This window comes from Erythrolamprus reginae, chromosome 4 (genome assembly GCF_031021105.1).
Source record: "Erythrolamprus reginae isolate rEryReg1 chromosome 4, rEryReg1.hap1, whole genome shotgun sequence".
In the NCBI taxonomy this organism is placed as follows: domain Eukaryota; kingdom Metazoa; phylum Chordata; class Lepidosauria; order Squamata; family Dipsadidae; genus Erythrolamprus; species Erythrolamprus reginae.
Genome location: NC_091953.1, coordinates 9,786,481 through 9,930,659, shown reverse-complemented (window position 1 = coordinate 9,930,659; position 144,179 = coordinate 9,786,481). Strand labels below are relative to the sequence as shown.

At 41.2% G+C, this 144,179-nt stretch overlaps 3 protein-coding genes across 5 annotated transcripts in view; 1 reads left to right on the top strand and 2 right to left on the bottom strand.

The window, feature by feature from the left end:
* Positions 1–73,229: 73,229 nt before the first annotated feature.
* Positions 73,230–92,136, top strand: CHORDC1 (cysteine and histidine rich domain containing 1). Its single transcript, XM_070749604.1, has 11 exons — positions 73,230–73,391; positions 75,930–75,979; positions 77,175–77,231; positions 77,640–77,800; positions 80,929–81,029; positions 81,508–81,566; positions 82,084–82,151; positions 82,280–82,385; positions 84,762–84,881; positions 86,626–86,688; positions 89,036–92,136. The coding sequence occupies exons 1-11, from the start codon at positions 73,328–73,330 to the stop codon at positions 89,186–89,188; spliced, it is 1,002 nt and encodes a 333-aa protein (XP_070605705.1). The 5' UTR covers positions 73,230–73,327; the 3' UTR covers positions 89,189–92,136.
* Positions 92,137–93,430: 1,294 nt separating this feature from the next.
* NAALAD2 (N-acetylated alpha-linked acidic dipeptidase 2) lies at positions 93,431–138,220 on the bottom strand. 2 transcript variants are annotated; one of them, XM_070751645.1, is made up of 19 exons: positions 138,106–138,220; positions 126,934–127,045; positions 125,218–125,404; positions 123,327–123,428; positions 119,991–120,116; positions 118,561–118,747; positions 117,738–117,831; positions 115,629–115,727; positions 109,528–109,613; positions 107,252–107,371; positions 106,748–106,830; positions 106,219–106,282; positions 103,103–103,170; positions 101,380–101,471; positions 100,065–100,155; positions 97,000–97,264; positions 95,554–95,635; positions 94,640–94,732; positions 93,431–93,698 (listed from the first exon to the last, which is right to left on the bottom strand). In XM_070751645.1, the coding sequence occupies exons 1-19, from the start codon at positions 138,185–138,187 to the stop codon at positions 93,476–93,478; spliced, it is 2,256 nt and encodes a 751-aa protein (XP_070607746.1). In that variant the 5' UTR covers positions 138,188–138,220; the 3' UTR covers positions 93,431–93,475. The 2 variants fall into 2 exon arrangements, with proteins under 2 accessions (XP_070607746.1, XP_070607747.1); XM_070751646.1 differs by lacking the exon at positions 109,528–109,613 and having other exon boundaries at positions 107,252–107,367.
* A 3,876-nt stretch (positions 138,221–142,096) lies between these two features.
* LOC139166265 (putative N-acetylated-alpha-linked acidic dipeptidase) overlaps positions 142,097–144,179 on the bottom strand; it is a 38,839-nt gene continuing 36,756 nt past the window's right edge. Inside the window, exon 19 of one of the 2 annotated variants that reach the window (XM_070749602.1) lies at positions 142,097–143,755. In XM_070749602.1, coding sequence (XP_070605703.1) covers positions 143,566–143,755 — 190 coding nt within the window. In that variant the 3' untranslated portion in view covers positions 142,097–143,565. The remainder of the gene's footprint in view (positions 143,756–144,179) is intronic. The other variant, XM_070749603.1, reaches the window with a different exon arrangement.

Sequence of the window (144,179 nt, the reverse complement as noted above, 5' to 3'; positions counted from 1 at the left end):
CTACGGAGAGGGACGGCGTACAAATCTAATAAAATAATAATTATATTATTATTATTATTATTATTATTATTATTATTATTATTATTTATTAGATTTGTATGTCGCCCCTCTCTGAAGACTAAGCCACGCCCACAGTTGGGTAGTAAAAATGTGGGTAGCACTTTACTGTTTAGAGCTGTCTGTTATCCAACAGTGAGCACTTGTTCATTTCAAGAGGAATGAAGTGAAAAGGGGGATAAAGGCAGGAAACACCCTTTTTTTTAAAAAAAAAAAAAAAACCCACCTCATTTATAATCACAGCAATCACTCCTAACATTATTTTCCAATTAAGCCCCTTTAAGATAACTGTTCTAATTACGGTGCGATAGATATAAATGCAGTCAAGAAAGTCTGCAGGGGAAATCAACAATTTGTGGCAGTTAATTAAGCCCCACCCCTTTGTATGTAAATTATACTGCGTGTACAAAGAAGAAGAGCTCTGATTGGCTGTTGAAACTGCCTTATTGTGCCCCCGATCCCTTTCCCCTTCTCAACAGATACTCCTGAACGCAACATTCTGTCTTCAGGCTTGAATTCTATTCAAGTCAGTCATTTCTAATTGCTCAGGAATTGAAATTAATTGCCACTAATTTCCTATATTGCTTTAAATGCGGTGTAGTCGAATGAAATATGTATAAGTTATAGAGATGCTTTGATTTTTAAGTTGGGAAATGATTCTCTTAGAGGGATTGAGTGTGTTATTCTATTTTTTACCTACTCAATGTTCTGTCGAGCTCTCTGGTAGAATCCTCCCAAAAATTCACAGATACAATTTCAGACACACACACATTTGAAAATTCAAAACAATGTTCTTTATACCGATAATTCAACTAAGCTCTCTTTTTGTATAGCAAAGAGCACTCGTCTCCAAACAAACTGGTAATTTGTACAAGTCCCTTATCAGTTCTGTGATACTTAGCTTGCAGCTGTGAGGCAATTCACAGTCCTTCTTCTTTCACAAAGTGAAACACACTTTGCTCTGGTTTGGTTTCAAAGTGGGGAAAAATCAGCACACAAAGGTCAAAGTCAGCAAAGCAGGCACAAAACACCAGGATCAGATAATCCTCCACAATGGCCAAACCCACAGGCTGCTCTTTATAGCAGCCTCACTAATTACCACAGCCCCACCCAACCACAGGTGGCCTCAATTTCTTTGATAATAATCTCTCAGTTGTTGTTGCCTATGCATCGCTCTCCGCATGCGTGGCTGTATCATTAACTCTTGTTCCGAATCCAAGGAGGAGCTAGATAATTGATCTCCTTCTGAGCTGTCTGCCACACTCTCCTCCTCCCTGTCACTCATGTCTTCTTGGTCAGAGGAGCCTTCATCATCAGATTCCACCGGGAGCAAAACAGGCCTGCAGCATGTGGATGTCTCCCCCACATCCACAGTCCTTGGGGGCAGGAGCTGGGCCAGAGCTAACCACAACACTCAATCAGAAGTTTCTCAGCAGTTTTCAAGACCATCCAGTGCATTCTATCATTTATGCTAAAATATGTTTTTAAAAAAACATCATGAAAATGACTTGAAACAAAAGGGGGTCGACCTTACCCCATTCCTAAAAGGTCTGTAAGTGCATAAGCCCACCACCGTGACTTCCCTCCCTGTCCTACTGCCCTATTGTCCAAATTTACCAATATCTACTTTGCTTTTGTTTATGTGTATATCACACCTATTATCTTGTACATATTTTGACACATAAAGAAATAAATAAAAATAAAAATGGGTAAAAAAAAAAGTACTACAAACTAATTAAAAAAGAGAACTAGAGAATAATCACAACTCAGATATTTTTCTCAATAACTCATGAGCCCTTTATGAAACACTAATGGAAAATACTGCAAAAATTAATGGAATATTTAATAATATTTTATAGGGTGTGCCAATTTTTTTTAACTTTCAATTTCCAAACATTTGGGAGTGCTCAAAAGTTGTGACATGCCTTGGGGGTTGTAAAGATATTTTAGTTACTTCAATGTAATTTAGATGAGCTTGGTAAATAACTACATTAATATCATAACTTTTTATCATTTTCTTTGTTTCATTACCCAATTATTTCAGTATTGCTTCGTTCTTCTCCCTTGCCTCCATTTTTATTTTTATTATTTTTATTTTGAAAAGCAGTTCTGTTAACCCAGAGGCATATCATCTGCATGCTTTCAAAAAAGTGTTACTTAATCCCCAAAGAGTAGTGAGATTTTGTTTGAAATCCTTGTTCTTCTAATTATATCTGAGTTAACAGGAACTTAGAATTTTTTTATTTTATTTTTTTTAATTTATTTTATTTTGTCCAATACACAATAAATATTGAAGAGAATAGACAGGTAGTATTATATATAAAGAAAAGGATAGAAGAAAAGATAAAAAAGAGGAGAAGATAAATGAAAGGAAGAAAAGATATATGATATATGAGATAAGGAGGGACAATTGGACAAGGGATGAAAGGCACACTAGTGCACTTATGTATGCCCCTTACTTAGGAACCTGGAGAGGTCAATCGTGGATAGTCTAAGGGAGAAATGTTGGGGGTTAGGGGTTGACCCTACTGAGTCCGGTAATGAGTTCCATGCTTCGACAACTCGATTGCTAAAGTCATATTTTTTACAGTCAAGTTTGGAGCGATTAATATTAAGTTTGAATCTGTTGCGTGCTCTTGTGTTGTTGCAGGTGAAGCTGAAGTAGTCATTGACAGGCAGGACGTTGCAGCATATGATCTTGTGGGCAATACTTAAATCGTGTTTTAGGCGTCGTAGATCTAAGCTTTCTAGATCCAGGATTGTTAATCTATTTTCGTATGGTATTCTGTTTCGAGTGGAGGAGTGAAGGGCTCTTCTGGTGAAGTATCTTTGGACGTTTTCGAGGGTGTTGATGTCCAAGATGTGGTATGGGTTCCATTTGGAAATTTTTGTCCCCTTTGGAAATCCAAATGAAAAGGCATTCTACCTTAAAAATGCCATAGGTGTATTTCTGCACTTAGCTTCTGACATCTTCAACAGCCGTTCTCTTATATAAGATATGTCATGGTTTATCGCCTCTGAAATGATTAGGAATTAAGCAGGAGAGGAAGGATGGGTATTGGCAATAAGGATTGCCAATTTCATGCCAGCATAGTTTTCTGTTGACTCAGACATTGGATGACAGCATTTCAATTCAATAATGAGGAGAGTTCCTTTAATTCGTCCAACTCATCGTTGTGCTAATATAAGAATAATGGGGACAATCCTCACATTTCCTTGATAGTGGCTGGATGACATTAGACAATACTCTGAGTATCTGGGCACGGTAGAAATGTGTCTAAAATAATAGGATATGCTTCATAACAGGAACGATAGGAGATTTCAAATAATGGAGCAGTTAAGCAATATTGGTATGTCAATGGCTATAAATATCTGAACCAGATGTCAAAATCCTGCTATGTCCTCTTGCAATTCATAATGAACTTTTATCCTGCCTCTGGTCTCTTTTCCCCTTTTTATATAATTTACTAGCTGGAGATCTTTCCATCTGGTTTCTGGGATCAAATGGGGGTAGAGAAAGTCAGACAGCAGCTTCAATCTCATTGTCATCACCATCCTGTTGACTTACTTACTTACTTACTTACTTACTTACTTACTTACTTACTTACTTACTTACTTACTTACTTACTTACTTACTTACTTACTTACTTAATTATTCATTCATTTGTCCAATACACAAATACATAGGAAGAAAATAAACATGAAGTAATATATATAAGGATAAAAGTGAAAATAGAAGAGAAGATATATGAAAGGAAGAAAATATATATGATATATGAGATAAGGAAAGACAATTGGACAGGGGACGAAAGGCACACCAGTGCACTTATGTACGCCCCTTACTGGCCTCTTAGGAACCTGGAGAGGTCAATCGTGGAGAGTCTAAGGGAGAAGTGTTGGGGGTTAGGGGTTAACACAATTGAGTCCGGTAATGAGTTCCACGCTTCGACAACTCGATTGTTAAAGTCATATTTTTTACAGTCAAGTTTGGAGCGGTTCGTATTAAGTTTGAATCTGTTGCATGCTCTTGTGTTGTTGCGGTTGAAGCTGAAGTAGTCATTGACCGGTAGGACGTTGCAGCATATGATCTTGTGGGCAATACTCAAATCGTGTTTTAGGCGCCATAGTTCTAGGCTTTCTAGACCCAGGATTGTTAGTCTGTTTTCGTAGGATATTCTGTTTCGAGTGGAGGAATGAAGGGCTCTTCTGGTGAAATATCTTTGGACGTTTTCAAGGGTATTAATGTCTGAGATGTGGTATGGGTTCCAGACAGATGAGCAGTAGTCAAGGGTGGGTCTGGCAAAAGTTTTGTAGGCTCTTGTGACTTGTGTGTTTCAACTATCCCATTGTCTTTTCTCCTTGGTACATTCGAAACATGTAGAATATTTTCATAGCCTGAACAAAGATTATCTGAAATCCTATATATGTTAGCTGATAGAGATTTTAGGTTCTAACTTTTCATTGATGTTGGTAAATTTTTAACTGATTCAAAAAAAAAAAAAAAAAGACCAGAAAAACCTTTTTTTAAAAAATGACATTTATGTTTTTAGGATATGCCCATACAGGGAGATTATTGAAAGCTGAAGTGTTTATCATTATAGTTAATGTGTATTTTTCTAATTTCTATTTAATAATTATATGGGTACAGTGGTACCTTAGTACTTGACTGCTTCAACACTCAGCAAATTTGGTACTCAAAGCATTTGGCTGTGAAAATCTGCAACCCAATAAGACCGACACAGACTTGAGAGGATAATCAGAACTGCAGAAAAAACAATTGCTTAGTGTAATAGAGATACAGTGGTACCTCTACCTAGGAATGCCTCTACTTACAAGCTTTTCTAGATAAGAACTGGGTGTTCAAGATTTTTTTGCCTCTTCTCAAGAACCATTTTCCACTTACAAACCCGGGCCTCCAAAACTGTAATCGGAAAAGGCAGGGAGAAGCCTCCGTGGGGCCTCTCTAGGAATCTCCTGGGAGGAAACAGGGCCGGAAAAGGCAGGGAGAAGGCTCCGTGGGGCCTCTCTAGGAATCTCCTGGGAGGAAACAGGGCCTCCACCCTCCCTGTGGTTTCCCCAATCGCACGCATTATTTACCTTTACATTGATTCCTATGGGAAAAATTGCTTCTTCTTGCAAATATTTCCACTTAAGAACCTGTTCACGGAACGATTTAAGTTCGTAGGTAGAGGTACCACTGTATTCAAATATTGTTCTATTGTTCTCCTAACAAACCATGGCCTGCTGCTATGAGTGAAAGTCATTTCAGTTTTCAAACCACATCCCCTGGTGTGGCTGTCTCAGGAAACTATCGCTTGTCACAATTTCTAAATCCAGGCAGAGAGAAATGACAGCCCCACACTGAATTATTAGCATGGCTAGGTTGCATTTTATAGGGCAGCTCCAGAGACAGTTTGGCTCAATTTATTTTATTTTATTTTTTAAGGCACGGATGGATAATATAAGGAGCGCATGTCAGAAAGAGAGCTGGGAACTAACTCATCACAAGGATTTTCATATCCAAAAATCCCATAATATGTATCTCAGGCAAATAAGCTAGAATGCATTGGATGGGACAGCGTGGAGCCAATAAGAATGAAAGAAGTCTATGTAATTTTCCCCTTAAATGGAAATTCCATCCTATTAATTCCCTGACTACAAAAAGATCTCTGACACTTTCTATTTGCTGAACTTAATTCGCACCTGAAATATTTCCAGTGGACTGATCCAGAAAGCACTTTCCAAATTTTAAGTTCATCATAAACATAGCTAAAATATCCTAGAGTTTGGCTAGATGCAAATATTGGGTTTATGTAATTGTCTTTCTCTTGCCTAGAATCAAACATGTTGGGAGGAACAACTGTTTGATCTAACTAATCTTCTATAAATATTCGCCGTTCACCTATCCATGCAATGTGGCTCGCAGGATCGGAACAGATGGGCTGATGAAAGATATCGACCAGGTAAACTGCTCCAGATGGTGTTTCTAATTGTTCTCTGCTTTCTTTCATTTCTTCTTATGGATGTGTCTATTAACTAACAATTTCTTGATGTCTGTTTTTAAAACCATTTTTGCACAGCCTTTAGGTACCAGGGGTTCCAAAGCATCAACTTTTGAAAAAAAACATTCCTATGCTTTCCCATTCAACTGTGGACACATGGGATCACCTTCTGCCGCACCAATCCCAGTGGCCGATTAGGTCCCACAGAGTTGGCTTTCTCCAGGTCCCGTCGACTAAACAATGTCATCTGGCGGGACCTAGGGGAAGAGCCTTCTCTGCCGCAGCCCTGGCTCTCTGGAATCAACTCCCCCCTGAGATTCGAATTGCCCCCACCCTCCTTGCCTTCCATAAGATGTTGAAGACCCATCTATACCAACAGGCATGGAGGACTAATTTCTCCCCTCATCTTTCCTGATTCAATATATGAGATTGGTGTGATTGTTTTAGAATTGCTAGTTTTTACTAATACAGTGATACCTTGTCTTACAAACTTAATTCGTTCCGGGACAAGGTTCTTAAGGTGAAAAGTTTGTAAGATGAAACAATGTTTCCCATAGGAATCAATGGAAAAGCGATTAATGCGTGCAAGCCCAAAATTCACCCCTTTTGCCAGCTGAAGTGCCCGTTTTTGCAGTGGTGGGATTCCCCTGAGGCTCCCCTCCATGGGAAACCCCAACTCTGGACTTCTGTGTTTTTGCGATGCTGCAGGGGAATCCCAGCATCGCAAAAATGAGCGCTTCTCTGGCAACGGAAGTCCGGAGGTGGGGTTTCCCAGCGAAGGGAGCATCAGTGAAATCGCAGCATCGCAAAAACACCGAAGTCCTCGAAACCCCATCTCCAGACCTCTGTGTTTTTGCAATGCTGCGATTTCACTGAGGCTCCCCTCACTGGGAAACCCCACCTCCGGACTTCCGTTGCCAGTGAAGTGCCCGTTTTTGCACTGCTGGGATTCCCCTGCAGCATCACAAAAACACGGAAGTCCGGAGGTGGGGTTTCCATGGAGGGGAGCCTCAGAGAAGGACAACTACTACTACTACTACTACTACTACTACTACTACTACTAATAATAATAATAATAATAATAATAATAATAATAATAATAATAATAATAGTTGTTGTTCTCCTTCTCTGAGCTCTTAGTATCATCAAGGTGGTCTCAAAAGTTCTAAAGGTATTCTTTGTGCTCTTCATGAATGAATGAGCATTCATTTCCTCTCTGCTACTGAGACCCCATTGTTTCATTATCTTACTCTGTAGCTATTAATATATCTTCACTAGTAGAGATGGAGGCCATGTGAAGGTTGTGTGCAGCAAACTACCTACCATTAATGGGCCTCTCATGCCTACATGATCTCACCCAGTTCCCATAGGCAGGATGATTTAGGACATTATCCCTGACTGATACATGATCCCATCTAGGTTGTATCAACAGGATGTTCTTAAGGATTGGTGGGGAGAATTCGCTAATGAAAATGCTGTTTCTTTCTTCTACCTTTAGCTCTTTGGAAAACTGCATAAAAAGCAATAAACACTGTGAGGCAGACATCTTACCATCCTGCGATGCCAGTCTCTAACTCCATCAGTAGTCCTCAATTTACAACCACAATTGAGCCGTGGAGATCCAATTTGCTCCATTCTCCACTTAAGGCTTAACTTATGTACTAGCCCAGGAGAGAGAGAGATGCTTTCATTTTCTTGCTTGCTTACCTACTTTTTATCAGTCTTGTGATTCTGGGCAGCTCATAATACAAGACAACAATCTTTAAACATCTTTCAGTCATAATAAGAGAGTTGGAAGAGACTCTGGAGGTCATCTAGTCTAACCCTCTGCCCAATCATTAAGTGTTGTATCTTATAATTCTTGGCAAATAAAGAATTCTATTCTATTCCATTCTATGTATTAATGTCTGATATGTAGTGCAGGTTCCAGACAGATGGGCGGTATTTGAGAATTGGTCTAGCAAATGTTTTGTATGCCCTAGTTAAAAGTACAATACTACCAGAGAAGAAGCTATGTAGAATAAGGCATCCTATCCATTGCCAAAAAAGCATTAAGAGTTGTTGATGCTTTTTTGGCAATGTTGTTACAGTGGGCTCTGGCACTTAGATCATTAGAGATGAGTATTCCAAGGTCCTCAACAGAGTGAGGGTTGTCTAAAAGGTCATGTCCATCCAGCTTGTATTTTGTGTTCTGATTTTTTTTTTTGCCAATGTGCAAGATAGAGCATTTGTTGGTTGAGATTTGAAGTTGCCCCTTGTTTGACCATCCTGACACATAATCAAGCTCTTTTTGAAGGGTAGCAACATTGTCAATAGTGATAAATAGTTTTACATCACCAGCGAAGAGAACACAGTTGTTTTTAATATGATCGCAAAGGCCATTTATGTAAAGGAATAAAAAGTGGTGGCCCTAAAACACTTCCTTGGGGGAACACTGCTGTTAACAGGTACAGGATTTGATATAGAATTTGATATTTTGATCACTTGTTGCCTGTTTGACAGCAACACAGTCATCCATTTATGCAGGGGGGCAGAAATGCTATAAGATTGCAGTTTTAAAAGTTATTGATTGATTGATTGATTGATTGACTGATTGATTGATTTGATTTGATTTGTATGCCGCCCCTCTCCGAAGACTCGGGGTGGCTAACAACAATAAAGAAAACAATGTAAGAAATCTAATATTAAAAAATAATCTAAAAAACTCCAATTTAAGAGACCAATCATACAAACAAGCATACCATGTATAAATTCTATAAGCCTAGAGGGAAGGGGAAAAATTTCAATTCCCCCATGCCTGACGACAGAGGTGGGTTTTAAGGAGCTTGCGAAAGGCAAGGAGGGTGGGGGCCACTCTGATATCTGGGGGGAGCTGGTTCCAGAGGGTCGGGGCCGCCACAGAGAAGGCTCTTCTCCTGGGTCCCGCTAAATGATATTGTTTAGTCGATGGGACCCGGAGAAGGCCAACTCTGTGGGACCTAACCGGTCGCTGGGATTAGTGCAGCAGAAGGCGGTCCCGGAGATATTCTGGTCCGATGCCATGAAGGGCTTTATAGGTCCTAACCAACACTTTGAATTGTGACCGGAAATTGATCGGCAACCAGTGCAGACTGCGGAGTGTTGGTGTAACATGGGCATGCCTTGGGAAGCCCATGATTGCTCTCGCAGCTGCAGTTTGTCATATACCACTGAATCAAAGGCTTTACTGAAGTCCATGAAAATTGAGTCTATTGCTTTGCCTTGATCGAGTTGTGTAGTCCACTTGTTTTTGCATCTCATTGGGGGAGGGGGGAGAAAGTAGCCCTGTTCTGACTATTACATTATCTCACATGCCACAGCATCTAAATTGTGCTTATCTATGATATCTAACACCTTTCAAGTGGACAACTTTATCCTGAAATTCCATTTTTGTTGTAAGTCAGTGCCTCCACAGCTACAGGGAGTAGTAGCTTAAGCACCCGCAGTTTTCCTTCCCCTGTGCTATTATGCTGTCTTTCTTTGACACAAATGGAAGAAGAGCGGTTAGAGTAAATTGACAGATTAAATGGGAAAATAAATCTCCAGGTCCAGATGGTGTGCATGCCGGCGTTAGCTCAAATATGAAACCGCTGAGCTATTGATTTTGGTTATTTACCCTCTTACTGTACATCCGTATTTATGCCATCAGACTGGAGAGAATTATCTGGAGTTCAGAACTGATGCTGAAAATGGCGAGAGTCTGAAATCTTCATCAGACAAATTGATGGATAAGAAAGAGCTGAGGGAGTGTTTGGCGGAGTTCCCACACTCAAATAAGGGCCTCTCAATTCTCCTATTAGACATTTCCATCAGGATAAGCCACCACTTAGAATTTCCCATCATGCTTGGGAAAGCCCAGTCAAACTTTACTTAGGAGACAAAGAAAATTGTGGTCACCCATTATTGAGCTATCAGGTTCTGGATGGTGCATAGGAAGCTATCCTTCCAAATTATTATTATTATTATTATTATTATTATTATTATTATTATTATTATTATTATTATTTTTATTTATTAGATTTGTATGCCACCCCTCTCCGAAGACTCGGGGTGGCTCACAACAGTAATAAGAAACAGTGTAACAATGGAACAAATCTAATAATGAAAAATATATAAAAACCCCAACAATTAAAAACCATACATACCAAACATGAAAGATAAAAAGCCTGGGGGAGATATCTTAGTTTCCCCATGACTGGCGATACAGGTGGGTCTTGAGTAACTTGCGAAAGACAAGGAGGGTGGGGGCCGTTCTAATCTCCAGGGGGAGTTGGTTCCAGAGGTCTGGGGCTGCCACAGAGAAGGCTCTTCCCATGGGCCCCGCCAAATGACATTGTTTGGTCGATGGGACCCACAGAAGGCCAACTCTGTGGACCTTATCGGTTGCTGGGATTCGTGCAGTAGAAGGCGGTTCCGGAGGTATTCTGGTCCAATGCCATGTAGGGCTTTAAAGGTCATTACCAACACTTTGAATTGTGACCGGAAACTGATCTACAATGGGGTCTCAGAAATAACACTGCGGGGGGCTGAAAAAGGTTTTCAAAATGATCTGAGCAGAAGATCATGAATGTGTTCTACCGATACCCATGATTTTATTTTTATTTATTTTATTTATCTTTCTTTGAGGACCTGTATACTGCGCAAGTCAAAAAGGGGGCTAAGAAAATATCCACGGACCCCTCATATCCAGGACAGTTCATGTCCAGGATGCGAGGAGTCAGTAAATATTTTCCCCGCCCTCTTTTTGACTCGTGCAGTATACAGGTCCTCAATGGAAGGCAAGCTGGCAGCAATTGTTTTTTCTGCAGTTCTTATTATGAATCTAATTTAAACTGGCAACCGTTCTCAAATCCAAATCCGTGGTTTCACTAAGAGTTAAATTTATTCATCCATGTTTATCGGCCACAAATCTCTCTGCACGATGCAAGGTGCAAATTCTCACCTTGTGAGAAACAATGCTATTCTCTAGCTCAGTGTTTTCCCAACCTGGCTGGGGAATTCTGGGAGTTGAAGTCCAGATATCTTCAAGTTGCCAAGGTTGGGAAACACTGCTCTAGCTTCATTTCCTACATACATGTATATTTGTATAGTCCTTTTACCAAACTTTATGAGTTTCCTTTCTTTTTTATTTTTAACTTCACCCTGTAGACTGTAGCCATGCATGTATGTTTTTGAGCGATTGATAGATTGATATGCAGCTGCGAGAGCAATCATGGGTTTTTCCAAATATGCCCATGTTACACCAACACTCTGCAGTCTGCATTGGTTGCCGATCAATTTCCGGTCACAATTCAAAGTGTTGGTTATGATCTATAAAGTCCTTCATGGCACCGGACCAGATTACCTCCGGGACCGCCTTCTGCCACACGAATTCCAGCGACCAGTTAGATTCCACAGAGTGGGCCTTCTCTGAGTCCCATCAACTAAACAATGTTGTTTGGCAGGACCCAGGGGAAGAGCCTTCTCTGTGGCGGCCCCATCCCTCTGGAACCAGCTCCCCCCAGAGATTAGAATTGACCCCACCCTCCTCGCCTTTCGTAAGCTTCTTAAAACCCATCTCTGCCATCAGGCATGGGGGAACTGAGATATTCCTTCCCCCTAGGCCTTTACAATTTATGCATTTATTTATTATTTATTTATTATTTAGATTTGTATGCCGCCCCTCTCCGCAGACTCGGGGCAGCTCACAACAGAATAAAAAACAATTCATAACAAATCTAAATTGTAGTTTAAAATATTTAAAAACCCCATTTACTAAACAAACATACATACAAACATACAATTCATAAATTGTATATGCCCGGGGGAAATGTCTCAGTTCCCCCATGCCTGACGACAAAGGTGGGTTTTAAGGAGCTTACGAAAGGCAAGGAGAGTAGGGGCAATTCTAATCTCCGGGTGGAGTTGGTTCCAGAGGGCCGGGGCCGCCACAGAGAAGGCTCTTCCCCTGGGGCCCGCCAACCGACATTGTTTAGTTGACAGGACCCGGAGAAGGCCCACTCTGTGGGACCTAATCGGTCGCTGGGATTCGTGCGGCAGAAGGCGGTCTCGGAGATATTCTGGTCCAATGCCATGAAGGGCTTTAAAGGTTATGGTATGTTTGTGTGTATGTTTGGTTTTATAATAAGGGTTTTTAGTTATTTTCGTATTGGATTGTTACATGCTGTTTTTATCATTGTTGTTAGCCGCCCCGAGTCTACAGAGAGGGGCGGCATACAAATCCAATAATAATAATAATAGTAATAATAATAATAATAATAATAATAATAATAATAATAATAATAATATAATAATCCATCTTCAGTACCCTAGGTGTACCCTGACCCCGGGTGGCTGTATAAATGGAATAAATCAATATTATGAGTAGATATTTCCTCTTGGGATGGTTGTTCCAATCCTCTAACCACTTTGATGATCTTTTATTTTGTAATGGGGAAAATAAAAGGCAAACATTTTCACACCAGACAGATGTAAGCAGAGAAATCGCCTGAAGGTTCTACACTGAAATCTGTGCTTTTCCATTGTTCCTCACCCAACCTCCCTGCCAAAGAAAAAGATGTTAGCACACTGAAGTGTGAAAACGTTGGAGTAATGGAAAATTATGCATGAGGCCTGCCTTAAAATGAAAGAGGAAAGATTCGCACCGCTTCTAATTTACTTCTCTTTCACACACTCTCAACCACCAACTCAACATCTCCCGTTTCCTTGACTTAATCTTCATCTTTTTTAATGAAAGAAAATCCAGGTGAAAAATATCCACTTGAACACAGTTGTTGTAAGGTGGATTTCTTAACATATTCTCAGTTTTGAAGCTTTTCTTCTTAAAGCCTGAGTTTTTAACTCGGTTTCATTGCAAATATGTCCCGTTAATTAATTTTAATATAGAAACATAGAAACAGAAGAAAGATTTGGGGAAATTCGGGGTGGGGCTTCAACATCTTTACGTGGAAGCTGTGTTAGAGTTGGGGTGTTTGAAAATGCCCCCCAAAACATGATTCCTGCCTTGCTTAAAACTCTTTGCCAGACGCTGCTTGACTGATAGAAACCTGGTGAGCCGATTTCTCTCTTCTATGATGAATTCCCCTTTTCTAATTGCAATGGAATGCCAGTAAGCCGACGGTTGCGCCTTTTCCTGGAACGTTATCTGCTTTTCACCTCAGAGAAAAAAATACTCCCTGACATTTTACTCAGACTGTATTCTGCTCTGTTGTGGTTGGCTCTGGCCCAGCTCCTGCCCCAGGGAATGTGGAGGTGGATGCAGGGAAAACTTCAACATGTCGCAGGCCTGTGTTATTGCCGACAGAGTCAGTTCAGAGTTTAGTTTCCTCGGACGAAGAAGAAGGTGGGAGTGACTTGGAAGAGGAGGGCTTGGCACACAGCCCAGGAAGTCAATCTCCCTTATCTTCCATTGATTCAGATGAAGACATCTTGAACCCACGCAAGCACAGAATTATGTGTAGAAGAGACCAAGTAAGGACATATTACAGGAGATAAGGGAGGTCACCTGTGTTTGGGTGGGGCTCCAGTAATTAGGGCTGCTGCTATAAATAGCACTGTGTGGGTTTGGCCATAGTGGAAGAGTATCTGATCGCAGTTCTTCAGGAATCCTGTGTTGCTGTTTTCTGGACTTTGTTGATTTTTCACGGACAATTAAAAAAACTATTAAGTATTCAATAAATAGTACATAAACCTACTACCTACTAATATTAGATTTGTTTCACTATAATATTGTTTTTATTATTGGTGTGAGCCGCCCCGAGTCTTCGGAGAGGGGCGGCATACATATCTAATAAATTATTATTATTATTATTATTATTATTATTATTATTATTATTATTATTATTACCCCCACTGTTTGTCCCCCCATGGGGGCGGAAGCCCATCACTGCCTGTATGCAGTTTCTTATCTGACCATTCTCTAGAGCAGGTGGTCTCCAACCTTGGCAACTTTAAGACTTGTGGACTTCAACTCCCAGAGTTCCTCAGCTGGGAGTTCTGAGGAACTCTGGGAATTGAAGTCCTCAAGTCTTAAAGTTGCCCAAGGCTGGAGCCCTTTGTTCCAGATAAGCTCTTTTGCCCCATCTCCCACCTGCCTTTACACGGCCTGTATTTGTGCCATGAGTTATAAATTATCCCTTTTATTTCTCATCTGTCTGGATGAGGCCTAGATGCTTCCTTGCTAAGTGCCTTGTATATTTTAATACCAATAATAAGTGACGATGATTATAGTGATGTATTATTATTATCATAGTGATGGTTATAAGGGGATTTCAACAAGCTTAATCTACACCTGCAAAAATCCATGGACGTTGAAAAACGCGCCTTTGCATGCTGTGAATGTTAACTTGTTCATCCAAAACCCTCCATAGATTTTCTTTTGTTTATTTTTAGGAAAAGGGGGGAAAAAATACACATTCCAAGTTATTCACTGTCAATTATTCCAGTTAAATCTTGAATAAGTTTTTACTGACCTTTTGACATTCCGTGGGGTTGTTGAATGAAAGACCGCAATGGGAGAGGGAACCACACCAATGGAGAAGTAGAGCTTTAATTAAGGCAATTTTTTCCTATCATTATAGCTTGAAAATAGGCTCCTATTTCGCCTCAAACTGAGACTTTTCAAGGATGAACTTTGAACTTTGAAGTATGCTTGTCGCAATAGGACTGGGACCAGTGAAGGGCTGCAAAAATGTTTACTACTACACTGTGGGCATGGCTTAAAAGTCATGTGACTGGCTTAAAGGTGTTCTGTCGGGCTCTCTGGTAGACTCCTCCTGAAAATTCAAAGGTACAAATTTCAGACACACACACACGTTTGAAAATTCAAAACAATGTTCTTTATACCGAAAATTCATTTAACCTAAGCCCTCTTTTGGTATAGCAAAGAGCACTCGTCTCCAAACAAACTGGTAATTTGTACAAGTCCCTTATCAGTTCTGTGATACTTAGCTTGCAGCTGTGAGGCAATTCACAGTCCTTCTTCTTTCACAAAGTGAAACACACTTGGCTCTGGTTTAGTTTCAAAGCGCGGAAAAATCAGCACACAAAAGTCAGTAAAGCAGTCACAAAACACAACAATCAGATAATCCTCCACAATGGCCAAACCCACACGTTGCTATTTATAGCAGCCTCACTAATTACCACAGCCCCACCCAACCACAGGTGGCCTCATTTTCTTTGATAATAATCTCTCAGTTGTTGTTGCCTATGCATCGTTCTCCGCATGCGTGGCTGTATCATTAACTCTTGTTCTGAATCCAAGGAGGAGCTAGATAATTGATCTCCTTCTGAGCTGTCTGCCACACTCTCCTCCTCCCTGTCACTCATGTCTTCTTGTTCAGAGGAGCCTTCATCAGCAGATTCCACCGGGGGCAAAACAGGCCTGCAGCATGTGGATGTCTCCCCAACATCCACAGTCCTTGGGGCAGGAGCTGGGCAGAGCTAACCATAACACAAGGTAGCTAACTTGACGTCACTCATGTCAAGGGTAAGGGTTAGGGTTCCTGGTCTCTCCTCGCCTCAAAGAGATACAATTACCCTATCTATTTACTATTGCTGAACATCCAAAATATACTATTTAATTCTATGTATATATGCCATACGAAGGTCTTGGCATATTTGGGTTTCTTCCCATGTAGGATTCAGAGATTTCTGGTGAAGTTTCGACGATATACATCCTCCAAATATGTATATTTTTGTGTGCCTGTGTGTAATATGTATGGTGATTAAAATTGGTTGCAGTCCTCCAGGTGTGGCTTTACTATGGTTTTATTATATATTAATTAATATATATTAATTAGATTTCCATGCCACCTTCTCGAAGCAACTCAGGGTGGCGTAAAACATTGTAAATGCAAACAATATATGTGAGGAAATCTAATTATTTTAAACAGACATAGACAAAATTAATAAAAAATCTAAAAACTCCTTATGCAGTCATCCACATTTATCCAGTTCAATCATTCATATCGACTGGGGATAATCTCGTGGCTCATGGTCCCCATGCCTGCTGGCAGAGGTAGGTCTTCGGAGCTTAAATGAAGACCAGGAGGGAGGGGGTGGTACATATCTCCGGAGGGAGTTCATTCCAGAGGGCCGGGGCCGCCACAGATAAGGCTCTTCCCCTACGTCCCGCCAGATTGGCCGACAGCACCCGGAAAAGGCCAACTCTGTGGGACCTAACCGGCCACTCAGATTATAAAGCGGTACTAATCTAAAACCCTAGTAAGACTACACCTGGAGTATTTCGATCACTCAATTACAATGCAGTTCACATAATGGCTGCAGTAATTCGCCCCAAACCAAGCTTTAAAGGTGTTAAAAACTGAGTACATTCATTTAACAATCAGTTGTGGTTATATTGCCAGTATGCAGTTGTTTTTCTGAGGGACTATTTTCATCAGAGGACTAGCTGAAGTATTAGTGGTTTTAAGATGGGAGACCAAATCCAGAAAAATTAATACGGTTAGCTATGGCTGCCAAAGTGGGGGGAACCACTTTGTATCTTGTACACATCAAGTTCATGTGTTGAAATTCCATCTCCGAAAGAAGCGGGGGCCATCCAGATGTAATGATGTCATAAAATATTTCTTCTATCATGTTAAAATATTTTACTGTCTACTTCTCATCGTAATGAACCGACCACCAAGAAATTTAATCCAATATTTAAGTGCAGAATTGGAGCTCCTGATGGGCCATTATTCAGGGCTAAGTGCTCCACAGCTCTAATGAAGTCGACAAAAATCCATGAACACTTATTTCATAAAATAATATGGTGCAGTTTCGAAGATGCACTTCCAGATTTCTGGTTTTTATCCTTTTATCCATTCTTTTTTGCTGTTGTTGTTGTTGTTGTTGTAGAACATTGGTAGAGTTATCTTTTTGGAAACCTTAGAGGTGTGGTGGAGAGAACCTGATTGTTAAGGTCTATTTTTTACTCCTGATCTATTTTCTTACTAAAACCAAGAGCCAAAAGTTATTTTTTGAAATGATTTTTATTATTAATATTTTCTCTTACATAAGTGAAATGCCAAATGCTGAGATTAGGATAATACCTCCTTACAAGGAGAAATTTCCTAATGGTGACAGCAATCAACTCATTGCTCGACTCAAGAGGTTGTAGGTCAGTGATGACAAACCTATGGCATGGGTGCCACAGGTGGCACGCAGAGCCTTATCTGCCGGCACACAAGCTGTTGCCCTAGTACAGCTCCAATGTGCATGTGTGTGTCTGCCAGCTGATTTTTGGCTCACACAGAAGCTCTGGAATGGCATTTTTGGCTTCCAGGGAGCCTCCGGGGGGTGGGGGAGTCTGCGGAGAGGAGCGGCATACAAATCTAAATAATAATAAATAAATAAATAAATAAATATAAGGGGATCACAATCTCCCTCTTCCTGCTTGTTATACCTCTAGCTATGCAGCCAAGCATCCTACTTGCTTTTCCTACTACCTGACCACACTGCTCACCCATTTTGAGATTGTCAGAAATCACTACCCCTAAATCCTTCTCTTCCGAAGTTTTTGCTAACACAGAACTGCCAATGCAATACTCAGTACTCTTCACTAATTTATCCATCAGCTCTTTATGTGGAACCGTATCAAAGGCTTTGCTGAAGTCCAGGTAGGCAATATCCACGGCACCACCTTGATCCAACCTTGATCCAACACCTTTGTGACATAGTCAAAGAAATCAATGAGATTAGTCTGACATGATTTGCCTTCAGTAAAGCCATGCTGATTTGGGTCCAATAAGTTATTGTTTTTTAGATGCTGATTTATCCTCCTTGTGGGTCCAATAAATTCTATTCTATTCTATTAAACAGATGGAGAATGTGAAACAAAGATCAATGTGCTGGATGATAACTTTTGCCCCCCTACAAAAATACATGCTGAGATAATGTGTTTGAGCTGGAAATTGGATCAGAAATTTTCAGCGGTGTGCAAACTGAAAAAAAACCCCATATTTTTTTTATTCTTTTACTTATCATTTTGGGGCTGGTTAGCCAACTTGAACACATGGACTAAACTTAAATCCTCAATCTTCCTTAAAATACAGGTAAGCCTGCAATTTCATTTTTTTCCCCAGGCCCAAGTTTCCTGATGCATTTCGCTGATCTTTGCCTACCTAGGTAATTTCTCGTGATGATGGTAAAGAATTTGAACAGTCAGCTAGGATTTCTCTTAATGGCCTCTGAAGACAGCTGAACTTTATGACATCCAGGTTCAAGCCTGATTCTTTTTCTTTTTTTAAAAAGTCATTTCAGTTCCATTAATGCAACCAAGAATTGGCTACTTAGAAAGGCACTGATCTTACCATTTCAAGAGGCGGTAATAGGTCATTATCGCAAAACTCAGAGCAGACTGTAATTTACAAGCCAGCCATTATCTTGGAAATGAGGAAAAAAAGAAGTCAGACAAGTAGTCCTCACCACAATAAAAGGTTGCTTGGAGTGTTGAGATGAAATTCTAGGCGCTGTTTAAAAAGCGCTGGACAGCAGGTCTTAAATCTGTCCTGGCTGCCCTTTGGCCAATGGAAAACTTTTAACTATGCAGTTTGAGATGAACACCCTTCGAATGTTGTGTACGAATGGATTTCTAGAAAAATGAAAAACTGTAGGAACCATTAGCGTAGTGATGGGCTCCTACGGGAACGGTCAGGAACGCAGTTCCGGTAGCAAAATTTGGAGCTCCACCCCAGAGCACCCAATTTGCACTGGAAGATGTTGAAACAAAATGCATAAGCCATGCTCACAGTGTAGTAGCCCATCACTGCATTAGCGTTAGATATTTATCTGAGGACACAGAAAAATCTCCAGCTGGCCTCAACGACTCTCTTTTAAAAAATGCAAATGACCAGCTGTCTTCTCCACAATCCAGTCAGAGCTGAAGAAGTATCTGGCGGGACCCAGGGGAAGAGCCTTCTCTGTGGCGGCCCCGACCCTCTGGAACCAACTCCCCCCAGATATCAGAGTTGCCCCCACTCTCCTTGCCTTTCGCAAGCTCCTCAAAACCCGCCTCTGTTGTCAGGCATGGGGGAATTGAAAATTTTCCCTTCCCCCCTAGGCTTATAGAATTTATACATGGTATGTTTGTATGTATGATTGGTTCTTTAAATTGGGGGGGGGGGTTTAGATTATTTTTAATATTAGATTTGTTTACATTGTCTGTTTATTGTTGTTAGCCGCCCCGAGTCTGCGGAGAGGGGCGGCATACAAATCTAATAGATAGATAGATAGATAGATAGATAGATAGATAGATAGATAGATAGATAGATAGATAGATAGATAGATAGATAGATAGATAGATAGATAGATAGATCGATTGATCAATCAATCAATCAATCAATCTTGGAGTAGAAGTGAAATGTCTTCAAAGAAAAACCAGAAATTCCAGTTGCGTCTTGAAAAAGCACCTTTGGGACAGACTAGAAATGAAGAAAGAGAATGGTCCCAAACAGCCAATTGTAACCTTAACCAGTGGACTTTGGGTAACTGTGCACTAGCCATTTTATTTAAGTTTAGCTTCTTCACAAAGCTTTTGTTTTGAAGAAAAGTAGGAGGAAGTCCCAAACAGTTTTATTACTATCTTGACTTGGCTGCATTCTTATTCCAGGGTCACCTTGATGCACACTGTAGCAAATTCTAGCAGTTGGTGGCTCTCAATAACCAGTTTTATAAGAATCACTGAGAGCCAGTTTGGTGTGGTATTGATTAAGAGATTAAAAAGACCTGCAGAGAAAACAATTATTATCAATTTGCCTTCCATTGAGGACCAAGTCAAAAAGACAGCTGTGAAAATATTTACAGATACCTTGCATCCTGGACACAAACTGTTGTAAGCCACCCCAAATCCATGGAGAGGGGCAGCATATAAGTCAAATGAATGAGTGAGTGAGTGAGTGAGTGAGTGAGTGAGTGAGTGAGTGAGTGAATGAATGAATGAATGAATGAATAAATAAATATAAATAGCTTCAACTCCTACCTTCAAAACAACGCTATAGAGCACTGCACACCAGAACAACTACACACAAGAACATTTTTTCCCAAATGCCGTCACTCTGCTAAACAAATAATTCCCACATCGCTGTCAAACTATTTGCTAAGTCTGCACTACTATTAATTTCTCATCATCTTCCACTAATGACTGTATGACTGTAACTTTGTTGTTTGTATCCTTACAATTTATATTGATTGGTTCCTAATATGATTTGATTGATTATTTGTATTGGGAGTATCACTAAGTGTTGTATGTTATGATTCTTGCTGAACTTATCTTTTATTTTATGTACACTGAGAGCATATGCACCAAGACAAATTCCTTGTGTGTCCAATCACACTTGGCCAATAAAGAATTCTATTCTATTCTATTCTATTCTATTCTTGAAATTGTTCTGTCAAGCTCTCTGGTAGAATCCTCCCAAAAAATGCCCAGATACAATTTCAAACACACACACATTTGAAAATTCAAAACAATGTTCTTTATAATGAAAATTCACTTAAACCAAGCCCTCTTTTGGTATAGCAAAGAGCACTCGTCTCCAAACAAACTGGTAATTGGTACAAGTCCCTTATCAGTTCTGAGATACTTAGCTTGCAGCTGTGAGGCAATTCACAGTCCTTCTTCTTTCACAAAGTGAAACACACTTTGCTCTGGTTTAGTTTCAAAGTGGGGAAAAATCAGCACACAAAAGGTCAAAGTCAGTAAAGCAGTCACGAAACACAACGATCAGATAATCCTCCACAATGGCCAAACCCACAGGCTGCTCTTTATAGCAGCCTCACTAATTACCACAGCCCCACCCAACCACAGGTGGCCTCATTTTCTTTGATAATAATCTCTCAGTTGTTGTTGCCTATGCATCGCTCTCCGCATGCGTGGCTGTATCATTAACTCTTGTTCTGAATCCAAGGAGGAGCTAGACAATTGATCTCCTTCTGAGCTGTCTGCCACACTCTCCTCCTCCCTGTCACTCATGTCTTCTTGGTCAGAGGAGCCTTCATAAGCAGATTCCACCGGGGGCAAAACAGGCCTGCAGCATGTGGATGTCTCCTCCACATCCACAGTCCTTGGGGCAGGAGCTGGGCCAGAGCTAACCACAACAGAAATCATGTAGCTCCTCATCCAAAAAGCTTGCTCCACTTCTGGAGAACTGAAGAAGCCTTTTGGATGAGAAATGAAACATTTTCAAGTAAGTGCAGTTTCCTTCTGAACATCTTCATCAGCAAGATGGTTCATTGGTGAAATCTAGGTTTGCACGACAACAAGATGCGTCTTTAAGCTTTTCCTTAGGCAGGAAACATTTCTTCTGTGTCGTTCTAATCACAGCAAATCCTCACGGTGTGTTTTTATCTCACCACCACCAAATCCAAATAAACGGATTGGCTTGCATTTCCAGCTGAAGTACTCCATATTACTCACCACTGGTGTAATCACACCCTACTCTTTTCCGCAAGCATTTTTTTTTTTTTTTGGCAATGGTTAGATCCAAAAAAAGAAGGGCTCTTTACAGAATAATTATAGGCATTTGTACGAATGGCTGATGCATGTGAACTGATATGGTGACTTACCTTGCCAAGCACTTAGGAAGAGGATCGTTCCTGCCCCCTTCACAATTTTGCGTGGAAACACAGTTTGCTTAAACTATCAAGTAGCCTCATTAAACCTTCTCCATGCGGAGGCTCAATCACCATCCCATTAATGCAGATGGCAAGAACCGGACTGCAGATGGTCAGGGAGAATGGTTCTTTTTTAATCTCTCAATTGGATTTGTTCATCTTTCTCTCTCTGGATCCTCCTCTCTCTCCCCCCACACTTCCCCCCCCCCCCCTTCCTCACTATATATTGCAAAAGGGAAAGGAAAGAAAACACCACATGAGCCAGAATTCTTGGCCATTTGAGCAGGATAACTTTTCTGGGACTTGATAGTCTTCCTAACAACGGAACCCACCTCTGTGGTCAGGCATGGGGGAATTGAGATATTCCCTTCCCCCTAGGCCTATATAATTTATGCATGGTATGTTTGTGTGTATGTTCGGTTTTTTAAATAAGGGTCTTTTAATTATTTTAAATATTAAATTTGTTATATGTTGTTTCATTATTGTTATTAGCCGCCCCGAGTCTATTGAGAGGGGCGGCATACAAATCTAATAGATAGATAGATGATAGATAGATAGATAGATAGATAGATAGATAGATAGATAGATAGATAGATAGATAGATAAATGTCCTTCATTGGGCACCATACAAATCTAAATAACAACAACAACAACAGTCATAACAACCATAACAAGCATAGAAACATAGAAGATTGAGAAAAAGACCTCATGGTCCATCTAGTCTGCCCTTATACTATTTACTGGACATGAAATTGACTTCAAAAAAACTAAATTACTTTCTAAAACAGAACACGTATATAAAAGAATAATCATGGAAACCATAGAGATAGAAAAACACCCACTCAGCATGAATAAACGTGATGACACGTCCCGTCTACCAGAAATTTGGAAACCAGCCCTAAACAAAAAAACATATCATAATCATCACGTCAATCCTTCAACTAAATGTGATTCCACCAACCAATCAAATCATTAAAACATAGCCACCCAGTCTATTTGCTACATTCAAACCAAATCTCCACCCTACCACTATTTATAAGGAACAAATGGCAGTTGCAAACAAACTATATTTACAGCAGCTTACAACTTCAGCCTGATGATGGTGAATGTGATTTCACCGAAACGTCGCATAGACACTCAAAATATTACATGGGGCAAAACCCGAACTCAGAACAATCTACATACATATACCCGTGAAGATCTACGAAAACAAATATATCTATATACAGAGCTGAAGGGATTGGATACTGTAGCCTAGAGGATAATTCTCTGCCTTACAAGGCAAAGGTTGCAGGTTCAAGTCCCAGTGGGTATGGCTAGCTGATGAGGCCAAAATAAGGCCGAAATAGATCTATCCTAGTCTCCTTTAATTTTCAAATTCAGCTTAAACATGTGACATATATATATATATATATATATATATATATATGTTTTCGTAGATTTTCACGGGTACAGGTATGACGGTCTTGGTATATTCGGGTTTCTTCCCGTGTAGGATTTGGAAATTTCTGGCGACGTTTCGATGAGGTCCCACTCATCATCTTCAGGCTGGTGTTTCTGTCCTTGTTCTCAGGCGAAGAAGTATGTGTTCGCCTGAGAACAAGGACAGAAACACCAGCCTGAAGATGATGAGTGGGACCTCATCGAAACGTCGCCAGAAATTTCCAAATCCTACACGGGAAGAAACCCGAATATACCAAGACCGTCATATATATATATATATATGTTAAATGTTTTTAGCTGGAATTTTAAAATTAAGGGAGACTAGGATAGATCCATTTCGGCCTTATTAGGCCTCATCAGCTAGCCACACCCTTTCTTTACTGGGATTCGATCTGGGAAGCTTCTGCATTGTAAAGCAGAGAGCTAGCAATTAGACCCATCAGATCTGAATCCTCCCAGCTCTGTACCAGGGAGGGGGTATATGTTTTTCTTATGTCGGATCACCCTGGTATATTTTTAAGGAACGTCACAGCTCCTTTTTTTGCCTCTAGGCCCAACCCAGGGCCACTGCAAGGCAGTAATATATTTATAGCCGACAAACTATATTTTGTATGTGTTAAATGTTTTTAGCTGGAATTTTAAAATTAAGGGAGACTAGGATAGATCCATTTCGGCCTTATTAGGCCTCATCAGCTAGCCACACCCTTTCTTTACTGGGATTCGATCTGGGAAGCTTCTGCATTGTAAAGCAGAGAGCTAGCAATTAGACCCATCAGATCTGAATCCTCCCAGCTCTGTACCAGGGAGGGGGTATATGTTTTTCTTATGTCGGATCACCCTGGTATATTTTTAAGGAACGTCACAGCTCCTTTTTTTGCCTCTAGGCCCAACCCAGGGCCACTGCAAGGCAGTAATATATTTATAGCCGACAAACTATATTTTGTATGTGTTAAATGTTTTTAGCTGGAATTTTAAAATTAAGGGAGACTAGGATAGATCCATTTCGGCCTTATTAGGCCTCATCAGCTAGCCACACCCTTTCTTTACTGGGATTCGATCTGGGAAGCTTCTGCATTGTAAAGCAGAGAGCTAGCAATTAGACCCATCAGATCTGAATCCTCCCAGCTCTGTACCAGGGAGGGGGTATATGTTTTTCTTATGTCGGATCACCCTGGTATATTTTTAAGGAACGTCACAGCTCCTTTTTTTGCCTCTAGGCCCAACCCAGGGCCACTGCAAGGCAGTAATATATTTATAGCCGACAAACTATATTTTGTATGTGTTAAATGTTTTTAGCTGGAATTTTAAAATTAAGGGAGACTAGGATAGATCCATTTCGGCCTTATTAGGCCTCATCAGCTAGCCACACCCTTTCTTTACTGGGATTCGATCTGGGAAGCTTCTGCATTGTAAAGCAGAGAGCTAGCAATTAGACCCATCAGATCTGAATCCTCCCAGCTCTGTACCAGGGAGGGGGTATATGTTTTTCTTATGTCGGATCACCCTGGTATATTTTTAAGGAACGTCACAGCTCCTTTTTTTGCCTCTAGGCCCAACCTCTAGGCCCAACCAAATATATATATATTTGTCACATGTTTTTTTCTTTTTTGCTGAATTTGAAAATTAAGGGAGACTAAGATAGATCTATTTCGGACTTATTTTGGCCTCATCAGCTAGCCATACCCACTGGGACTTGAACCTGCAACCTTTGCCTTGTAAGACAGAGAATTATCCTCTAGGCTACAGTATCCAATCCCTTCAGCTCTGCACCAGGGAAGGGTTACATATTTTTGTGTCGAATCACCCTGGTTTATTGAAGGAACATCACAGCTCCTTATTTGCCTCTTGGCCCAACCCAGGGCCATTTCCAAGGCAGTTAATTTTATTGATAGCCGACAATTCTATCTGTATGTGTCACGTTTTTTTTTGCTGAATTTGAAAATTAAGGGAGACTAGGATAGATCTATTTCGGCCTTATTTTGGCCTCATCAGGTTGTATATACCCATATATATACACCCACTAAAACTCACATTGTGTATTGGACAAAATAAATAAATAAATAAAAATAAATAAATATCTATATCTATATCTATATCATCTATATCTATATCTATATCTATATCTATCTATCTATACACACTTTACATCCCCTCTGTTGAGTGATGGGCTACCAAAATTTTTACTACCACACTGTGGGCGTGGCTTATGCATTTTGTTTCAACATTTTTCAGTGCAAATTGGGTGCTCTGGGGTGGAGCTCCAAATTTTACTAATGGTACTGCATTCCTGACCATTCCCGTAGCAGCCCATCACGGCCTCTGTTCCCGCATTCTGTTAATTCATTAGTGTGACAAATGTTTTGGACTGAATTGTGTGAGTCACAATGCAAAAATTACCTTTGGACTAGATGCAATACCCATTTTTCTTGTAATCTAGGAAGGAATTCAAACTACTTGTTTACCCAGGCCTTTAAATTGTTTGATCTGTTTGAATATATTTATTTCTTATAAAGTAGGCAGGGAGTTTTATTTTAATGATGTGTTGAGGTTTGTTTTAACAATATGACTCTTTTAATTACAGTTTAGAAGCCACCCTGAGTGGTTAAGAGTTAGTTAAGAGAGCGGGCAGCATAGAATTAACTTTAATATAACAATATGTAGATTTTTCTAAAAAGTGCTTCCCTTTAAATTCTTCCCCTAACATTAGGCAAGGGGCCATAACAAATTTTCTGGTATTCAGGGAACTGTGGCAATATGTTAACCCTTAGAGAGAGCAAACTTTCTCTAAAATATGACATTCTTTCATTGCTTTCCAGCTGATCAAGCAGTGAACAGCTTTTATTCATGCAAGCTTTCCCAGTTAAGTGCAGACTTTGGAAAACCAAAATCTTCAATCACATACGCCAAAGGTGCTTTCTCAAGAGTCACTTGAAATATTATTATTATTATTATTATTATTATTATTATTATTATTGTTGTTGTTGTTGTTGTTATTATTATTATTATTATTATTATTATTATTATTATTATTATTTATTAGACTTGTATGCAACCCCTCTTCGAAGACTCGTAACTTTAAACAATTACTAAATGAACTGTTGTAAGTCAAGGAGTACCTATCTGAACTTTTTTTTAAAAAGAAACTACAGTGATACCTCTATTTATGAACTTAATTCGTTCCGTGACCAGGTTCTTAAGTAGAAAGGTTTGTAAGAAGAAGCAATTTTTCCCATAGGAATCAATGTAAAAGCAAATAATGTGTGCGATTGGGGAAACCACAGGGAGGGTGGAGTACCTGTTTCCTTCCAGGAGATTTCTAGAGAGACCCTATGGAAGCTTCTACCCACCTTTTCTGGCCCTGTTTCCTCCCAGGAGATTTCTAGAGAGGCCCCACAGAGGCTTCTCCCCGCCTTTTCTGGCCCTGTTTCCTCCCAAGAGATTCCTAGAGAGGCCCCATGTTGGCTTCTCCCTGCCTTTTCCAGTTACAGTTTCGGAGCCTCAGGTTTGTAAGTAGAAAATGGTTCTTAAGAAGAGGCAAAAAAAAATCTTGAACACCCGGTTCTTATCTAGAAAAGATCGTAAGTAGAGGTGTTCTTAGGTAGAGGTACCACAATTGTCCTCTATACGTGGAGATAATTTAAGACAAAGTAGCTTAATACATTTGTCCTCGTTCTGAAATGCGAGCATATTGTCACCAGGTTTCCTTCACGCCTGAAACAGGCTGATGTTCCAGCTTCAATCTATACCACTAACCACTTTTGCAACTATGTTGTATTGATTATTCTCAACAGTGCGCTGAACGCTTAGAGCACTTTCAAGCTCTCAGTGAAAGTAATTATGGACTTTTATGTTCGTTCCTTTCTCATTATTCCTTCTATTTGTTTTTATCACCTGCACTTCTCATTTCATTTCAGGATTACGATTATTTTATTTCTTAATCATTGCATTATTGGACTAAATATTAGATGCAACATCCTAGTACTTAGCATTTATGTAGAGCTTTCCTAGCCTACATGGTTTATTTGCTGGATTTACATCCCATCTTTATTTTGTGCAAATCAAGGTGACCTTCATAATGTTCCTGCCTCACAATATTTTCCTAACTTCCAGTCTGCCAACTCACCAAAATGCCTCTCTCTTTGGAAAGCTTACAACAGATCAACAGTACTTAACTCTTAAATAACACAGAGATGAGAATGTAGTACAAACACAGTCATCAGAGCAATTAAAAAAAATCTTAAAGTTTATAGCTTTCAGGAGTGAAGGAACAAAAAAAAAGTAGATTTATTACAGCACCATGGACAGCAGCTCTGAGTTTAGATTTTGATGAATAGAATAGAATGGAGTGGAATGGAATGGAATGGAATAGAATAGAACAGAATAGAGTAGTTCATCAAGAATCATAGGGCACAACACTGAATGATAGTCTGGGTACCAATAAGCAATCAAATCTTACAAGAAACCAGTCAATTTAATAAATCATAAGGATACAAGCAACAAAGTTATAGTCATACAGTCATTAGTGGGAGAAGATGGGTGATAGGAAGGATGCAATTAATAGTAATGCAGACTTGGTAAATAGTTTAACAGTGTTGAAGCAATTTGTGTAGTGATGGCATTCGGAAAAACCTGTTCTTGTGTCTCTTTGTTCTGGTGTGCAGTGCTCTATAGCATCATTTTGAGGGTAGGAGTTGAAACAGTTTGTGTCCAGGATGCGAAGGCTCAGTAAATATGTTTACCGCTTTCATTTTGACTCGTACAGTAACAAATCCCAAATCCCCCAATCCCAAAATCTTGAACCTTACATTATCTACAATAGACCTCTCCCCTTTTCTAAGAGGTCTGTAAGGGGCCTGCATAAGTGCACCTTTGTGCCTACCGCTCCTGTTATAATGTCTTTTTATCTTTTCTATTTCTACTTTGTGCTTATATTATGTTAAATAGATTACAATACAATACTATATTTGTATGACAAATAAAATAAATAAAAACAGGTATAGATCAATATTAAAAAACACCCATTTCAATTTAAAATAGTTACAGTCACGGACTCCTCAGCTAATATTGTTTAGCTGACAGAACTCTGTGGGCTCTTACCAGTCACTTGGAGGTATGTGGTAGAAGGCAGTCTCAAAGATGCTCTGGCCCTGAACCATGTAAGGCTTTATGACCAGGAAAAGTCAGTGCAACCAGTCTGGCTAATTGTTGGCAAATTATGCTTGTATGCTTAGGTTGGTAATAGACATAAATAGCTGCAGTCTCCTGAAGTCATGGTGAACATACATTTAATATTTTAATATGAGCCAGCAGTGTGCAGCAAAAAAGCCAACACAGTTCTAGGGTGCATTAACAGAAAGATAGAATCAAGATCACGTGAAGTGTTAATACCACTTTATAAGGCCTTGGTAAGGCCACGGTTGGAATACTGCATTCAATTTTGGTTGCCACGATGCAAAAGGATGTTGAGACTCCAGAAAGAGTGCAGAGAAGAGTAACAAAGATGATTAGGGGACTGGAAGCTAAAACATATGAAGAACGATTGCAGGAACTGGGTATGTCTAGTTTAATGAAAAGAAGGACCAAGGGAGACATGATAGCAGTGTTCCCATATCTCCTGGATGGCCACAAAGAAGAGGGAGTCAACTTATTCTACAAAGCACCTGAGGGTAGGACAAGAAAGAATGGGTGGAAACTAACCTAGAACTAAGGAGAAATTTCCTGACAGTTAGAACAATTAATCAGTGGAACAGCTTGCCTCCAGAAGTTGTGAATGCTCCAACACTGGAAGTTTTTAAGAAGTTGGATAACCATTTGTCTGAAGTAGTGTAGAGTTCCCTGCCTAAGCAGGGGGTTGGATTAGAAGACCTCCAAGGTCCCTTCCAACTCTGTTTTTTTTAATTATTATTATTATTATTATTATTATTATTATTATTATTATTATTATTATTATTATTATCATAATCATCATCATCATCATTATTATGTCAGTACAACACAGCAAAGGAGATCACTATGCTGGATCTCGTATTTCATCACCAGTCGGGCGCTTCCCAAGCACCTAGGACTGCGTTATTATTATTATTATTATTATTATTATTATTATTATTATTATTATTATTATTTTATTGTTGTTTTGTTGTTGTTATTGTTATAGTTATTACTATTGTTACTGTTGTTGTTGTTGTTGTTGTTGTTGTTGTTGTTGTTGTTGTTATTATTATTATTATTATTATTATTATTATTATTATTATTATTAACCTTCCCAGGCAGCTTTTGGGACAAAGTCAAAGGCAGAAGCCAGATTTGCTTAACAACTGCAGTGATTCACCTAATGACCGTGGCCAAAAAAGTGTAAAAATTGGACATGACTCAGTTAAGAATTGCCTTATGTATGGAATGGAAATTCGGATTCCATTTTGGTCATACATTGAGGGCTACCTTGTATAGAAATATGGAAAACTCTAAAAGGCATCACATGTGAACACTGGACTGTTGTAAGGCCTATTTTTCTCCTGAGCGGTGAGTGATTATCTCTCAAAATGAGACAAGGTGACTTCCCCCGGGGAATGATAAGACATTATCTCTCTTTTTCCAGACAAGTAATTAAACAGTCCTGTGCAGTACCAACAGGTGTATTGTCATGTCTTCATTAGTGTCTACAAAAATTAGTGTCAGGTACCAAAACCGAGTTGTAATAGAAAAAGGCATTGTGGAAACATAATTAGGCAATTATGGCCTAAATATCTCAGAGAGAGAGAGAGAGAGAGAAATGGATTCTGTTGGCACCGAAAGCCTTTCAACTCCGGATTATCTATTTCTCCTTTAGACGATTATCTGATTTCTCACACTTTCCCTTTCTTATATATCTGTCTCTCTTGCTATTGTACAGTCATTCCTGTCAATGCCACACAGAGTTATGGGTTTGAGATGGGCAGCCATAGAAATTGAATAAAGAAGCGAGTAAGTAAGTTGTCAGGGGATTGCTCAGCAGGTATCTCAGCAGGCATCGGAGATGTTACCGGCACAGACTTGTAGTTTTATATAAATAAATGTATTTATTTATATATAAAAATAAATATATTTATTTATATATATATATTGTTGTGGTTAGCTCTGGCCCAGCTCCTGCCCCAAGGACTGTGGATGTGGGGGAGACATCCACATGCTGCAGGCCTGTTTTGCCCCCCCCCGGTGGAATCTGCTGATGAAGGCTCCTCTGACCAAGAAAACATGAGTGACAGGGAGGAGGAGAGTGTGGCAGGCAGCTCAGAAGGAGATCAATTATCTAGCTCCTCCTTGGATTCAGAATAAGAGTTAATGATACAGCCACGCATGTGAAGAGCTATGCATACGTAACAACAACTGAGAGATTATTATCAAAGAAAATGAGGCCACCTATGGTTGGGTGGGGCTGTGGTAATTAGTGAGGCTGCTATAAATAGCAGCCTGTGGGTTTGGCCATTGTGGAGGATTATCTGATCATTATGTTTCGTGACTGCTTTACTGACTTTGACCTTTTGTGTGCTGATTTTCCCCCGCTTTGAAACTAAACCAGAGCAAAGTGTGTTTCACTTGGTGAAAGAAGAAGGACTGTGAATTGCCTCAGAGCTGCAAGCTAAGTATCACAGAACTGATAAGGGACTTGTACAAATTACCAGTTTGTTTGGAGACGAGTGCTCTTTGCTATACCAAAAGAGGGCATGGTTTAAGTGAATTTTCATTATAAAGAACATTGTTTTGAATTTTCAAACGTGTGTGTGTCTGAAATTTGTACTTGTGAATTTTTGGGAGAAGTCTACCAGAGAGCCCGACAGAACATATATAAATAAATATATTTATTTATATCAATAAATATATTTATTTATTTATATTAATATATACATCAATGTATACAGGAGACTAGATAGTCAGGCAAGCAGAGGAGCATCATGAGGTAAATCACAAAGCACGCAAGGCAGACAGAAGAAAAAGGCGGGAAAAAAGAGAAACCCTCCTTCACAACCACCACAACCAATCACAGCGCAGATTGCCTCAAACGAGACCCAATGCTCTTCAATCAATCAGTTATAACTGCGTGTCCTGGCTCACTGCACAATCCCGCTACTCCCGTTACTAAATTCAAATTGAAACATTTAAATACGTTAAAGGGTTAAGTAAGGTTCAGGAGGGAAGTGTTTTTAATAGGAAAGTGAACACAAGAACAAGGGGGCACAATCTGAAGTTAGTTGGGGGAAAGATCAGAAGCAACATAAGAAAATATTATTTTGCTGAAAGAGTAGTAGATGCTTGGAACAAACTTCCATTGGACTGGGGGGAGCTGGTTCCAGAGGTACGGGCCCCCCACAGAGAAGGCTCTTCCCCTGGGGCCCGTCAGGCGACATTGTCTAGCTGACAGGACCTGGAGAAGGTTGACTATGTGGGACCTAACCGGTCTCTGGGATTCTTACAGAAGAAGGCAGTCCCATAAGTAATCTGGTCCCATGCCATGTAGGGCTTTATAGGTCATAACTGTTGTGGTTCAGCCTGAGCCAGATCAAAGTCCAGCTGCATCTCTGCTGGCTCCATGCCCGGGGGAGGCTGAGAGCGGAGAGGAGAGTTCTTGGCAGTCAGACAGTGCAGACAGCAGTCACGAAAGTGAAGGTGATGCAAGGCCTGGGAGCCCTGGGGAAGGGCTATCTCAAGCAAGTAGCTGTGATTCCCTGGAGTCCCTGGATGATGACGCACAAGCTATCATTAGTATGCGGCAGAGACACATAGCTCAAAGGAGAAATCAACTGCGTAGATATTATCAGCGTTGAATGAGGAACACCAGGGAGTTGGGTATGGTCCTCATTAGCAGGGAAGGGTTTATAAGGCATGAGAACCATTCCAGCAGCGTGGAGTGTTATCAAAGGGGAGTTGGTGTTATCTGCATTTTCTCTCAGCGTTTTTGTTCCTGGCTCGTGGCCCAGCAGCCTTGAAGACTGGTGGGAGGTTTGTGTCTGTTATTTCAACAGCCTCATCTGTCATTAAGGATCCTGTGTTTCTGTATGAACAATTACCTTCATGTATCCATTTGGAGTTCCAGTGTTTTCCTGATCTGTAATGACATTTTCTGTTGGCTTCTTTTCTCTTTACCATTATAAAACTGTGTTTGGATTCAACCGGTGTGTCTGGCTTATCTTTTTGGGTTGGTCATAGCTTCCAGAGTGACCCAGACAGAACAATAACCAACATTTATTGCAAGTAGAAAGACTAAAAACATTAGCCCTTGTCCTAATGTAGCTCACAAATCCATAGCAGAAATGAAAACAGCTTTTCTGCCACACCGAAATATAGCAGAAACCAGTTGAGAGTATAAAGGGTTTTGTAAAAACAAATCTCTGTGTTGGGTTGTTCCTAATAGGCATTTCATGGTGATTTTGACAATGACATTTATTTTTAGAAAAGCCAACTAGCTTTTCAGAAGAATTTGCTACTGGCGGAAAAGTAAAATAATACATTGAGCGGTGACTGACATTTCCCACAAAGGAATATTATTTCACATCCTGGATTGGGTCTCCCCCTCCCCTTTAATTTATAGTTTAAATAGGTGGGAGTGAGTAGTTAGATTAAAATGGTTATGTGAGATATAAAGTTCTGGTGTAAATTTGCATTCATGGCACTAAAGAAAAAAAAGAGGAGAAATGCTTTTTTTCCTTTTTTTTCTTTTATACTCCTTTCTCGCTATAGTGGGATGAAAAATATTTAATATATTATATTATTGAATTGCTGCTATGCGCATATTCCTTCCCAAAAGAAAATTTCATTAAGGTTAAGATCCTAGCTCAATCATTTCTCTTGCAGAACGTTGCAACCAATCATGGAACTGAATGGAAATCGGCATGAAAGCTGCGGCTTTTATATAGAGATTTTTTGTAAAAAAAGCATTTATGGAGACCGTGCTTCAAAGTTAGAAACTGCACAAAAGTTTAAAAATTGTTGCACTGGAATATTGCATGTATTCAAATAATAATAATAATTTATTAGATTTGTATGCCGCCCCTCTCCAAAGACTCGGGGCGGCTCACAACAACGATAAAAACAATATTATACAGGCACAAATCTAATATTAAAAAAAAATTAAAAACCCCATCATAATTAAAAACCAAACAGCACATACATACCAAACATAAATTATAATAAGCCTGGGGGAAAGGTGTCTCAGATCCCCCATGCCTGGCGGTATAGGTGGGTCTTAAGTAGTTTACGGAAGACAAGGAGGGTGGGAGCAGTTCTAATCTTTGGGGGGAGTTGATTCCAGAGGGCCGGGGCCACCACAGAGAAGGCTCTTCCCCTGGGGCCCGCCAGACGACATTGTTTAGTCGACGGGACCCGGAGAAGGCCAACTCTGTGGGACCTTATCGGCCGCTGGGATTCGTGCTGTAGCAGGCGGTTCCGGAGGTATTCTGGTCCAGTGCCATGTAGGGCTTTAAAGGTCATGACCAACATTTTGAATTGTGACCGGAAACTGATCGGCAGCCAATGCAGGCCACAGTGTTGTAGATATGTGGGCAAATCTGGGAAGCCCCACGATGGCTCTCGCGGCTGCGTTCTGCACGATCTGGAGTTTCCGAACACTTTTCAAAGGTAGCCCCATGTAGAGAGCATTGCAGTAATCGAACCTCGAGGTGATGAGGGCATGAATGACTGTGAGCAATGACTCCCTGTCCAAATAGGGCCGCAACTGGTGCACCAGGCGAACCTGGGCAAACGCCCTCCTCGCCACAGTCGAAAGATGATGTTCCAATGTCAGCTGTGGATCGAGGAGGACGCCCAAGTTGCGCACCCTCTCTGAGGGGGTCAGTAGTTTCCCCCCCCCCCAGGGTAATGGACGGACAGATGGAATTGTCCTTGGGAGGCAAGACCCACAGCCACTCCGTCTTGTCTGGGTTGAGTTTGAGTTTGTTGACACCCATCCAGTCCCCAACAGCCTCCAGGCACCGGCACATCACTTCCACTGCACAGGCAATGAACAAGAAAATGGAATTGTAGAATCACAACGTTTGCTTGGTTGGGACCTGTTGAATAAGCTACAATTAGCATGGGTTCATTCCCCATCAATATATATATATATATACTTTATTTGTAAATATAGAAAAGAAAAACGGAAATAGGGAAAGGGTAGCGGGGGGTAGGAAGGAATGTACACAAAAGAAAAAAAAGGAGGGGGGGAGGGGGGATGGGGAATCAAAGTACGAAATCAAGCAGTTCAAGTAAGCAGTACGATTATACATTGCAAGCTATAGATTATAATACATATAATTCTTGCTAGGGATGTTGTATCTCTTAAACGTTGTAAATAAACAGTAAATAGAGAGTATCAAGGATTTTCTTAAGTTACAGTAATAAATGTTACATCTCCTGTTAATATATATTAGGTAACAACAAATTAATGAAAATATTTTCTAAATTTGAAGAATAAGAAGAGAGGATGAAAAGAAAGGAGGGGAAAGAAGAAAATAAATAAAAGAGAAGAAAGTGGAGAAAAGAAAGATCTGCGTGTGACGCAGACATTTTCAGGGACGACTTTTGTAGAAGAGTAGTAGTAGGAGTATGTACATAATATAGTAAGTGTATTCTATATATATAAAAGAAAAGAATAGAGAGAAAGGGAAAAAAAGAAAAAGAAAAAAGAAAGTATATGTTAATAAATGTTAGTGATGATGTGTTATGTAATATGTATTGAATTAGTTTAAAGACGGATAAAAAGAGATATGATATAAATTTTGTTGCGAATTGATTGGTTTTTGGCGCTAATATCAAACTTTTACATTATAAATCCACTATTTTATCAAACCATTAACTATATCCTACTTTTGAACGTTTCAGCTAAATTCAAATTAACTAAAAGACCCATCAATATAAAATTATATAACATCCCAAATAATTTATCTTCTCCTAAATTACTTAAATATTACTATTAGTAAAGTGGCATGATGGCTCAGTGGTTAAAATAGTGGACTTATCAGTTGGAAAGCGGTCCAGGTTCAAGACCTGAGCTTAATGCAACCCATCCTTGCTTCAATTCCTGCTAGTTCAGCAGTTCAAAAGCATGGATAGCTGCAAGTAGGTCTCACCTCTGGAGGCGAGCTGTTCCAAAAACCAGGTGCCACTGCTGAAAAGGCTCTCCTCCTAGAGCCAGCCAGCTAAAACTCTTTGACCGATGGGGTCCACAGCTTGGCCTTTCTGTTGGAATAGGTCAGTGCTTCTCAAGTATTTTCTGTTACATCCCCCCCTAGGAAAAATTAAACATTTTGCACCCCCCAACGCTCCGATCTGGGCCCCAGTGGAATTTTAGTGTTAATATTGTTAATGATGCTGCCAACCTGCCTTCCATTGAGGAGCTGTATGCTCCATGAGTCAAAAAAGAGGGCTGTGAAAATGTTTATTGACCCCTCGCATCCTCGACATAAACTGTTTCAACTCCTACCTCCAAATTGTCATTACAGAGCACTGCACAGCAAGACAACTAGACACAAGAACAGTTTTTTCCACTCAGAAGAATCTTCAAGTGAGTCAGCTCCACTGCTCTCTGGTCTTCAAATTTATGGGACCGTTTCTTGCCATATACCTCCCAATAAGAGCACACAGAGTTGGCCTCCTCCAGGTCCCGTCAATGAAGCAATGCAGGTGGGCGGGACCGTAGGGGAGGGCCTTCTCTGTGGCTGCCCCGGCTCTATGGAACCAACTACTCCCCAATGTTCGTACTGCTCCCACCCTACTGGCCTTCTGTAAGGCCACAAAGACCAGGTTTTGCTGGCAGGCCTGGGGGGCCATGAACTAACAGCTGACAACGCCACACTATATGAACGGTATGAATGTATGGGGTTATGACTGCTTTATAATTAATGGGTTTCTCTTTTTTAATACGGAGTTTTATAGTTTTAGATTATATTCAACTTCTTTTTATTGTTCTGTATCTATTTATATTTATATTATTATTGTAAGCTGCCCTGAGTCCTTCAGTATTGGGCGGCATAGAAATTGGATAGATAGATAGATAGATAGATAGATAGATAGATAGATAGATAGATAGATAGATAGATAGATAGATAGATAGATAGATAGATAGATAGATAGAGAGGCAGGCAGGCAGATTGATTGATTGATTTAAGATTTAGATTCAAGATTTAATTGGATTTGTATGCCGCTCGTCTCCAAGGACTTGGGGCGGCTCACAGCATGTACAGAAAAACAAGAAACAGTAATAACAATCCAATTAATAATACATTAAAAAAACAATCTTTAAAATTCTATTTTTTAAAAAAAGATAGATAGATAGACAGACAGACAGACAGGAAGATAGATCCCATTTCTTCATTGTAGTTTGTTGATACCTCTTAACAGTCAGCAAAGATAGCTGTCAATTTGCCCCACCCCCACCCCCCATGATGAGAAAGTGTTGAACATAACTTGGCAAACAGACCTTGGTTTCTGTCACTTTGAAGGGTTTCAGTTGTTTTGCTAACTGATGATTGCTACTGATACCAAAAATAATGATGAAAACATTTTCATTTACATATCACATTTTCCCTCCTTTATACTTATAAGAAAGTTCAGGGAAAGGGACAGAATTTTCTTGTAATATCTTCTTTCCACCAGAAACATTGAGCCGCCCCGAGTCTTCGGAGAGGGGCGGCATACAAATCCAAGTAATAAATAAATAAATTTCCAGGAAGCTTTCTCAGCAGATTTTGAAGGAGAGTGTTTATGTCAAAACATCATGAATAGTGATAGGCAAACCCAACGGTGTTCGGGTTCGGCAAGTTCGGACGAACTTTACGCAAAATTCGGCCGAACCTGAACGGGGAATCCCACCAAGAGATTCCGAGGGCAGAGCTTTGACATCATGTATACTGGCAGGTTGCTAAGGACACCAAGGTGATCACTTCCTGGATTCCATGGAATCCAGGAAGTCATCACCTTGGCGTCCTTAGCAACCTGCCGGTGACGTCAAAGCTCCGCCCCCAGAATCTCTTCGTGGGAGGGATTCCCCAGCTCCTTCAAAGGGAGGTCTTCACGTAAAAATAAACATTGTTATTTTTACATGAAAGGACGCCGCAGCGGCGCTGCAAGCAAAGGGCGGTCCTTTCACGTAAAAATAAACATGTTGCGGAAAGTGGAAAGTCAACTGCTGAATTTAATCAGATGGATCCCTTTTAATTAAGAATTTGGTTGTGTTCCATGTAAGGTGTTGAATCCAAATCTAGCGACTGACTCATTTAGAAGCACACATCATCTCCTTTGCTCTTTAAAAATAAAAATTGCAAGCTACAAAGGCCCAATCTTGTTGATTGAAGGCAAGCAAGCTTTGGAAAACTCAAAGCAGAAAAAGTTACAGTTGTAAGGTTTATTTTCAAAGCCTGAGTGTGTTTAAACACAATCAGTTGGGCATTATTTTGATGTGTGTTCTCCTATTAGCAAGCCATAGATAAGGGAAACTAATTATAGTATTAAATTAAGGGTTTCGTTTTGCCTTTTGTACGCTTCAAGAATGCTGTCAGAGAAGTAAGAATTATATTCGCTTTCTTCCTTTTCCTCTGCCAAAGACAAGAGAACTAGAAAAAAGAGTAATAGGCACTAATGGATGCTTGAAGAAGCACAGAATTACAGGATTTTTTGCAAAAAGCAAGTCAGAGTTGAGGAGGCAATGTTGCAGAAGGAACAACATCATAACACACCAAAGTGATCCAGAATAAAGAGTTGAAAGGGACATTGAAGGTCTTCTAACTCAACCCCCTGCTCAAGCAGGAGACCCTATATCATTTCAGACAAATGGTTGCCCAATCTCTTCTGAAAAACCTCCAGTGTTAATACAGCTACAACTTCTAGTGGCAAGCTGTTCCACTGATTTATTATTATTATTATTATTATTATTATTATTATTATTATTATTATTTATTGGATTTGTATGCTGCCCCTCTCCGCAGACTCGGGGCGGCTAACAACAATGATAAAAAAACAACATGTAACAATCCAATTTAATAAAACAACTAAAAACCCTTATTATAAAAAACCAAACATACCATACATAACTTGTAATGGCCTAGGGGAAGGAATATCCTAACTCCCCCATGCCTGGCGACAAAGGTGGGTCTTGAGTAATTTGCGAAAGACAAGGAGGGTGAGGGCCGTTCTAATCTCTGGGGGAGTTGATTCCAGAGGGCCGGGGCCACCACAGAGAAGGCTCTTCCCCTGGGGCCCACCAAATGACATTGTTTGGTGGATGGGACCCGGAGAAGGCCAATTCTGTGGGACCTTATCGGCCGTTGGGATTCGTGCGGTAGAAGGTGGTTCCAGATGTATTCTGGCCCAATGCCATGTAGGGCTTTAAAGGTCATGACCAACACTTTGAATTGTGACCGGAAACCGATCGGCAGCCAGTGCAGGCCGCGGAGTGTTGCAGAAACGTGGGCGAATCTAGGAAGCCCCACGATGGCTCTCGCGGCCGCCTTCTGCACGATCTGAAGTTTCCAAACACTTTTCAAAGGTAGATTTATTGTTCTCACTGTCAGGAAATTTCTCCTTAGTTCTAGATCGGTTCTCTCCTTGATTAGTTTTCATCCATTGCTTTTTGTCCTCCTGGTGCTTTTCTCTTCTTAGTGGCAGCCCCTGAGATATTGGAACACTGCTATCATGTCATCCTTAGTCCTTCTTTTCACTAGACTAGACATAACCAATTCCTGCAATTGCTCTTTCTAGGTTTTAGCTTTCAGTCCCCTAATAATCATTGTTACTCTTTTCTGCACTCTTTCTAGAGTCTCCATATCTTTTTTATATTGTGGCGACCAAAATTGGATGCAGTATTCCAAATGTAGCCTTACCATCATAAAGAGGTATTAAAAATTCACATTTTGGAATTTTACTTTCTATCCTATTTTATTTATTTGTTCGTTTGTTTTGTCAAGTACGTATTGGTGCTTTACAAAGATATAACTATATTTATATACATGATACTGTTCTGCCGGGCTCTCTGGTAGAAGCCTCCCGAAAATTCACGGGTACAAATTTCAGACACACACACGTTTGAAAATTCAAAACAATGTCCTTTATCACAAAATTCAAATGAAACAAAGCACCCTTTCTGTATTGCAAAGAGCACTCTTCCCCCAAACCACCTTGTCGGCTGTACAAGTCCCTTAATCAGTCCTTAAGTACTTAGCTAGTAGCTGTGAAGAAACGTCACAGCCCTCCTTCTTCCCACAAAGTGAAACACATACACACTTTACTCTGCTTTGGTGTCAAAGGCGTGAAAAATCCACAAACAAAGTTCAGACACAGCGAGGCACGATCCTGAAGAACTGCGATCAGATAACCTCCCACAACAGCCAAACTAGCACACTGCTATTTATAGCAGCAGCTCTAATTACTGGAACCCCACCCAAACACAGGTGGCCTCTCTAATCTCCTGTAATATTTCCATAATTGGTCTCTTCGATGCATAAGTCTGCGCCTGCGTGGGTCTAACACTTCCTCATCTGAATCGACCGAAGATAATGGTGATTGGCTTCCTGGGCTGTGTGCCAAGTCCCCCTCTTCCAAGTCACACCCACCTTCTTCGTTGTCCGAGTAAACTGCACTCCCTGACTCTGCCAGCATCAAAACAGGCCTAGGACATGTTGACATTTCCCCTGCCTCCACCTCCACATTCCCTGGGGCAGGAGCTGGGTCAGAGCCAACCACAACAGATACTAGTAAAAGAAAAAGATTAGGACGGGATGGAAGACACTCTGGTGCCCAAACACTAACTGCGACATCAAGTTCGGCCGAACCTGCCGAACCCGAACTTCAACAGGTTCGCCCATCATGACCTAACTAGATAATGTCATCAGTTTTAGAAGGTAGTGGGGTTTGCTCTCTGTTTATATCCTAGTGGCTTGTTCTACCAGTGTTAGTGGGAGTGTTCTTGGGGATTTCTTAAGCTATTGCTTACCATATGAGTGAGTTGGTAGTTCCTTGATTGGTGTATTGTTTACTGATTGATCGTTGGTCTAGTGTTAAGCTTAGTGTTAATCATTACTTATCTGGATGATGATTGCTGGTGAGGAGATGTTTTGGTCTTTTCTTATTTGATTGGTGACATGCAAAGATTTGCAACTTATCTCAACTTAGCTACATAATGATATACAACTGAAGGAAACACATTTGGAAGCAATTGTAAATCAGAGTGGGAAACATCAAAGAGAAAAATAGATTTAACTGAAGGGTGCGACATACTTTTAAAAAATGATATTAAGCAAACTATGCATGATGTTTTATGTGCAATATATTTAAAAGCTGGAGCCTGTGGGTACCAAATTTCTGACGAACAGTTTGCTTGCTACCAGGCAGTCTTGGAGCCCTAGCCTAGTTCATTTGTTTACTTATATAACATACATTCCATTGTAGCTCATCTGTTATTTTATTCATCATAAATTTAATAGGAAAGGGGAATGCTGCAAAATTCATGCATTCAGCCTCAATGCTCGAAGAAGAAGAAACATTCATCAAATTTCAAATGTATTGAAGACTAACAGAGCTGGAAGGGATCTTGCAGGTGATGGCAAACTCTTTTTTTAAAAAAAATATATTTATTAATTTTTTCCTTTTTTTTCAAAGTCTCTTTTTGATCCAGATGTGCACAGGCCTTTCTGAAGCTTGGTAGGCAGTGAAGGGCTACTAAAAAAATTTACTACCAGACTGTGGGCGTGGCTTATTTACTTACTTACTTACTTACTTACTTACTTACTTACTTACTTACTTACTTATTTACTTACTTACTTACTTATTTACGGTATTTATTTTTATTCGATTTTTATGCCGCCCTTCTCCTTAGACTCAGGGTGGCTTACAACACACTACTTTTCCCAGAGTTTACAAAACTTTCGCCAGACCCATTCTAGAATACAGCTCATTTGTTTGGAACACATACTACATCTCGGACATTAACACCCTCAAAAATGTCCAGAGACACTTCACCAGAAGAGCCCTTCACTCCTCCCCACCCCTAACAGAATACCGTACGAAACTAGACTTATAATCCTAGGTCTAGAAAGCTTAGAACTCTGCCGCATTAAGCATGATCTAAGTATTGCCCACAAGATTGTATGCTGCAACGTCCTGCCTGTCAAAGACTACTTCAGCTTCAACCACAACAACACAAGAGCACATAACAGATTCAAGCTCAATATTAACCTCTCCAAACTTGACTGTAAAAAATATAACTTTAATAATAGAGTTGCTGAAGTGTGGAACTCATTACCGGACTCTGTAGTATCATCCCCTAATCGCCAACACTTTACCCTTAGACTGCCCATAGCTGATTCCTAAGAGGTCAGTAAGCCACTTCGCTGGGAGCGCTTTCGCCGATCGCTTTGGGAACGCCTGCACCGCCCCTCTCGCAGCCGCTTTGCTGACAGCCCTGGACAAAAGTGCTCCCAGTGAAGGGGCTGCGAGAGGGGCAGGGCAGGCATTCCCAAAGCACTAGGAGAAAACCCTCTCACAGCCCCTTCGCTGGGAGCGCTTTCGCCGAGCCAGCCCCTTCGCTGACAGCCCTGGCACAAAACCCCCAAATGATGGAGGGCCTCCCACAGCCGCCCTCCCAAAAGGTGGGGCTGCCACATCCCGATGGATTCCATCCCTCAGGCCAGGACAAGAGGATAGTGGTGGCTGTGGTGGTTTCCCTTTGAGAAGCAGCAGCAGCGCCGGGAATGTCACGTCCCTCCCCCGTCGCCCCCCACCCCTGAACAAGGATGGGCAAAAGGGGTAAGTTTGGTGCTTGCACGCATTATTCCCTTTTCCATTGATTCCTATGGGGAAACATTGTTTCATCTTACGAACTTTTCAGCTTACGAGCCTCATCCCGGAACCAATTAAATTTGTAAGACAAGGTATTACGGAGGCTTCTCCCTGCCTTTTCCAGCCATGTTTCCTCCCAGGAGGTTCCTAGAGAGGCCCCATGAAGGCTTCTCCCCTCCTTTTCCGGCCCTGTTTCCTCCCAGGAGATTGCTAGAGAGGCCCCATGAAGGCTTCTCCCCTCCTTTTCCGGCCCTGTTTCCTCCCAGGAGATTGCTAGAGAGGCCCCACGGAGGCTTCTCCCCTCCTTTTTCCGGCCCTGTTTCCTCCCAGGAGATTGCTAGAGAGGCCCCATGGAGGCTTCTCCCCTCCTTTTCCGGCCCTGTTTCCTCCCAGGAGGTTCCTAGAGAGGCCCCACGGAGGCTTCTCCCCTCTTTTCCTGGCCCTTTTTCCTCCCAGATTGCTAGAGAGGTCCCATGGAGGCTTCTCCCCTCCTTTTCCGGCCCTGTTTCCTCCCAGGAGGTTCCTAGAGAGGCACCACGGAGGCTTCTCCCTGCCTTTTCCGGTTACAGTTTCAGAGGCTCGGGTTTGTAAGTGGAAAATGGTTCTCGAGAAGAGGCAAACAAATCTTGAACACCCGGTTCTTATCTAGAAAAGTTCATAAGTAGAGGCATTTGTAGGTAGAGGTACCACTGTAATTGGGGATTTTACACTAGTTTACTTAGTTTTAATACTACTGTATTCTATTGTTCTCCCTGAGTCCTCAGAGAGGGATGGCATATAAATCTAATAAACAAACAAACAAACAAATAAATAAATAAAATATTTATGCTTGTAACTATCATAAGCAAGATTGCTTTTTCCTTGTTTATTAGCTCTTTGCTGATTTCCTTACTGGCCATGATGAAAGATTAGTCTTTGCTCTGATAAGGAGCATTCAGAAGGCACCCAAAGATAATAACAGAGCTGTGGGTTTCCTATTTTCCAAGTGTCCTTTGGATAATTGCCAAGTCCATTTCCTTATATCTGTCCGCTCTCGGAGGAATTGGGGAGGGAAAAAAATATGTAGGTCATCCCCATTAGTCAGTTCCTAGGCTGTTGTCTTTGATCAGGAGGAAAAAGCAGGAAGAAACCGGCTGTCAAACCTTGTTTTATCATTTGAACAAAGTCAGCAGATCTGCGCTGGCAGTTTCCTAGCCGTATTAAGCCAGGAGTAATGGCATTTCTCTTCCTGCGAGAGAAAGAGGCAAAAGGTTTGTGAGAGTGGGCGTGTGGTGTGGGTGTCTTTTGTGGGTGTGCAGCACAGCAAGGGGGGCATCTTCTGTGAGCAATGAGGTCACCTGTCTTGTGATTTTCCTTGTGCAAATGCATTGTAGGCCGGACACGAGAAGAATATCGTCATTAAAAGGCACGAGAAAGAGAAATATCATGATGAATTAAGCTACCTATGGGATCGTCTTCTGCCTCGTGCACCCTAGGGACCAGTTAGATCCAAGAGACTCGGCCTTTTCCAGGTCCAGTAGGCCAGACAATGTCAGGGGAAGAGGGGAAGAGCCTTCTCTGTGGTGGCCCCGGCCCTCTGGAACAAACTCCCCTCGGAGATATGTACCGCCCCCTGCCTCCTGGAGTAGAGACTGCAACTGGTGCACCAGGCAAACCTGGGCAAATGACCCCTCGCCACAGCCAAAACATGATGGTCCAAAGTCAGCAGACGTGGTTGGTAAATCCTCAGTCACTGAATTTAAACAGGCCTGGGATAAACATATATCCATCCTAAGATAAAATACAGGAAATAGTATAAGGGCAGATTAGATGGACTATGAGGTCTTTTTCTGCTGTCAATCTTCTATGTTTCTATGTTGTTTCTATGTTTCTGTTTCTATGTTTCTATATTTCTATGTTTGTTTGTTCCTTCCTTCCTTCCTTCCTTCCTTCCTTCCTTCCTTCCTTCATTCATTCATTCATTCATTCATTCGACTTCTATGCCGCCTAATCCCAAATGACTCAGGGTGGCTTACAACAGTATAAAAATTACAAAAACAACAAGAAATCGAGTATAAAAACTGAACTACAAAATCTTAATTAAAAACCATAGTAATTTACCCATCAACATGCATACAAAACATTCATACAATATGGCCGTGATAGTTGTTAAATTCATGGGTCTCAGGCCTGCCGGCAAAGCCAGGTCTTAGTGGCCTTATGAAAAGCCAATAGGGGGGGAGCAGTACAGACCTCGGGAGGAGGGGGGAGCTGGTTCCATAGACCTGGGGCAACAACAGAGAAGGCCCTACCCCGTGGCCCCGCCAACCTTCATTGCTCTGTGTGTTCTTATAGGTCTCTGTGGCAGGAGACGGTTCTGTAAATAGTCCTGCCTTGGGTTGGACTAGAAGACCTCCAAGGTCCCTTCCAATGCTACTATTCTATGTCTGACCTTGTTGTACTCATGTGCATTGTTATCTATACATACATTTATTTTGTATTTGCACACGCTTGCAAAAGGAGCTGGCTGTTTATCATGAAGCTGGACATTTTTGCAAATGTTTCCTCTTTCTCTCTCTATTTCTCTCTCTCTCTCTTTCTCATTCTCTCTCTCTCTCTCTCTCTGTGTGTGTGTGTGTGTCACATGCACAACCTTAGATGATCCCTGCCCACATCCCACCCTTCCTCCTCTCTAGCCTATATGACAACTATGTATGGGTGTGATGGATTTGTTTACGCAACAAAGACCCAAATGAGGTGGACTTATCAAGGAATTCCCCCCTCCCGCTTCCCCCAGCCTTGCTTATAATATTGAAAACACCCACAGAAAATAGTTCCGAATTTATCTCGTCCACCTATTCGTGAGCGACGATGAGATATACGGTGGAACTGCATTTTCCTCTGAAGACAAGCTTCCTTTCCTGCAGTAAATACAATGTTTGCAGGATGGAAAAGAGCCATTTCGGAGCTGTTACAAGTCTATTGAATAATTGAATTATTACTCATTGGTGACCAATGGAATGTGTTACCTGCATGGTTCCAGGCCTGAATCAAAGTAATTACACTCACGGTGTCAGCAAGGTGAAATAATAGCAGCAGGCTGTTTGGAATGCATAGGCAATTCTGAACAGAGGGCTTGGGGAAAAGTGTGGGGGGGTGTAAGATCACCAGTGGCGTCGCCTTATTGCTTTCTTCCTGGTTCCCACGACTAAATACATTCATTCGGGTTTGCTTCACCGGGGATGACAAAAAGGGAGCTGTAGCATCCATCATCTGAGAAATTAGCCCACCATCTTTAACTAAAGTGACCAGATTATTTGTTATTGTTATTGTTGTTGTTATTATTAAGGGGCGTGCATAAGTGCACCTTTGTGCCTACCATTCCTGTCCTAATGTCTTTTTTATCTTTTCCTATTTATTTATTTATTTATTTATTTATTGGATTTGTATTCCGCCCCTCTCCGTAGACTTGGGGCGGCTAACAACAATGATAAAGAACAGCATGTAACAATCCAATTAATAAAACATCTAAAAACCCTTATTATAAAACCAAATATACACACAAACATACCATGCATAACTTGTAATGGCCTAGGGGGAAGGAATATCTTAACTCCCCCATGCCTGGCGGCATAATTGAGTCTTGAGTAGTTTACAAAAGACAGGGAGGGTGGGGGCAATTCTAATCTCCGGGGAGAGTTGGTTCCAGAGGGCCGGGGCTGCCACAGAGAAGGCTCTTCCCCTGGGGCCCGCCAAACAACATTGTTTGGTCGACGGGACCCAGAGAAGGCCAACTCTGTGGGACCTTATCGGTTGCTGGGATTCGTGCGGTAGCAGGCAGTTCCGGAGGTAATCTGGTCCATTGCCATGTAGGGCTTTAAAGGTCATGACCAACACTTTGAATTGTGACCGGAAACTGATCGGCAGCCAATGCAGGCCACGGAGTGTTGAAGAAACATGGGCGAATCTTGGAAGCCCCACGACGGCTCTCGTTGCTGCACGATCTGAAGTTTCCGAACACTTTTCAAAGGTAGCCCCATGTAGAGAGTGTTGCAATAATCGAACCTCGAGGTGATGAGGGCATGAGCGACTGTGAGCAATGACTCCCTGTCCAAATAGGGCTGCAACTGGTGCACCAGGCGAACCTGGGCAAACGCCCTCCTTGCCACAGACGAAAGATGATGTTCTCTACTTTATATTTATATTATGTTAAACATACAATACAATACTATATTTGTATGACAAACAAATAAACAAACAAATAAATAAAATATTATAACCCTGGTAAAGCGGGACCCCATTGTTGGGGGGGCGGACGACACCTCCTTCCCTGATGCCCTCACTTTCCCTCTCCTTTGCTCCTTGACTTTAAGCCCACTCTCCTTCCAACTGCTTTCTTTCACCTGCAATTGAAACAACATTGTTTGGTCGACGGGACCCAGAGAAGGCCAACTCTGTGGGACCTTATCGGTTGCTGGGATTCGTGCGGTAGCAGGCAGTTCCGGAGGTAATCTGGTCCATTGCCATGTAGGGCTTTACACTTTGAATTGTGACTCTCCTTTGCTCCCTGGCTTTAAGCCCACTCTCCTTCCAACTGCTTTCTTTCACCTGCAATTGAAAGACCGGGCACTTTTCAGCGCCAGGGTGACATTTGCGTCGGCGCTGATAGCACGGCACCGACTTCCTGTTTTACTGGGAGGTCTCGCGCTGCAGCACGAGACCTCCCAGCATTCCTATGCAGCCCTGAGATTGGGAAGCGGTCTCTCTAAAAAAGGTTTGCTGCTGCCCAACTCTTCCCTTTTCCTGCTTGCTACAAGGGAGAGCAAACACCCACCCACCCCTCTGCTCAATCCAGGGTGTTAAAAGGGTCGCCCGATCGGGGGCCGAGTAGGAATTTTTTGCAATCACAGCACACTTTGAGTCGTGATTGTTTTTTCGCCTCCCCCTCCCTAATGGCTATATTATTCTCTAGAACAGAGGTCTTCATAACTGGCTAGAGAATACTGGGAGCTGAAGTTAAAGTTGCCAAGTTTGGGGACCTCTGTTCTGGACCCCTGTTCTAGAAAATAAAATGAATAATGCTTGAAACCTAATGTTTCGCCAGAAACCTTGATTTTGTTTGGTAGTCTGCAGGAAGGAGGGTTAAGGCTGTTATGTGGAATGGAGCTTGCTTATCTTCTGTTTATTGTACAGTGGTCCCTCGATTTTCGCGGGTTCAAACTTCGCGAAAAGTCTATACCACGGTTTTTCAAAAATATTAATTAAAAAATACTTTGCGGGGTTTTTCCCTATACCATGGTTTTTCCCACCCGATGACGTCATAGGTCATCGCCAAACTTTCGTCCGCCTTTAATATAGATATTTTTTAATAAACTTTAATAAATAAACATGGTGAGTAATAATCTAAATGGTTGCTAAGGGAATGGGAAATTGTAATTTAGGGGTTTAAAGTGTTAAGGGAAGGCTTGGGATATTGTCCATAGCCAAAAATAGTGTATTTACTTCCGCATCTCTACTTTGCGGAAATTCGACTTTTGCGGGAGGTCTCGGAACGCATCCCCCGTGAAAATCGAGGGAACACTGTATCTATTATAGCTTTTGGACTACAGCAGGGGAAGGTAGATTTATTTTCGTTTTCACTTAATGCTTCTCTGCTTTGTACTAGGGGCCACACATTACAAGAAGAAGATGGGAGTAATACAATAATTTGAGAGCTCTTGATGGACACATACACACACCAATTTTGCGCTTGTGCTTTGGAGGACAAATGCATCTAGCAGATGTGTTGGAAGAAGACAAGGGATGTTTCTGTCATTAAAGTCAGATTTTATTCCTGTCACAACATGGTCTCCAGGAATCAATGTGAATTGTCCTGGCGCCCCGATTTGTGACTCTACCTCACTATTTATCCTGATTAAGCTGATCATCATCAACAGATGTAGAAAGTTCGGGCAACTGTTTGATAAAAGCAGAAGAAATCCAAGCTATCTGATAAGAATGTTGCTGGCTGTTGTAAGACAAAAGTTCATGATTTCAATTATTGGAGCACTGCCGTCAAAATCCTTTTGCAAATTAGATGCACTCAGAAGTGAACAGAGTCCCTGGAGTGAATTCATAATTTAGAAGACAGAAAGACTTGGCTCATTCAAGACGAGGTCGTGAATTCCTTGGCTAATGAAATGTTACATGAAGTGTTTCTTTCACTGTAACAAACGCACCATTTCATGCTTCTGGAAATGACTAGCCGGAGAATTTATAGGTGTAGGTAGCAATTTGGCTTCTTGACAGGAAGAAAACGGACTCCGTATCCATGCAGTAGGGAGCTAAAAAGTTCCCTAAGATGCTACTTGTTGTAGGATGAGTTCCTTTAGGTCTGGAATAGGTACCAAGATTTTCTCCTTTCATTCCACGTAGCTGAATTGACCTTAGGAAAAAAGCAATTTTGCTTTATGGTTCATTGCTGAATACACAGCGACATTGATAAAATAAGGAGAATAAAAGAAAAATTATGAGAATAAAAGAAAAAGAAGATACGGACTACTATCAAATTTGGGACAAATGGTATAAATTTTTAGATGGTTTCTATGACATTCTATGGAAGTGAAAGTTGGATTTTGAAGAAGCAGGTTGGAAAGACCATTCATTCATTCATTCATTCATTCATTCATTCATTCATTCATTTATTGTTAGAGTTTAAAGGGACCATGAAGTCCATCAAGTTCAAACCCCTCGCCAAGCAGGAACCCTATAGTACACCAGTCAGGTGGCAGTTCAATCTTCTCTTAAAAATGTCCAGAGTGTTGGAGTTCACAACGTCCGCTGGTAGGTTGTTCCATTGGTTGATCACTCTGACCATCAGGAAGTTCCTCCTTATCCAGGTTGAATCTCTCCTTGGTCAGCTTCCAGCCGTTGTTCCTCATCCGACCCTCTGGTGCCCTGAAGAATAAAGTGATCCCCTCCTCTCTGTTACATCCCCTCGTATACTTGTAGACTGCTATCATATCCGCTCTGGCCCTCCTTTTCTCTAGACTATCCATGCCCAGTTCCCTCAGTCTCTCTTCATAAGTCTTGGTTTCCAATCCCTTAATCATCTTGGTTGCTCTTTTTTGCACCTTCTCCAGAGTTTCAATGTCTCTTTTGAAGTGTGGTGACCAGAACTGAATACAGTACTCCAGGTGTGGTCAGACCAGAGCGTAGTAGAGTGGTATTAAGACTTCCCTGGTCTTGGAGTGTATTCCCCTGTTGATGCAGCTTAGGATTGTGTTGGCTTTTTTAGCTGCTGCTGCACATTGTTGGCTCATGTTTAGTTGATTGTCCACCAAGACTCTGAGGTCTCTTTCGCAGTCGCTACTGCTAAAAGGGGTTTCTCCCATTGACACTTCATAATTGGAAGATATATTTTATATATATAAAAAATAAATGATACTACACTCCAATGGCTAGATGGCCTAGAACCATTCATATTTGAACATAGACCATTTTAACATTTATATTTTGTTGTGTTTTACTAATGGACATGAAAAATATACACTGCTCAAAAAAATAAAGAAAACACTCAAATAACACATCCTAGATCTGAATGAATGAAATATTCTCATTGAATACTTTGTTCTGTACGAAGTTTAATCTGCTGGCAACAAAATGAAATTGATTGTCAATCAGTGTTGCTACCGAAGTGTAGTTTGATTTCACAGAAGTTCGATTTACTTGAAGTTATGTTCTGTTGTTTAAGTGTTCCCTTTATTTTTTTGAGCAGCTATATATTGCTAGTCCATATATCATAGGCTAAATAAATAATAATAACTAAGGCTATCAAAGTATCCATGATTGAATTCTAACCTTTCAAGGTAATACCCAGTTTTCAAAGTCTCTGCATGCTAAAACTGAAACTTTTCACAATTTTGTAATGAAGTATTTAGACTCCTAAGTACAGTACACAGCCATTCATTTAAGCGATCGCAAAACACTTAGTACCAGGGGCAATGTCGTGGAAACCAGTGTGCATTGGGGAAAGAGGGCATACATCATGACCACTACATAGGCAACTGAAGAAAATCTAATGTGATCTTTCATATTTGTAAAAAAATAATAATTAACTATTAATGTGATTCCTGGTGGCAGCCCAGAAGGATAAATATAGCAAATCATTTTTTAAAAAAACCTTTGCTAGAAAGTAAGACACATGGCCACATACATAAAATATATTTTCCCTTTCTCCTTTTCTTTGTAATAAAATTCTGCTTTCTAACTCCTTTCCTACACAGCTGGTCCTGTAATTATCATCGCAGCATAGACATTGTCTTCTTCAGAGGCGCATAATTTTTGCCACTGGTTCTAGCATTTGTTAAATTGTCAGCTTGTCCTTAATTTTCGTTTGCATTGTAAGAGTCTTTCTAGACCTGTGCCAAAGTGCCCCACGTGTGACATAGCCATTGTCATCACCTGAAGCAACATATTTTAGCTGGCTCTTCTGCCTAGGCAAAGCTTCCTATCAACCACTCCAGGTGTTCTCATATAATTGGATTCTGCATTGAAAAGAAACTGTCCGCGGTCTAAATCACTCTGCTAGTATATTGTAGGTATTTCACTGCTGTCAAGACTATTATAGGAAAGCAGGAAAGAAAGGCAATGCAGATGTTCATGCCATAAATTGCTTTTTTGCCTCAATCCTTAGGCGACGTTCCTCTTCAGATTCTTATGCAGGAGCATTTGTCCAGAGCATTCATCCCTTCATTTGGAAAGCTTGTTTTGAAGTATCTATTCCTTATTCAGGCTTAAATGATCCTACTTCATTCACAATTTGTAAAGACCTAATTTTCTGGAGAAGATTTTAATGCTGGGAAAGGTGGAAGGAAAGAGAAGACCAGCTGTAATGGGGATAAACCAATCGGGACAAATAATCATGGGGAAATTGTCCTATTCTTTTTAATATGTTTGTGAGTGACATAGGGGAAGGTTTGGTAGGGAAGGTTTGCCTATTTGCCGATGACTCTAAAGTGTGCAATAGGGTTGATATTCCTGGAGGCGTCTGTAATATGGTAAATGATTTAGCTTTACTAGATAAATGGTCAAAGCAATGGAAACTGCAGTTTAATGTTTCCAAATGTAAAATAATGCACTTGGGGAAAAGGAATCCTCAATCTGAGTATTGTATTGGCAGTTCTGTGTTAGCAAAAACTTCAGAAGAAAAGGATTTAGGGGTAGTGGTTTCTGACAGTCTCAAAATGGGTGAACAGTGCAGTCAGGCGGTAGGGAAAGCAAGTAGGATGCTTGGCTGCATAGCTAGAGGTATAACAAGCAGGAAGAGGGAGATTATGATCCCACTATATAGAGTGCTGGTGAGACCACATTTGGAATACTGTGTTCAGTTCTGGAGACCTCACCTACAAAAATATATTGACAAAATTGAACGGGTCCAAAGACGGGCTACAAGAATGGTGGAAGGTCTTTAAGCATAAAACGTATCAGGAAAGACTTAATGAACTCAATCTGTATAGTCTGGAGGACAGAAGGAAAAGGGGGGACATGATCAAAACATTTAAATATGTTAAAGGGTTAAATAAGGTCCAGGAGGGAAGTGTTTTTAATAGGAAAGTGGACACAAGAACAAGGGGACACAATCTGAAGTTGGTTGGGGGAAAGATCAAAAGCAACATGAGAAAATATTATTGTACTGAAAGAGTAGTAGATCCTTGGAACAAACTTCCAGCAGACATGTAGATAAATCCACAGTAACTGAATTTAAACATGCCTGGGATAAACATATATCTATCCTAAGATAAAATACAGAAAATAGTGTAAGGGACTAGATGGATCATGAGGTCTTTTTCTGCCATCAGTCTTCTATGTTTCTATGTTTCTATGTGGTCATCAAGAGCCAACACTGATATAATAGCACCATGATCCACCCATCTCTCAGTCTGTAGTCAATCATGTTTATGAACTTTTGAGTTCTGGTTGTGAATTTGGATGCACAATCCTTTGAAGCTTTCAGTAGAGACATCAAATAAATGCTAGATGAAAATGTTGGACCAGTCTAGAGTATTTTTTTTCAGCCCTAACTAGCTGCTAATGACTTTCCCGGCTCTTACCTTTCAGGTTCTTTTATTATTTCTCCCTGTGAATGTTTTCCAAGCCCTAAATCTTTGAAGGTTTTTTTTCATTACTCTAACTTGCTCTGAGTAAGTTTCTTTTCAGCCCTAACCAGGTGCTAATGATGTTCCCAGCTCTTACCAGCTTGCAAGCTCTTTCACTGTTACTCTCTGCGAAGAATGTTTTCCAAGCCCTAAGTCTTTGAAAGTTTTCTTTTCATTACTCTAACTTGCTCTGAGTAAATTTCTTTTCAGCCCTAACCAGGTGCTAACGATGTTCCCAGCTCTTACCGGCTTGCAAGCTCTTTCACTGTTACTCTCTGTGAAGAATGTTTTCCAAGCCCTAAGTCTTTGCAGGGTTTTTTTCCATTGCTCTACTTGCTCCGACTGTTTCTTTCCAAATACTAATGGTGTTCCCAGTTCTTACTGGCTTGCAGGCTCTTTCATTGTTACTCTCACAGAATATTTTTTTTTTTAAAGCCCTTAACCAGGGGAGAAAATAATGTGCTGAAGCTGACCAGACTAAGTATGCTAGGCAGATGAATACCTGGTAAGCAAATATTTTTCCCTATTTTGCTCCCCCAAAACTAAGATGTGTCTTATATTCCGGTGCATGTTATACTCCGAAAAATACAGTATCTGAGTTCATGCCTTACAGAGACTCCTCGCCGACTATTTCATTGTCCAGCGTTGGGCCTGGAGGCTATGGGCCTGGCAACTATTCAAGGACTGATAAGGCCCATTGTTGCAATTCACCCTTGAAAGGCTTATTACCAGGACTTTTCTGTATGTGAATGTTAGGATTTCACATCAGCCAAATACAGTAGAGTATGCGCAGAAGCAAAAGAAAAAAAAAGCTGAAAATTGGCAAAATCTCTCATGCGTGAGCATCCTCATGTGCAAAAGCCAAATCTCACATAGGGATGCACAGCTGTGTGTGCATTGGGATTTTTGCTACCACACTATAGTATGTTTCGTACCAGGTGCAGCCTACTAAACACATAGAAACATGGAAGATTCACGGCAGAAAAAGACCTCATGGTCCATCTAGTCTGCCCTTATACTATTTCCTGTATTTTATCGTAGGATGGATATATGTTTATCCCAGGCATGTTTAAATTCAGTGACTGTGGATTAACCAAGCACACCTGCTGGAAGTTTGTTCCAAGCATCTACTATTCTTTCAGTAAAATAATATTTTCTCACGTTGCTTCTGATCTACTACTGATTCCATCCTCTGTATTTGGACCGGAACTCACTGCTCACAGTCACTCATGCCCTCATCACCTTGAGGTTCGACTACTGTAACGCTCTCTACATGGGGCTACTGTTGAAAAGTGTTCGGAAACTTCAGATCGTGCAGAATGCAGCTGCGAGAGCAGTCATGGGCTTCCCCAGGTATGCCCATGTTACACTAACACTCCGCAGTCTGCATTGGTTGCCGATCAATTTCTGGTCACAATTCAAAGTGTTGGTTATGACCTATAAAGCCCTTCATGGCATCGGACCAGAATATCTCCGAGACCGCCTTCTGCTGCACGAATCCCAGCGATCGATTAGGTCCCACAGAGTGGGCCTTCTCTGGGTCCCATCAACTAAACAATGTCGGTTGGCGGGCCCCAGGGGAAGAGCCTTCTCTGTGGCGGCCCTGACTCTCTGGAACCAGCTCCCCCCAGAGATTAGAACTGCCCCTACCCTCCTTGCCTTTCGTAAACTCCTCAAAACCCACCTTTGTCGTCAGGCATGGGGGAACTGAGATATCTCCCCCAGGCCTATATAATTTATGTATGGTATGTTTGTATGTATTTCTGCTTAATATTGGGGTTTTTTAAATATTTTAAACTGTAAATTATTAGATTTGTCATGAACTGTTTTATTGTGTTGTGAGCCGCCCCAAGTCTACGGAGAGGGGCGGCATACAAATCTAATAAATAAATAAATAAAATAAATTTCCTCTTTCATTCTTCAGAAGACTTACAACAATCTGAGGGTAGCAGCCAGGAGAGGAGGCAGCAGAGAGAGAATAAAAATATTTTTTTTAAAAAAAAATACAGAACTGATTCTGCCTAAATACAGATAACTGAGCCACAAATATTATTCATTATTTTTAGAAAGCAGTGGAAGATCACACAAGATCATTTGAAGGAAGTCAGAAGCAATTTATTTTTTGCGGTACTTACATTCTTTGGTTAGCAACGGCTGTAGATTAAAGCCTATTTACAGGCTCAGTATGTATTGTGAGTTTGGGAGAAAGGAGGACAGAATAAATTATAGCCCTTGGCAAATAACAGGGAAGCTGACTCTCTCGTGTTTAAGATCATCATTTCTTTCTCAATCGCTCTGGGGAATGAAGCCGCCAAGGACGATCTCAGAAGAATTCTGAGAGATTTACAAGGGCAGCCGAAAGGAGGGCCATTTTTCCCCCCTGTTCCCATGGCAGGACTCCCGTGCCTTTAAACAAATATGTCTAGAAAAGTATTGCAGGCCAGGAAAAAAATAATACAGTGGTACCTCTACTTACAAACTTAATTCGTTCCATGACCAGGTTCTTAAGTAGAAAAGTTTGTAAGAAGAAGCATTTTTTCCCATAGGAATCAATGGAAAAGCAAATAATGCATGCAATTGGGAAAACCACAGGGAGGGTGGAGGCCCTGTTTCCTCCCAGGAGATTCCTAGAGAGGCCCCACGGAGGCTTCTCCCCCACCATTTCCGGCCCTGTTTCCTCCCAGGAGATTCCTAAGGAGGCCCCATGGAGGCTTCTCCCTGCCTTTTCCGGCCCTGTTTCCTCGCAGGAGATTCCTAGAGAGGCCCCACGGAGGCTTCTCCCCCACCATTTCCGGCCCTGTTTCCTCCCAGGAGATTCCTAAGGAGGCCCCATGGAGGCTTCTCCCTGCCTTTTCCGGCCCTGTTTCCTCGCAGGAGATTCCTAGAGGAGGCCCTTATCAGTTCTGTGATATTTAGCTTGCAGCTGTGAGGCAATTCACAGTCCTTCTGCTTTCACAAAGTGAAACACACTTTGCTCTGGTTTAGTTTCAAAAAAATCAGCACACAAAAGGTCAAAGTCAGTAAAGCAGTCACGAAACACAACGATCAGATAATCCTCCACAATGGCCAAACCCACAGGCTGCTATTTATAGTAGCCTTACTAATGACCACAGCCCCACCCAACCACAGGTGGCCTCATTTTCTTTGATAATAATCTCTCAGTTGTTGTTGCCTATGCATCGCTCTCCGCATGCGTGGCTGTATCATTAACTCTTGTTCTGAATCCAAGGAGGAGCTAGATAATTGATCTCCTTCTGAGCTGTCTGCCCCACTCTCCTCCTCCCTGTCACTCATGTCTTCTTGGTCAGAGGAGCCTTCATCATCAGATTCCACCGGGGGCAAAACAGGCCTGCAGCATGTGGATGTCTCCCCCACATCCACAGTCCTTGGGGCAGGAGCTGGGCCAGAGCTAACCACAACACCCATTGTGCTGTTTTCAGAATCCAGAGGCTTCAGGGAAGCCCTAGAGTGGGAAAAACAGCCCGATGGGCAAATCAGAAACCTGTTTTTCCGAACTTCCAGTTTGTCAATTTGGCCATTTTTTCACAGTCCCAGGCTTCAGTGAGGATGGGGGGGGGGGGAATTAGTTGTGTGGGCATATGTTTGTGTGTGTGCTAGCACAAGCACACACCTCCTTTAGACAGGCGAACCACAAAAGGTTCGCCATCCCTGTCCTAAACAAACTGAAGAGAGTTTGGGTTTACAGACAGACTAAGTTACCAAGTGGTTAAAATTAACCAGGGTTAACATGTTGTGTTTATGAAGCTGCTGAGTTATTTGTCGATCTGAAAATAATCCCACTGTGGATTTACCAGGAGGTTTTTTCTGAATATGTTTACCCCAGATTGCCGCTCCTGAGAGCTACATCTAGGTTAGGATTAAATCGAACATAGGAACTTCTCATTCCACAATGTGTTTTCGTTGATGTGTTTGTTCTGTTTGTATTCCTGTGAGAGCTGCTGACCCATTTTATCTTCCAGCCTATAGCATCTGCTTCCCTCTATCCATGCTACGTTCTGCACGGGAAGCTAGCTAGCAAAAATAGCTAAAATCAGGAATATTTGATACTGGGCTAGGAAGTCAAAGAATCACAGGGTCCTGATTGCAAAATCATGGTTGCAATCTTGACTTTTTTGACCCTGTGGGCCTATCTGTTAAATTTTATTTTATTTTATTCATTTATTTCAACTTCTATGCCGCCCAATCCCTTGGGACTCAGGGCGGCTGACAACAAAATAAATTGCAATACAATAATACCGTAGTAAGAAGTCAAATATAAATACCAAACTATAAAAAAACCATTATAAAACCCAACCATACAATTCTATCAAACAACACACATACTAACCAACATATTTTGGCCGTGACAGATGTTAACATTACAGAGTTGGCCTTCTCCGGGTCCCGTCAACTAAACAATGTCGTCTGGCGGGACCCAGGGGAAGAGCCTTCTCTGCGGCGGTCCCGGCCCTCTGGAATCAACTCCCCCAGAGATTAGAACTGCCCCCACTCTCCTCGCCTTTCATAAGTCTCTGAAAACCCATCTATGTTACCAGGCATGGGGGAACTGATGTATCTCCTTGCTAATAAGATTTATGTATGGTATGATTGGGTTGTATTTTTAATGATAAGGGTTTTCAAACAGAGTTTTTAACTATTGGATTTGTCATATACAGTGATCCCTCGATTAGCACGGTCTCGATTAGTGCGAAACGCTACAACACGGTTTTTCAAAAAATATTAATTAAAAAATACTCCACGGTTTTTTTGCTATACCACGGTTTTTCCCACCCGATGACGTCATACGTCATCACCAAGAGTCACTTCTCTGTCTCTTTCTCTTTCTTTCCTGTCATTCTCTGCTTCAATCATTTTCTCATTTCTCTTTTTTTCTCCCCTTTTTTCTATCATTTCTCTCTCTCTTTCTTCCTCTCTCACACTCTCTTCCTCCCTCTCTCATCTCTTTCTTTCCTTCTCTCTCTTTCCTTCTCTCTCCCCCCCTCCACTTGCCCACGAGAAGAAAAAAAGCAACCTCTGCCGGGCAGCTCCCCTTGTGCCCCCGCTTTGTGCCTGCCTCTTGTCCCTCTCTTTTGGGGATTTTTTTTTCTTTTCTGTCTGAGTGCGTCTGTGTGAGCGCGAGAGAGGGAGTGCGTGTATGTGTGTGTGTGTCTGTTGCGGCTTGGGCTGGTCGGCCTCGGAGGCGGGAGAAGGCGAAGAGGTAGCAAGCGGGGAACCCAGCGGGGTGGATGGCGGCGGCGGTGTGTGTGTGTGTGTGGTGGCCGCCTTCAGCTTGGGGTCGCCGCCGGCGTGCTCGAAGGACGCGCCGCCGCCCGCCTTGGAGCCCTCGAAAGCCTCGTCGTCTTCTGTGCTCTGCTCGCCGCTGCTCTCCAAGCGGGGCGCAGTGGCTGGGAGCGCGCGCCTTTTCTCCCCTGCGTGGATCCTGCCTCTCTTGAAGATGGTGAGCCTGGCGACGCGCTCTTTTCCCCCACCGAGGACAATCGGGGTAAACTCTTTTGGTTGGGAACCAACCGACCTGGTGCTTTTTTGGCTCTCTTGGGGTTTCCCCTTTGCCTGGGCAGCAGGAAGACCCAGGGAAGGTTCCTTTGGCCGCCCAACAGCTGATCTGCTCCGCAGCGCGGCAGCAGCGAGGAGCCGAAGATGGGGTTTCCCCTTTGCCTGGGCAACGGGGAAACTCCATCTTCGGCTCCTCGCTGCTTCCGCGCTGCGGAGCAGATCAGCTGTTGGGCGGCCAAAGGAACCTTCCCTGGGTCTTCCCCGCTGCCCACACGCAAACTCCACCATCTGCGCATGTGCGGCCATGGAAAAAAAGGGCGCGCATGCGCAGATGGTGTTTTTACTTCCGCACCATTATAACACGGAAAATCGATTAGCGCGGGAGGTCTTGGAACGTAACCCCCGCGCTAATCGAGGGATCACTGTATTGTTCACTATTGTTGTGAGCTGCCCCGAGTCTTCAGAGAGGGGTGGTAGACAAATCTAATAAATTATTATTAATTATTATTAATATTCATGGCCCCCAGGCCTGACGGCAAAGCAAGGTCTTTGCAGTTTTTCGGAAGGCCGGTAGGGAGCGGTACAGACACGGGGGGGAGTTGCTTCCATAGAGCCGGGGCAGCCACATAGAAGGCCCTCCCCTGCAGTCCCGGCAACCTGCATTGCTTATTCAACGGGACCCGGAGAAGGCCAACCCTGTGGGATCTTATTGGTCTCTGGGAGGTATGCGGCAGGAGACGGTCCCATAAAAAGTCTGATCCTAAGTCGTGTAGGGCTCTATAGGTGATAACCAACGCCTTGAATCCCTTGTCGTTTGTGATAAAGGTCTTCTAGTGTAGAGAAATGCAATACAGTAGGTTAACAAGGAAAGATTTACGCAGGTTTTATATTAGGGATTCTTTGTTTGTTCTCGCTTGCTTGATACAATTTTATGCCCTGGGCCTTCCTACCCTTTAGCATCCAATGGCAACATTTGGTGTTGAAATGCAGACACCTAGAAAGGAGTATGTCTGGGGTCTGTTACTGATTTTCTCTCCCCCACCCACCCCCCTTGCAGAATTATCTCCCTAATGAGCAAAAGCAAAAGAAATATTATACTGCCACCTCTTGGAAAACCTGTGTCTTTCAGGAAGTCAAATTTTGCATAGCTTTTGTAGGCCTTTGAATATCTGTATTTTAATAAGAGCACAGTGCAGTGATTTAAAAATGGAGAGGGAAGCAGGGAGAGGAGGGGAGGGGAGGGGAGCGGAGGAGAAGAGAAGAGAAGAAGACTCGACTCTTCACTGACCAAATGTCATTGGACACACAAGGAGAAGAGAAGAGAAGAAGACTCGACTCTTCATTGACCAAATGTCATTGGATACACAAGGAGAGGAGAAGAGAGGAGAGGAGAAGAGAGGAGAAGAGAGGAGAGGAGAAGAGAGGAGAAGAGAGGAGAGGAGAAGAGAGGAGAAGAGAGGAGAGGAGAAGAGAAGAGAAGAGAAAAGAGAAGAGAAGACTCTTCATTGACCAAATGTCATTGGACACACAAGGAGAAGAGAAGAAGACTCGACTCTTCATTGACCAAATGTCCTTGGATACACGAGGAGAGGAGAAGAGAGGAGAGGAGAAGAGAGGAGAGGAGAAGAGAGGAGAGGAGAAGAGAGGAGAGGAGAAGAGAGGAGAGGAGAAGAGAGGAGAAGAGAGGAGAAGAGAAGAGAAAAGAGAAGACTCTTCATTGACCAAATGTCATTGGATACACGAGGAGAGGAGAGGAGAAGAGAGGAGAGGAGAAGAGAGGAGAAGAGAGGAGAGGAGAAGAGAGGAGAAGAGAGGAGAGGAGAAGAGAGGAGAAGAGAGGAGAGGAGAAGAGAGGAGAAGAGAGGAGAGGAGAAGAGAAGAGAAGAGAAAAGAGAAGACTCTTCATTGACCAAATGTCATTGGACACACAAGGAGAAGAGAAGAGAAGAAGACTCGACTCTTCATTGACCAAATGTCATTGGATACACGAGGAGAGGAGAAGAGAAGAGAGGAGAAGAGAGGAGAGGAGAAGAGAGGAGAGGAGAAGAGAGGAGAGGAGAAGAGAGGAGAGGAGAAGAGAGGAGAAGAGAGGAGAGGAGAAGAGAAGAGAAGAGAAAAGAGAAGACTCTTCATTGACCAAATGTCATTGGATACACGAGGAGAGGAGAGGAGAAGAGAGGAGAGGAGAAGAGAGGAGAAGAGAGGAGAGAAGAGAAAAGAGAAGAGAAGACTCTTCATTGACCAAATGTCATTGGACACACAAGGAATTTGTTTAGGTACATAACAAAGGGGAAGGCAGATAAAAGGGGGGTGAGGGCAGGGGAGGAGAAGAAAAGGGAAAGGAAAGGGAAAGGGGAAAGGAGAGGAGAGGGGAGTGGAAGGGAAGGGAAGGGAAGGCATACACACATAACTGACTTGAAAGAATGTATAAGCAACCGTATTATACATTCTCCCAAGCCAGGTATACAGTATGTCTGTGTGGGTGGGTGTCTTTCTTTCCTTTCCTTGGATATCTATAGATAGCACATAAGGAGAATGAAAAAGCACCTCAGACTAGGAAAGACTAGGTTGTCCTACCCAACCACATCCCCAAAAAGGCTTCGTATATACAGGATGCTGTATTAAAGCTGATGGCCAGAAGGCCGTCTCGTTCCAGTGAATATGAACCCCTGAATGTCCTCCAAGGCAGGAATGCATGTTGCTGGTCTCTAGCCAATTGCAGTCCCCAAGAAAGAGGAACCCCCTTCTCGCTTAGCAGCATAGCTTAGTTGAAAACTACCTGCACATGCTGCATGTATAAATACAGTGGTACCTCTACTTGCGAACTTAATTCATTCCGTGACCAGGTTCTTAAGTAGAAAAGTTTGTAAGAAGAAGCAATTTTTCCCATAGGAATCAATGTAAAAGCAAATAATGTGCGCGATTGGGGAAACCACAGGGAGGGTGGAGGCCATTTCCTCCTAGGAGATTCCTAGGGAGGCTCCATGGAGACTTCTCCCCAACTTTTCCAGTCCTGTTTCCTACCAGGAGGTTCCTAGAGAGGCCCCACAGAGGTTTCTTCCCGCCTTTTCCGGCCCTGTTTCCTCCCAGGAGATTCCTAGAGAGGCCCCAGAGGCTTCTTCCCGCCTTTTACGGCCCTGTTTCCTCCCAGGAGGTTCCTAGAGAGGCCCCATGGAGTCTTCTCCCTGCCTTTTCCAGCCTTGTTTCCTCCCAGGAGATTCCTGGAGAGGCCCCATGGAGACTTCTCCCCAACTTTTCCAGCCGTTTCCTCCCAGGAGGTTCCTAGAGAGGCCCCACGGAGGCTTCTCCCCAACTTTTCCAGCCCTGTTTCCTCCCAGGAGATTCCTAGAGAGGGTCCACGGAGGCTTCTCCTCATGTTTTCCGGCCCTGTTTCGTCCCAGGAGATTCCTAGAAAGGCCCTATGGTGGCTTCTCCCCGCCTTTTCCGGGCCTATTTCCTCCCAGGAGATTCCTAGACAGGCCCCACAGAAGCTTCGGATAAATCTAATATATTATTATTATTATTATTATTATTATTATTATTATTATTATTATTATTATCCCCCCCTTTTCCGGCCTTGTTTTCTCCCAGGAGATTCCTAGAGAGGTCCCATGAAGGCTTCTCCGTGCCTTTTCCGGTTACAGTTTTGGAGGCTTGGGTTTATAAGTGGAAAATGGTTCTTGGGAAAAGGCAAAAAAATCCTGAACACCCGGTTCTTATCTAGAAAAGTTCGTTTTGTCTTTCTGCATTATCCTCCATTACTACAAAATCTGCATTATCTGCATTATCCTCCATTACTACAAAATTTAAAGCTGTTTCAGAAAGATTCGGAAGGAAACTATACAACCCTTCGCTTCCCACTTCCCCCCACTCAAAAAAAAGTATTACAGCTACGTTTGCAGAGATCTTTCGCTGCACGGCGTAGACTGTTCAACGCGGCAATTTTATGGAACTTATAGATAATGCCATTCTACTCTGGTAAACAACTTATGTTCCGTCTCCTTCCTGACTTCCATCCAGATAAGGATAATTGCCTGGAAATTCTCCTTTACTAAATTGTCATTTTTCTCCCTTGGACAGACTTTATTGCATTTCATGTTATGGGATCCACACAAATAGCCTCGCAGCAAATCTTGGCGGTGTGAAATTCTCCTGTTTCGGCACTCAAACAATGGCACTCCACAAATGAGTTTGTTATTAGTATGTAAGGCAAAGGCCCTCCCCCACCACCACCTCAAGACAAGGGAGGGAAGGAATATCGTATTGATTAATTTATGAAGCTGGCCTTGTTGCAATATCAGAATTGCTCTGAGCAAACCCGATTGCCTGGGAGAGAGGCATTAATTTAAGAAAAGGAAAAGAATTTGAAAAAGGAAAATATTTTTTTTTTTAAAAAGGAAAAGAAAAGGGACAGAGTTGCAACGGTTGTGCTGCATTTATTCATTGACTTACAACCAGTATTGAGTATTACAATCTGAATATTGTATTGGCAGTTCTATTGTGTTGGCAAAAACTTCAAAAGAGAAGGATTTAGGGGTAGTGATTTCTGACAGTCTCAAAATGGGTGAACAGTAAGGAAAGCAAGTAGAATGCTTGGTTGCATAGCTAGAGGTACAACAAGCAGGAAGAGGGAGATTGTGATCCCGCTGTATAGAGCGCTGGTGAGACCCCATTTGGAATACTGAGTTCAGTTCTGGAGACCTCACCTACAAAAAGATATGGATAAAATTGAACGGGTCCAAAGACAGGCTACAAAAATGGTGGAAGGCATAAAACCTATCAGGAAAGACTTAATGAACTCAATCTGTATAGTCTGGAAGACAGAAGGGACATGATCGAAACATTTAAACATGTTAAAGGGTTAATTAAGGTACAGGAGGGAAATGTTTTAATAGGAAAGTGAACACAAGAACAAGGGGGCATAGTCTGAGGTTATTTGGGGGAAAGATTAGAAGCAACCTGAGAAAATATTATTTTACTGAAAGAGTAGTAGATCCTTGGAACAAACTTCCAGCAGACGTGGTTGGTAAATCCACAGTAACTGAATTTAAACATGCCTGGGATAAACATGTATCCCTCCTAAGATAAAATACAGAAAACAATATAAGGACAGACTAGATGGAACATGAGGTCTTTTTCTGCTGTCAATCTTCTATGTTTCTAAGCATTCATTTCTAGTTGTTCAAAGTCACAATGGCACTGAAAGAAAGTGACTTGTGACCAGGCGGGAGCATAGTGATCTCGTTTGCTGTGTTGTTTTGACATAATAATAATAATAATAATAATAATAATAATAATAATAATAATAATAATAATAATGTGTATGTACACACAACACACACACACACACACACAGCTCTTCTACAATTATACACATTCAACCTCATTTACTGCAATAGGAAAAACATACCCAGAGCCCAGAAGGGGAAAAAAGAAAAAAAATGTGTACTGCCTACCTGACCAAAGTTTTTCTAACGTTTCTGCAAACCTGACCATACCTGTAGGAGCCCATCACTGCCCACATGGTTTCAATTTGGTAAATGGCAAAAGAAACAGGGGGAAAAGCAGAGCGTTTTGTTGCTGCTGCTGCTGCTGTTGTTGCATTGTTATGCTCTTGAAATGTCGCATCTGAGAGGGGAACCGATGGGCAGTAATTGGGAACACAGCACGGGAATGTCCTTGATGCCTCATTAACTTAGGAAACTTATGAATGTCAGTGAAAGGAAACATTCATATAGTTTCACAGGACATCATTCCCCATAGCTTGCACCTGCCTTCAACAGAGAAGTGACACAGGTGAGAAAGCATCCTGCATTCAAAAAGGCTCCACACCCATTTGCACCACTAAGATGGTTTAGGTTAGGTTTAGGTTTATTGGATTTATATGCCGCCCCTCTCCGCAAACTCGGGGCGGCTCACAACAATAATAAAAAACAGTACAGTACACAATACCAAATCCAATGCCCACCCATCCAGTTCCAATTGAAATTAATAATCTCATAAAAAACAGTATATATAAAAAACAGGCACACAGTCAATCAATCAACAAAACAACATGGGCAAGGGGGAGGTGTTTTAGTTCCCCCATGCCTGACGGCAAAGGTGGGTCTTAAGGAGTTTACGAAAGGCAGGGAGGGTGGGGGCAATCCTAATCTCAGGGGGGAGCTGGTTCCAGAGGGTCGGGGCCCCCACAGAGAAGGCTCTTCCCCTGGGTCCCGCCAGACGACATTGTTTAGTCGACGGGACCCGGAGAAGGCCAACTCTGTGGGACCTAACCGGTCGCTGGGATTCGTGCGGCAGGAGGCGGTCTCGGACACAGATACACCTCCAAGTGGCCTCAACGATGCTCTATAAAGAATGCAAATGACCGCTGTCTGCAAAGAATATAAATCCTTCCATTCCTCACTATTCTGTTGGAGCTGAAGAAGCTTCTTGGATGAGAAGTGAAACGTCTTCAAAGAAAAACGTGAAAATCCAGTTGCCACCTGAAAAAAGCACCTTGGGGACAAAAATAATGTCCCATATCAAGAGAAAAACATTTTCGCATCGTATAAGAAAAAAAGGATGGGCAAATCTGCATTTCCTGAAAGAGAAACTACGGACCAAAAGGAGTTCATGGTGTGAATAATAATAATAATAATAAAATGTGTAAATATTCAGACATTAGGAAGTGGCATGCATGAAAATAAATCAAACTATTCATGTACACATTTGACAGCCAAATGTATCAAGATATACAAAAAATGAAAACAAATACTATGAGTGACAAGTTAGAGCATGTAATCTAGCAAATTAAAAAACAGCAACACATGTTGAAACATTCTCCTAAGCCTAACTGTGATCATTTATTTATTGTTTATCCTCTCTTAATCTTTTTACGAAGAATTCAAGATGGCAACCGCGTCCGACACCCCTTCCTCCTATTTTTCCCCACCACAACAACCCTGTGAAGCTGCTGATTCAGTTCTACAGAGGAATCATTGAGTCTGTCATCTGCACCTCTATAACTGTCTAGTTCAGTTCTGCAACCCAACAGGATGGACACAGACTTCAGAGGATAATCAGAACTGTAAAAAAAAAGAAAAAGTTATTATCATTATCATTATCATTATTATTATTATTATGTCAGTACAACACAGCAAACGAGATCACTATGCTGGATTTCGTATTTCATCACCAGTCGGGCGCTTCCCAAGCACCTAGGACTGTGTGATGTAGTGGCGAATTATGTTTGCCGATCCTAGTAAAGTGGCCTTTTGCAATTGACAGATAGATATTTTGTCAATTCCAATGGTTTTCAAATGTCCACTGAGATCTTTTGGCACTGCGCCCTGGGACCACTTTCACGGGCTTATGCTAGAGTCGTTGCAGCTCGATTTTTAGATCTTCGTATTTCACTAATTTCTCTAGCTGCTTCTCCTCAGTTCTGCTGTCTCCTGGGATTGCGATGTCAATGATCCATGCTTTCTTTTTCTCCACGATCACAATGTCTGGTGTGTTATGCTTCAGAATTCGGTCAGTCCCACAGTAGTTTTGCTTGCTCATTTTCGATCACTTTTTTCAGGCTTATGATCACATCAGTTCTTTAGTTCCGGCACAGTGGCAAAGAACTGTTTATTATTATTATTATTATTATTATTATTATTATTATTATTATTATTATTATTATTATTATTATTTAGAATTGTATGCCGCCCCTCTCCGAAGACTCAGAGCGGCCTGGATAGCCTGGATGACATAGCTCTTATCTCTGACACATGTAACAAGTCTAATTTCACTGCTCCAATAAAATGTCAGCATCTTAATTCTAGCAAAAAGATTTACATTCTCTGTTCAGAGTTAGAGACAAATACTTTATCTACCATTTGGAGTATTCGCCATCCCACCTTCTCTGCTTTTATTTACATATCCTAATTCCCTCTTCTTTTGAAATAAAAGTTTGTTTTGACTCTGAAAGTTATTCTTTGGAGAAATAATTGCTAGGTTCCCCTCCCCTCCATCCTTAATCTCTCTTTAGTTCTTGGCTTATTTTTTCTTTTTCTGTAAGAAGAGAACAAAGAATATATTGGGCTGAAATTAATCTCTATGTAGTGTCTCAGATTTTCATGAAGTGTAAAAAGAACAAAATGCATGCCAATTTCAGGGTTCTTCTATTACCATATCAAACACAAACACACTCATGATCTGATCCAATCCAATGATGGGAAAACCCGAGACCAAATTGTCATGCATTTCAGTGGAAATGGAAATGGGAGTTTTAAGTTATCAAAACAAATTTCGACACAATCTGGAAAACAGCACAGCTGGAGGCCACTAACGTTTCTCCTTCCCTTCTCAAAAATTCCTCAAAAGACTTTTAGTTCATGAAACATTCAGAGGACTACAGTGTGCAGCACAGATAAAAAATGGGGCACACCACCAGCTTTGCAAACCTAGAAAGGCTGCAAAGAAAAACACAATTGACAGACCCACCAACCAATTGCACCTACAGTATTTGCATTTTGCAGCGTTTTTCTAATTTGTAAAGTTTTTGCAAAATTTTTCTTAATAGCATCAGCAATAGTCCTTATATACCACACTTCACTGTGCTTTACAGCCCTCCCTAAGCGGTTTTACAGAGTCAGCATATGGCCCCTCAGCAATCTTGGAACTAGAGGCAGTCCTCGACTTATGACAAAAATGTATGTTGTAAAGTAAGAAATTTGTTAAATGAGTTTTGCCTCCTATTAGGATTTTTCTTGCCATATTTGTTAAGAGAATCCCTGCAGTTTTAAATTAGTAACACAATTGTTAAGTGACTTTGGTTACAGCATTGACATTGCTTGTCAGGAGGTGACAAAAGGGGGTCATGTGACCCTGGGATACACCAACTGTCACAAATGTGAGTCAGTTGCCAAGTGTAAATCACATCACCATGGGGATGCTATAATGGACATATGTGTGAAAAATGGTCATAGGTTACATTTTTCAGTGCTGTTGTAACTTCAGACGGTCATTAAGCAAGTTATTGTAAATTGAGGACTACCTGTATGTATTTTGTGTGTGTGTGTGTATATCCCTGAACATCCATCTTATCTGAGCAATATCAGCTTATTATATAAATATTTATTATACAGTATTACTTATTATATAAATATAAGCATAAACTCCAAACTTGATTGATGTATACTGTATACTGCACGAGTCAAAAAGAGGGTGGGGAAAATATTTACTGACCCCTCACATTCTGGATACAAACTGTTTCAACTTCAAACCTGTAGCGACCCTCAAAGCGTCGCTACAGAGCACTGCACACCAAGACAACTAGACACAAGAACAGTTTTTTTCCGAATGCCATCACTCTACTAAACAAATAATTCCCTCAACACTGTCAGACTTTCTACTAAATCTGCACTTCTATTCTACTAGTTTTTCTCATCATTCCTATCACCCATTTCCTCCCATGTTGACTGTATGACTGTAACTTGTTGCTTATATCCTAAGATTTTTTATTAATATTGCTTCTTCATTGCTTATTCGACCCCCATGACAATCATTAAGTGTTGTATCACATGATTCTTGACAAATGTATATTTTATTTTATGCACACTGAGAGCATATGCACCAAGACAAATTCCTTGTGTGTCCAATCACATTTGGCCAATTCTATTCTATTCTATTCTATTCTATTCTATTCTATGAGCCGGGATGGCACAGTGCGTAGAGTGCAGTACTGTAGGCCACTGAAGCTGACTGTATATCTGTAGGTCAGCGGTTCAAATCTCACCACCGGCTCAAGGTTGACTCTACCTTCCATCCTTCTGAGGTGGGTCAAATGAGGACCCGGATTGTGGGGGCTATATGCTGGCTCTGTTAAAAAGTGCTATTGCTAACATGTTGTAAGCTGCCCTGAGTCTAAGGAGAAGGGCGGCATTAAAAAAATTGAATGAATGAATGAATAGCAGAAAACATGACTTCAGCAACTGTGTGAGTAATGCCTAGAATACACTATCTGACGCTGTTGTTACAGCCTCAAACCTTCACAGCTTCAACCTTAAACTGTCTACTGTGGAACCTACCCCATTCCTAAGAGTTCTGTAAAGGATGTGTGCATAAGCACACCAGTGAGCCTACCATCCCTGTCCTGCGGTTCCTCATTATTCGTACTCCTTTCTTATGCATATTCTTTACCCATTTATGCTTGTATGTTTATATGCTATGTTCATACTTATAATTGTTCTCTCATACATGCTTGATAGAGGGAGGAAAGGAAGGAAGGAAGGAAGGAAGGAAGGAAGGAAGGAAGGAAGGAGAGGGAAATAAAGAGACGGAGAGAGAGAGAAAGACAAAACCAAAGTGATTTGCCTACAGTCCGAGCCTGAAACTCTGAATATAAAACTCTCTAACCGTATTGCCAACGGATGTTTCTGGCATCATCAAAAAACTCTAAAATCTCAGCTTTGTCCTGAGTAGCTGCTTAAATAAAGATTAAGATCCAAGCAAGGCACGGGAGGTAAATGAGCAATCCTACATTGTCAAGGGAAGGGTCTCTTGAGTATGCAAAGAATGAGAATTACAGAACTTGCAAACATCCTCCTGTCTGGGTTCACACACAGCATTAAATCTTGGCTTGTTATCCCATGAATTATTGAATAAATCACAGGTGGCTGAGTTCAGCTCTGGCAAACCATAAACCAGTGGTTTACAAACCCACAGGGAAAATGTTTGCCCCGAAGAAACCTGAGGAAACAATTGTGACTTAATTCATGGCGAAACCAACCGCTGTCATAACAAAGTTAATTCAATTTTAAAGGCTTTAAAATGGCTCCTAGCATGACCCTTGTAATAGGCACCACTATAAACGTCGGGAAATTCCCATTAGATCAGAATACACACTGAACTACCGTATGGATGAATCCCTTTTAAGGTGAATAAATTATTTCCCATATGGCCTGCTAGGAGCATTGTTGGGAAAAGAATTGGGGGGGGGGAATCCCAGTAGCCATCCTCTCGGGACTATAGCTTTCTTACTTTTCATTTTGTCCAATTAAACAGAATTTTTGTTATTTATTTGTTCATTATTATTTTTACAAATAACAGTATTCTCAAGGTCGCAGCCTTTTCTTCAAAGAAAAAAACAAGGAAGTCCAGTTACCTTCGGAACAAAGCATGAGAGATTGTGTGAATATAAAAAATATGCTTTGTTAAATTGGATTGCAGTGAATTTATTGTATTTGGTAGGTATGAGGTCTGCCACTGATTTTTCATTAGGTATTTATTTATTTATTGATTGATTGATTGATTGATTGATTGATTGGATTTGTATGCCGCCCCTCTCCGCAGACTCGGTCTTGTAGTTGCTTCTCACTAGATCAGCGTTTATTGACTTTGGCAAGTTTAAGATGTATGGACTTCAACTCCCAGAATTCCCTAGTCAACCTGGCTTGGGGAATTCTGGGAAATGAAGTCCACACATCTTCAAGTTGCCAAGATTGAGAAAGTCAGCCCTAGATACACACCTCCACACATTTAACATTAATTGTAACTAGAGCTCAGATAAAATTGGACTTCTTTGGAATTGAATCAAATGTTTGTTACTGATTGCCATCTGTGGGTTGGGAACAAAAAATAATAATCAAGACATATATAAAGGAATAGCACAATCATCTTGGATTTTATCACACAAACACACACACACACCAAAGATACTACTGTTGAAACTCATCATTCAGATGCTTAGCTATTGCATTGCATCTTAAGATATAGATTGCTTGGTTTGTTTCTGAGCAACCAAATAAAAATCCAGGATTAATAAGTTCCACCACAGTAATCTTCTTAGGTAGATTCAAACGAGAGATGCCAAGAACTCAATCTGGGTAAGAAGGAAGAAAAAAATGGGCAAGGACACTCAATTATATTTCTGAGTACTGGAAGTAAGTAATAACATCATCCAGGAGTATATAATTTAGTTTAGACTTTATATAGGCTGGTGTTTTTTGAATTCGGTCCTTCAGTGCCATCTACTGCTACCTTTATGAACTTCCTATATATTCCAACCAAAATCAACTAAAAATTCAGTTACAGTGAAAGGAGCTTGTTAGTGCTTAACATTTACTTTTTATATATACAGTATTTTAAACAGAAGAGAAAGCATGTTTAGAAATAACACTGCTCAAAAAAATAAAGGGAACACTTAAACAACACAATATAACTCTAAGTAAATCAAACTTCTGTGAAATCAAACTGTCCACTTAGGAAGCAACACTGATTGACAATCAATTTCAAATGCTGTTGTGCACATTCAGCTTTGTACAAAGCAATGTATTCAATGAGAATATTTCATTCATTCAGATCTAGGATCAGTGATGGGCTACCAAAATTTTTACTACCACACTGTGGCTGTGGCTTGTGCATTTTCTTTCAACATCTTTCATTGCAAATTGGGTGCTCTGGGGTGGAGTTCCATTTTTGCTACCCCACTGCGTTCCCCCCCATCCGGGCAGTAGCCCACCCATCTAGGATGTGTTATTTGAGTGTTCCCTTTATTTTTTTTGAGCAGTATATAATAAATACAACAGTATTCTTAGTTTATCTACAAGGAAACTGAAACGAGGAAAATAGGAAAACATACATTTGGATGAAAAAGAGACCAGCCTAAAATTCTGCCATTGTGTACTTGCCTAACAAGATGGCAGCACAAAGCCAACTTTGGTTGATCTTGAAAGATGCTAAATGAGGATTGCCAGTGAAGAAAGGTAGCGTCCAACCCTCTCTTAGAAGAATAAAATATTTTAGGAAATATTAAAAAGAGAGAATATTATATTTATCTAAGAGAAATGGAGAAACACAATCTTGGAGACTGAACGCAGCCCCCAAGTCTTTCTTACTAGCCCCAGGAGATATTTTGTGCCCATTGAAAGAAACAAAAGACCTACAGCTTCAGAAGGATGGGATTGAGACATGACCCTCCAGGACATAATAGGATCAACCCATCTAACAGCAGAGCTCACCACAATCTTCTGTGGACATTGCATTACCCTCCAGGGTTCAACCAAACTTTGCTCACACAAACTCCTAGGATTTGTACATGGCCCCATGGGAGTCTGATAAAAGCCAATAGAATACATGTTCTTGCGCAGGAATAGGAAGTTCAAGTGCAAAACCCAAGAGAAGATATAAGTACCCCCACCACCATTCTCAATTCCATGTGGTCAGCTGCCCAAGACCTCAAACCCACATGGTTCTGCTTCATCATTAAACTATCTTTCCAATCAGCCTTCATGTTTCCAGAGTCTTTTTAACAGCTTGGAACTGAACCAGATGGATATTTCTTCCAATACCAGCCTACCATTGAATGGACGATTGTCAGAAAAACCCAGGACATAATTCTTTATTGGCCAAGTGTGATTGGACACACAAGGAATTTGTCTTTGGTGCATATGCACTCGGTATACATAAAAAGAAAACATAAATTCATCAAGAATCATAAGGTATAAAACTTAATGATAACCATAGGGTACAAATAAGCAATGAAATCATGCTAGGAAACAATAAAAATAAATTACAATTATACAAGCAACAAAGTTACAGTCATAGTCATGAGGGAAGGAGATGGGTGATAGGAACGATGAGAAGACCAATAGTACAGTAATAGCAATGCAGCCTTAGTAAATAGTTTGACAGTGGTGAGGGAATTACAGTAATACCTCGTCTTACAAACTTAATTGGTTCCCGGAGGAGGTTCGTAAGGCGAAAGGTTTGTAAGACAAAACAATGTTTCCCATAGGAAACAATGTAAAGTCAATTAATGTGTGCAAGAAACACCACCACCCCCGGCAAAAATGGCACTCCACTGGGTGCCGCTGCCCGGCTATCGCCTTTTGAAACAGCCGGGGGGCTTCTTGGCGTCCTCCCGAACCCGAACGCCAAACCCAAACTTTTGCCGAACTTCTAGGTTCGGCGTTCGGGAGGCCACCGAGAAGCCCCGTCGCCCGGCTGTCACCTTTTGAAACAGCCAGGGGGCTTCTCGGCGTTCTCCCGAACATCGAACCTGGAAGTTCTGCAAAAGTTCGGGTTCGGCGTTCGGGTTCAGGAAAACGCTGAGAAGCCCCGCCGCCCGGCTGTCAGCTTTGCAAAAGAGCTGCGGAGCTGTCGGGCCGGTCGGGAGGCTCAAACGGAGGTGGGGAATCCCAATAGGGAATTCCATGGGCGGAGCTTTGACGTCATGAAGACGTCTTTCCTGGCTGGCCGAAAGATAATGATAATTAATATGGGGTTTCCTGCCTGAGCAGGGGGGTGGACTAAAGACCTCCAAGATCCCTTCCAATTCTGTTATTCTGTTCTGTTAAAGTCACTAAGCAATCGTAAACTGAAGATGCCGTGCTTTTACAATCAATAGGACACATCCAACCCAAAAGGAGCTGTAAATAACCAAGGTTGTAATCTTTGCAATCAAGTGTGCCCCCCTTTTCAAAGTCACACTGACATACTTGGAAATCATGCCATTATTATACTTGTCACAGTTAATAAGAATGTCAACAGCAGCATATAAGAGAGCAGTAAAAGTGGGACTTAATGAGCAATCATTACTTCTAAATAGCTGCCTTTAACATAGCTTGGGAGGACAGAAACTTTTAATGATCTCTGAATGATGGGTTACATTTCTTGATGTAGACCAATCATTCATAATGTAAAACATGCTTAAGTAGAAAACTGTCCAATTTCTAGAAGAACAAGAAACAACTGTTTATTTTCAATCTGGGACATATCTCCATCAAGACTGTGGTTAAATAAACTAACATTTGCTGACTGTTAACTGCTCTTGATATCCAATTGTATTTGATCTCTCAATTGTGGGTAGCAAGTCGATCATTTCTGTAATTTTGGCGTCCTTCCCATTGGAACTTCTATTTGGCATCTGAAAATCAAAATGTTTTATTTATTAGGACCTCCCCTAGGTTGACTCCCTGCGGGACTGCCTTCTGCAGCACGAATCCCAGCGCCTGGTCAAGTCCCACAGAGTTGGCCTTCTCCAGGTCCCTACAACTAAACAATGTCCTTTGGCGGGTCCTAGGCCTAGGGGAAGAGCCTTCTCTGTGGGGGGGCCGGCCCTCTGGAATCAACTCCCCCCGAGATTCGCACTCCTTGCCTTTCGTAAGAATTCTTTCTTTTCTTCCTTTCTTCCTTTCCTCCCTTCCTTTTCTTCTTCTAGAAGCTTCTTGGAGGAGGAGCAGCAGCAGAACTTTACCTAACCCAGTTTTTTGACAGACCCAGTTCCCAGGTTTGTGCACTGACCCAAAACGGGCCGCCCTAGCTTCGCTACAAACAAGCATTTCTTGACCCAGTGAAGAAATAACCAAGATTAGTTTCTTTAAATGGCGGGCACAAGTGCACCAGCGTGCCTATCGTCCCTGTCCTAAGTTTCTCTTTCATTAGAACCAATATCATGTATATAAACAGTGTTATCTCTTTGTATACTACCAATGGGTACTTCACAAAAAAATAAATAAATAGAATAAAAATTAAAAATACCCTCACAGCTGCTCCCTAATGCGCATGCGCCCCGCTTGTCCACCCCCACCCTCCAGTTCCTCGCGCCGCTGGGTTATACTTTTGCGCCTGCGGCCTCAAGCTCGACGAAGTTTCGCGAAGGTTCCCGAAAGCACCGATCCGTAAACCGTCCGGGGGGAGGGACCGGAAGAGGCGGCGACTTCCTTCCTGTCAGTCATTCTCTCCCCTCTCCTCCCCTCTCAATACGAAGCGACCGGCGTTTCTCCTTCACCGGCCATGGCACTTCTCTGCTACAACCGGGGATGTGGTCAGCGCTTCGACGCCGCCACCAACACGGAAGGTGAGCGCGGCCTTTTATCCAAAGCCTTTCCTTGCACGGGCTTTGCCGTCTTCCTGAGGGTGGGGACTACAGTTTCCATGGTGCGCAGCCAGGCACGGCCCCGGAGGAAGCCGGCTGCTTGGTGGGCGATGGGATTTGGAGCCCGAGCCCTCTCAGGAAGAAAGACCGTCTTGCCGGGTGCTTTATGAGGGAAAGCGGTTGCCCTGCTAGCCTGTGAGGCTCGTTGGGTGAAGGTGTGAGGGTCGAGAAAAAAAAGGAAGGGAAAAAAACCCCCTAATAAATATTAAATTTATTGGCAGCCCATCTTATCTCCATGGTAACTGGGCGAATTCAGGGATCAAGCCGGATTCAATCTGGGCCGCTTTAAAGGATGACTGGACTTCAACTCCCAGAATTCCCCAGCCAGCTTTTCTAGCGAGAGGATTCTGGGAGTTGAAGGCCAGCCATCTTTAAAGCGGCCCAGAATTGAGGGACATGGATTTTAAAGCAGGGGTTCCCAACCAGGCAACTGTAAGACTTCTGGACTTAAACTCCTAGAATTCCCCAGCCAGCCTGTCTAGTGAGAGGATTCTGGGAGTTGAAGTCCACAAGCCTTACAGTTGCCTGGTTGGGAACCACTGCTTTAAAACCCATGCCCCTCAATTCTGGGCCACTTTAAAGATGGCTGGACTTTCTCATTGAAGATGTTTCACTTCTCATCCAAGATCTGATTGAATGGTGGGGAATGGAAGGATTATCTTCATCTATCTCCACTCTGCAACAAAGTAGTTTCAACAGTTTCCAGAAGGATCCACATTGTACCACTCAGCTGGCCCTGATGACACAAATAAACTCTTCCATTCTCCACCATTCAGTCAGAACTGAAGAAGCTTCTTGGATGAAAAGCAACACATCTTCAAAGTCCAGTTGCCTCCTGAAAAAGCACCTTTGGGATTTTAATATTATGGTTACTTTACATTCTTTGGCATTTTTATTTATTTATTTTTATTGCCATAAGCTGCCTTGAATATTGTAATTAGCTGAAATAATAAGAACACGTGTACTTCTCACCTATGGTCAACTCCTTAAAACTACTGTATGTTTCTCGCTGTAGCCCAATCACTTTTGATGTATGACAAGTTGCAGCATGTGAAAACGTGGGTTCCTTCATTGGTTCATTAACAGCTTTTCCCTCCTCAGATGTAGATCACTGCACATCCTTCATTACATAATGTAGCATTTTGGATATAAGCATTTTTTATGTGTGAGCATTCTTAGCCTCCTTTTGCATATGTGCAAATGTTTAATTATAACTTCTAATACACAAACCGAAACCATTATCTTATTAAATAGTTTCTTGATGTCCATATATAAATAATATATAGAAGAAAGAAATCAGGAGTTCCCAGTGTGTACATGGCTATCTCTTTCATGTCTCTTCAGCAGCAATTTTTCTCACATCTTTTTATAATGTTAAAGAAGAATATTTTGTCAGAAAGAAACTGCATGGATTGAATGGTTGAAACACCAGCAGACTCTGATTGCTGTGTCCCCATCTCCTTCCATGTCTTCTATCTCTGGGAAGGCACTCAGTTGAGAACTCTGGCTTTAACTATTATTTTTTAGAATATTTTCCCAAACTGGAAAGGTTCTTTCCTCCATCAGTAAAGAGTTGGCTATTACATAGCAGAGGGCTAGTAAATGTAATGTACAATCAATTCTCAATATTTGTAGTAGTTAGTTTCTATAAAGTTACAAACATTAAATTGGTCAATACTGAAACCTCAGATGTGAACTTGTCAGTCGAGTCAATTTTTTTTTGTTCTTCAGCATGTCTAATGACCATGAAATTACTGCAGATATTGATTGCAATTATGAATTTTAGCAAGTAGGCAAATTCACAGAAACAGAATCTGCGAAGGATGAGAATCTGCTGTATTTATCCCCATCCCCTTATCTAATGTTTAGATATTACATTCATCTTGAATATGAAGTTCAGTGATTGTTTTACTAAGTTTTTCCTTTTTTTAAAAAATGATGTAAATATTTATAAGGTAATAATATTTCTGCAGATTTACATAGTGGTCATTAAGAACTTTATTTCTCTTGCACGGTTAATAGTTCAACACTATTTTAAAAGATACCTTTAAGCAATATGCATGATGTCCATATGGAATGTATACTTACAATGCCATGAGGGATATATGATATACAAATGAAACTGATATAAAAGAATTATGATTTGCCAAGAAACATTTCAGATTTATTTTGTTATATAACAAAATATTATTATATAATGCATTGTGACAATAATAACTAAAGGACATTCTTTCTCTGAATAGCCTAAATTCTAAATTTAGACTACCAGAACCCAGCAGAGATAAGAGAGAAGCAAGGATAGTCAGCCAGTAGCAAAAAAAGAATCTATAGGGAATTGTAGGCTTTATTTCATATCTTGAAAATTTCACTGTTGTATATGTCTAAATTGTTCTGCTAAATACTGCTCATATAAAGTTATTCACTTGAGTTTAGCTAAGCTGTCTGCTTTTTCATTTTTAGAATCCTGCACATATCATCCGGGCGTACCTGTCTTTCATGATGCTCTTAAAGTAAGTGGGCAAATGTAATTATTTCAATGGCTTTTAAAAAACTGAAACTAAATCATACTAATTGTAGTTATTTCAAATGCTTTGATGACCTCTTGTCAGTTTATCTGAAGGTAGTAAAACTCATGTTCTTTCCCCCCTAATTTCCTCAAATAATACTGATATAAACATATGCTAAATCATGAGGAAAGGTTGCTAGAGGCAGCCAACTGAATTGTGTTGAAGGCTTTTCAGTTTATTCAGGTTTTTTTGCTTCAGTTGGGGGAAAGGATATATGATTCATATTTTTATTGTAAAATTAATTAACTTGTTTCATTGCTTAATCAAGCCTTGGGCAGTACAAAACAGAGATGAAAAGAAATGTAACTGAAAAACAGAAAAGTAGGAATGGTCAAACAATTTAAGAGAAATATGGCATTATCAGACCAGTGTTAAATGTTCTTCTTTTTAGTTCAGGTGTTCTTTAATAATATTCACTAGAAGATGGAGAGCAATCAACCTAGATGGGAGGAGAGATCAAGCAAAGAATCATCTTGGACTCCCTAGCTAACTACAATAGAACTAGGTCTAAACTCCTTCCCCTTGAGTGACTTAGGCCCATTATGGTGAACCTATGGCAGGGGTGCTACAGGTGGCACGCAATGCTTTGCCCTATGTCAGCTCCAGCGCGCATGCATCCATTGGCCAGTTGATTTTTGGCCTTCCAAAGGGCTGGGTGATGCCGTTTTCGCCCTCCCTAAGCTTTAGAGAAGCCTCAGGAGCCTGTGGGTGGCGAAAAACAGACCCAACAGGCCTACCGGAAATTTGGAAATCAACTTCTGGCTGGCCCATCGGGCTGTTTTTTGACCTTCCCAGGCTTCAGGAAAGCCTGAGGATGGTGAAAAATATGCTTGCGCGCATGTGTGTGTTGGCAGCGTGGGTGGTGGTGGTTGCGTGTGTATTTGAGGGGGGGCATTGCGTTATGGATGTGGGTACACACGAACACGCTGTTATGCGCACACATGCCCTTTTGGCACCCAACCAAAAAAAGATTCACCATCATTGACCTAGGCCTTATCTGGTCTTTCCCAGACAAAATTCGCCAGTCTGGGTAGATTCCTGTACTATAAGCAGATAACAATAAGGTGCGCTAAATGTATAGGTCTTGCTGTTTCCATTTGATACTAGATAAGATTTCAATGTCACCATATTTTTACAGGGCTGGTCATGCTGTAAAAGAAGAACGACAGACTTTTCTGATTTCTTAAGCATTAAGGTAACGTATTACTAGCTACATAAGTTTTTATTTAACTGTAGTATGATATTAACGCTTGACTACCAAATTCAGTCAATTCATTGGCAAAAACACATGCATAAGCTAGCTTGGTTTATTTAATTTCCGGCAAGTATACGACATGGCATATTGTGTTTAAATGGAACTCTTATTATCTGAGCTTTTCTAAAGCACAGGAACTCTGCTAATCTAGCGTCTTACAATACTGTGAAGAATAGAAGTTGCTATAGGTATACACATATCATTAATTTTTTTTAAAAAGGAATATCTGTTTAAGCAAGCATACAAATTAGAATGATAAAGATGAAGGCTAATAAGAAAAGAGACTTTTTCAAGTATATTGATAGAACTGAGTAACAATTTGTACTAAATAGGGTTTTTTTACAACAGGGTTGTACCAAGGGCTTCCATAATAGTGAGAAACCCCCTGAACCAGTCAAACCGGAAGTGAAAACTACTTCTGAACGAAAAGATTTAGCTGATCTGAAACCTAAATTTCAAGAGCACATAATTCAAGCACCAAAGCCAATAGAAGCAATTCAAAGACCAAGGTAACAATACTGCGATAATATCAATTAAGACTGGCATTAATGCCAAATCAGTTTCATAGGTTATAACTATTTATTTATTTTGCATTTATTACTGTGTTTCCCCAAAAATAATACATGTCCTGATATTAAACTCAGCAGGGCTTTTCAGGGCATGCATTCAAATACACACACACATCCCACACCGAAAATAAGCCCCTTTCTTCAACTATGTAGACTCAGCCCCTGCCCCATCTGCCACCCCCAAATTGTGCCCAAACATCTTACCAGAGTCTGACAGCTTGCTGCTACTCTTTCTCGGATGGCCGATGCAGGAAAACTCCTTGAAATGTAAAGAAAAACATCTCGCAAGTGCAAGCAATTAACAACTACATGGCATTGGGCCAGAATACACCCGGAACCGCCTTCTACCGCACAAATCCCAGCGGCCAATAAGGTCCCACAGAGTTGGCCTTCTCCGGGTCCCGTCGACCAAACAATGTCGTTTGGCAGGCCCCAGGGGAAGAGCCTTCTCTGGGGTGGCCCCGGTCCTCTGGAATCAACTCCCCTCAGAGATTAGAACGGCCCCCACCCTCCTTGTCTTTCGCAAATTACTCAAGACCCACCTTTATCGCCAGGCATGGGGGTGTTAAGATATTCCTTCCCCCTAGGCCATTACAAGTTATGCATGGTATGTTTGTGTGTATGTTTGGTTTTTATAATAAGGGTTTTTAGTTGTTTTATTAATTGGATTGTACATGCTGTTTTTATCGTTGTTGTTAGCCGCTCCGAGTCTGCGGAGAGGGGCGGCATACAAATCCAATAAATAATAATAATAATAACTTCTCACACTTGCTGCTGTGAGTGTTCCTCGTCCACCTCTGGTAAGGGTAGATTCTGAAGAGGATGAGCCAGGCCCATCGTGGTACCCTGGGCCAATGGTGTTGCCAGTTGATGCAGAGAGTGGGAGTGAGGGAGAAATAGACCTGGATGAAACTGAAGGACCACCAGAGGTGGCAGATATGTCAATGATAGGAGAGTCTGACTTAGATGAGGAAGAAGATCCAGAGCCTTTACTAGATGCCCGCTTTAGAGGATTAAGAAAAAGACAAGAATACTTGTATGAGAAAAGGAAGTAGTCTGTAGTTTTTAACTCTAGTGAATTGTTGACCACTTCCTATAGGTATTTAAGGGTGGTGTATGGGTAATCCGGGGTGGAGTTACAATGTTTTGCAATGGAGTCGGATAATGTTTGAGGTCTCAACCAGGTCACGCTGGCCACCTGTTATTTTCCTGCTAGAATCTCATGAAGGAATGCACATGTAGCTTTGGTCTTTGGCAGCAGCCTTGCCGCGGAACTGTTATAGCTTAATTACCCTAACTGAGAAACTGCCAAGATTATATCACATGCATGACTTTGGCTTGTAAAAAATGAGACTTTATATATAAAAAGACTGATTTGAAATATCAGGGTGTGGATTCCTCCTTTGTTTTCAAGCTGAGTGGGCCTGGGACAGAACACTCGCGAAAAGTTTTTCTTCACCTTACAAGGAGTTTCCCTGCAAAGACCGTCCGAGAAAAGAGAAGCAGTGAAGCTGCCATATCCTGATAAGATGTTCGGGCACAATTTGGGAGGGGCAGGTGAGGCAGAGGATATCTCCGGGACCGCCTTCTGCCGCACGAATCCCAGCGACCAGTTAGGTCCCACAGAGTTGGCCTTCTCCGGGTCCCGTCCACAAAACAGTGTCGATTGGCGGGACCCAGGGGAAAAGCCTTCTCTGTGGCAGCCCCAGCCCTCTGGAACCATCTCCCCCCAGAGATCAGAATTGCCCCCACCCTCCTTGCCTTTCGTAAGCTCCTTAAAACCCACCTCTGTTGTCAGGCATGGGGGAACTGAGATATCCTTTCTCCCTAGGCCTATACAATTTATGCATGGTATGTTTGTGTGTGTGCTTGTTTGGTTTTTAATAAGGTTTTTTTTAAGTTATTTTAAATATTAGATTTGTTATATGCTGTTTTTATTATTGTTGTTAGCCGCCTCGAGCCTACGGAGAGGGACGGCATACAAATCAAATAAATAAATAAGTAGATAAGTAAATGGATGGATGGATAGGGAGGGAGGGAGGGGTAGGCCACAAGATGCGCATCTTACCAGCGTCTGACTTCTCTCTGCCACTACACTCTTGGCTGGCATTTTCTGGGAAACTTGTAAAAGAGCTGCCGCTTCCCTGGAAAATAGAAACATAGAAGATTGATGGCAGAAAAAGACCTCATGGTCCATCTAGTCATGCATAATGAGCTCTCTCACAGCGCCTCTTCTCTCTCTTCTTCTCCTGAGTGACAACTGTGTGTCCGGAGATCGGCAGGACAGATTCGGTGAGCTGGACGCACTGCTGCCGATCAGGAGAAGAAGAGAGAGTGGAAGTGCTGCAAGAGAGCCCATTTCTCATGTTGTTGTGTTCCCGGGTGGCGGCAGCCCATACAGCTCCCTAAATCTGGCCTCTAATCTCAGCCGGCAAGAGGGAGTGCCAGATGGGGCAGCGGAGAAACGAGACCCATGGAGTGAGGTAGGGCTCCCCTTGCCATCTCTTCTCCCCGCTCACCCGGCATAGCAGGAGCCTAGAAGTCAGCTCCCTGAATCTGGCTTGCTGATGTCTCTTCTCCCGAGCCTCATAGCACCTCCTCTCTCTCTTCTTCTCCCGAGTAGTAGCGGTGCATCCAGCTCACCGAATCTGGAGCAGCTCTGACCCAATCCTCGCAGTGATGCAGGCAAAAATCAGCCACGCCAATCCCTCTTCATGGCTGTACCCCGAAAATAACACCCACACCCAGATAATAAAGCCATATTTCGGGGGGATCCAAAAAATATAAGATAGGGTTTTATTTCCAGGGAAACACAGTATTTGCTGTCTAAAGTGTAATGTCTAAGTATATTTTATTTACTTTTTTCCTGGAGAAACCCAAAATATCTTTGTAAACCAATCTTGGATACAATTGTAAATCTATATGATACAATCCATTTTAATCATAAGAGTAACTACCAAGAATATTAATATTATGAACTCTTTTTAACCTCCTTAAAATATGCAGGATATTTAGCTGTTGAGACCGAATAATCAAAATGATGCAATTTTTCCCCTGTGGTTCCTTAGTTCTGATGAACCAATGAGCTGCTTGCAGTTAAAAGTATCGGCATCCTTGAAACAATCGCTAGAAAAGCTAAAGCTGTCATCAGGAAATGAAATTAAAAAGGGTATGTAGCTTAGTAATATTCCAAGGTGATTTTACCAAAGAATTATTATTATACTTCATTTTTGCGGAGTGTATGGTGCTGTCATTTGAAAAGCAAACATCTTGAGCATCTTGTGAGTGCTCCTCTGATCCCTTATACCGGTGTTGGTGAAACTTTTTGGCAACGAGTGCCAAACGGGAGTGTCCAGTGGGAGGGAGCACTAAAATCAAAAGAGTAGCTCGCACCGGAAATCGGAAGCCCAGGCAGGGATCTACTCGTCCGGTTTCCGGCACTCGTGTGCCGGAACCTGGAAGAACAACAGGCGACAGCTGGCATATCTGGAGAGATGGCTCTGCATGCTGCTTCCGGCACATGTGCCATAGATTCACCATCACTGTCTTAAACAATACATCCCAATCCTCCCCCCCCCTCCAACCCCCCAATTTCTTTTAAGCACGAAAACTTAGAAAAGTTCTAAAAGAGAATTCTTATTTTATAGAAGAGGATAGCGATGAGATAAAGATTGGGACTCCGTGCAAAAATGCAGGCTGCTCAAAGGTAAATATTTTTAAATCTTATTTAAACAACACAGTAGACCATCTGTTTTATTTCACGTGTTCTTGTTTTTTAGTACAGACCCGCCAACCAATGTTAGATCAGCATATCCCATGAATAGTGATCATATGTATATATCAAAGTGCATTTTCTTGCATTCACAGCCAAGGGAGTTTTCACCCATTTTCTTATTTTTAAATACACATGAATCATAACAACAATAAAGTATTATTTTAAACAAAGTCTAAAGTTCCCAATGTTGATCCAAATCTGCATAGGTAAATATTTTTCTAACATCCCTTAAAAGATCCACAGAAAAGCCTCGCCTCCTCCTCCTTTCTTTCTCATCCAAACAGCTGGAAGAAACTTGGCTCATTGTGTAGCATTTTGGGAATTGGGAATTGCACAATAATAAAAATGGCTATGGCCATTTGTGACTTTTTCCTACTTGGCAAGCATTGGGATGTAACCTCCTGTAATTCAGTGTCTAATGAACTATTTTCTGTTAACATGTCCCTAGACATTTGAAGGACCAGGACCAGAAGACATGTGTATCTATCATGCTGGTGTGCCTATATTCCATGAAGGGTGGGTATCATGTGCCTAAATTCATTCTTAAAATTCTTTATAGATGAGCAACATATTTGGATGACTAGCAATGATGCTATGTGATTCTATGTACAATTTATTTCCCCCCTGCCCTTTGTGAAATTTAGGATGAAGTACTGGAGTTGCTGTAAGAGGAAAACATCAGACTTTAATACTTTTTTGGCTCAAGAGGGCTGCACAACGGGAACACACCTCTGGATTAAGAAGGAAGCCGTAAGTAGTTGCCAGCTACACTGTTTGGCTATGTTGATTAGGAAAATATATATGTTTTTGGCTTTGCATTTAGTCCATTTGTACCATAATATAATAATAATAATAATAATAATAATAATAATAATAATAATAATAATAATAATAATTCATTGGATTTGTATGCCGCCCCTCTCCGCAGACTCTGAGAACTTGAAGTCTGTACAGTTTTAAATACAAGAAACAAATGATAGTTTGAATATTACAGGAAGTCCTGTAGTGTTGATCATATGACCCTGGGGATCATGCCACAGTTGTAAGTGTGAAAAAATGGTCATAAGTCACTTTTCAGTGCCATTGTAACTTTGGATGCTCACTGAGTCCTCGGAGAAGAGCGGCATATAAGTTCAATAAATAAATAAATAAACTGATGTAAGTTAAGGACATATATTTAGAGTATTATTTCTATAGAATGAAATTTAGCATTTACTGTATATATTAAACCCATTTGCAAACATGTTTATTTGAACGGGTCCAAAGACGGGCTGCAAGAATGGTGGAAGGTCTTAAGCATAAAATGTATCAGGAAAGACTTCATGAACTCAATCTGTATAGTCTGGAGGACAGAAGGAAAAGGGGGGACATGATCGAAACATTTAAATATGTTAAAGGGTTAAAGAAGGTTCAGGAGGGAAGTGTTTTTAATAGGAAAGTGAACACAAGAACAAGGGGGCACAATCTGAAGTTAGTTGGGGGAAAGATCAAAAGCAACGTGAGAAAATATTATTTCACTGAAAGAGTAGTAGATCCTTGGAACAAACTTCCAGCAGACGTGGTTGGTAAATCCACAGTAACTGAATTTAAACATGCCTGGGATAAACATATATCCATTGTAAGATAAAATACAGGAAATAGTATAAGGGCAGACTAGATGGACCATGAGGTCTTTTTCTGCCGTCAGTCTTCTATGTTTATATGAATTGCTCTGGCAGTTTGTAGTAAGTTATACTATATCATACTACACAGGTTAATCTGTTTTTCTAAAAAATGCAGTTGTACTAGAGGTTTAGCTGTAATTGTCTTTTTTGAGACACATTGCCAGCAAGTTTTTTAAACGAATATTTATTTTTACCCCATCTTTATTATTTTTATAAATACAGTAACTCAAAAATTAATATACCGAAAATGACATTGATGGGTCCAAGAATGGAAAAGTTTGGCAGAAGCGTATGTTCTGTTTTCCCTGCAGCATTAAGCCTTAACCATACATATTCTATGTAGTTTTCTCCATTTCCCACACCAAAGTAGGGCGTCCTGAAAGCCCTCTCACTCGCTCCAATAGATTGAACTATGGGTAGAATGGAAAAGAACAGCTTCCCATGTTTTCATGTCATGAGACATGAGCCCACCACATGGTGGCCCAGTGGTTAGAATGCAGTATTGCAGGCTAACTCTGACCACAGTCTGCAGTTCGATCCTGATAGGGCTCAAGGTTGACTCAGCCTTCCATTCTTCCGAGGTCAGTAAAATGAGGACCTGGATTGTTGGGGAAAATATGTTGACATTGTAAACCGCCCGGAGAGTGCTGTAATAAATTTATAAGTGCTATTGCTATTTTGCTAATAGTTCCTGCCTCGCTCTCCAATAAGCAAGGTGTATGAGGAGCTGTTTCTTTCCTGTTTAGCTCACCAATAATTGGGTCTGGCAAGTCATGATAACACTCCTGGGCATAAATATTGATAGCTCAATTGGATGCAAGACAACCCCATATATGGACAAATAGTGGACTGGAAGGAATGGGTGTAAACGAGACATAAAAATTCTATATAAGATGATTCTTGTAATTAGGTATTTTACCTTCTGAGGTTCACGGGTATTCTTCCCGTGCCTTCTCTAGGTCCCTGTATGATACTTTATGCTCATGCCGGAATCTTTGTTTAAGTTATGTTTATGTTATGTTTGATATATGTTTCTATGTTTTATATCATGTTAATAAAGACTTTTAGCTTTTATTCTCTTGGTCTGGGGAATTTTTCTTACAGCCATGTTGAAGAAATATATTTTATTTGTCAAGCAATCATCTACAGGTAGTCCTTGACTTATGTCCACAGTTGGGACTAGAATTTCTGTTGCTACACTAGGCAGTTTTTAAATGAGTCCCATCCATTTTAACAATCTTTCTGCCATAGTTTTTAGCCGATTTTTCATGGCTCCTATGGGACAGTCCAGGATGGGTAACTCTAGTCCTCTAGTTCTATGACTGAGTTGAATTTCTGAAGACTGCCTCCCTGCCAACGGTGCCCAGATCTTCACCCAATGAAAAAAATAGATAGCAGTGATTTTTTTAAAACATATATTTTAAATGAAAACATTAATTGTGTCTGTCTGCTCAACTTTAAGGGGAAGAAGATGGTGCCATGCAGACACGACTGGCATCAAACTGGGTGTGAAGTGACAATTTCAATCTATGCGAAGAATTCCATTCCTGACCTTAGCCGGGTAGAGGCAAATAGTACATTGGTGAGTTCCTTTTTTTCTTTGGTGGGGCTGATGTACATGCACAAACTTTTGATTGATTGATTGCATGCCATTAAATCAGCGTTGACTCTGTCCCAGCAGTCAACTGGGCTTTCTTGTTTTTTTTTTCTTTTGAAGATGTTTCGCTTTTCATCCAAGAAGCCTTTTCAGCTCTGACAGGATAGTGCGGAATGGATATGGATGACTGAGAATCTCTACAGACTTTTAGCTATGCCATTTAGGATGAACACCCTTTGAAGGGTGTGGGACTGGGAGTGGTTTTTGCAGAGAAAATATTGCAGACTACAGGAACCAGGAGCACTTCTCAGGTAACCCTGAGGACACAGATGAACCTCCAAGCACTTCAACGACCCTGGAAAAGGATGCAAATGACCAGCTGCCTGCAAGGAATATAAACCCACTATCCAGTCAGAGCTGAAGAAGCTTCCTGGATGTGAAGCGAAGCATCTTCAAAAGAAAAAAACAACAAGAAATTCCAGTTGCCTCCTGAAAAACCACCTTTGGGACAACCATGACTTGGATAACTGAGAATCTCTACAGACTTTCAGTGTTGGCTCAATGTACATAGAATTTCCTTATGTTGGTCAGATCTCCCAATGATGTACTTATGGCCACTGTAACAGAGTGCATCCTTCTTGGTGCTGGTCAACCTTATCTTCTTCCTTCTGTCAACCTTTCCCAGCATTTGAACATTTTACAGGGAGTTAGAGGTCTGTACCATCAGAGAAGATTGTACTGTATTAGAATGTGAAGTATGTGCGACATCTTCCAAAGAGCAACACAATAAACTATGTATATTAAATTAGTTGCACTAAAGTATATGCACACAGGGATAAACATATAGAGGTAGTCTTAGTTCTTTGTAGGTCCTTTTATGTGAGGCTGATTAAAAAACTAATTATGTGTTGGATGGAGAGCACTGACAATGTAATGAATATATAATTGGTTCAATAATCAAATCCAAAGAGTAATCACCAGCAGCTCTTCATCAAATTGTAGAGAGGTTTTAAGTGAGGTGACAAATAGTTCAGAACTGGAGCTTGTAATATTTTTACATTTTTATTGGATGAGAACATAAAGAGATCACTTACCAACTTTGTAGAGGCCGTTACATTGGATGGCGTAGTTAATACTTCAGAGGACTTTTTTTTTTAAAAAAAAAAATCAGGTTAAAAAGATGGATTGAAAATAGCAATGCAATTTAATAGAAGCAAATACAGAGTTCTTAGAAATTTAGCACATGGAACTGAGGTGGCAAATACTGGATTAATAAGAGCAGTTGTGAAAAAGAGCTTTCATTAGCAAACTGGATTCCCCAATTGTGGGATTAATCACTCTGCTCTTCTATGTTTTGTTTGGGCATCTGAGGTGTATCAAGTTTGGGTCACCATGCTTTAAGAAGGAATCAGAAATTGGAACAAGTTCAGAGAATGGCAGTAAGATCAATTAGAAATTGAGTTTTGTAGAATGGTTGAAGGAATTTTCTTTCATACTTTTTTAATGAAGATGGGTGGACTTCAACTCACATAATTCCCCAGCTGGCTGGGGAATCTTGTGATTTGAAATCCACCTATCTTCAACTGGCCAAGCTTGAGAAACATTACTTTCATACATTTAAAAGGGAGGATTACTTCCAAGTAATAATAGACCTGTTTGGGTAAATATGAGTAAACTTGCATTTCTCTTTCATTGCATACACCTTCTTCTTTTCTTTTTCTTTTTGCAGGTAAACATCCATATTGTGTTTGAAGGTGATAAAGTGTTTAGCCAGAATCTGAATTTATGGGGAGTAAGTACCCAATTCTGCTACAGATCTTACGCTACAAAGTTTCCCTTGAAGTTGTTTTATGGATTCTGTTGTCAGACTTTTCTAATGCGGTGTGATTGTGTTTTAAGAAATATGTAAATGTCTAGTTCACAGTTGTGGAAGTGGTTGATGAATGGATTCTATGCACTTAAGTAATTACTGTCCTAAATACGTGTTTTGCAAAAGTCCATACGACACAGTGAATCAGTTTTTCATTCATCACAATTACAGCCTGTAATGAAATAAGATAAAAGCTTACCTGTTGTGTCCTTGGACTGTCTTGATATAAAAATGTGACATTTAAGACGCTTATTGATCTCAGACATCTAGATAAGAAGCCTTCAAGACTACTGTTAATAGTCTCCTTTTTTCATACTTTGGGAGCAAAATTTCCAATTTCCCTATTCATTTGCCAGCTGCAGATAGTCCTCGATTTATGACTCAAAATTTCTGTTGCAAACTTAAAAGTTAATTTTGCCCCATTTTACGACCTTTTCTGTCACAGTTGTAAAGTGAATCTCTCTTCCCGGTTTGCTTTTCCTTATCAGAAGGTCAGAAAAGGTGATTGTGTGACCATGGGGTACTGTTACAGTTATAAATATGAGTCAGTTGACAAGTGTCTGGATTTTGATGACATGGCCATAGTGATACCGCTAAGATTGTAAGTGCGAAAAATGATCATAAGTCACTTTTTTCAGTGCCATTGTAACTCTGGGTGCCGCTGCATGAATTGTTGTAAGTCGAAGACCACCTGTATTCATTTCATGCACATTTCATGAAACCCCTCTCAGCAGTAGCGACGGCGAAAGAGATCTTGGTGGATAATCAACTAAACATGAGCCAACAATGTGCAGCAACAGCCAAAAAAGCCAATACAATCCAATACAAGAGGGGAATACACTCCAAGACCAGGGAAGTCTCAATACCACTCTACTACGCCCTGGTCAGACCACACCTGGAGTACTGTGTTCAGTTCTGGTCACCACACTTCAAAAGAGACATTGAAACTCTGGAGAAGGTGCAGAAAAGAGCAACCAAAATGATCAGGACTTAAGAAGAGAGACTGCAGGAACTGGGCATGGATAGCCTAGAGAAAAGGAGGGCCAGAGTGGACATGATAGCAGTCTACAGGTATACGAGGGGTTGCCACAGAGAGGAGGGGATCACTTATTCTCCAGGCCACCGGAGGGCCGGACGATGAACAACGGCTGGAAGCGGACCAAGGAGAGATTCAACCTGGAAATAAGGAAGAACTTCCTGACGGGCAGAACGATCAACCAGTGGAACAACCTACCAGCGGACGTTGTGAACTCCAATACTCTGGACACTTTTAAGACGAAATTGGACTGCCATTTGGCTAGGATGCTATAGGGTTCCTGCTTAGGCAGGGGGTTGGACTTGATGACCCGCATGGTCCCTTCCAACTCTAACAATCAATCAATCAATCAATAAATAAATAAACAATTCTCATAGATAATATAGGAGTCATGTGTACCACGGTGGATTTTCTTTCCCCAGAGTTCAGAGACTTGCACTCTTTCCAAAGTTATAACAATAGTAATAGCACTTAGACTTATATACCGCTTCACAACGCTTCCCAGCCGTCTCTAAGCTATTTACAGAGAGTCACCTATCACCCCCCTACAATCTGAATCCTCATTTTACCCACCTCGGAAGGATGGAAGACTGAGTCAATCTTGAGTCTGGTGAGATTTGAACTGGTGAACTACATCCAGCAATCAGCAGAAGCAGCCTGCAGTACTGCACTCTAACCACTATGCCACCAAGGCTCATTGATTTCACTGTAATCAATAAAGACGGCCATGTGCCAATATTACAGGTAGTCCTCAACTTACAACTACGATTAAGCCCAAAATAGATGTTGCCAAATGAGAAATTTGTTGTGAGTTTTGTCCCATTTTACACGTTTTCTCGCCATGTTTATTAAGCAAATCACTGCAGTTGTTAAATTAGTAACACTGTTGTTAAGTGAAATCTGGCTTCCCCATTGACTTTGCTTGTCAGAAGGTCGCAAAAGACGGTCACGTGACCCTGGGACATTGCAACCATCATAAATATGAGCCAGTTGACAAACATCCTGATGTGAATCATGTGACCACGGAGCAGCCACAACGGTCGTTAAGTGTGAAAAAGGGTCATCAGTCACTTTTTCCAGTGCTGTTATAACTTTGAGCGGTCACTAAATAAACCGTTGTAAGCTGAGGACTACCTGTTTCAAAAGCCAACTAAACACATTGCATTTAAAGATTGCTTTCTGAGTCTACCCTGTCCCATTGCTTGAACTGACCCCACTGTTCTCCTCTTCCAGGTGATTGATGTGAAAAGGAGCTACGTAAATATGACGGCTACCAAGATCGAGCTCGCCATGAGGAAAGCGGAGCCCATGTTATGGGCAGGCTTGGAACTCCCAGCATCCAAATTGCAACACAAAGAGCCTCAAAACATTGTAGAACAAGCTTGAAATCTGAAAAGCTTTCTGGCTCCTTGTGCCAAATGGTGACTTGGTATTTTAACCCAAATTGATTTTATAGGCGGCCACTTTTTTTTAAAAAAAAAGTTCATTCCAGCTCAAGCGTAGTGCATGACTTTTAAGCTGTAGGGCAGAACACTGATTTTGTTGTACCAACTCCTCAATTTGCCCAATTTCGGCTGATGCTCGTGGAAATCTTGCAAACTTCAGATTTTTTTTCTGCCATCGTGTTATGAAGAGATCACATGTTCTCATTGTCCCAAATTAAAGAACATTTAGATGTTATCTAAATTAAATAGCATCATTTCTAACATCTTCTAGGAAGCATTCTCTTATATATTGGAAATCCAAATTAAATTCTCATTAGGTCGTTGGATGCTTGCAAGATTGGTTCTCGGTCTACAGCAAAGGGAGCATATAGGAGTATGGCTGCATTGCTATATCATATTTTTTATGTTATTAAATGCAGAAACAGAACAGTAGAAAAAAGACCTGGAGGTTTTAAACTTGCCTGTGCGAAGAAGCTGGTGACTCTTCTCTTGTTTTTATTCCTTGGAATTCAGGAAATATATTGTCAGTGAGCTGCTAAGCTACCTCTTTGCACTTATTCAGAAAACCAAGACTTTCCAAAAACAAGGCACTGGAAATTTTAGGTCTGTTTCGTTTGCTTCTCTTAAGCCTTGCCCTCATCCAAAGAGGAAATCGCATAGACAAAATGTCCTATTTGTTCATCTTATTTTGGTGGCTATGCTTTTCTGATCAATTTTTCTATCTCCTTTATGGTAAGACAACTCGGGTTATACCAAGATAGTCAATTTGCGACCCTTTTTTTTTTTTTTTACCAGAAATGTGACTTTAAATGGGAATGGGGGAAGCTGGGAGTTCTGAAATACACACAACAGATACAAAATGGTCAGCTTTATGCAAAACTGGGATCTCTGTGTAAGTGGCAAATTGTGCTGGCAGAATACGTTACATAACTTTATATACTTGAAGATGGCAAAACTACTATGGACGCAGAATGACTCATTGGCACCACTCAAGTTGTAAGGGATTGCACAAAGAACGGAGCCCTTTTTAGTAGCACGTGTTACTTGTATTTATATATGTATATATAAGTTTTAATCTGGCAGTTATACGAAGAAAATAAGACAGCCTTTCGTGGCTGTAATTCTTAATAAACATTTAAGAAAAGTTTAAACTGAATTTTCTAAGAAAAGGTAACTCTAGAACAGGACCCCCTCAACCCTCAGTCTGCAGCCTAGTGCCAGGCCATGGCCTGTTCGAAATTCGGTCTGCAAGCGGCAGGCAAGTGTGCCTGCACAAAGCTGCATCTGTGCAAATGATGTGCATGCACACAAAACCCTCTCCACTCCCTGCTTTGCTACTACCAGTCCACAGAGCCTTTCTGATCTGGATGGTCTGTACCCCAATCACCCTTGAATCAAGTATCCTGCCTTCAGGGGTCGGGAGAAGCCATTCGGTGAGTGACAGATTCTCCCAGCAGCTTATATTGTTCTACCCAGCAGATTCGCTTGGTGATTATAGTTCTTTCCTGTGGCTTGACCTCTGAGCAAGATAGCAAACTGCATAAAGACGAGTCAAGCAGAATTTTAATTGCAGACAAAGTAGAGCATGGTGAATTCAAACACTTTGTCTGATATTTGAAAGCAAAAAAAAATGCTCTTCAAAAACAAAGCCATGGTTTAAAATAACATGTAAAAAATGGAGAACGTGCAGCAAATCCCAGTTGATCTTAGTTGTCTACTTTAAAAGTTCCTGGAGAGTAATTTTCCAACAAGAGGTCAGTTTGGTCTCAGAATATCAAATGGTTGCTCTTTGTTAACAGTTGTAATTTATACTTCCCAGCATTGTCATGTTTCATTAGCATGACTTTTGGATCCAGTTCATGTTGCATACCAGTTTGTTCAAAGGCGCCAGCAAGACTTAAAACCAATAGCTGCAGGTACCTTTGGGAGAATAGCTCTCCATTCCCCAGATTGTTGTTGCGTGTTCATTTATTTGCCTGATTCTTAACTACAGAAGTTACCGTACTGTAACTTTCTTGGGTTGTGGTTTTTGTTTTTTTCCCCTCTACCCTTGAAATAAGCTGTTGGCACTTGAGGTGCAGTGATCAGTTTCCCCAGGCTTCTGTGGTTCAGTCTGTTTAGGAATCGATTCATTGTATGGAATCCTTCCCAGCACTGTGTATTCCTGATGGGACTTGACAGCATTCGTGGTCTGCCATTTTTGTGGTCTATTGCAGGGATCCTCAATTTTAGCAGTTTTTAAGGCTTGTGGACTTCATCTCCCAGAAATTTTGGAACTTGAAATCTACAAGTCCCCAAGATTGGGGACCCCCTGTTATTGGGCAAGGAAAAAAAAAACCTGGTCAATCATTTAGCTTGGAGTGTTACAATTGTAAAGCCTCCTACAGGTCTTAATTTGAGCAGTTGCTCAATGGACTCTGCCATTTCAAGCACAATTTTCATGTTCATAGTTGAATCATTACTTTTCCAATGAAATGCATGGGCATTCTAAAATGCAAAGCATGTTAAAATTGGGATCCAAGTTTTATTAAGATATTAGTGCTACACAGCCAAGTCACCATTTCCACAGTCAGTACTGTTGGTTTTTTGTCTCAGAAAAAAATATATATATTCTGTATAGTAATAAAGATATTTGCATTAAATTATAGCATGAGAATTTTTCTTTAAAAGTCAGTGGCTGTTAACTTTTTTCATACCATACCTTAGAACTTTATTTGTGTATGAAAAGTGAAGAAGGAGGATGTCTGGGGCTGTAGGTTTTTCAAATGTTTTTCTTTTTCTGATTTTCCCATGCATGGGTGTTTATTTTAAACTGTGTTGGAAGATGTTTGTGGTTTCATACCTTCAGATATTTTTTATAAATTTTGAAATAAACAACTTAGTGCCTAATTTCTACCTTTTTTGAACAATTGTGAGAATATTTGGTTTGTTGCATGTAAAACCTGTTTGCTCAGATCCATATAAGATTAGTTAAGAATTCTGACTTATATTATGTAAGTCCGTGCAGTGGATGTATTTTATTGACTATTTCCATCAAATCCATTGGCAATTTAATACCACAGAAGGGCTCATAGAGAATGCTTTTATCATATGTGGAGCAAGTGTTACTTATAGAAGAGCTGAGAGATTGATTTAAGCAAAGTTCAGATTCTTCCACAGAGAATCAGTCTGTCCCTAGGGTAGGCAAAGTTAGCTCTTCTATAACTTGTGGACTTCATGAGCCAATCATGCTGGCTCAGAAATTGTGGGAGTTGAAGTCCACATGTCATTGAAGAGCCAACTTTACCTACCCCTTGTCTACCCCATTCTTTCTCAATCTGATTTGAGCACTTAGCAATTGGTGTGCATTTACGACAACAATGTGGTGTGGTCCTCTGATCACCATTTGTGGCCTTGCCAGCCAGTTTCTGACAAACAAGGCGGGTGGGGGGACAATGACAGACGTATCTCTTTAACTATTTTTTGATTCACTTAGCAATGATTTGTTTAACAACCAAAATATAAAATTAGACGTGATGTACTCAACAACCGCTTTGCAGCCAAAATATTCTGGTCCCAATTGTCATCAGTAAAGGACTAGTTTGTGGTTAGTGATGGGCGACCCCAACGGTGTTTGGGTTCAGCAAGTTCAGACGAACTTTATGCAAAATTCGGCCGAACTCGAACCCGAATGGGGAATCCCACCAAGAGATTCCGGGGGCGGAGCTTTGATCTCATGTACACCGGCAGGTTGCTAAGGATGCCAAGGTGATCACTTTCTGGATTCCATGGAATCCAGGAAGTGATCACCTTGGCGTCCTTAGCAACCTGCCGGTGACGTCAAAGCTCCGAACGCCGAACACGACCCCGAACTTTGCCCGAAGTTTCAAAAAAATTTGGGTTCGTGTTCGGTGTACCGAACACTGCAAAATTCGGTACGGACACGAATTGTGCGAGTTCGGTTCGCCCATCACTACTTGTGGTTCTGAAAACTACCTGTATTGGAGTCAAGGGGGGGATTTCAAATTTTCACTCCCACTTGAATCAGAGGAATGGAATAAGAAAATCATGATGATGTTACCTAGTCTGGTAATGAAACGTTCAGAAACTAAATTGAGACAAGCCAGCAAACCACTGCCGAAAACCACTTGATCAGTGTCGGAATCACCAATATTGGAAGCGGCACTACCACGACGTGCTAGGATTGTAAAATTACACATGTAATTTAATTTTTTTCCGGCTACACACATCAAATTGGTTGTTTCTGTTCTGCTGTCATCGTCACACAAGACCCTTCCAGAGTCCCTGCAGCGGCCTGCACGGTGAAGGCTGCGATAGACAGCTGTCTCTTCACTTCCTGCCAAGCTTTCTGCCGATCTGTCCTGCTGCCTATATCGAACAGAGCATCGTAGATCCCTGGGAAAGACATCCCTGCATATTTGTTGCGGCTGCTCGGAGCAAAAACGACGTGTCTAGAGCAAGAAGACAGAAGTAAAAATAATTAGTAAAGTTGTGCAAATTTAGCAAAGGTGAAGAAGCTTTCTTGGATGTGAAGCGAAATGTTTTTTGGGGAGGCAGTAGTGGGCCGCTCCTGGAACGGTCGTAATCTCCGCTCCGGTAGCAAAAATGGGGATACGTAGGCATCTGCATGTGTGCCCCTGCATGATATTTGACTTTTATGCATGCACAGCAAGTGAAATCACACGCAAGGACACTCCTACGCATGAGATTTCTGTGATTTTCGGCCTTTTGTTGCTTTTGCACATGCGCAGAAGCAAAGATTGGCGAAAATCACCAAAATCTCGAGCATCCTCGTGCAAGATTTCATCTCTGCACATATGCGCAGAACCTGAATTTCATGTAGGACATGTGTGCCCACCCCCAATCATACTTGGGCGTGGACCAGAGTACCTTCGGAACCGCCTGCTACTGCACGAATCCCAGCGACCGATAAGGTCCCACAGAGTTGGCCTTCTCTGGGTCCCGTCGTTTGGCGGGCCCCAGGGGAAGAGCCTTCTCTGTGGCGGCCCCGGCCCTCTGGAAACAACTCTCCCCAGAGATTAGAACTGCCCCCACCCTCCTTGTCTTTCGTAAACTACTCAAGACTCACTTATACCGCCAAGCATGGGGGAGTTGAGACACCTTTCCCACAGGCTATTTTATACTTTGTTTTATGTTTGGTATGAATGTGCTGTTTGGTTTTTTAAATAATGATAGGGTTTTATATGTTTTTTAATATTAGATTTGTTCCATTACTATTGTGTTTTTTATTACTGTTGTGAGCCGCCCTGAGTCTTCGGAGAGGGGCGGCGTACAAATCTAAATAATAATAATAATAATAATAATAATAATAATAATAATAATAATAATAATAATACTTAGCAAAAAGTCTGACTGAACTCAGATGCTTTACCTGTAGAACGGTCTGCCTGGCAAGCCAAGAGGGTCGATGAAAGCTCTCTCGAGGAACATCAACTGATCATTCATGCACCGGACAGCAATTGGGCTGCAAAAAATAGAAGACATAGGAAAGTGTCAAACACAATTTGACAATTCAGGATAGTATTTTTCAACCGTGACAACTTTTGAAATGGGTGGACTTCAACTCCCAGAATTCCCCCCGTCATGCGTGAATTCTGGGAGTTGAAGTCTACCATGCTGTGCTAAAACACTGCGATCAGTAATGGGCTGCTGGTTATGCAGTCCCGGTAGGAAATTCCAGGATTCCCACACATCTGCGCGTCCCTGATGCACTGCACATGCGCCCCGGCAAAAGATTTGGCTTCTGCACATGCGCAACAAGCAAAATCTGGCACAAGGACATGCGTGTGAGTGAGATTTTGGCCATTTTCGCTGATTTTTTGCTTCTGCGCGTGTGCGGAAGCAAAAATATCGGCAAAAATTCACCAAAATCTCACTTGCACGTTCTCGTGCAAGATTTCACTTGCTGCACATGCGCAGAAGCCAAATCTTGTGTCAACGGGTGCACAAGCGAGATTTCATTGATTTTCACTGACATTTTGATTTCAGCGATTTTCGCCGATTGCTTCTGTGCATTTGTGGAAGCAAAAATATTGGCAAAAATCGCCAGAATCTCGCTCACATGCGTGTCCTCGCACAAGATTTTGCTTGCTGTACATGCTCAGAAGCCAAATCTTGTGTCAGTGGGTGCGCACAGAGCCCCGGAGGGCGCACTGGTAGCGTCAAAATACGAGCGGCCCTTCACTGACTGATGTAAGCAAAACTTTCTCCTAAAGACGAACGGATGAATGATCATCACTCACACCCATAAAGTTGCTTCCCCTTTTGTAGAAAAATTAAACTTACTTATTCGTGTCCAGTTCTAAAAGCCTGCGGTGAAAATCCATTGCTACAGACGCAAAATGATTAACGGCAGAAAACAGGGCATCTGCAGATAGAAAAACTGCACAGTGAGCTTCAAAGCTTTGCAATTTCTATAGTTTAAATGAGACCGAGAAGCCTTGCACAGCTTCTTCATTTTAACACCATCAAACCAGCTCTGTTCTGGGTCACATAGAATAGATAGATAGAATCCTTTATTGGCCAAGTGTGATTGGACACACAAGGAATTTGTCTTGTTGCATATGCTCTTAGTGTACATAAAAGAAAAAGATACATTTGTCAAGAATCATAAGGTACTACAGTGATCCCTCGAGTTTCGCAATCTCGATCTTCGCGAAACGCTATATCGCGATTTTTAAAAAAATATTAATTAAAAAAAACCCCACTTCCAGGTTTGGCTTTGGGAGTCAGCTGGGAAGCGGCGCGGCTGTTTTAAAAGGTCGCAGCCGGCCTGGGGGGCTTCCCAGCACCCCCCCGAACCCCGAACCTGGGTCTTCCCGGACGCCCACGCAAAGGGGAAACCCCGGCTCCTTGCTGATGCCCGCCGCTCGCCCGCCCGCCAGCAAGAGGGGGAAGACCCAGGGAAGGTTCCTTCGGCCGCCCAGCAGCTGATCTGCTCGGTAGCGCAGCAGCAGCGAGGAGCCGAATCGGGGTTTCCCCTTTGCGTGGGCGGCGGGGAACGCAAACTCCACCATCTACGCATGCGCGTCCATAGAAAAAAAGGGCGCGCATGCGCAGATGGTGTTTTTACTTCCGCAACCCTACATCGCGAAAAATCGATTATCGCGAGGGGTCTTGGAATGGAACCCTCGCGATAATAGAGGGATCACTGTATATCATAATGTAGTAATGATTATAGGGGTCAAATAAGCAATGAGAAAACAATAAAAATCTTAAGGATACAAGCAACAAATTACAGTTAAACAGTCATAAATGGGAGGAAATGGGTGATAGGAATAAGAACAAACTAGGAGTAGTAGTAGTAGTGCAGACTTAGTAAACAGTTTGACAATGTTGAGGGAATTATTTGTTTACCACAGTGATGGTGTTCGTGAAAAAACAGTTCTTGTGTCTAGTTGTCTTGGCGTGCAGTGCCCTATAGCGACATTTTGAGGGTAGGAGTTGAAACAGTTTATGTCCAGGATGCAAGGGGTCAGTAAATATTTTCACCGCCCTCTTTTTGACTCGTGCAGTTTGCAGGTCCTCCATGGAAGGCAGGATGGCAGCAAGTCATTTTTCTGACCAAGAGGGAGGGGTGCATAGGATAGAGGAGTTGGCAAATTTTACACTCTAAATAAATAGATATTGTTAAAGGTGCTATGATTCTACCCTTGGCGGACAGAATGACAATGAATAGGAAGCTCAAAGACAAATTTATGGATTCCTAGTCACATTCGAGAGAAACCTTACCAAATGAAACTCCGTACTTCTCGAGTTCTTCCTTATGTTTCTTGGCTTGGTCATAGATTTCATCGGCGTAGAGCCTCAGAGCTTCCGCGTAATCCTGACAACGGAGAGGAAGGACGGGCAATTCTGAAAGCTCATAAACCAAGCCTGCACGTATCTGAGCCACGGTGAGCTGCTTCTGGAAAGAGGGGTCATAAAACCGCTTGACCAGCTCGAAGGTCTCATAGGTAGTGTGGTAAACAGGATAATTGCTGTATTTGTCCAATTTCTGTTTTAAAAAAAAAGAATAAATAAATAAATAAATGTGACAGCAGAATGAAGTCCACCTTCAGCGGCAAAGAGTCACATTTCCTGACAGTTTATTCGACTGTTCAAAACCAAAGGCATATCCAAGTCTATGGAGAGGAGCGGCATACAAATCCAATAAATAATAATAATAATAATAATCCAAGTCAGGCACAGTCCTGCTATCTGCTATGGCAGTGGTGGCAAATCTTTTTTTGGTTCGCGTGCCAAAAAGGTGTGTGTAAGTGTGCTAGCACATTATTATTATTATTATTATTATTATTATTATTATTATTATTATTATTATTATTATGTCAATACAACACAGCAAACGAGATCACTATGCTGGATTTGGTATTTCATCACCAGTCGGGCACTTCCCAAGCACCTAGGACTTCGTGATGTAGCGGTGAATTATGTGTGCGGATCCCAGCAAAGCGGCCTTTTGCAATTGACAGATGGAGATTTTGTCAATTCCGATGGTTTTCAAATGTCCGCTGAGATCCTTTAGCACTGCGCCCAGCGTGCCAAGTACCACTGGAACCACTTTCACTGGCTTATGCCACAGTCGTTGCAGCTCGATTTTTAGATCTTCGTATTTCACTAATTTCTCTAGCTGCTTCTCCTCAATTCTGCTGTCTCCTGGGATTGCGATGTCAATAATCCATACTTTCTTTTTCTGAAGTCGGAAGTCCCACAGTAGTTTTGCTTGCTCATTTTCGACCACTTTTTCGGGTTTATGATCCCACCAGTTCTTTGCCACTGGTAAATGGTAGTTCCGGCACAAGTTCCAGTATAATAATAATAATAATAATAATAATAATAATAATAATAATAATAATAATAATAATAATAATAATTTATTATTCTCTGGTAGCCCTTCACTGCATACCGGCCTCACAGAAGCCTGCAACGGTGAAAAAACAGCCAAATGGGCAAACCGGAAGTCCATTTTCTGAACTTCTGGTTTGCCCATTTTTTGCACTCCGGGCCTTCTCCAAGGCTGAAAATCAGCTGCCCAGCTTCCTGCAGCCCTCCGTCAGTGATAATGGAGGCTGAGATGGTCGCTTGTGGCCTGTTTTTGATGTTTGTTTTTACTGGCAGAACAACCAGGAGCCTGTCCTTCGTATTTATTTCTTTGTTTTTTGTTTGTTTGTTTGTTTTGTCAAGTACATATTGAAGGTATGTAAAGATATAATAATATTCAAATACATGATACTAGTAAAAAATAGAAAGAAACATTAGATATAACAATATTCATGTACATGATACTAGTAAAAAATAGAAAGAAACAGATATAATAATATTCATATACATGATACTAGTAAAACAGAAACATTAGGACAGGGGACGGAAGCCACTCTGGTGCACTTATGCATGCCCCTTACTGACCTCTTAGGAATTGGGAGAGGTCAACAGTGGAATGTCTAAGGGTAAAGTTTTGGGGGTTAGGTAATGGAACTACAGAGTCTGGTAGTGAGTTCCATGCATCAAATACTACAGTCGTATTTCCTGCAGTCGAGTTTGGAGAGGTTTACATTAAGTTTGTATCTGTTGTGTGCTTGTGTGTTGTTGTGGTTGAAGCTGAAGTGGTCACTGACAGGAAGGACGTTGTAGCATATGATTTTATGGGCTACGCTTAGGTTGTGTTTAAGGCGATGTACTTCTAAGCTTTCTAAACCTAGGATTGTAAGTCTAGTTTTGTAGAGTATTCGGTTACGAGTGGAGGAGTGAAGGGCTCTTCTGGTAAAGTACTGTATCTCTGGACATTTTGTAGAGTGTTTATTTACGAAATGCGGTGTGGGTTCTGTTGAGGTTAGCTGTGGCCCATCTCCTGCCCCAAGCAATGTGGAGGTGGAGGTGGGGGAGACATCCACATGCTGCAGGGCTGTTTTGCTCCCAGTAGAATCTGCCGACGAAGTCTCCTCTGACCAAGGAAGTATGAGTGACAGGGAAGAGGGGAGTTTGGCAGACAGCCCAGGAGGAGATCAGTCATCTGTATCATCCCTGGATTCTGAACAAGAATTAATGACACATCCACGCATGCGTAGAGTGATGCATAGGAGACAACAACTGAAGGATTATTACAAGAGAAAATGAGGCCACCTGTGGTTGGGTGGGGCTGCTGCAATTAGTGCTACAGATAAAAGTGCAGCCTGGTGTTTTAGCCTCATGGCAGTTTATCTGATTCATTGTTTCATCAAGATCGTGGTTTTTGATTTTCAGGATTGTATGTGTGGACTCTCTGGACTTTAGAATTGGACTCAATTTCCCAGTTATTGGGTGAGCAATTGGATTGCATTTAACCTGTGCTTTGTGTGTACCAGAAAATCCTTTTGACATTTAAAAAGGGAGCTGTTTCTGTTTTTCTGTTTATAAAAACTTTTGAGTTTTCCTTTTATCTTGTGGTGTGTGTCTGCCTGGACTAATTACCCTCTAATTACGGGCGGTTGAAACAGGCCGGCAGAACAGGGTCCAGACAGATTTTTGAAAACATCCAGTGATGGAGAATCAACTGAAAACAAGCTGTTTCACTGATAAGTTGTCAGGAAATTTCTCCTCAGTTCTAGGTCATATTGGAAACCGTTTTCCTCAGTGTGATCTGACCCACCTCTTGCTTTAGGTTAGTACATTTCTGTTTCTAATCTCTACTCCACTTAAGTGTGGCTTCAGGGATTCAAGCAACTAAGAAACACCGGTAGATTTACGGAATAAAATAAATATATTGACTGCTCTTTCCAAAGCTGTTGGTGACAGCCGTTTAAACAAGCAGTTTGGCTTACCCGGTTTTTAGTGTAGCGAACTCTGCCAGACGCAATCCCTAATCTTTGAAAGAAAGCTTCAAAATCACTGCCCGATCCAAGCTTGTTGATCCTGGCCAGATAGGAAAAAGAAGGGGAGAATTCGAGATTCAATCTTTTTGTATCATTACCACTTTTTTGTTGTTGGTTTCCACTTCAAATCAAATTCACTATTACAGTCATAGACCAAAACAAATAAAAACACTTAGTGAATACACAATCAAAAGTTTTAGGAAAAAATGATAAAGAAGAGATACAATTCATGATAAATTCCAGTCTATCAATTATGCATTGTCAATACAGTGTTCCCTCGATTTTTGCGGGTTCAAAGTAAAATAGAAGCAAAACACCCTTTTGGTAGTCACAGGGCTCACCTTCAAAGCAACAGACCTGAATGCTGTGAAAAACACAAAACAAATAACAAGCAGCTGTGAAGACGTCACAGCCACTCTCCTTCAAACACTTGACTATGGTTTAGTTTAAGAGTCCTGGAATCAATGTAAAGAGAGTCCTTAGAGAATCCTGAGATGAAAGACACTTCCTCTTTCACCAAATGGATAAACTTCCACACTCTGAGGCCAGAACGCTGCCAATTTAACTGCATCCCCAATTAGTCAAACCACACCCAACCACACCCCTGTAGAATTTACCCAGTTGCTCTTTTCTAGTCATTGCCCTGCGCCTGCGCACATCAATGAATGTCTCACCATCCGAATCCAGCGAGGATAACGATGATGAATTACTCCCTAATGGGCTGTCTGCCATGAACCCCTCTGAGGATCCCATTTCACATTCACTCTGCTTCAGACGCTTCGCTGTCGGAAGCAGTCGGCGGTAAAACTGGCCTCTGACACTGGGAGGATTCACCCACATCCACCCTCACAGTGCTTGGGGCAGGAGCTGGCCCGGAGCCAACCACAACAGTGTGTAATGTGTATGTACACATACGGCATATATACTTAGAATTAAATAGTATATTTTGGATGTTCAGTAATAGTAAATAGATAAGGAAATTGTATCTCTTTGAGGCGAGGAGAGGCCAGGCAACCTAACACTAACCCTTGATATGAGTGATGTCAAGTTGGCCACCTTTAAGCCAGTCACATGACCTTCAAGCCACCTCCTGGTCACATGATCATTAAGCCACTCCCACCTGGTCACATGGCCAGCAAGCCACACCCACAAAATAAGCCACGGCCACAATGTGGTTGTAAAAAATTGTGTAGCCCTTTCCTGAATCCTCCCCTGGTCCCCAGGGCAGGCATGCTAATAAAATGTAGATAAGAGCCTATCTTACCTGGGTCGCTGATTATTTTCATTGGAAGGATCCTTCTCAAGCCAACTCTCATAGAGAGATTTTTCTTCATAGCCTTCATCGGGACTCGAGACCTGCGTAGGAAATGAAACTTGATCTGTCATCCATATTTGTTTGTTTGTTTGTTTATTTGTTTATTTGTTTGTTTGTTTGTTTGTTTGTTTGTTTGTATGCCGCCCCTCTCCGCAGACTCAGGGCGGCTAACAACAATGATAAAAACAGCATGTAGCAATCCAATTAATAAAACAACTAAAAACCCCTATTATAAAACCAAACATACACACAAACATACCATGCATAACTTGTAATGGCCTAGGGGGAAGGAATATCTTAACTCCCCCATGCCTGGCGGCATAAGTGAGTCTTGAGTAGTTTACGAAAGACAGGGAGGGTGGGGACAGTTCTAATCTCCGGGGGGAGTTGGTTCCAGAGGGCCGGGGCCGCCACAGAGAAGGCTCTTCCCCTGGGGCCCACCAAACGACATTGTTTAGTCGACGGGACCCGGAGAAGGCCAACTTTGTGGGACCTTATCGGTCGCTGGGATTCGTGCGGTAGCAGGCGGTTCTGGAGGTAGTCTGGTCCAAAGCCATGTAGGGCTTTAAAGGTCATGACCAACACTTTGAATTGTGACCGGAAATTGATCGGCAGCCAATGCAAGCCACGGAGTGTTGAAGAAACGTGGGCGAATCTTGGAAGCCCCACGACGGCTCTCGCGGCTGCGTTCTGCACGATCTGAAGTTTCCGAACACTTTTCAAAGGTAGCCCCATGTAGAGAGTGTTGCAGTAATCAAACCTCGAGGTGATGAGGGCATGAGCGACTGTGAGCAATGACTCCCTGTCCAAATAGGGCCGCAACATATTGCTACTTCTTTAAACATTTTAAGTGCTGTAAATCCAAGCTGGTTGATTGGTTACTTGGTTTGAATGCAGAGGTTCGCGAACTGGTAGTAGCGACCTGTGGGTGGGCACCCCATTGCTATGCTGTCCTATTTAGGCGCATTTTGAAGCCATGTGCATGCATGCAAGTTGCACATGTGAGCAAAGAGCATACCTGGAAGCCCACGCATGCGTGCACGCTCAGATTTGCTAACCACTAGGGAAAGGAAGTTAACATCATCTCTGTTTGAATGCTTACCCAGCACAATCAAGAGATTCTTCTGGGTTACAAACTTAACAATAAATAAGTTGATAAAACAAGAAGCATTACTTAATTATTTTACTATTGTCATGGTACGTATATACGTAATATACCTATACAGCAAAATTCACATAATGTCCAAAGTTAAAGAAAATTGAGTACTTGCCTAATCTGTTATCATACTGAACCTTGTAGGTTCAGTCCAAAGCCTTAAAATGTTACTGTGCTGTCTATCATTTGTCCTTTTTTGTGGCTATTCAAATAATGTGGCTTAATCAACTGAAAAAGGGTCCAATCCTAACCCAGTCATTTGACCTTTAAGCCACCCCCTGGTCACATGATTGTCAAGCCACTCCCACCTGGTTGGCAACCACTCCTACCCGGTCACATGATCATCAAGCCACACCACACAAAATAAGCCACGCCCACAGTGTGGCAGTAAAGGTTTTAGCAGCCCATCACTGTTTCTGCTGAACTTTGATAGAAGAACACGTGGAATTAGCAGTGCTTTCATTTCTGGCTCAAAGCAAAATGTTTCCGCCAATGGTGTGTATTGTCCAACTATACCTCTTTTGTCAGATTATACACCAACTGGTTCAGAAGAGGAGTACAGTCAACCCTCAAAGTGTAATTGCCTGCAACACGAATACAGAAATTGGTTTGAAATCAATGTTAACAGTTCCCTTTCAAAAAATACCCCACGCTTTAAAAAAAAATTTTAAAAAATCAAAATAAAGCCTACCCTCCACTACTTCGAATTGAATTTATCTACAGGCGCAAACCTTCCCTCTTTCTTTTACTCCAGGGAATATTCCCTCCTCTCGAGATGAGTCAAGGCATAAAATTTCTGACAGCTTACATGTTAACAGAAAGATACTTACATACATAGAAACTTAGAAGATTGATGGCAGAAAAAGACCTCCTGGTCCATCTAGTCTGCCCTTATACTATTTCCTGAATTTTATCTTAGGATGGATATATGTTTATCCCAGGGATATTTAAATTCAGTTACTGTGGATTTACCAATCACGTCTGCTGGAAGTTTATAGTAAGCATCTACTATTATTTTCTCACGTTCCTTCTAATCTTTTCCCCAACTAACCTCAGATTGTGCCCCCTTGTTCTTGTGTTCACTTTCCTATTAAAAACACTTCCCTCCTGAACCCTATTTAACCCTTTAACATATTTAAATGTTTCGACTTTGTCACCCCTTTCCCTTCTGTCCTACAGACTATACAGATTGAGTTCATTAAGTCTTTCCTGATAAGTTTTATGCTTAAGACCCTCCATCATTTTTGTAGCCCGTCTTTGGACCCGTTAAGTTTTATCCATATCTTTTTGTAGGTGAGGTCTCCAGAACTGAACACAGTATTCCAAATGTGGTCTCACCAGCGCTCTATACTGTGGGATCACAATCTCCCTCTTCCTGCTTGTTATACCTCTAGCTATGCAGCCAAGCATTCTACTCACTTTCCCTACCGCCTGACCGCACTGTTCACCCATTTTGAGACTGTCAGAAATCACTACCCCTAAATCCTTCTCTTCTGAAGTTTTTGCTAACACAGAACTGCCAATGCAATACGTACTCAGATTGAGGATTCCTTTTCCCCAAGTGCATTTTTTTACATTTGGAAACATTAAACTGCAGTTTCCATTGCTTTGACCATTTATCTAGTAAAGCTAAATCATTTACCATATTACAGACCCCTCCTTTATTTATTATTTCGATTACTATTTCCCCCTTCTCCGGAGACTCAGGGCGGTTTACAGCATCATTATTTGGTTAGTATCTGGATGAAAAACTACGAGGAAACCCAAGGACTGGGGGAACAGATGGATTTTTTTCTCTAAAAGCGAGAAAGAAGGCGTAGCTTCCAGACCATTGCCAAGAAAACTACAGGGATGTGTGAACAAGTCTACCAAATCACCAAACATTAGGCTCAACTTGAAGGAGACTGTACTTGAACAGCTAATAATAATCTATTTTTAAAATGAGCATCTGTTCGCTAGGATGATGTTCAAGTTGACAGTGCTAAAAATGATTTTCCCTTTTTTAAAAAAATCTGTTTTACATTTGCTAACCATCATTCTGGTGGAGGAGGAATTATTCCAATTTCATTTCTTTTTCCCAAAAGAAAGGGCATTTCAAGGGACCCCCTATGAAAATCTCACAGATGAGGTCAAGGTTCTTATGCTTACCTTACTAACAGGGTGGCCGAGGGCTGGATGTTGGCAACCTGTCTGTCACTCTAGCTTCCCATTTAGTCACCGGTTACTTAATTAAATTCAGGGGGAACTTCTCCCAGGGGCTCTGTGTAGATTAGGATGTGAGCCCAGCCCAACGGGGCTGCAAAAAGATGGAGAGATGCTCATTAGAAAAATAAATTTAGAAAGAGAAACTGCCCAAGAATGCATGGTCTCCATGTCTATCAGGCACAAAAGACCAAAGCCACACATTAAGTTTCGATTAAAGGTAAATGTTTCCCTCATACAGATGTGCTAGTCGTTCCTGACTCTAGGGGGCAGTGCTCATCTCTGTTTCAGTGCATTTTACCAACTTCAGAAGGGTGGAAGGCTAAGTTAACCTTGAACTTAAACTACAAAACTGTTGGCAGTTAGCAGAATTAGCCTGCAGTACCACATTCTAGCCACTGTGTCACCACGGCTTTATCCAATCCTGTTTACAGTAGCTTTCTAGTCCAAACTAGGATTGTGTGTATATGATCTGGTTTAAAGTGACATAATGCAGTTAGATAAATACCGTAATCTGTAGTTTATTTTAAGGGAAGGCTTAGAGGACAAGCTACCTTTTGTTCCTGCATTTTAATTGATTACAGTTGTGGCTATTGTAACCTATGATTTGATTGTAGCTTTGGATCCCGTATGAAATGTGTTGCACACATCTCTTACTACAAGATTGGAAAATTGTGACCCTCAAGATATTGCTCTAAAGAAAAATCTCCTTTGAGTTTGAGTCCAATTGTTATGACTTTGTGAACACATCCATGCCATTTTCCTGGATGGTATAGAAATGGTTTTACTTTGTTCCAGAATATTTTTCATCTTTACGGCCTAGTCTACAGGGGCCACTATTTCTCTCAGCCAAGTCCTAGCTGAGTCCAATCCTTCTTAAGCTTCACAAGATGGCTCAAGGTTGACTAAGTGTACTAAGGGATAATAACAACTGTGAGGCAAGAGTGAAATTCAACAGGTTCTGACAGGTTCTGGAGAACCAGTAGCAGAAATTTTGAGTAGTTTGGAGAACTGGCAAATACCATCTCTGGCTGGCCCCAGGAATGGGGAGGGAATGGGGATTTTGCTTCCTCTGCCAGGTCCAACAATTTAATTTAATAATTTAATTTAATAATTTAATTTAATTTAACTTAATTTAATAATTTAATTTAATTTAATTTAAGTTAAGTTAAGTTAATTTATTAGACTTATATGCCGCCCCTCTCTCACAACTTAACTTAACTTAACTTATTCCATTTATAAGCCGCCAATCTCCTGAGGGACTCCAGGGCGGTTTATAAAGCCACACCTAGAGAACTGGTAGGAAAAATTTTGAATTTCACCCCAGCTGTGAGGGATCTTTGGTGCTCTCTAAACTTGGTTGTTTCCTTGCAGGCATTTCATTACCCTAACTAGGTAATATCATCATTGTTAGTCTATCAGGTATTCACCTTCAATGGAAGAATCCGTGTTGATGTAAGCCACAGCCCGTGTCTGAAGAAGTTTGCTGTTCTCCTGCAATTGCAAAAAGAAAAAGAAAAAAAGAAGGAAGGAAGGAGGGAGGGAGGGAGGGAGGGAGGAAGGAAGGAACGAAGGAAGGAAGGAAGGAAGGAAGGAAGGAATGTATTATGCCCATTATTACTGATCACAAATAGCATGTAAATGAAAAGTGGAAAACTGGAAACTTTCCAAAGTGGCTGAACTAAAATTCCCAGAAGCCACAGCCAATGGGAGCTGGCCAGGATTTTAGGTTCAGCATTATCTACGTGCAATGGTGGGTTCCTACTTATCTCGCTGCTTCCTCTCACATTGCATAGGCGCGCTTCTCTTCCCTTCCCTTCCCTTCCCTTTCCTTCTCTTCTCCCCTACTCTACTCCATTCCATACTGTGAGGACCAATCATAAGCCACTTTTTTCAGTGGCCATAAATGGAGGACAACCTGTGGATGAATAATACAATTTTACAGAGTCCTTCACTCACCTCTGCCCACTCTGTGGAGCCTAATAATCCAAATTCTTCTGCATCCCAGCTGGCAAAAATGATTGTTCTTCTTGGTCTCCAACCTACACAAGATGAAGTTAAGATTACAGAGGAACCTTCATTCTTATGGCTGAAGATGAAAACCTATCAATGTCTATGGACAAATAAGCTGGAGTTAGCTTAAAACCAGCAAATAAATCATTTTTAGCATGAGAAAGGAGGTTTAAGCTGCTCAATAGAAACATCTTTTGGGGCTTTCCTTTATATTTGGAAGATAATTTTTATTTATTTGTTAGCTTTATTTATCTGCTGCATTTATTGAGCAAAGACTGTAATAAATGAAGGGAGGGAGGGAGGGAGGGAGGGAGGGAGGGAGGGAGGAAGGAAGGAAGGAAGGAAGGATCAAGGTGGCTTAGAATCCACTTCAAACGCATGTTGACATTTAAGTCCCAGCACATCCCATCTCTGCTTTGGCTTCTCAATTTTTCCATCTATTAATCTTACCTTTCTCCACCATCTTGCCAAAGCTGCGAGCAACCTCTTGAAGGACAGCAGCTCCTGTGGTGGGGTCAATACCCCCAAAGACCCAGGAATCTCTGTGGCCTCCAAAAATTACATATCTATCTAAGAAAAGGAAGCATAAGAACAATACATTCTCATAAAATTCAGCTAGAGTTTTGTTAAGGAGTGTGAAGAACCCTTAAGTTATCTATCTATCTATCTATCTATCTATCTATCTATCTATCTATCTATCTATCTATCTATCTATCTATCTATCCATCCATCCATCCATCCATTCATTCATTTATTGAATGTGTATAATTTTAGAAGAGCTGTGCGTGTGTGTGTGTGTACATACAGATACAGTTTATATAGTAGATAATGTATATTTTTGTGTGCCTGTGTGTAATATGTGTAATATGTATGTACACATATGGCATATATACATAGAATTAAATAGTATATTTCGGATGTTCAGTAATAGTAAATAGAGAGGGAAACTGTATCTCTTTGAGGCGAGGAGAGGCCAGGCACCCTAACCCTAACCCTTGTCGTGAGTGTCGTCAGGTTGGCCACCTTTAAGCCAGTCACATGACCTTTAAGCCACCCCTGGGTCACATGATCATCAAGCCACTCCTACCTGCTCACATGGCCAGCAAGCCACATCCATAAAATAAGCCATGCCCACAGTGTGATAATAAAACTTTTTGCACCCTTTCAATGGAAATGACCCTCCTAACTGAAAAACTTAAGGTAGCAAAGGGTTAACTAATGACAGAGATTATCCAAGGGGTTGCTTGCCTGGGGAAACCAACAGTTATTTGAACTCAGATATTTCGTAAATTACTCAAGACCCACCTATATCACCAGGCATGGGGGAACTGAGACACCTTCCCCAGGCTTTTATATTTTATGTTTGGTACGTATGTGTTTTTTTATTTTAAATGATAGGGTTTTATATGTTTTTTTTCTTTTAATATTAGATTTGTTTCACTGTAACATTGTCTTTATTATTGTTGTGAACCGCCCCGAGTCTTCGGAAAGGGGCGGCATACAAATCTAATAAATTATTATTATTATTATTATTATTATTATTATTATTATTATTATGGCAGTTCTGTGTTAGCAAAAACTTCAGAAGAGAAGGATTTAGGGGTAGTGATTTCTGACAGTGTCAAAATGGGTGAACAGTGTGGTCGGGCGGTAGGAAAGGCAAGTAGGATGCTTGGCTGCATAGCTAGGGGTATAACAAGCAGGAAGAGGGAGATTGTGATCCCCTTATATAGAGCGCTGGTGAGACCACATTTGGAGTACTGTGTTCAGTTCTGGAGACCTCACCTACAAAAAGATATTGACAAAATTGAACGGGTCCAAAGACGGGCTACAAGAATGGTGGAAGGTCTTAAGTATAAAACGTATCAGGAAAGACTTCATGAACTCAATCTGTATAGTCTGGAAGACAGAAGGAAAAGGGGGGACATGATCGAAACATTTAAATATGTCAAAGGGTTAAATAGGGTTCAGGAGGGAAGTGTTTTTAATAGGAAAGTGAACACAAGAACAAGGGGACACAATCTGAAGTTAGTTGGGGGAAAGATCAAAGGCAACATGAGAAAATATTATTTTACTGAAAGAGTAGTAGATCCTTGGAACAAACTTCCAGCAGACGTGGTTGGGAAATCCACAGTAACTGAATTTAAACATGCCTGGGATAAACATATATCCATCCTAAGATAAAATACAGGAAATAGTATAAGGGCAGACTAGATGGACCAAGAGGTCTTTTTCTGCCGTCAGTCTTTTATGTTTCTATGTTTCTATGTTTCTATTATTATTATTATTATTATTATTATTATTATTATTATTATTATTATTATTAATAATATTAATATTATTATTATTATCCACATTTTGAAACCAACAAAGAAGATGGCATAAGCCACAGGTAGGCAAAGTTGGCTCTTCTATGATGTGTGGACTTCAACTCCCAGAATTCCTGAGCTAGCATGATTGGCTCAATAATTCTGGGAGTTGAAGTCCACATGTCATAGAGAAGCAAACTCTGCCTACACGTGGTATAAACATTAAAACAGAATGAATATGACCGGGAAAGCATTAATTTCAACACTTTCCCCCAAACAAACAATCATAGCTATGTTATCATTATGCCATCCACTGTAATCCTTGCCTTCCTTAAAAAACATGCTTAACTTGGTTTCCAGCTGCCCAAAACCTGCCCAATCTGGTTTTAAATAAAGTAATTGGCATTCAAAACTCACCAGGCTCCATTGCTCCTTTGATGCTTCCAATCACATTATATATCCGTGTGATTTGACTGGTGCTATGAATGTGCATCTTAACTTTTCTGCCATAGAAGAGAAGGGGGGGGGGAAAGGATTTGGGGACATGGTAGTGAGGTCAACCCTGTTAGGAGCACCTGAAAGCATTCACAAGTTGTTATGTTTTGCAAAAGGACTCAGTTCTGCTACAGGTGTATCAAAGTCAATCATTTACTTGTGGCTGGGCAGGAGAATGTAGAGACAGCAACTAGGATGATTAGGGCAGTGTTTTACAACCAGTGTGCCGTGGCCCATTAGTGTGCCGCGAGACATGGTCCAGTGTGCCGCGAAGAAGGAAGCTCAGGTTCCGGTCTCACAACTTTTTGCTGAGAGCCAGAGAGAGAGAGAGAAAGAAGGAGTGAGAGAGAGAGAGAAAGAAAGCAAGAGAGAGAGAAAGAAACAAAGAGAGAAAGAGAGTGAGTGAAAGAGAGAGAAAGAGAGAGAAAGAAAGCAAGAGAGAAAGAGACGGGGAGAGAGAGAGAAGGAGAGGAAGGGAGAGAGAGAGAGAAATGAGCAAAAAGGGGAGGGAAAAAAGAGAAATGAGAAAATGATTGAGGCAGAGACTGAGAGGAAAGAGAGAGAAACAAAAGAGAGAGAGAAGTGACTCTTGATTTAAAGCCTATGATAAAAAAGCACCCAAAAAATAAGAGACAAAAAAACCCAAGCCCTCACCTGTTTTTGGAAATGGTTCAAGAGTGTGTATACACACCCTTTGCTTGTAGCGCCACTCCGGCGTCCTTTTTCATAAAAATATTTATTTTTATTTTTACTTGAAAAGACGTCGCAGCGGCGCTGCAAGAAAAGGGCGGTCCTTCCACGTAAAAATAAATATTTTTATTTTTACGTGAAAGGACCACCCTTTGCTTGCAGTGCCGCTGCAGCGTCCTTTTTCGTAAAATAAAAATGTTTCTTTTTATGTGAAAAAACCTCCCTTTGAAGGAACTGGGGAATCCCTCCCATGAAGAGATTCCGGGGGCGGAGCTGTGACGTCACGTATACCGGCAGGTTGCTAAGGATGCCAAGATGATCACTTCCTGGATTCCTTGGAATCCAAGGAAGTGATCACCTTGGCGTCCTTAGCAACCTGCTGATATACGTGACATCAAAGCTCTGCCCCTGGAATCTCTTCATGGGAGGGATTCCCCCGCTTCTTTTGTGCCTCCCTCCCATCCTCCCGACCAGCCGACAACTCCCTGGTGTTCGCCTTCCTCTGCCGCCACGGTGCACAGCTCCTCCTCCTCTTCTCAGAAGATGACAGCCAGGCAGTGGCTTTCACGGTGTTTGGCACAAACGGCACACCAGAGCATGTTTTTTTTAAAAAAAAATCGGGTTCAGGTCCAGCATGCCAAACACCACAAAATTCGGTACGGACCCAAATTGTGCGGGTTCGGTTCAGCCAACACTACTTCCAACTCAAAGTGAGTCAGTGAGAAGGCTAGTGAGTTTTCAACAACTTACAAAAGGCAAGGAGGGTGGGGGTGGTTCTGATCTCCGAGGGGAGTTGGTTCCAGATGGCCGGGGCTGCCACAGAGAAGGCTCTTCCCCTGGGCCCCGCCAGATGACATTGCTTAGCCGATCAGAGAAAGAGTTATGAACTGGATATCTGTTCTCGGATGAAAATTAGCTGGCACAGAGAAGACATTCCTTGCTTGTCACTGCATTTTTCTAAAAAACCCTCTCTGCTTTATAAATATTAGAAATATATATTTAAAACCTGTAAACTCCATGTGTGTGGATCTATGTCTTTGGGACAGAACAGAATAATAATTAATAATAATAATTTATTAGATTTGTATGCCGCCCCTCTCCGAGAACTCGGGGCGGCTCACAACAATAATAAACAATGTACAAATCTAATATTTAAAAACACAATTTAAGAACCCTTATTAATAAAATAATCACACAGCTCAATCAAACCATACATAAACCAAGTAGTTAGGGGAGGTGTCAATTTCCCCATGCCTGGCGGCAAAGGTGAGTTTTCAACAACTTACGAAAGGCAAGAAGGGTGGGGGTGGTTCTGATCTCCGAGGGGAGTTGGTTCCAGATGGCCGGGGCTGCCACAGAGAAGGCTCTTCCCCTGGGCCCCGCCAGATGACATTGCTTAGCCGACGAGACCGGGAGAAGGCCCACTCTGTGAGACCTAATTGGCCGCTGGGAATCGTGCGGCAGAAGATGGTCCCGGAGGTATTCTGGTCCGATGCCATGTACAAACACCTAATCTTGGTCCTAACCAAATCCTGGCTGGAATCTACATGTTTGTCCAGAAAAACGACTAAGGATTGCCAGAAGACCTCAATGAGAAGGTTGGACAACTGAAGAACACTACATTTTAGGTGGGGGTTGTGGTTATAGCCATCCTCAGGGGTGGGCTGCTGCCCGGACAGTGGGGTAGCAAAATGGAGCTCCACCCCAGAGCACCCAATTTGCACTGAAAGATGCTGAAAGAAAATGCAGGGCATCTTGCATAAGCCATGCCCACAGCGTGATAGTAAAAATTTTGGTAGCCCTTCACTGTTTCCATCCTGTCAAATAAGTGCCTGATACTAAGGTGTCCCACTGTGGTGGAATGTAGCCTGGATTCCCATTAGGCAAGAGTTACATTCCAGAGGAGCAAAAGACAGGGAAGTTTAGATAATTTATGAGGGAGAAAGAGAGTGAATGGTTCTCAGAGTATATTTTTTATTGCTACAAGTGTTTTAGTTTGGCATGATTTTCTGTCTATAGGTTAAGAACACCCATAAATGAGGAACAATAAAGGAAATTGCTTTGGAGTATTTGGAGATATTTTTTTTCTCGGTTTTAGAGCTTGCTACTTTATAGCTTTCCCCACAATTGTTAAAGATCGAGTTGTTCCCAAGAGCCTCAGGAAACAGAGAAGCTGGTAAAATATGAGGAATGATTTGTATCTTATTGTATTTTTTTGGAGGGGGAAACTGCTCCGATCCTTTTCTTACGGGTGTTTTATTGTATTACTATATGTTGATGGGCCTGCTTGAGAATCCTGCTGTTTGCAGCAGCGACAAATTGAGTGACTAGGTAATAAATATGTGAGCATATGTTTCTTCTACCTAGTTATGGCCACATTTGTTTTAATTTACGTCACTGGGTTGATTTCTGCTGTAGGCTACGTTGTAAAATAATCAGCATATATATATATATACTTGTCTCTTGTGCAAAGACCATTTTTTTTATATGCTTCTCCTTGTAATTGATGGGTTTTTATTGACTCTATGCCATCCAGTCATTGGAGGCTCTTAGCAAACACATAGATTTTCTCCATGGTGATTGTCCTTAACCTGGTCCTTCTGCTCTTGCAACAATGCACTCATTGCTTCTTCCTTCCTTCCTTCCTTCCTTCCTTCCTTCCTTCCTTTCCTTTCCTTTCCTTCCTTCCTTCCTTCCTTTCTCTCTCTCCCTCCCTCCTTTCTTTCCTTCCTTCCTCCCTCCTTTCTTTCTTTCTCCCCCTTCCTCTCTCCCTCCCTCCCTTCTTTCTTTCCTCCCTTCCTCCCTCCCTTCCATCTTTCTTTCTTTCTTTCCACACATTGCCTCTTTCTTTCTTTCTTTCTCCCCCTTCCTCTCTCCCTCCCTCCCTTCTTTCTTTCCTCCTTTCCTTCCTCCCTTCCATCTTTCTTTCTTTCTTTCCACACATTGCCTCTTTCTTTCTTTCTTTCTTTCTCCCCCTTCCTCTCTCCCTCTCTTCTTTCTCTCCTCCCTCCCTTCTATCTTTCTTTCTTTCTTTCCACACATTGCCTCTTTCTTTCTTTCTTTCTCCCCCTTCCTCTCTCCCTCCCTCCCTTCTTTCTTTCCTCCCTTCCATCTTTCTTTCTTTCCACACATTGCCTCTTTCTTTCTTTCTTTCTCCCCTTCCTCTCTCCCTCCCTCCCTTCTTTCTTTCCTCTCTCCCTCCCTCCCTTCCATCTTTTTTTCTTTCTTTCCACACATTGCCTCTTTCTTTCTTTCTTTCTCTCTCCTTCATTCTCTCTCTCTTTTCTTTCTTTCTCTCTCTCTCTCTCTTTCTTTCTTTCCTTCATTCCTTCCAGATGGAAGTGATATATAAGTTCCCGCAATTTACTTTATTAACATAGCAAATGTCAATGGAAGCAGCACCAATTTACCAGAAAGCCAAGGAAATCACTTCAGCACTACAACAACATGGTCTTATTCTGAATTCAAGATTGGCATTAGAAGCTAAAATGTAGCTCACATAACGCCAATGTAGTGCTTGTCCAGAACTTAAATGGTTAGTTCTCAAATCAAAACTGACTATCCAGGCAACAAAACAACTTCGAATTGTTTTCACCTATGGACCATCAATTACTGGCACCAATACAGATAATTTGATCCTGCCAGCTCTAATTTCTGCCGGTTGTTATCAGGTTTTGTAAACTAAGTGGATTTCCTCCGACCTGCATGTATAACAAATCTTCTAGAGCAACCAATTTAGCCATCTAGTCAATTGCGACACGTAAACCTTTTGTAGTATAGTTTAGTAAGTCCAGGACATCCTGGGCTTCAGAAAGTGCTCTTGCGGAAAATGAAAACAGCTTTACATGGATTTGCCCAGTTTGGATGGGAATCGAAGCAAATGATGAATATTGGCTGCCAATTGGTATCCGAACACAATTCAAAGTGTTGGTTATGACCTATAAAGCCCTATTTGGCATTGGAGCAGATTACTTACAAGACCGTCTTCTGCCTCATGTATCCCAATGGCCAGTCAGGTCCCACAGAGTTGGCCCTCTCTAGGTCCCATCAGCCAGACAACGGACCTAGGGGAAGAGACTTCTCTGTGGTGGCCCCACCTCTTTGGAATCAACTCCCTCCAGAGATTCGTACTCAACGCCTTCCACAAGGCCTTAAAAACGCATATTTGAGAGCAGGCCACAAAGTTTAACATCTAGCCCGCCCAATGAATGAATTTAAATGTATTTTAGAATCAATGTGGGTGATTGGTTTTAAGAAATTGGGCTTTTAACTTTAGATTTCTACATATTTTGTATTTCATTTTGTTGTGAGCTGCCCTGAGTCTGTGGTAAAGGACGGCAGAGAAATCTAATATATGCCAAGACCATCATACATATACATATACATATACATATACATATACATATACATATACATATACATATACATATACATATACATATACATATACATATACATATACATATACATATACATATACATATACATATACATATACATATACATATACATATACATATATATATATATATATATATATATATATATATATATATATGTCACATGTTTTTTTTGCTGAATTTGAAAATTAAGGGAGACTAGGATAGATCTATTTTGGCCTTATTTTGGCCTCATCAGCTAGCCAAACCCACTGGGACTTGAACCTGCAACCTTTGCCTTGTAAGGCAGAGAATTATCCTCTAGGCTACAGTATCCAATCCAATGTATGTATGTATGTATGTATGTATGTATGTATGTATGTATGCATGCATGCATGTATGCATCAGTGATAGACTCCTATGGGTACGGTCAGGTATGCAGAACCGGTAGAACAAAAATGATTTTTTTTCTTTTTTTTCCAATCTGGGCTCTGGATTTGTTTTTCTTATTGCAGTAAATGAGGTTGTGTATAATTTTAGAAGAGCTGTGCATGTTTGTGTTTGTATGTGTGTGTACATACACACATAGTTTACATAGTAGATAATGTATATTTTTGTGTGCCTGTGTGTAATATGTATGTACACATATGGCATATATACATAGAATTAAATAGTTTATTTTGGATGTTCACTAATAGTAAATAGATAGGGAAATTGTATCTCTTTGAGGCGAGGAGAAGCCAGGCACCCTAAGCCTAATCCGTGAGTGACGTCAAGTGGGCCACCTTTAAGCCAGTCACATGACCTTTAAGCCACCCGGGTCACATGATCACCAAGCCACTCCTACCTAGTCACATGGCCGGCAAACCACACCCACAAAATAAGTCATACCCACAGTGTGGTAGTAAAAAATTGTGTAGCCCGTCACTGGTATTTATGTATATTAGAACTAACCTTGTGGAGTGGTGATTTAAAAATCCAGGCCCAACATTATAGGATACGTTGAGATTTCCTTTCCAACTCTCGTCTGGAGCTGCAGAACCACCCATGAACCTGGAAAAGCAAAGAAACCTTCTTTGTCTTTAATCATGTTTTTTGAGAACTTTTTACCTCCCATCCTGATAATGTTCTTTTTAAAAACCTGAAAGTTTTTAAAGGAGGTATTGTTCTTTTTAAAAAAGAAATATTGATATCGAATATTGATATTCAAATTGAAAGTTGTCTCTACCTTCTCATAATTAAGCTATTACGTACCTATCTATATACTGGATTTATAAACACAAAATAGTGAAATTGAGAGTGCAGAAGAGGAAATAACACTGACTTGAAGCACTAGCGCCATTTTAAAGCAAGCAAGAAAGAAGGGTGTAATCTTTGGAACTTTTGTTTTTGATGGATGAATAAAGCTGAAAAAGCCCCCCTGGATTTTTCCTTTGAAATTTGGTTGGATTGTAAAAAATGATAACAAGTGGAAATAAAGGCATGGAATAGATTCATCAGGATATTAAGGACAAGTCTCTTTCATGAAGGGAAAGCGAGTAGAAGGCTTGGCTGCATAGCTAGAGGTAAAACAAGCAGGAAGAGGGAGATTGTGATCCTGCTGTATAGAGCGCTGGTGAGACCCCATTTGGAATACTGAGTTCAGTTCTGGAGACTTCACCTCTAAAAAGATATTGATAAAATTGAACGGGTCCAAAGACGGGCTACAAGAATGGTGGAAGGTCTTAAGCATAAAACGTATCAGGAAAGACTACATGAACTCAACCTGTATAGTCTGGAGGACAGAAGGAAAAGGGGGGATATGATCGAAACATTTAAATATGTTAAACAATATCGCCAAAAAAGCTTCTAGAGTTGTTAACCTGATCCTACGCAGCTTCTGCTCCGGCAATCTCACACTACTCACAAGAGCCTACAAAACTTTTGCCAGACCCATCCTAGACTACTGCTCATCTGTCTGGAACCCATACCACATCTCAGACCTTAACACCCTTGAAAATGTCCAAAGATATTTCACCAGAAGAGCCCTTCACTCCTCCACTCGATACAGAATATCCTATGGAAATGGACTAACAATCCTGGGCCTAGAAAGCCTAGAACTACGGCGCCTAAAACACGATTTGAGTATTGCCCACAAGATCATATGCTGCAATGTCCTACCGGTCAATGACTACTTCAGCTTCAACCGCAATAACACAAGAGCATGCAACAGATTCAAACTCAATACAAACCGTTCCAAACTTGACTGTAAAAAATATGATTTCAACAATTGAGTTATCGAAGCGTGGAACTCATTACCGGACTCAATTGTGTCAACCCCTAAACCTCAACACTTCTCCCTTAGACTCTCCATGATTGACCTCTCCAGGTTCCTAAAAGGCCAGTAAGGGGCGTACATAAGTGCACTGGTGTGCCTTTCGTCCCCTGTCCAATTGTCTTTCCTTTCTTCCACCTATCTTATATATTCTCTTCCTTTCATATATCCTCTCCTCTAAGTTCCCTCTCACCCTCATTTATATTATCACAAATAAATAAAATAAGTTTCAGGAGGGAAGTGTTTTTAATAGGAAAGTGAACACAAGAACAAGGGGGCACAATCTGAGGTTAGTTGGGGGAAAGATCAGAAGCAATGGGAGAAAATATCATTTTACTGAAAGAGTAGTAGATGCTTGGAACAAACTTCCAGCAGACGTGGTTGGTAAATCCACAGTAACTGAATTTAAACGTGCCTGAGATAAACATATATCCATCCTAAGATAAAATACAAGAAATAGTATAAGGGCAGACTAGATGGACCAGGAGGTCTTTTTCTGCCGTCAATCTTCTACGTTTCTATGTTTCTCTGCCTTAGGGAAGACTAGAATTCAGAGTCTCCTTGCTTTCTTTGCCCTGCACCATTTACTATTATTTCAAACCCACTTCTTGGTTGCATAAGCTTTCAAGATTGATATCAGCCCTTTGAATGAACCCGGTCAAGAAAGACCCATGTTTTTTTAAAAACAACAACAACTACAACACCTTTTTCAGTTCACGTAAGTTCCGTACATAATTTAATCTTCATACCTTAATAAAACTTCAGCATCGTGGTAACTAATGGGGTGCACTGGGATGGTTGGGATTCCCACTCCATCACTCACTTCAAGTCTGAACATGTACTCTGAAAAAATAAAAAATAAAAGTTTGAGATGAGTAGGATATTTATTATTTAATTTATTTAATTTATTTAATTTATTTAATTTATTTAATTTATTTAATTTATTTAATTTATTTAATTTATTTAATTTATTTAATTTATTTAATTTATTTAATTTAATTTATTTATTCTCTATTCTCTATTCTCTATTTTCTATTCTATTCTATTTTATTCCATTCATTCTTCTTCCTCTTTTTCATTCTATTTTATTCTGTTCTGTTCTTTCTTCTTATTCTATTCTGTTCTGTTCTGTTCTATTCTCTATTCTCTATTCTCTATTCTCTATTCTCTATTCTCTATTCTCTATTCTCTATTCTCTATTCCATATTCCATTCTATTCTATTCTATTTTATTCCATTCATTCTTCTTCCTCTTTTTCATTCTATTCTACTCTGTTCTGTTCTTTCTTCTTATTCTATTCTATTCTATTCTGTTCTGTTCTGTTCTACTCTGTTCCATTCATTCTTCTTCTATTCTTTTCTATTCTTTTCTATTCTATTCTATTCCATTCCATTCCATTCCACTCCACTCCATTCTTTTTCCACTTGAGACAGCCATCTCACTTAGCAACAGAAATGTTGGGCTCCATTGTGGTCATAAGGAGAAGACTATATATGGAAAGCAAGCATTACTTCAAAAAGCTATGGTTTCTCCTACCCAAAGGAGGTCAGTCGTGGGCCTGTGGACACTAACCTTTGGCTGGATACCCTGGAGTGAGAGGATCGCCTGCCCCGTTGAGATTTAACACATTTCCACGCTGGACCCCGTGTCCAGGAAGATTCCATCCATCTGGGTAGGGCTTGACCCCAGGCGCACAATAATCTGCAGGGTCAGAGTAAAGGATAATTCCTTTCGCTCCTGCCAACATGGCATTTTTAACCTGCAGAGAAATCAACGGTTAAGAAGCAAAACGGTCTTGCGTCCCCTTGAGTTTCTGGGGTAGTGTTAATGCTATGCGCATAATTATTTGGGTGTTACAATATGGAAAGCAGACCAGCAATGCACTGTATGTTTAAAAGGTTTAGTACAGAGGTCTTCAAATTTGGCAAGTTTAAATCTTGTGGACTTTAACTCCCAGGATTCTCCAGCCATCATAGCTGGAATCTGCCAATGAAGCCTCCTCTGACCAAGGAAGCGTGAGTGACAGGGAAGAGGGGAGTTTGGCAGACAGCCCAGGAGGAGATCAATCATCTGTATCATCCCTGGATTCTGAACAAGAATTAATGACACATCCACGCATGCGTAGAGTGATGCATAGGAGACAACAACTGAAGGATTATTACAAGAGAAAATGAGGCCACCTGTGGTTGGGTGGGGCTCCTGAAATTAGTGCTACAGATAAAAGTGCAGCTTGGTGTTTTAGCCTCATGGCAGTTTATCTGATTCATTGTTTCATCAAAATCGTGGTTTTTGTGCTGTTCAAGATTGTGTGTGGACTCTCTGGACTTTAGAATTGGACTCAATTTCCCAGTTATTGGGTGAGCAATTGGAATGCATTTAACCGGTGCCTTGTGTGTACCAGAAAATCCCTTTGACATTTAAAAGGGGAGCTGTTTCTGTTTTTCTGTTTATAAAAACTTTTGGGTTTTCCTTTTATCATGTGGTGTGTATCTTCCTGGACTAATTACCCTGTAATTAGGGCCGGTTGAAACACATCGGCAGAACAGGGGCGAGTACAAGTGCACTAGAGTGCCTTCTGTCCCCTGTCCTATTGCTCTCCTATATCTCCTATACCTTTCTTCTATTCCTATATCTCTTCTTCTGTTCTTTCATTGATATGTTTTATTACTATATCTTCTTTCCTATTATCTCTTAAATATATTTTACTATGAGTATCTCCTCTATAACCTTCATCATGTATTTTACTATGTGTATATAGATATAAACCCACTAAAACCCTCATTGTGTATTGGACAAAATAAATAAATAAATAAATAAATAAATAACTATTATTATTATTATTATTATTATTATTATTACTACTACTACTACTACTACTACTACTACTAAACAAAGCCCTAACAAAGACAGTACAAATATTTATTTTGCTGATATTGTCACCGACAATTAAAAAAAACCCATAAGGGTCTGAAAGAATGAAAATAAAGGTGTTGATAACTTACTTTGTTTCCTCTGAATATTTTTCCATATCGAGCAATAAGAATCTTTCCTGTACAGTTTATTCCCATTTCTCTCTCTAACTTGAAGAAATCTTCTGTGCGTCCATAATTGACATATACCAGATCAGCCTTTCCAGGAGGGGGAAAAAAAAGATTTTTTTGGGTCTGATACTGTTACTTTTATTTAATTTCCTACTACACATGGAATGTGTTTCATTGTTGCAGACAATTCTTTCCTATACATTTCTATGCTTAGGATCATCAACATGGTGTCCACTGCAACTATAAACATCTCCATAAACCCACATTTGATTCCTCCTTCAGGCCTCCCAGCTTTATTTTATTTTATTTTATTTTATTTTATTTTTATTTTTATTTTTATTTTTATTTTTATTTTTATTTTTATTTTTATTTTTATTTTTATTTTTATTTTTATTTTTATTTTTATTTTTATTTCTTTCTTTCTTTCTTTCTTGATTGATTGATTGATTGATTGATTGATTGATTGGATTTGTATGCCATCCCTCTCCGGAGACTCGGGGCGGCTAACAGCAATAATAACACAGCATATAATAATAATCCAATACTAAAAACAATTAAAAACCCATTATTATAAAAACCAAACATACATACAGACATACCATGCATAAAATTGTAAAGGCCTAGGGGGAAAGAGCATCTCAATTCCCCCATGCCTGGTGGCAGAGGTGGGTTTTAAGAAGCTTACGAAAGGCAAGGAGGGTGGGAGCAATTCTAATCTCTGGGGGGAATTGGTTCCAGAGGGCCGGGGCCGCCACAGAGAAGGCTCTTCCCCTGCGACGTTTAGTTGACGGGACCCGGAGAAGGCCCACTCTGTGTGACCTAACCGGTCACTGGGATTCATGCAGCAGAAGGCGGTCCCTAAGATAATCTGGTCCAGTGCCATGAAGGGCTTTATAGGTCATAACCAACACTTTGAATTGTGACCGGAAACTGATTGGCAACCAATGCATTGAAATTGTTTGTTGAGAGTTGGCAATATTGCAAAGCTTTTTAAAGTGAAATTGAACGAAGGGATGCACGGACCATACACAAGTGGAGCAATGCAAACTGGTAGAGATGCACACCGGTAGCAAAGGTAAGTGGAACCCACCCCTAAAGTTGATGACTTATCTTCATGAACCCCAGATAGTTTCAATAACCCTCAGGGTGTTAATGACTGTCTGACTGCAAATACAGTGGCACCTCTACCTGAGAACGCCTGAACTTTTCTAGATAAGAACCGGGTGTTCAACATTTTTTTGCTTCTTCTCAAAAACTATTTTCCACTTACAAACCCGAGGCTCCAAAACTGTAACCGGAAAAGGCAGGGAGAAGCCTCTGTGGGGCCTCTCTAGGAACCTCCTGGGAGGAACCAGGGCTGGAAGAGGTGGGGAGAAGCCTCTGTGGGGCCACTCTAGGAACCTCCTGGGAGGAAACAGGGCTGGAAGAGGTGGGGAGAAGCCTCTGTGGGGCCTCTCTAGGAACCTCCTGGGAGGAAACAGGGCTGGAAGAGGTGGGGAGAAGCCTCTGCGGGGCCTCTCTAGGAATCTCCTTTGGAGGACACAGGACTGGAAAAGGCAGGGAGAAGCCTCTGTGGGACCTCTCTAGGAATCTCCTTTGGAGGAAACAGGGCTGGAAAAGGCAGGGAGAAGCCTCTGTGGGACCTCTCTAGGAATTTCCTTTGGAGGACACAGGACTGGAAAAGGCAGGGAGAAGCCTCTGTGGGGCCTCTCTAGGAATCTCCTTTGGAGGAAAAAGGGCTGGAAAAGGCAGGGAGAAGCCTCTGTGGGACCTCTCTAGGAATCTCCTTTGGAGGACACAGGACTGGAAAAGGCAGGGAGAAGCCTCTGTGGGGCCTCTCTAGGAATCTCCTTTGGAGGAAACAGGGCTGGAAAAGGCAAGGAGAAGCCTCTGTGGGACCTCTCTAGGAATTTCCTTTGGAGGAAACAGGGCTGAAAAAGGCGAGGAGAAGCCTCTGTGGGGCCTCTCTAGGAATCTTCTTTGGAGGAAACAGGGCTGGAAAAGGCAGGGGGAAGCCTCTGTGGGGCCTCTCTAGGAATCTCCTTTGGAGGACACAGGACTGGAAAAGGCAGGGAGAAGCCTCTGTGGGGCCTCTCTAGGAATCTCCTTTGGAGGAAACAGGGCTGGAAAAGGCAGGGAGAAGCCTCTGTGGGACCTCTCTAGGAATCTCCTGTGGAGGACACAGGACTGGAAAAGGCAGGGAGAAGCCTCTGTGGGGCCTCTCTTGGAATCTCCTTTGGAGGAAACAGGGCTGGAAAAGGCAAGGAGAAGCCTCTGTGGGACCTCTCTAGGAATTTCCTTTGGAGAAAACAGGGCTGGAAAAGGCGAGGAGAAGCCTCTGTGGGACCTCTCTAGGAATTACCTTTGGAGGAAACAGGGCTGGAAAAGGTGGAGAGAAGCCTCCATGGGGCCTCTCTAGGAATCTCCTGGAAGGAAACAGGGCTGGAAAAGGCAAGGAGAAACCTCTGTGGGACCTCTCTAGGAATCTCCTTTGGAGGAAACAGGGCTGGAAAAGGCGAGGAGAAGCCTCTGTGGGACCTCTCTAGGAATTTCCTTTGGAGGAAACAGGGCTGGAAAAGGTGGGGAGAAGCCTCAATGGGGCCTCTCTAGGAATCTCCTGGAAGGAAACAGGTCTGGAAAAGGCAAGGAGAAACCTCTGTGGGCCCTCTCTAAGAATCTCATTTGGAGGAAACAGGGCTGGAAAAGGCAGGGAGAAGCTTCCGTGGGGCCTCTCTAGGAATCTCCTGGGAGGAAACAGGACCTCCACCTTCCTTGTGGTTTCCCAAATCGGATGCATTATTTGCTTTTACACTGATTCCTATGGGAAAAATTGCCTCTTACAAACTTTTCTACTTAAGAATCTGGTCACGGAATGAATTAAGTTCGTAAGTAAAGGTACCACTGTACGATAAATCCTTTCCATTCCCCACTAGTTAGTTAGAACTGAAGAAGCTTCAAAAAAGTCCAGTTGCCATTTTGAAAGTCGGCATCATATCTCAAGATACAGTGATACCTTGGTACTCACCATTAATTAGTTCCAGGAGGTAAGATTAGTACCAAAAATGATGAGTACCAAACAATTTTTTTCCCATTAGGAATGATGCAGAGTTACAAGACACTTGACACGAACAAATTCTTGCTTTTGTATCAAATACTAAACAAACAATGAGTACCAGGACAACATTTTCACATCCAACTGCATTGAATACCAAATTCAATCAATTTCAAAGCAGGGGAATGTCAAGGTACCACTGTAATAGATTTCACACGAGTCAAAATTGTTCAGGTTCTTCTCACCTGTGGCTCACCCTGCGCTGAAAAAGCATTATATGGCGGCAGTACTCCAGAAATATTTGCATAACCTTCAGGAGGGGGTTCAAACAACGATGAGTTGAAAATCTACTTGGGAAAAAAAAGACAGAAGAAGTTTCATTTGAAAGCTGAAATAACAACCTGGTTAGATTGTAGACTTTGGCAGGGCTCCTAAAATTGCAATTCCTTTGAAGGTACCCATCTTTATTTTCAGTTCAATCAGGTTTACTTTCCAAGTGCTTCTAACTGCCATATTAAAATTTAGAAGTGGCCTTTCCTTTTGGCTGAAGTATCTGAATGATCATCAGTTGAAAATGATCATCAGATTATTTACAGGACCGCCTCCTCCCTCATACCTCATTGTGGCCAGTAAAAGCCCACAAAGTCAGCCTTCTCCAGGTCCCGTCTGCCAAACAATGTCGGCTGGCAGGACCTCAGGGAAGAGCCTGCTCTGTGGTGGCTCCGACCCTATGGAATCAACTGTCCCCAGAGATTCGACTCACTACCGGTCTTCCAGAAAGCTGTTAAGACCTGGCTTTTCCGGTAGGCCTGGAATTAGATTAACTGCTGTGTATGTGGTTCTTTTAAAGATATTATTTATTGTTATTACTGATATAAAAGTACAGTGGTACCTCTACTTAAGAAGGCCTCTACTTAAGAACTTTTCTAGATAAGAACCAGGTGTTCAAGATTTTTTTGCCTCTTCTTAACAACCATTTTCTGCTTAAGAACATGAGCCCGGAAAAATTTCCCAGGAAATTTGAGAGCGGCACGAAGGCCTGGCCAGTTTCCTGCCATTCCCCCTTTAATCCTGGCCATCTCTGGCTTTCCTGGGCTGCCAGAGGAACATTTTGGTGGCGCTTAAGGAGGCTTTGGCAGTCCAGAGCGAACAAAGCATTTTCCTTTCTCTGGGCGCTTGTACAGGGAATAAACCTCTGCCAGCACCCAGAGAAAAGAAACACTCCCTTCGCTCTGGGCAGCGACTGTCCTCCTCCTCCTCCCACCCAAATTCCAAGGTTTTATTTCTTTCCTAATGGTTTTGCATGCATTATTTGCTTTTACATTAATTCCTATGGGAAAAATTGCTTTTACTTACAAACATTTCTACTTAAGAACCTGGTCACGGAATGAATTAAGTTCTTGAGTAGAGGTACCACTTGTATTGTATTTATCCCATTTGTTAGCCGCTCTGAGTCCGCTTTGGGATGAGCGGCAAATGAATGAATGAATGAATGAATGAATGAATGAATGAATGAATGAATAAAAAAATGAATAAATAAATAAATAAATAAAATAAAAATAAATAAATAAAATAAATAAATAAAATAAAATAAAATAAAATAAAATAAAATAAAATAATAAAATATAATAAAACAAAACAAAACAAAACAATACAATACAATAAAATAAAATAATAAAATAATAAAATAATAAAATAATAAAATAAATAAATAAAATAAATAAAATAAATAAAATAAATAAAATAAATAAAATAAATAAAATAAATAAAATAAATAAAATAAATAAAATAAATAAAATAAATAAAATAAATAAAATAAATAAAATAAATAAAATAAATAAAATAAATAAAATAAATAAAAATAAATAAAAATAAATAAAAATAAATAAAATTAAATAAAATTAAATAAAATAAACCAGAATTAAGCAGCTGCACCTAACACAAGTGATGTCAAGGTCGCCACACCCATTCCGGCCCCTCCCTTGAGGTCAAACACAACCCTGATGCAGCCCTCAATGAAAACAAGTTTGACTCCCCGGTTCTAGAGGGATCTTAGGTTTTGCTGTGGCTTTCCTCCACGTAGTCTTCCGCCCAGTTTTTCCCTCCACAGAAGAAGAAACGCCCTGCCTTCCATACCTCTTTTCCACCATCGTCGGTAATGGAGATATAGTTGGGAGAGCTTTGATTTGGGTAAGAAAGGAGGACGTCGTAATGAATCAGTTCTGCTGTGTCCAAGCCAAAGGCCTTCCACTGGCTCTGGATTTGCTTGGCCAACCGAAGGTTCTGTTCTGTTCCAGCCACGTGGGGGAAGCTGGTGAAGGAGCTAGAAAAAGCAGAACATATCAGGAAGGAAACACAGCTGAGCTCTGAAACGGGGCTGTTGTTTGTTTGGTTTTTAATTTATTTATTTAGCATATAGTATCTACAGAAGTACCGTATTTTTGGAGTATAAGACACACCTTTTTCCTCCCTAAATGAGTCTGAAAATTCAGGTGCGCCTTATACTCTAAATGTAGTTTTCCCACCCACCACAAAAAACTTTTCCCCCCCAGCCCTAACTAGGTGCTAATAATCTTCCCAGCTCTTATCTAGCAAGCTGTTTCATTGTTACTCTTTGAGAAGAATGTTTTCCAAGCCCTAAGTCTTTGCAGGGTTTTTTTCATTGCTCTAACTTGCTCTGCGTAAGTTTATTTCCAGTCCTAACCAGGTGTTAACAATGATCCCAGCTCTTACCGGCTTGCAAGCTCTTTCATTGTTACTCTCTGTGAAGAATGTTTTCCAAGCCCTAAGACTTTGCAGGGTTTTTTCCCATTGCTCTAACTTGCTCTGAACGTTTCTTTCCAGGTGCTAATGATGTTCCCAGCTCTTACTGGCTTGCAAGCTCTTTCATTGTTACTCTCTCCGAATAAAGTTTTTTGAAAAGCCATAACCAGGGGATAAAATAATGTGCTGAAGCTGACCAGACTAAGGATGCTAGCCAGATGAATACTTGGTAAGCAGATTCTTTCCACTCTTTTCCTCCCCAAAAACTACATTGCATCTTATACTCCAAAAAAGTACGGTAAGTTTAGCCCCTCACTGATCTATATCTATATCTATATCTATATCTGTATCTGTATCTGTATCTGTATCTGTCTCTGTCTCTGTCTCTGTCTCTACATCTATATTTATATCTATATTTAATCTATATCTATCTATCTATCTATCATCTATATCTATATCTACTATATATCTATATCTATATCAGCAAAAACATGTGATATATCTATATCTATATATCTATATCATCATCTACCTAACTACCTACCTAACTACCTACGCACCTACCTATCATCATCTATCTGTCTGTCCGTCCGTCCGTCCATACATACATACATACATAAATACACACACACACACATATATATCTACTGTATATCTATATATCAGCAAAAACATGTCATATATCTATATCTATATATCTATATATCTATATAATCTCTATCCTTATCTATATCATCTACCTACCTAACTACCTACGCACCTACCTATCATCATCTATCTGTCCGTCCATCCAAACATCCATCCATCCATCCATCCATCCATCCACCCACCCACCCACCCACCCACCCACCCACCCACCCACCCACCCATCTATCTATCTATCTATCTATCTATCTATCTATCTATCTTTATATATTTATATCTCTCTATATCTATATCTTTGTCTCTCTCACACATACAAACACATATATAACTGGCAAAGTATTTGTGTGTGTGTGTCTCTGTGTGATCAGCCCACTCCAGATTGTTTTCCAAAACCTACAAAATAAAAGAAAGCCAACAGTATGGTGGTTAAAACAGCAGACTTACTGTAGAAAATCCTGGATATTTTCTGCCTTCATTTCTGACATGAGTTGTTTTCTCACATTTGGAAAGACCTTACTGGTGTCACGCGGCTCGATGAAGAATTCCACCAACCAACCTGCAATGTCAAAAAAGGGATGAGATGATAGTTCATTTATTCCTTCCCAATAATTGACAGAATTACCCAGTGGGAAGGGACCTTGGAGATCTTCTAGTCCAACCCCCTGCTCAAGCAGAAAACCCTATATGTCATTTCAGAGACCTAATGGCTGACCTATGGAGGCTCATCATCTGAGAAGGGTCATGGTCTCAACTTCCAGCAGTGTCTAATGGGAATCAGGTACAAATACACCTGTCCAAAACCAAGGCCTTGTCCCTTGACTGTTCAGTAACAGGCTAAGATGCAGAAATCACCAGGAGAAAATTAAATATGAAAGAGATTAGTGGAGAGGGTAGTGATACAATCAATGTCATTTGGCGGGACCCAGAGGAAGAGCCTTCTCTGTGGTGGCTCCGACCCTCTGGAGTCAGCTCCCTCCAGAGATTAGAACTGCCCCCACCCTCCTTGCCTTTCGCAAACTCCTTAAAAAAACCCTCTGTCGTCAAGCATGGGGAAACTGAAACATCTCCCCCTGCCTATGTAGGGTTTTTTGTGTGTGTGTATGATATGACTGTATGTATGTTTTTTATATATTGGGGTTTCTTGTTTTTTTAGACTTTTTAAAATGTATTATTGTTATTTTAGATTCTAACTATTAGATTTGTCATTGTATATTGTTTTTATCATTGCTATGAGCCGCCCCGAGTCTACGGAGAGGGGTGGCATACAAATTAATAAATACTACTACTAATAATAATCAATTGATCAATCAATCAATCAATCAATCAACCCTTTATTACAATGACAAACCCAGACTTAAAAATCAAAACTTTAAATAAATAAAACAGAACAGAACATAGTGGTACATATACTGCAGTGAAATCATAGATCAGGGATCCCCAAACTTGGCAACTTTGAGACTTGTGGACTTCAACTCCCAGAATCCTCCAGACAGCATGGTAAAAGTTGGTGGTGTATGAGATTAGATGAAATAGCTGGCTGGAGAATTCTGAGAGTTGAAGTCCACAAGTTGCCAAGTTTGAAGACCTCTGTCATAGATGATAAGCCGAAAGATGATCCTAGATCAGTGATAACAAACCTTTTTTCCGTCGGATGCTAAAAGAGCATGCACCTACTATGCTATCGTCCATGCACGAGTGCCCACACCCATAATTAAATGCTTGGGGAGGGCGAAAACAGATTAGATTAGATTTATTGGATTTATATGCCGCCCCTCTCCGCAGACTCGGGGCAGCTCACAACAATGGTAAAAAACAGTACATAGTAACAAATCTAATATTTAGCCATCTAAATTACAGTTTTAGGTTAAAAAGTCCAAAAAAAGAAACCCCAATATATAAAAAAACAAGCACACAATCGAATCATACACAAAAACTACATGGGCAAGGGGGAGATGTTTCAATTCCCCCATCCCTGACGGCAGAGGTGGGTTTTAAGGAGTTTATGAAAGGCAAGGAGGGTGGGGGCAATCCTAATCTCAGGGGGGAGCTGGTTCCAGAGGGTCGGAGCCACCACAGAGAAGGCTCTTCCCCTGGGTCCCGCCAGACGACATTGTTTAATCGACAGGACCCGGAGAAGGCCAACCCTGTGGGACCTAACCGGTCGCTGGGATTCGTGCAGCAGAAGGCAGTCCCGGAGATATTCTGGTCCGGTGCCATGTAGGGCTTTATAGGTCATAACCAACACTTTGAATTGTGACCGGAAACTGATCAGCAACCAATGCAGACTGCAGAGTGTTGGTGTAACATGGGCATACTTAGAGAAGCCCATGATTGCTCTCGCAGCTGCATTCTGCACGATCTGGAAACAGCCTGTTTCCCAACTTCTAGTGGGCCCAGTAGGCTCATGTTTCATCCTCCCCAGGTTCCAAAGGCTTCCTGGAGCTGGCAGAGGGTAAAAACGCCCTCCCCCATTCCCCTGGAGGCTCTCTGGAAGCCAAAAACACCCTCCCAGAACCTCTGTGGGAGCCAAACATCAGCTGGCCGGCACACACATGCAAGTTGGAATTCAGCTAGGGCAACGGCTCACATGCCAGCAGATATGGCTCTGTGTGCCACCTGTGACATCCGTGCCATAGGTTCACCATCACTGTCCTAGATCATCAGACTTGCAATTTTGGGATTAGACAGCTTAGAACTTCGCTGTCTTCAGCCCGATTTAAGGGTAGTGCAGAAAATTGTCTGCTACAATGTCCTACCCATCACTAAATACTTCAGCTTCAACCACAACAATATATGAGCACATAATAGATTGAAACTTATGGTAAATTGCGCGAAGTTTGACTGCAGAAAATACGACTGCAATAACAGAGTAGTGCAATGCACTACTTCTCCCCCAAACCCCCAAAACTTTACCTTTAAACTGTCTACTGTTGACGTCACCCCACTCCTAAGAGGTCTTTGCATAAACGCACCAGCAGGCATATTGTCTACAGTCCCTATCCTGCTGTCCCCCATTTATTTGTATCCATTTCCTGTATTCATAATCATATTGAAAGTGTGCAATAGGGTTGATATTCCTGGAGGCCTCTGTAATATGGTAAATGATTTAGCTTTACTAGATAAATGGTCAAAGCAATGGAAACTGCAGTTTAATGTTTCCAAATGTAAAATAATGCACTTGGGGAAAAGGAATCCTCAATCTGAGTATTGTATTGGCAGTTCTGTGTTAGCAAAAACGTCAGAAGAGAAGGATTTAGGAGTAGTGATTTCTGACAGTCTCAAAATGGGTCAACAGTGCAGTCAGGTGGTAGGGAAAGCAAGTAGGATGCTTGGCTGCATAACTAGAGGTATAACAAGCAGGAAGAGGGAGATTATGATCTCGCTATATAGAGTGCTGGTGAGACCACATTTGGAATACTGTGTTCAGTTCTGGAGACCTCACCTACAAAAAGATGTTGACAAAATTGAACGGGTCCAAAGACGGGCTACAAGAATGGTGGAAGGTCTTAAGCATAAAACGTATCAGGAAATACTTAATGAACTCAATCTGTATAGTCTGGAGGACAGAAGGAAAAGGGGGGACATGATCGAAACATTTAAATATGTTAAAGGGTTAAATAAGGTCCAGGAGGGAAGTGTTTTCAATAGGAAAATGAACACAAGAACAAGGTGACACAATCTGAAGTTAGTTGGGGGAAAGATCAAAAGCATTGGACCAGAATATCTCCGAGACCGCCTCCTGCCGCACGAATCCAAGCGACCGATTAGGTCCCACAGAGTGGGCCTTCTCCAGATCCCGTCAACTAAACAATGTCGGTTGGCGGGCCCCAGGGGAAGAGCCTTCTCTGTGGCGGCCCCGACTCTCTGGAACCAACTCCCCCCGGAGATTAGAACTGCCCCTACTCTCCCTGCCTTCCGCAAAGTTCTTAAAACCCACCTTTGCCGTAAGGCATGGGGGAACTGAAACATCTCCCCCGGGCATGTACAATTTATGTTTGGTATGTTTGTGTGTGTGCTTGTTAGCATATTGGGGTTCTTTTTAAAACTTTTTTAAATATTTAAATTTATTTGAATCCATTTGGATTTGTACGATCTGTTTATGCTTTGTTGTGAGCCGCCCCGAGTTCGCGGAGAGGGGCGGCATACAAATCTAAATAATAAATAAATAAATAAATAAAAAAATAAAAAGCAACGTGAGAAAATATTATTTTGCTGAAAGAGTAGTAGATCCTTGGAACAAACTTCCAGCAGACGTGGTTGATAAATCCACAGTAACTGAATTTAAACCTGCCTGGGATAAACATATATCCATCCTAAGATAAAAATACAGAAAATAGTATAAGGGCAGACTAGATGGATCATGAGGTCTTTTTCTGCTGTCAGACTTCTATGTTTCTATGTTTCTATATTTATACGTATATCTATTATCTAATACGTGCCTGTCATCCTTTCCTCCAATCCCCATACCAGGGGTGTGGGTGGAAATATATGGAAAAATATAGCACGGACTTACAAGGCTGCATGTTATGTAACCCTTCCGGTGCCCCAAAAATAACAATGAATTTCCAAGCACAAAGAAAGCTTGCATAGTGTGTAAGTGAAGCAATAAAAAATGGCGACTTTTATTCCCAAAGCAAGAGGGACAGAGACATCATGTTATGCCAGTTCTCAGAGTCAATCATCCTTTATTTTTTTTATTTTCTTTCCAGGCCAAGCCAACACAATTTAAATCGCTCTGGCTCTGTTGCAAGGTTTTGTGTAACTCTCTATTCATTCAGAAAGCAATGATGTAAGAATGGCTGTCCCAAGGAATTTGGTCAGCTTTCAGGACTGGAGATGCTGTACACATTGGGGTGGGAAGACCCAAGTAGCAGGATGTCCTAATACTGCAGAAATCTTCAAACCTGGCAACCTTTAAGGCTTGTGGACTTCAACTCCCAGTATTCTCAGGCTCAAATTACAGAAAGACCTGGACAGACTAACACAGTGGGCCCACACCAACAAAATGATGTTCAACATCGACAAGAGCAAAGTCCTTCACCTAGGTAAAAAGAAACCTGGACACACATATAGCCTTGGAGAAACCCCTCTTAGCAGTAGCGACTGCAAAAGAGATCTCGGAGTCTTGGTGGATAATCAACTAAACATGAGCCAACAATGTGCAGCAGCAGCCAAAAAAGCCAATACAATCCTAAGCTGCATCAACAGGGGAATACACTCCAAGACCAGGGAAGTCTTAATACCACTCTACTATGCCCTGGTCAGACCATACCTGGAGTACTGTGTTCAGTTCTAGTCACCACACTTCAAAAAAGACATTGAAACTCTGGAGAAGGTGCAGAAAAGAGCAACCAAAATGATCAGGGGACTAGAAACCAAGACTTACGAAGAGAGACTGCGGGAACTGGGCATGGATAGCCTAGAGAAAAGGAGGGCCAGAGCGGACATGATAGCAGTCTACAGGTATACGAGGGGTTGCCACAGAGAGGAGGGGATCACTTTATTCTCCCGGGCACCGGAGGGCCGGACGAGGAACAACAGCTGGAAGCTGACCAAGGAGAGATTCAACCTGGAAATAAGGAAGAACTTCTTGACGGTCAGAATGATCAACCAGTGGAACAACCTACCAGTGGACGTTGTGAACTCCAATGCTCTGGACATTTTAAATAGGAAATTGCACTGCCATTTGGCTGGGATGCTATAGGGTTCCTGCTTAGGCAGGGCGTTGGACTTGATGACCCACATGGTCCCTTCCAACTCTAACAATAAATAAAAATAAATAAAATTCTCCAGCCAGCTATGCTGGGAGTTGAAGTCCACAAGTGTTAAAGTGGCCAAGTTTGGGGGCCTCTGTAATACTGAGGAAGACACGATATGCACATTATTTTCTATAGTCTTCATAACCAATATAAGAATAGAATACGTTATTGGAGTTGGGTGATTTCTCAATCAGACCTGTTTCCTTTAATTAGTGTCACAGGTATCTTCAAGCTCATAATGAGTCACTGAAGCCATCTGAATAGAGAAAAGTATTCACTCAGGCATTTTACTTAATTGGATGCAATTTTAAATGAAAGTTGTAAAACTTGAACTTTGGCATGGAATTCAAAAAATGTTTGTAACTTAGTTATATGAAAATATGTAAGCTATGGGCTTCTTTCAAGACTAGTTCAGTTCTGGACACCTCACCTACAAAAAGATATTGACAAAATTGAACGGGACCAAAGACGGGCTTCAAGAATGGTGGAAAGTCTTAAGCATAAAACGTATCAGGAAAGACTTAATGAACTCAATCTGTATAGTCTGGAGGACAGAAGGAAAAGGGGGGACATGATCGAAACATTTAAATATGTCAAAGGGTTAAATAAGGTCCAGGAGGGAAGTGTTTTTAATAGGAAAGTGAACACAAGAACAAGGGGACACAATCTGAAGTTAGTTGGGGGAAAGATCAAAAGCAACATGAGAAAATATTATTTTACTGAAAGAGTAGTAGCTGCTTGGAACAAACTTCCAGCAGACATGGTAGTAAATCCACAGTCACTGAATTTAAACATGCCTGGGATAAACATATATCCATCCTAAGATAAAATACAGAAAATAGTATAAGGACAGGCTAGATGGACCATGAGGTCTTTTTCTGCAGTCAGACTTCTATGTTTCTATGTTTCTAGTTGAATCTGAGATCCAGTTGAGGGATAAATAGAATAGATAAGGATTCTTTATTGGGCAAGTGTGATTGGACACACAAGGAATTTATCTTTGGTGTATATGCGCTCAGTGTACATAAAAGAAAATATACATTTGTCAAGAATCATTAGCTACAACACTTAATGATTGTCACAGGGGTCATATAAGCAATGAGGAAACAATCAATATTAATAAAAAAATCTTAAGGATACAAGCAACAAGTTAGAGTCATACAGTGATAACTGGGAGGAAATGGGTGATAGAAATGATGGGGAAATAAACTAGTAGTAATAGTAGTGCAGATTTAGTAAATAGTTTAACAGTGTTGAGGGAATTATTTGTTTAGTTGTCTTGGTGTGCAGTGCTCTGTAGCGACGTTTTGGGGGTAGGGGTTGAAACAGTTTATGTCCAGGATGCGAGGGGTCAGTAAATATTTTCACTGCCCTCTTTTTGACTTGTGCAGTATACAAGTCCTCTATGGAAGGCAGGTTGGCAGCAATTGTTTTTTCTGCAGTTCTGATTCTCCTCTAAAGCCTGTGTCGGTCTTGTTGTGTTGCAGCACCAAGCCAGACAGTTATAGAGGTGCAGATGACAGACTCAATGATTCCTCTGTAGAACTGTAACAGCAGCTCCTTGGGCCGTTTGAACTTTTTGAGTTGGCGCAGAAAGAATCTTCTATTGCTATTATATCTTTAAGTGTAATATTTGGTATTATATCTTTAACAATTCCTCTAACATAAACCGTTCGTTGTACTTTCTATACTTAAGGTAAAGCTTGTCACTTTCTCTTTTCTACATCTCACTAAATTCTGAATAAACTCCTTCACTTATTGTAACACGCAAAGACCCATGTCCCAAGACAGAGAGTTCTCGATTGTGTAAGATGGTGTAAGCCTGCCTGTTTGAACCTACATGTTCCTGTTTACATGATTTGTATCTGCTAGGATGTGCACTTATGAATTCCTCCTTTTGCTGTATAAGGACACGATGTTATGTATTCACTGTAATTGGTAGATACGATGATACGCCTTGATCATCCTACATTTCTGTAAAAGTATAAAAGTACAGTGGTACCTCTACTTAAGAACGCCTCGATTTAAGAACTTTTCTAGATAAGAACTGGGTGTTCAATATTTTTTTGCCTCTACTTAAGAACCATTTTCTACTTAAGAACCTGAGCCAGGAAAAATGTCCCAGGAAATTTGAGAGCGGCACGAAGGCCCGGCCGGCAGTGTTCCCTCTAATTTTTTGGGGGGGTGGGCGGAAAAGTATAGTGTCTGAGCGGCAGTCCCTTTGGGACTGGGCGGCACAGAAATATTAAATAAATAAATAAATAAATAAATAAATAAATGAATGAATGAATGAATGAATGAATGAATGAATGAATGAACGAACGAACGAACGAACGAACGAACGAACAAACAAACAAACAAACAAACAAACAAATAAAAAACCCACCCTGTTTTGCCTCAGAGAATTTCAAAATAAAATACTGTACTGTGTGTCTATAACAGTGAGCTCATAATAGGGCAACTCTATCAATATCAAAATGCCACTTAAATAGTTGAGCTAGTTTCAAACTAGATTTTGATTTTCTTTCTCTCTTCCTTACTCCCATTCTTTTTCTTTCTCTTTTCCTTCCTCTCTTTTTTCTATCTGTTTCTCTCTCTTCCTCTCTTCCTCTCTCTCTCCTTCCCTCTCACTCTTTCCCTCTCGGCTTCTGGGCAGGTTTGGAAAACTCTGAGTTGATGATGATTTTTAAGTGAGCGATTGCTCACTGCTCAGCTTAGAGGGAACTATGGGTACCAGTATACTTCCTTAGCCACAAGCCGTTGTTCAGAAATGGACTTTTATCTTCTGAACCTGCATGGATGCATCAATAATGCCGGAGTTACTCAATCTACTCGTGGTCTCCAAAGCATCCAAAGGCCAGACAAGGAATAATGGATGGGAACTGAACAAAGGAGAGATTCAGCATAGAAATAAGGAGAACTTTTCTGACCCATGAGAGCCGTCAACAATGGAACAGTAGTTGCCTTCAAAAGTTTGGGAAGCTTTCACTGGAAGCTTTCAAGAAGAGATTGGACTGTCATCTGCCTGGAACCCACGCCACATTTTGGACATAAATACATTAAAAAGCATCCAGAAATACTTTACGAGAAGAGCTCTCCACTCCTCTACTCGCAACAGAATATCTTACACAACCAGACTTGAAATCCTAGGCTTAGAAAGCTTAGAATTTCATCGCCTCAAAAACGATCTAAGCATAGCCCACAAAATCATCTGCTACAACGTCCTTCCTGTCAATGACTACTTCAGCTTCAACCGCAACAATACACGAGCACACAAAAGATACAGACTCAAAGTAAACCACTCCAAGCCTGACTGTAGAAAATACGTCTTTAGCAACCAAGTACTTAATGCCTGGAAATCACTGCCTGACTCTGTTTTTTCATCACCAAATCCCCCAAAATTTACCCATGTAATTTTTTCCACTGTTGACCTCACCCGAACTCAATCAGCGTTCCTACCATCCCATAATAATAATAATAATAATAATAATAATAATAATAATAACAACAACAGCAGCAGCAACAACAACAACAATAACAGAGTTGGAAGGGACCTTGGAGGTCTTCTAGTCCAGTGATTTTCAACCTTTTTTGAGCCGCGGCACATTTTTTACATTTACAGAACCATGGGGCACATTGAGGGGGGGGGGCAGCTAAAAAAAGTTTGGACAAAAAAATTATCTCTCTTCCTCCCTTTCGCTCTATTTCTCTCTCCCTCTTTCTCTCCTCCTTTTTTCTCTCTCCATCCCTCTTTTTTTCTTCCTTCTCTCCTCTTTTTTGCTCTCTTTCTCCCTCCCTACCTCCCTCTATGTCTTTCTCTCTCCCACCTTCCCTCCCTCTCTTTCTTTCTCTCTTGCTTTCTTTCTCTCTCTTGCTCTCTCTCTTGCTTTCTCTCTCTCTCTCTCTCTTGCTCTTTCTTTCTCTCTTTCTCTCTCTCTCTTTCTCTCTCTCTTGTTTTCTTTCTCTGAGCTTCGCAGCACACCTGACCATGTCTCACGGCACACTAGTGTTCCACGGCACACTGGTTGAAAAACACTGTTCTAGTCCAACCCCCTGCTTAGACAGGAAACCCTACACTACTTCAGACAGATGGTCATCCAACATCTGCTTAAAAACTTCCAGTGTTAGGGCATTCACAAGAAGGAGGCAAGCTGGAGGCAAGCTGTTCCACTGATCAACTGTTCTGACTGTCAAGAAATTTCTTCTTAGTTCTAAGTTACGTCTCTCCTTGTTTAGTTTCCACCCATTGTTTCTTGTTCTACCTTCAGGTGTTTTGGAGAATAATTTGACTGCCTCTTCTTTGTGGCAACCTGTGAAATATTGGAAGACTGCTATCATGTCTCCCCTGGACCTTCTTTTCATTAAACTAGCCATGCTCAATTCCCGCAACCGCTCTTCATATGTTTTAACCTCCAGTCCCCTAATCATCTTTGTTGCTTTTCTCTGCACTTTTTCTAGAATCTCAACATCCTTTTTGCAAAACTGAATGCAGTATTCCAAGTGTGGCCTTACCAAGGCCTTATAAAGTGGTATTAACACTTCACATGATCTTGATTCTATCCCTCTGTTAATGCAGCTTAGAACTGTGTTGGCTTTTTTGGCAGCTACTGCACACAGCTGACTCATATTTAAATGCTTGTCCACTAGTACTCCAAAATCCCTCTCACAGTTACTACTATTGAGCTAGGTACCAAATATATTGTACCTGTGCATTTTGTTTTTCTTGCCTAAATGCAGAACCTTCCTTTTTTTTCATTTTGAATTTCATTTTGCTAGATAGCACCCATTGTTCAAGTTCAAGTTCGTTGTTGTTGTAATCATTATCATGATTATGTCAATACAACACAGTAAACGAGATCACTATGCTGGATTTTGTATTTCATCACCAGTCGGGCGCTTCCCAATAATTTCCCAACCTATTATTATTATTATTATTGTTGTTGTTGTTGTTGTTGTTGTTGTTGTTATTATTATTATTATTATTATTATTATTATTATTATTATTATTATTAAGATCTTTCTGTATTTTGCGCCTACCTTCTGGAGTGTTGGCCATTTCTGCCAGTTTGGTGTTGTCTGCAAAGTTGATAAGTTCCCCATCTATCCCCTTATATTATATCTAGGTACCCTACCAATACACTCTGGAGAAGGTGCAGAAAAGAGCAACCAAAATGATTAGGGGACTTGAAACCAAGACTTACCAAGAGAGATTGCGGGAACTGGGCATGGATAGCCTTGAGAAAAGGAGGGCCACAGGGGACATGATAGCTGTATACAAGTATATGAGGGGTTGCCACAGAGAGGAGGGGGTCACTCTATTCTCCAGAGCACCAGAGGGCCGAACGAGGAACAAAGGCTGGAAGCTGACTGCGGAGGTTGTGAACTCCCCAACTCTGGACTTGATGACCTGCATGGTCCCTTTCAACTCTAACAATAAATAAAAATAAAATAAAAATAAATAAACACCCTTGACCAAAATAAATAAATAAAATAAAAATAAAACCGGTGTGGGTTCTCCTGCTTGGGCAAGGGGGTTGGACTAGATGACCTTCAAGGTCCAACACTGTAAAATCGGTAAAAACCAGGGTCTCCGCAAGAAACAGCAACGCATCCCCCCCTTCACACCCCATCCTATCCTTTCACCAAGCCGGACAGCCCGTTGGAAGGGTCAACAGGGCAAAGAGCCCGTGGAAACCCACCCCGCGTACGCGCGTGGCGCCTCCACGTCGAAAAAAAATAATCAGAGCTCCATATACAGCGCGCGAAAGCGTCCGGGATCGCCGCGGTTGCGCTCCGATCCAGACCCTGCGCTCTCCCCTCCCGTTGAAGGAAAACAAAAAACAAAACCCGCGCTTACCCACTAAGAAACCCAGCAGGAAAAACGCCAGGAGCGCCGCGACGCCCAGCCAGCTGCAAAGCACCACTTGCCACCGGCCCATGCTCGCTTTTCCCCAAGACCAAGGACGGCCGGCGCGGGACGAGGGACTGGAAAGGTTCCCGTCCCGGGCTGGGCAGCTCTCACCCGTCTCTCCGCCCATTGGCAAATCATTTCCCCCTCCCAACACACACACACTCCGAAAGCCAGCTGGGACGATAAACTGGGATTGAGGGAGAGGCCAGAGGAAGACTAGAGTCGGGACGGAGGGCGCCTATTTACAAGCTCCCTCTAAACCCGCGTCTCCAAACTTTTTTTATTTTTATTTATTTTTTTATTTATATTATTTTTATTTTATTATTTGTTTGTTTTGTCCAATACACAATAATACACAATAATAATTAAGAGGATATATACGAATAGAATGTATCAAAGGGAGTCCCACTCGGGACCTAGGGCACCTATTTCCAAGCTCCCTCTCAACCCGTGTCTCCAAACTTTTTTATTTTTATTTATTTATTTTATTTGTTTGTTTTCTCCAATACACAATAATACACAATAATAATAGAGGATATATACGAGTAGAATGTATCAAAGGGAGTATAGAAGAGAAATATAGGAGTAAAATATAACTAGAGAGAATAGCAGAAAATATAAGAGATAAAAGAGATAGATTTAATGGATAGAAGAGATAGAAGAGAAGATATATGAGATATTGGCAACTTTTAAGACTTGTGGACTTCAATTCAGAGAGCCAGTTAGGGCATTCCAGGCGTGCATAAGAAACAGAAGATTGAAGGCAGAAAAAGACATGGTTCATCTAGTCTGCCTTTATACTATTTCCTGTATTTTATCTTAGGATGGATCTAGGTTTATCCCAGGCAGGTTTAAATTCAGTTGCTGTGGATTTACCAACCAGGTCTGCTGGAAGTTTGTTCCAAGCATCTACTACTCTTTCAGTAAAATAATATTTTCTCACGTTGCTTCTGATCTTTCCCCCAACTAACCTTTATTTAAGTCTAGGTTTGTCACTGTAATAAAAGGTTGATTGATTGTTTGATTGATTGATTGATTGATTGATTGTGTCATACCCTCTTCACAAGTCTCTTTTAGTTGACATGATTAATTCTGGGAATTGAAGTCCACAATCTGAAAAATTGCCAAGTTTGAAGACCTCTGCCCTAAAACACACCACACATACAACACGTCACAGCACAACACACAACACACTGTAATGAATAAAGCATCGGGAAGCTGGAAAGGAAGACACAGCACATGGTGTAAGAAAATGACATAAGAGTTGGATGGGACTTTGAAACTATTTTAATCATCTAGAATAGATACTGTTGAGTACGTGGAGATGCTCCTCAGCTTTGACTATTTCTGTGAACTTAAAACAGATACCATCAAAACTCTGGATTCTGAGTTCACTTTTAAACAGAAAAGCAGCAATGACCCTTGCTCTGTGGACCTCGTAAATATTCTCCCTGCCATTCCAAAACATCCATTATCCTTACATAGAAATGTATTGCTTTGTTTTACGAGGCTGTTTACCATTAGAGTGGGTGCCCTATCTCCTTGGTTAGATTACTGGTTAGCAATCTAATGAGGGCCAGTTAATATTTTATTAAGGAAAAACTAATTCTTGATTCCTGATGAGTTGTTGCATTTGGATTACATTGGAATACCCTTATTTGAGTAGTCCACATACCTAGCCTTGGATACCTCACCTTTTAGATCTATTTACTCATCTGGAAAAAGGACACATCTGTATAAATAAGCATCTATCTATCTATCTGTCTGTCTGTCTGTCCTCTATCCTGTCGTCTGTCTGTCTGTCTGTCTGTCTGTCTGTCTGTCTGTCTGTCTCTATCTATCTATCTATCTATCTATCTATCTATCTATCTATCTATCTATCATCTATCTATCTATGATAGCTCCTTCAGCTTTCAGTAGTTAGACAATGTCTCATGTGTGTGAATTCTTTCTTTCTTTTTTTCTTTCCTTCCTTCCTGTCTTCCTTCCTTCCTTTTTCCTTTCTTTCTTTCTTTTCTTTCTTTCTTTCTCTTTCTTTCTTTCCTTCCTTCCTTCCTTTCCTTCCTTCCTTCTTTCTTTCTTTCTTCCTTCCCAGCTGACATTACAGTTGGAAAAACCAGCTCTCTTCTCAGCCTAAAGCAATAAGGCATTTCAAGGCCAGGTAGAGTTGAAGGGTGGGGCAGTTTGTTCCTACAGCTGATATTATAGCTGGAAGAACCAGCTATCTTCTCAGCCTAAAGCAATAAGGCATTCCAAGGCCAGGTAGAGTTAAAAGAGGGTCCGCTTGTTCCTACAGCTGATAAGAGTAGTTCAAATATAAATTTCTGGGCCTTCTTTGTCTTTTTGCCAATTGCTGAAGATTTGTCATTTATTTGTTTGTTTGTTTGTTTGTTTTGTCAAGTTCGTATTGGTGGTATACAGAGATAAAATAATATTTATATACATGATACTCCCTGATTCTTCTGTTCTCCATTCTCTGTCAGCTTTTTAGCATGTAGTCAAATGCAGTTATGCCCAGGTTCTAATAATTAAAAAGGGAATTACTTTGGTAAAATAGTGAGGTGCTCTCTTGCTAGAGGTATTCAAAAAAGTATTGGACACTCATTTGTCTTGGATCTTCTACCTGGGGCATAGGTCTCCTTCAGCTCTATGATTCTATTATAATTCTCCACTTTCCACTCTTCTCCATCAGAAAAGCATTTAAGTTCAGCAGGTGACAAATCTGCAAACAATCTTCCCACTGATGTGGTTGTAAGGAAGTCAGGTCTTTCTAGAGGGCTGTGAAAATATTGACCGGCCTCTCGCATCCTGGACATAAACTGTTTCAACTCCTACCCTCAAAATGTCACTATAGAGCAGTGTTTCCCAACCTTGGCAACTTGAAGATATTTGGACTTCAACTCCCAGAATTCCCCAGCCAGCATTCGCTGGCTGGGGGATTCTGGGAGTTAAAATCCAAATATCTCCAAGTTGCCAAGGTTGGGAAACACTGCTATAGAGCACTGCACACCAAGACAACTAGACACAAGAATGGAGCTCCACCCCAGAGCACCCAATTTACACTGAAAGATGTTGAAAGAAAAAGCAGGGCATCCTGCATAAGCCATGCCCACAGTGTGGTAGTAAAATTTTTGGTAGCCCTTCATTGCCCAAACGCCATCGCTCTGCTAAACAAATAATTGCCTCAACACTGTCAAACTATTTACTACGTTTGCACTACTATTACTACTAGTTTTTTCTCATCATTCCAATCACCCATTTCCTCCCATTTATGATTGTAAGTTGTTGCTTGTATCTTTAAGATTTTTATTAATATTGATTGTTTTCTGATTGCTTATTTGACCCCTATGATACTCATTGTGTTGTACCTCATGATTCTTGACAAATGTTTCTTTTCTTTTATTATTATTATTATTATTATTATTATTATTATTATTATTATTATTATTATTATTATTAATTTATTATTATTATTATTAATTTATTATTATTATTATTATTATTATTATTATTATTATTATTATTTATTGGATTTGTATGCCGCCCCTCTCCGTAGATAGATAGACTTTTATGTACACTGAGAGCATCTGCACCAAAGATAAATTCCTAGTGTGTCCAATCACACTTGGCCAATAAAGAATTCCATTCCATTCCATTCCATTCTATTCTATTCTTTTCTATTCCTGTTGAATTTCCAATGCAGCTGTGATCACCTACAGGAGATCTCACTGGAGACCTCACCTACAAAAAGATATTGACAAAATTGAACGGATCCAAAGACGGGCTACAAGAATGGTGGAAGGTCTTAAGCATAAAACGTATCAGGAAAGACTTCATGAACTCAACCTGTATAGTCTGGAGGACAGAAGGGAAAGGGGGGACATGATCGAAACATTTAAATATGTTAAAGGGTTAAACTTTAAGGTTCAGGAGGGAATTGTTTTTAATAGGAAAGTGAACACAAGAACAAGGGGACACAATCTGAAGTTAGTTGGGGGAAAGATCAAAGGCAACATGAGAAAATATTATTTTACTGAAAGAGTAGTAGATCCTTGGAACAAACTTCCAGCAGACGTGGTTGGTAAATCCCCAGTAACTGAATTTAAACATGCCTGGGATAAACATATATCCATTGTAAGATAAAATACAGGAAATAGTATAAGGGCAGATTAGATGGACCATGAGGTCTTTTTCTGCCGTCAGTCTTCTATGTTTCTATGTTTCTTCTATGAAACACTTTTTTATTGTGCCATCAAATTGGTGTTGACTGTGAGGAACCACATACCGAACATTTCCTAGCTTTGTTACTAGCCTAGTATTTCAATTCTTCACAGAACACATTGACCCTTAAATCCATGCTTATAGAAACACTGCTGAGGTAGTCAACAAAATGTGTTTAATGCACACTAGGGTAGGGGTCCCCAACCTTTTGGACCTCAGGTTATTGAAACGGATGTCCAAGTGCCACCTCTATGTTGGTTGAGGAAGGCAGGATTCCCTTGGGTACCATTTGTTGGGGGTCATGTTGGCTTCAGCTCGGGTTGAATGGATCTTTTAGCCAGAATATACTAATGATCTTTCATCTTTAATCCACTAGAACAGTGGTTCTCAACCTGGGGGTCGAGACCCCTTTGGGGGTTCGAACGACCATTTTATAGGGGTCACCTAAGACCATGGGAAAGGACAAATTTCTTCTATTTTTATAGAATAGCTTCTTTTCTGGTTCCTTGGAACATGTATTTACAATCCGACCAATCAGGCATTTATAGTGGGGGTGTCCCTCTGACCTTCCTGCCAATCAGCTTAAAGCTCTGTTGGGAGAATTGGCGCTAGACTTATGGTTGGGGGTCACCACAACATGAGGAACTGTATTAAGGGGTCTCAGCATTTGAAAGGTTGAGAACCAGTGCATTAGAAGCATAACATAGAGCACATTAATCACAACGCCACTGTGCTGTCCCCAGAGACAGAGATAGTTGGACTGTATTTAGACATGTCTCTTTAAGATATTGCATTAGGGGAAATGTAGTGAAATTGCACTCTGGGTAATGTAGTTTTACATGTGACCACATTTGTGTATTCCTATTGGCTCTCACTCGGGATGAGGTGTAATTGGAGAGAACATTCCAGAGGGTTTTTGTCTTCACTCACTAACTCAGCCAGCTACACCTAGAGCCTGGGTCAATTCAACCTCTTTTTACCTGCACAATGGGAAAGATTATACTACAGAAGAATTGCATCATAACTGTGAGTTATTGTGAGAATTCCTGTAATTAAATGATTTGTGATATCTCTTTGTGCTGAGTTATCTGACTGGGAAAAGTTGAGCTTGTACCAGAACATCCACCAAGGTGCAATTGAAGTAGCGTTGATCGGATAATTATAAAAATCATGGGGTCTAGCAAATTATGGTGTTCCTTTGAGAGTCCCAGCTGCAGCTGTCACGGTGAAAGCAGCAATGGAGACCTGCTTCTTCACTTCTTCCCAGGCTTTCTCTTGGTCTGCTTTGGAAGCAATGTCAAACAAGGCATCGTAGATCCCAGGGAAGGAGACTCCAGCATACTTGTTGTGATTGTTCGGAGCAAAGATTATGTGTCTAGAAAAAGGCAGTAAGGTCAATTGGCTCTTGGAATCATGTTATTTAGATAGTAAGTTCTCATTAATTGCTATTGAGTTAATTATTAAATATTATTAATTACAGTGGTACTTCTACCTATGAACTTAATTCGTTCCGTGACCAGGTTCTTAAGTAGAAAAGTTTGTAAGAAAAAGCAATTTTTCCCATAGGAATCAATGTAAAAACAAATAATGCTTGTGATTGGGGAAACCATAGGCAGGGTGGAGGCCCTGTTTCCACCCAGGAGATACCTAAAGAGGCCCCGTGGAGGCTTTTCCCTGCCTTTTCTGGCCCTGTTTCCTCCCAGGGGATTCCTAGAGAGGCCCCATGGAAGCTTCTCCTTGCCTTTTCTGGTTACAGTTTCGGAGACTCGGGTTTGTAAGTGGAAAATGATTCTTGAGAA

Bases quoted from the DNA above. Each gene is read 5' to 3' on its own strand.
- CHORDC1 (XM_070749604.1), top strand. From the start codon at position 73,328: ATGGCACTTCTCTGCTACAACCGGGGATGTGGTCAGCGCTTCGACGCC. The intron at 77,801-80,928 runs GTAACAATACTG...GTGGTTCCTTAG, and splicing joins GAAGCAATTCAAAGACCAAG to TTCTGATGAACCAATGAGCT. The intron at 81,030-81,507 runs GTATGTAGCTTA...CTTATTTTATAG, and splicing joins AGGAAATGAAATTAAAAAGG to AAGAGGATAGCGATGAGATA.
- NAALAD2 (XM_070751645.1), bottom strand. From the start codon at position 138,187: ATGGGCCGGTGGCAAGTGGTGCTTTGCAGCTGGCTGGGCGTCGCGGCG. The intron at 123,429-125,217 runs GTATGGAAGGCA...TTTCCCAAGTAG, and splicing joins CCGACGATGGTGGAAAAGAG to ATTTTCAACTCATCGTTGTT. The intron at 109,614-115,628 runs GTTAGTTCTAAT...CTTCTATGGCAG, and splicing joins TTAAATCACCACTCCACAAG to AAAAGTTAAGATGCACATTC.